The sequence below is a fragment of the Pan paniscus genome, chromosome 5 (assembly GCF_029289425.2).
Source record: "Pan paniscus chromosome 5, NHGRI_mPanPan1-v2.0_pri, whole genome shotgun sequence".
NCBI classification, from domain to species: Eukaryota; Metazoa; Chordata; class Mammalia; order Primates; family Hominidae; genus Pan; species Pan paniscus.
The window spans coordinates 41947232-42091410 of NC_073254.2; the positions used below are offsets into that span (position 1 = coordinate 41947232).

The 144179-nt window shown below is 40.2% G+C and overlaps 4 protein-coding genes, 2 non-coding genes and 1 pseudogene across 10 annotated transcripts; 3 read left to right on the forward strand and 4 right to left on the reverse strand.

Annotated features, from left to right (window-relative positions):
- Positions 1–6539: 6539 nt before the first annotated feature.
- LOC100979681 (POM121-like protein 2) lies at positions 6540–10340 on the reverse strand. The gene has a single exon (XM_003829664.5). The coding sequence runs from the start codon at positions 10329–10331 to the stop codon at positions 7224–7226; it is 3108 nt and encodes a 1035-aa protein (XP_003829712.2). The 5' UTR covers positions 10332–10340; the 3' UTR covers positions 6540–7223.
- A 13026-nt stretch (positions 10341–23366) lies between these two features.
- Positions 23367–25077, forward strand: LOC117980554 (vomeronasal type-1 receptor 51-like; annotated as a pseudogene).
- A 6130-nt stretch (positions 25078–31207) lies between these two features.
- On the reverse strand, positions 31208–31279 carry TRNAM-CAU (transfer RNA methionine (anticodon CAU)). Its single transcript has one exon. It is a non-coding gene; the product is annotated as a tRNA-Met (tRNA).
- A 1929-nt stretch (positions 31280–33208) lies between these two features.
- Positions 33209–33281, reverse strand: TRNAK-UUU (transfer RNA lysine (anticodon UUU)). Its single transcript has one exon. It is a non-coding gene; the product is annotated as a tRNA-Lys (tRNA).
- A 22761-nt stretch (positions 33282–56042) lies between these two features.
- On the reverse strand, positions 56043–73569 carry LOC100985300 (zinc finger protein 892-like). 3 transcript variants are annotated; one of them, XM_008955020.4, is made up of 5 exons: positions 73420–73569; positions 68360–68448; positions 65744–65839; positions 61404–61527; positions 56043–58441 (listed from the first exon to the last, which is right to left on the reverse strand). In XM_008955020.4, the coding sequence occupies exon 5, from the start codon at positions 57792–57794 to the stop codon at positions 56961–56963; it is 834 nt and encodes a 277-aa protein (XP_008953268.1). In that variant the 5' UTR covers positions 57795–58441; positions 61404–61527; positions 65744–65839; positions 68360–68448; positions 73420–73569; the 3' UTR covers positions 56043–56960. The 3 variants fall into 3 exon arrangements, with proteins under 3 accessions (XP_008953268.1, XP_008953270.1, XP_008953269.1); XM_008955022.4 differs by having other exon boundaries at positions 73357–73461; XM_008955021.5 differs by lacking the exon at positions 73420–73569 and adding an exon at positions 72776–72903.
- Positions 72841–102223, forward strand: ZNF391 (zinc finger protein 391). Of its 3 annotated transcripts, none has more exons than XM_055113264.2 (3): positions 72841–73363; positions 97746–97854; positions 98598–102223. In XM_055113264.2, the coding sequence occupies exon 3, from the start codon at positions 98676–98678 to the stop codon at positions 99750–99752; it is 1077 nt and encodes a 358-aa protein (XP_054969239.1). In that variant the 5' UTR covers positions 72841–73363; positions 97746–97854; positions 98598–98675; the 3' UTR covers positions 99753–102223. The 3 variants fall into 3 exon arrangements, with proteins under 3 accessions (XP_054969239.1, XP_003829729.1, XP_014200752.1); XM_003829681.6 differs by lacking the exon at positions 72841–73363 and adding an exon at positions 86983–87356; XM_014345266.5 differs by lacking the exon at positions 72841–73363 and adding an exon at positions 86983–87324.
- Positions 102224–102373: 150 nt separating this feature from the next.
- On the forward strand, positions 102374–108326 carry LOC100985979 (multiple coagulation factor deficiency protein 2 homolog). The gene has a single exon (XM_034961629.3). It carries the CDS (start codon positions 106031–106033, stop codon positions 106313–106315), a length of 285 nt encoding a protein of 94 aa, XP_034817520.1. The 5' UTR covers positions 102374–106030; the 3' UTR covers positions 106316–108326.
- Positions 108327–144179: the final 35853 nt, after the last annotated feature.

The window sequence follows — 144179 nt, forward strand, 5'->3', positions numbered from 1 at the left end:
TTTCACAGTATCCCAATGTGTACACGCACTGTAGGTATAAACTAATCTCCTATGACTGGACATTTAGTCAAAATGCTTTTGGGAGTCAGTGGCTAAAAATAAATTGAAGATTGTAGGCCTAGGGGGTCTCCAGATAAGAACATCTTCAAAGCAGCAAGATTCAAGGAACAAAACATGTTCCCCTCATCATCTTATTTCCGTTTGTCCGATTCATTTTTTTGTGTGTAAATTCTCATTAATTAGGGTGCTCACTGTTAAGAATAATTTATATACTTTTTTTGTTTTTTTGTTTGTTTTTGCCATATGTAACGACTCACTAAAGAGGGCTTTAATTTAAATTTTTTTCTTAGGGCCGGGCGCGGGGGTTTTTTTCCTGCAATCGCCAGCACTTTGAGAGACCGAGGCGGGCGGATCGCTTGAGTCCATGAGTTCGAGACCAACATAGCGAAGCCCTGTCTCTACAGAAAGTACAAAACATAGGCCTGGCGCGGTGGCTCACGCCTGTAATCCCAGCATTTTGGAAGGCCGAGGTGGGCGGATCACCTGAGGTCAGGAGTTGGAGACTAGCCTGACCAACATGGTGAAACTCCGTCTCTGCTAAAAATACAAAATTAGCGAGGCGTGGTGGCGCTTGCCTGTAATCCCATCTACTTGGGAGGCTGAGGCAGGAGAATTGCTTAAATCCGGGAGGCGGAGTTTGCAGTGAGCCGAGATCGCGCCATTGCACTCCAGCCTAGGCAACAAGAGCTAAACTCCGTCTCAAAAAAAAAAAAAAAAAAAAAAGGTGGGCGTGGCAGTGCGCGCCTGTAGTCCCAAATACCCCATTTCCTCAACAACAACAACAAAAATTGCAAATATCTTACCAAGACTCCCCTCTCCGATTTTGCTATTGAATCCTGAAGCATAAACTTAAAAAATTTTTACGACATTCCATTTTCCCTCCTAGCATTTCAAATTTAACTTATTTGTTTCTGTTTTCCCCATAAAGTCCAAATGACTCTAGTTTATGTATATAGGGATAAAAATGGTGTCTTCATGATTAACATATATTGCTTTAGAGAAGAATTCACAAAGCTTTCTCATTAACTTTATCTAAAGTTTACAAATCATGTGCGGAAGCGTATAGAGGAGTGACAGTGAGCAAGAGAGTCTAACCCAAGTAAAAATGCAGAACAGCGGGCCCTTCGTAACCATGGGTTCTGCATGCAATGGATTCAACCTACTGCTGATCTAAAATACTTGAAAAACCCTGCGTCTATACCGAACATATACAGAAATTTTCTTGTCATTATTCCCTAAACAGTGCAATATAACAACTATTTACATAGCATTTGCATCATGTAAGACAGCGGTCCCCAACCTTTTTGGCACTAGGGACGGGTTTAGTAGAAGACAATTTTTCCACGGACGGGACCGGTACTGATCCGCGGCCGGGAGGTTGGGGACCCCTGATATAAGGTGTGATAAATAATCTAGAAATGGTTTAAAGTATGCCGGAAGGTGTACATAGGTTATAAGCAAATACTCGATCATTTTATATCAAGGACTTGAGCACTGGTAGATTTTACTATTCGCAGGAGGTCCTGAAACCAACCTTTCACAGATACCAAAGGACGACTGCATAGTTATTGAGCAGAAGTAAAAAATGCTTTTCTTTCGCGTGTACGAAAATTATAAAACCATAACATACCAAAGAAAGGTGTGTATTCTATTCACTGGAAGACAGAACGCGAATCCGTTGGAAATTAAAGTTAAATTTGTCATCTCTCTTTTGAAATGAGTGATAAGGGAAGGTATTGCAAGAACAGATGAGAAAAGAATACGATTAGCGCCTTTATAAAAGTTGGGCGGTGGAGTAGTAACTAATTTTAAGAGGTTAAGTAAGGAAACGTTGAGAATCTGATTTTCTTAATTATATCATGGTACCGGGAAACGGTGATCATTAAGAAAAACACCCTAGCCCAGGATGGTTTCGACCCACCGACCTCTGGGTTATGGGCCCAGCACACTTCCGCTGCGCCACTGTGCTCACAGAGAAAACACTCTTCTTTTCTTCGGTAAGATGATAATCAATAAGCTCATATTTCCTCATACCAACAAATTCTGGTTTATTTATAAAATGGAATCTTATTTAGCTGTAAGAATGAATTTCTGTGACAATACAAGTACTCTTTTAATACAAATAAATGTTTTTATTTATTATTATTATTATTATTATTGAGACATGGTCTCACTTTCACCCAGGTTGGAGGGCAGCTACGCCATCTAGGCTCACTGCAACCTCTGCCTCTGCTTCCCAGGCTCAAGCTATCCTCCCGCCTCAGCTTCCCGAGTAGCTGGGGCTACAGGCGCGCTCCACCACACCCGGCCAATTTTTTTTTTTTTTAAGTTTTCGTATTTTTTATAGAGAGGAGATTTCTCTATGTTGCCCAGGCTGGTCTTGAACTCCTGAGCTCAAGCAATCCTTCCGTCCCGGCCTCCAAATGCGCTGGGATTACAGGCATGAGCCACCGCACCCGACCCAAATAAACCTTAAAATAACATAAATACATCTCAAAACCATAATGTTGTGCAAAAATGCCACACTATGGGATATACTCTATGATTTCACTTCTGTCGAGTTCAAGAACAGGCAAACTAACATCTGGTGATAGAAGTCAGAATAGTACTTAGCTTACAGGATGCAGTATTGACTTGATAAGGTAACACAACGAAATTTGGAAATTTTCTCAATCTTGATCTGGATGGTGTAATTTCATAATTACATGAAATTATACATATATAAAATTCATTGAGCTCTATCTATACTTTTTTTTTACATTTTATTGTATGTAAAGTATACTTCAATAAAGTACTGAAAAAAGTGAAAGCAGAAATGAAGAAAGGAAAGAAAGAAGGCAAGAAAAAGGAAGTATGTTCTAATATACTTCAGGGAGCTAAGGCAAAAGTGACCAGAGGACAACTTCCTAAACAAAGTTGTAGAGCCATGAAGTGGTCCGTAGGAGCAGGAGGAAATTCCTAGCACTGTTTGGAAAAAGTACCTGAGCTCTGCCTCCCGCAGATAACACTCCCTCAATGCAAAACACTATTTCGCCGAGCCTTGTTCTCCTCCCAGGAAGGCAGGATTGTTTATAACCCCTAATGTATGACAGAATGATAGACCTAATAGGGGTACTGGCTCTGATAGATTTTGAAAGCATTCTCCCAAATAAGAAGAAAGTTTCCTTTTAATGTATTAATTCCAAAAGAAAAAAAAACTGAAATTAAAAGGAGCTCCAGAAAACTAAGAAATATTTCTTGTTTAATTGAGGTGCTAATTCATTCAATATTCAGGAAAACGTGTCTGTTTGGACCATAGGTCTGGACTTCAGAGGCAAAGAAAGATCTCCCCAGTGGGCACAGGTCTCTTCTGTGGCTGGCTGCAACTACTGCATGAAGACCACATGCTTTTCTTTTTTTTTCTTTTTGAGACGGAGTCTCACTCTGTCGCCCAGGCTGGAGGGCAGTGGTGCGATCTCGGCTCACTGCTAGCTCTGCCTCCTGGGTTCACGTCATTCTCCTGCCTCAGCCTCCCGAGTACCTGGGACTACAGGCGCCCGCCACCACGCCCGGCTAATTTTTTTGTATTTTTAGTAGAAACGGGGTTTCACCGTGTTAGCCAGGATGGTTTCGATCTCCTGACCTCGTGATCCGCCCGCCTCGGCCTCCCAAAGTGCTGGGATTACAGGCGTGAGCCACCGCGCCCGGCCAACCACATGCTTTCCTTTTTGGCTTCCTTTTATGCATTGTTGTCAGTGGTTGGGCAAGTGCAGTACTAACTATGAGAGTCCAGGAGTGGAGCAGAGACTATATCTTGAGGTCCCTGGAAAATGAGTAAAGAGAGTCAGACTATTTCTGGGGCAATGGTGGGGAAGTCAGTTAAAACTACTGGTGGGGAAATCAACACATAAAGGCAGATGCTCACGCACAAACCCACAGATAGGTAGACATACAGACACACATAAAAAGGCACCAATTTATAGCTATTCTTTAACCAGTCCTTTAATTTTATTAAATTCCAGCATTCTCTCTTTTAGAGAATCCAGTCATATCTTGCTTGAAACTTTCACTTGAAGTAAACACAACAACATTCAAGGGGAGTTATTCTGTTTCCTTATGCTAGGGTACCAGCCAATAAGAAGACTTGTAATATAATTGCTGAACACAGAATCTTTGAGGATTGAACCTGGGGTGCCCTCCTTAAGGGAGCAAGCTGTAAGTCTTGCCATATTCTTATGCTGTGCTGATGCAGGATAAGAAGCATCTCTAAAACATTTAGACCTGCACTATTCATGTACTTATTATCTACAGTGGCTATTGAGCACACGAAATGTGGCTAGACTTAGCCTGGGCAACATGGTGAAACCCCGTTTCTACAAAAAATTAGTTGTGTATGGTGGAGCATGCCTGCAATCCCAGCTACTTGGGAGGCTGAGGTGGGAGGATCACCCGAGAGTGGGAGGTCGAGGCTGCAGTGAGCCAAGATCACACCACTGCACTCCATCCTGGATGACAGAGTGAGACCCTGTCTCTAACCAAAAAAAAAGAAGGAAAGAAATGTGGCTGGACTTAATTGAGATGTGATGTAAATGTGAAATACATAACAGATTTTGCACACATTATGTGAAAAAAAACTCAATGATAATTTTTTTCAAATTAATTAAATGTTAAAATAATATTTTGAGTATATTAAATAATATGTATCACCCATTTATTTACTCTTTAATGTGGCTTCTAGGCTATTTAAAATTGTATACCTGGCTCACATTTGTGGCTTGTGTTATATTTTGTTGGACTATGGCTGGTGTAGCTAGCCCGCATCTTGTATACCATATATTTTTATCATGACCTCTTTTCAATGTCCATTGATTAATATATCACTAATTTTACCGTTGTAAACACATTTTTTACATTCTCTAGACTAACTAGCTAGTGTCTGCTATTGATCCAGAAAAGAGAGCTGAAGCAATTGGACCATTCCTAGATTATGAACTCTTGACTAGGAAAATGACTGCCTTCCAGGTGTAGATTGAAAATCATCCACATTTATATCACACTTTCTACACTGAGGAAAGTTAAAGACATCACAGGTGTTGGGTGTCCAGAAAGAGGACCGTGGAATGTACTATCAGCTAAGAGGCATTGTCTCCTCCCTGTGTACAAGTACTAGTCTAAGGGCTTAACATGCTTAATTTTCCTATGAGCTATTCTCTATTATTGTCTTCATAATTAGGTAAAAGTCATAGAGTGGTTGAGAAACTTTCCTATGTGAGGTGAGCTACGTGTCAGCCTAGATTTGGACTATAGTATGCTTTTACCACTATCCTGCACTCCAGGAAAGTCCCATAGTGAGGGGTGAGGAGCACAGTCTTTGGAGCCAAACTACCTAGCAACAATTCTTTTTAAAAAATTTAATATTATTTTTCATCGACAAATCATAATTATCTACATTTATGAGGTACAGTGTGATGTTTTGATGTTTTGATATATGTGTACAGTATGGAAGATTAAATCAAGCTAGTTAATTAAATTAAATCACATGCTGGATATATTCCCTTGCCTATCTTTTATTTTTTTCATACCCAGATGAGCTGAATTACCTATCATTTTTTATGGTGGAACATTTGAAATTTACCCTCTTATTTTGAAATAGGCAATTCATTTTTGTTGACTTATAGTCACTTTGCTGTGCAATATATTTCAAAACTTATTCCTCCTATCTGAAACTTTGTACCCTTTGACCAACAGTTCATTCCCTTCGTCTCCCCCAACCCCAGTAACCACATTCTACTTTTTAGTTCTACGAGTTCAACTACATTAGATTCCACAAGTAAGTGAGATCATGTGGTATTTGCTTTCTGTGCTTGTCTTGTTTCACTTAGCATGATGTCCTCCAGGTTCATCTTACACATTTTTGCAAATGACAGAATTCCCTTCTTGTTAAGGCTGAATAATATTTCATTGTGTATCTATACCACATTTTCTTTGTCCATTCAGTCATTGATGGACACTTAGGTTGATGCCATATCTTGGCTGTTGTGAATAATGCTGCAATAAACATGGGAGTGCAGATATCCCTTCAACACATTGACTTCAATTTCCTTGAATATATATCCAGAAGTGAGATTGGGGCATTATATGGCTGTTCTATTTTTAGTTTTTGGAGGAACTTTCATACCATTTTCCATAATGGGTGTACTAATTTACATTTTACCACCAACGTACAATGTTTTCTCTGCATCCTTGCCAACACCCTAGACACAGTTCATGCCTCTGTCACTTTCTCACTGTGTGTCTTTAGGCAAGCTACTTGGCTTCTTCATTGTTCTGTCCCCATCTGCAAAATAATGACAGAAACAGTGCCTACCTCATAGGATTGTCATTAACTCAATAGTTTGACAGTTTCTCATAAGGTTAAATATACACTTATTATATGACCCAGCAATACCACTCCCAGAAATTTTCCTAGAGAAATGAAAACATATGTTCACACAAAAACCTGAACATGAATGTTTATGGTGACTTTATTTATTTTTGAGAAAAAATGGAAATAAATGTTCTTCAACAGGTGAATGGATAAATGAACTGTGGTATACTCATACAATTGAACACAATTAAAAATGGATTTTTAATCAGCAATAAAAGAAATAAATATTGATATAAGTAACAACTTGGATAAATCTCAGTGGCATTATGCTGAGTGAAGGAAGCCAGTCTCCAAAGGTTACATACTGTTTGATTCCATTTAAGTGACACTCTCTAAAAGACAACCTATAGTGAGTAACAGAGAACATGTTAGTGTTTACCAGCAGTAGGGATGGCGGGATGTACGAAAAAATGTTCTAATTGATAGACATTCCACTTATTTGGAAAGTCTGGATATTATAGATCCTGCTGCTGTGCACACTGCACACCTGACACAGAGAAGAGTGGACAGGAAGGGGAAGGCGAGGTTCTGTTCAAGTCCAATGGGTTTGGTTCCACCTGGCCTCAATCTGCAATCAGCACTAGATGGTTTAGTCCTTCACTTTCTTCAAGGATGTAGATTAGGACACACAGTGTGAACATCTAAAGCTCCAGTTTTAGATCTGGAGTATGTTTACTTTAGAAAATTGGAAGACACTGAGGTTTTTCAAAAACAATACTGAGGTCCAAATCAGGGTGCAAGTGACAGGGAACACAGGCTACTTCTTGTAGGCATGATGCCTTCGGGAATGCCCTTTCTCCCGATTCTTTGGGGTTTTTGATTTTGCGCCAATGGAAAATGAAGAGGCTGATGATCTAAAAGGTCCTCTCCCAACAGAGCCCTGGGCAGGTGGAAAAGGCATCCCAAAGCCAACACTGCTGCCTGCCTTAGCTTGTCCAGGGACTGGGGTGTTTTGAGCAATGGGGGCCATAGTCTTTCTTGCAGAAATGCTGCCTCTCCCTAAGGAAAAAGCTGTGCGGTGGCTGGGCAGGCCTTCAGTGTTCTGGCTCCAGCCTTTTCCAAAGGGGATCATGGTGCTAGTGGTCCCACTAGGCAATGCTCCAATGCTGAAAGCTCCAGAGGTGGGGCTCATGTCTGGACCAGTCATTCTGATCCCAGACTCATCACAGTCCATAGGGGTCACGAATCCCCCAAAAGTGAAAGGTTGTGGGGCTCTGCTGCCAAACACTGAGCCAAAAGCCCCACTTTGGTGGGTCTGAATTACAATTCTAAACCCAGTTGTACTAGCTTGACTAATGGGAAAACCTGCTGGAATGCTGCCAATGCCTGACCAGGTGCTGGCAGGGGTTTGAGAGGTGGAGGCTGAGGGTGTCAAACACCCCAAGGCTGACTGTGTGGTACTAATGAAGGCTGGCTGAGCTGGAGTTGGCATGGGGGTTGGCAATGCCACTGCTGAGCTCCCAAAAAGAAAAGAACTACTGACACTTGGCATAAGGGCTGGCTGGGAAGGCCCTTGTTTCTGTCCATTTGTGGCACCAAATGCAGGCTGGGGATTAGCTCCTTGGGATAGTGGGAAAGGTGGCCTTGAGCTTGATCCCAAGGGACTTGTGATTGCTGGAGTCAGGTTGGAGATGCTGGGGGTTGATGCAAGCCAGTTTGTGGATACTAGGGCAGAGGCAGGCAGAGGGCTGCCCATACCCCTGAAATTAGCAGTGCTGCTTCTAGGGGATATCTGTACAACACTGGAAAGGACCTGGGTAAACATGGTGACTGTATGCACAGTAGGAATTGTAGGATGGTGGTGTGGTGGGAAAATGAATCCTGTGGCTGGGGTGAAGTCGGCCCTGAAGGCCTGAGCAGTCCCAAGCAGGAAAGTGTCGCAAGTGGAAGGGACAGAATAAGTGTTGCCTACGGCACTGGTGACATTCACTACACCAAAATCCAAAGGTGGCTTAAAAACAGAGTCTTTAGATGTGCTGGCTAGGGTGGTGGACATGACCACAGAGGTGGCCTTGACCAGGCCATGGAAATGATGGGTAGAAGCATGAGTAAATGGAGGAGGGGTCTGCTTGGAGGAGAAAGGAGCTATCATGGGCATAGTTTTAAGTGGATCTATGCTGCCAAAGATAGGCTTGAAGGTAGGAGTTAAGGTACCCTGAGTTGTGGAAAGGGAAGAGATTGAAGATGCTGCAGCTGTGACTGAAATTCTGGAATATGAGGAGCTTCCAATCTCGCTGTTGTGCAGGGGCCCCAAAATCGGTTTTAACATGAGGTGAGCAGAAGTTGCATCAGGAGGTGCAGATGCAGAAAGATGGGATGTTGGGCTACTCACCATTCCAAGCAAAGTACTTTGGATGGTGGGTGGTGCAGGTGGGTCTGGGGGCATGGGAGACCTGTCAGCCTGAGAGGTTGAAGGCAGCCAGGTGGTGTCAGTAACTGGTAATGTGGGAGAGGTGGGGGTCAGCAGGATGAAAGTAGCTGTGGGCTTTGAGTCTGGAGAGGTGCCTGGAAGGAGCTCTGACTGTGAGCACCCAGGTGGGGTCAGTAGGCTGGGTGTCTTCAAAGGAGAATGGGCCACACTGGTTGCCTCTCCTGTGGACTGTGGAGAGGCCAGTGGACCTAGAGACTTCTGCATTTTTCTTAAGTTTTCCAACTGAGGATTTGCTCCCTGGGTTAGATCTGTTTCTGAAGAAGGCAGAGCAAGAGATAAGGAAGGCTGAATAGCAAGCCAAGTCTCAGGGAAAGGGTCTGTGTTGACCTCAGTTGTATCTTCTCCTGCGTTGTTGCTTACCTGTAGCTCAGCTTTCTTCTCCAAAGTCAAGTTCTCATCAGAGACTGCATAACCAAGCTGGGGAGGTGGGATCTCTGACACCAGGTTCTCAGGGCTAGACGGCAGCTGTGGAATCTTCTGGTTTTGCTGCCCAGAACTTTCAGATGCTCCTAGGGACTCAAAATCTGATACCAGTGGGACTGGAGAGTAAGGCCGATGACAACTTTTTTCCTTTTTTATTGGCCACTCTGGTGTCTCGAATGACACACTGAAAACACTTCTCTTCCAAGGGTCTGAGAAATTTCTGGAAGAGCTGTAAGAGCTGGAAATAGCATTCCTTTTGGAGCTGAGGGTGCCACCTCTGTATATGCTGGCCAAGGAGCTCATGGAGGAGCAATTGGGCCTCTTAGTCAAGCTGTGATCTGAGCCCCAGGAGTGGAGACTTCTCTTCAGCGGCCCAGGCCTGGGCACAAAAGAAGTGAGGGTTCCATTTTTCATCAGGGGCTTAAATGCCGATGGTCTGGTCTCTGGACTCCTTCTCTTACCGTCCAGACTCTCAGGGAATAGTGGTTCTTCCAACCTCCCTTTCCCTTTTCTGCACTCTCTGAGGGCCCTCAACACTGTCTCCTTTGAACATGGATCTGCGAGCTCCTCAGAGGGTGGGAGTCCTGCAAGGGCAATTACATCTTCAGGAGAAGTGGAAGGGGGCACTCTCTGGTCAAGAGGAGTGATCCTGATGGTCACTGGGCTCCAAATTGGCCTGGGATGTCGAAGAGACCAAATAGTCCGCTTTAAGTAACTTTCCCACCAGTCTGAAGGGAGAGGCCCCAGGGGGGAATTCTGGGACTTCTTCATGGGAAAGCGCCTCCAAGCCTCGTTGGCCAGCCACGTGGTTGGATTGGCAGGATCCAGGTTTGGCCGCCTCCTCACAGGTCTATACCGTGGGGCAGGGTGGGCGCGGTGGACGAACTGAACCCGATGAACTTGGTGAAGGTGCTGAGGTGGCCGGCGTTTCGTGGGCCTCTCGGGCAAGTCGGTGCGCACCTGGGCTGGGGACGAGGGCGAAAGTTCCAGTTTGCTCAGGAAACTGCCCATGAGGAGAGATGAGGCGCGGGCAGTGAGTTCAAGCACGGTTTTGGCTTCCGAGGTTTCGGACGTCTGCAGAATCGGACAGAGTCGAAGAGCGCAGTGTTCGGTTGACGGTTGGGATTCACGCGCTAGGAAAGCGCGAGTCTCAGGGCGCTTAGCACTCTCCAGGCCCGGCACCCGCGGGAACGGGGGACACGCGGGACTTCGGCAGTCCCAGTAACTTGCTTTGCTGTTCTGAGACCTCAGCGAGGCGGTCAGACCTCTGCTGCCTCCGCAGCGAGTTGCAGTACTTGGCGCGGGGAGAGGAACTCGAGAGGAAGCTCACTGCCCCTCGCCCCTGGCGTCGGCAGCGGCTGTCTGGGACCCTGTGGTCCCAAGTGGCGCAGAGCTGGAATCGAGTGGGTGCACAGTTTCCAGGCTCCGACTATTACTGGCCTCGAAGGTACAGGCTCAGGGGGCTCAGGGCCCCGGCGCAGATCTGTCGGCCCGCGGGATCCCCGGAGTCTGAGTGGGGAGCACTATCCGCACCCCGCAGAGTGAGTGCGGGCGGCTTTCGCAGGTGCTCAGGACGGGAGATCTGGACCGGTGGCTGTGCCGCCCGGATGGCATTTGTGGCACTAGCAGTCGGGAAGGCAGCTGATTGAGGATTTCCGCGTTTCTCTTTTTTTTGCAGATCGTGACGCCGCCAGTAGGTGTCAGTCATTTGCTGCACAGCCACCTTAGAGATCCACCTGTGTCTCCCAGCGGCCGAATCCAGGTTTCCTTCCTATTCGCACTTGAAGAACTAATGGAGATTGCCGTCAGGAGTGGCCTCAGAGATCCGGAGTGGGCGAATGGGAAATCGCATCTTACGGCCCAGAACCTGAGCCCTCCACAAGCACTTGGCTCAGTCCCTTGCTCAGGCCACCTCCTGTTCTCTTCTGCTCTGTGAAAGACACTGTTAAGAGAATGAAAAGACACGCCACAGACTGGAGAAAATATTTGCATAATACGTATGTATCTGCTGAAGCACTGGTATACAAAATATACATAGAATGTTAAAACTCATAATAAGGTAAAAAATTAATGGGCAAAATATTTAAACAGAAACCCCGCCAAAGAAGATATGCAGATGGAAAACAGTATAAAAAGATGCCAAACATCATTGACATATGCTATATGTCAATATTTAGCTATATATAACTAAACATCAGTAAATACTTCTGATTGCAATTTAAACATCAGTAAGATACCATAATTGCAAATTAAACATCAGTAAGATATTACTACACACCATTCAATTGGCTAAAATTCAAAACACCACATGCTAAGGAGGAGGTGGAGTAACAGGTACTCTCATTCATTACTGATGAGAATGCAAAATGGTACAGCCACTTTGGAGGACAGTATGGCAATTTCTTACAAAGCTAAAACACAGTCCTACAATACAATTCAACCACCACAATCCACGTGTTTATCCAAATGAGCTTAAAGTGAATGTCCACATAAGGACCTGCATGTGAATGTTTATAGAAGTTTTATTCATAGTTGCCAAAAATTGGAAGCAACCAAGAAGTCCTTCAACAGGCAAATGAATAAACTGTGGCATAACCATACAATGGAATATTATTCAACACTAAAAAGAAATGCACTATCAAGTCACGAAAAGATATAGAGGAACCTAAAATCCATATTGCTAAGTGAATGGAACCATCTGAAAAGGCTACATATGACTTCAAATATATGACAATCTGGCAAAGGCAAAACAATAGAGATAGCAAACAGAGTGCAACCGTGGTTGCAGGAGAGGTGGTAAAGAAATGTGGGATACCTTTAAGCACACCAACATACACAAAATGAAAGCACTAGGAAAGGAAAGAGAGAAAGGAGTAGAAAAAATTGTCAAAGAGAGTGGCTGAAAACTTCCCAATCTAATTGAAAAACATTAATCTACATGTCCAGAAAGCGCAACAAATTCTACATAGGATTATACAAAGAGTTCCACAAACAGATATGTCAAGTAAAAGCACTGAAATATAAAGACAAAGAGAAAATCTTGAAAGTAACAAGAGAAAAATGACTCATCACTTACAGAAGAACCCTAAACAAATTAACAACTGACTTCTCATGTGAAACAATGGAGGCCAGAGGCAGTGGGATAAGATATTCATTGTTCAACAAAAAATACTGTCACCCCAAAGTTCTACATCTAACAAAGCTACCTTTCAAAAATGAAAGCAAAATAAAGACATTCCCACATAAACAAAAACAGAGAATTTGTTGTTAGAAGACCTGCCTTAGAAATACTAAAGGAAATTATTCAGACTGAAGGTGACACCATCTGGTAATTCAAATACACATTTAAAACAAGAGCACTGGTAAAGGTAATCACGCAATTATAAAAGACAGTATAAATGTGTTCTTATCTTAACTGATTCAAAAAGTAATTGTACAAAACAATATGCATATTATGTACAAAACCATATGCTATGAGGGCCTATAGCATATAGAAATGTAATATATCTGCTAATAACAGCACAAAGGAGGTGGGTGAGAAGAAAGCTGCACTGTGCTAAGGAAATAACTCCTGATAGTAAGACAAATTTATAGGAATAAATAAAGAAACCAGAAATGATAAATAATAAGATTAATATAGAATAAGCTATATATATACACACACACACAATTTTTTCTCCTTTTGTTTCTCTCACCTTATTTAAAACACATAAAATTATATAAATTAATAATTGTAATAATGTTAGGTTTGTAATATTTATAGTTGTAATATTTATAACAATAATATGATTAAAAGGGAGAAATAGGAGAAAGAGCTATATGGGATTGAGATTTTTATATCTCACTGGAATTAAGTTAGTATAAATCTGAAAGTGTTCTGATAAGGTATATGACAAATAAGTCCTAGGAATTATTGAATTATTTCCTCTGAAGAAATAATTCAAAATTTATAGTGGAAAAATCATCAAAGAAATTAAATGCTACAGTATAAAATATTTGCTTAATGCAAAAATGGAATATAGGAGGAATGGAAGAACCAAAAAGGCATGAGACATACAGAAAATAAAAAGTTAAATACCAGACAAATCCAAATATATCAGTAATAATAATTTTATATGTAAATATATTAAGCAATTGAATCAAAAGGCAGAGACTGTCAGGGTGGATAAAGAAACAGTATTCAGCTATCTTTTGTCTAGAGAAGACACCATTTACATTTAAAGATACAAGTAAATTGAAAGTAAAAGGATGGAAAACATATGTCATGCAAACTTCATCCAAAAAAAGCTGTAATGACTATATGAGTAGACAAAGTAGACTTTAAAACAAATAATGTTACTAGGGACAAATAAGGACAAAAAGGGCTAATCCATCAGGAAGATATCACAATTATAAACATCTATGCAATTAATAAGAGCACCAAAATACATAACGACAAAAGTGACAGAAATGAAGAGAAAAATAGACAATGCAAAAATAATAGTTGGAGTCCTCAGTGCCCCACTTTCAGTAATGAATAGAACAACTAAGAAATAGATCAGGAGGGAAATACAAGACTTGAAGAATGCTATAAACCAACTAGACCTAACAAATATTTATAGAATCTCCATTAAACAGCAGCAGAATGTACATTCTTCTCAAGAGCATATGGAACATTCTCTGAGATACATCCTATGCTAGGTCATAAAACAAATCCAAATAAATTGAAAAGGATAGAAATAATGCAAAGTATGTTTGTCTGATCACAATGGAATGAAATCAGAAATCAAACACAGAGAGAAATTTAAAAATCCACAAATAAGTGGAAATTAAATTTCTAAATAGCCAGTGGGTTAAAGAAGAAATATTAAGATAAATTAGAAAATATTTGAGATAAATGAAAATAAAGAAACGACATACCAAAACTTATGGGATTCAGGTAAATTAGTGTTTAGAGGAAAATTTATAGCTATAAATGCCGATATTAAAAAAGAAGAAAAATATCAAATGAGTAAACTAAGTTTTTACCTTAAGACACTGGAAAAAGACCAAACTAAACAGAAGCAAAATTCAGGATATCAGTGAAATTAATGAAGTTAATAATAGAAAAATGTCAACAAAATCAATGAAATGAAAAACTAGCTCTTCAAAAAGATCAACAAAATTAACAAACCTTTAGATAGAGTGACCAAGAAAAAAAGAGAACTGAAATTATTGGAATCCAAAATGAAAGAGTGAACATTACTACTAACCATATAGAATTAAAAAGACTGTAAAGGACAGCTGCAAAAAACTGTATGCCAAAACATTAGATAACTTAGATGGAATAGACAAATCCCTGTAATGATGCTAACTACTGAAACTGACTCAAGAAGAAATAGACAATCTGAATAGACCTGTAATAAGTAAAGAGATAAATTAGTAATAAAAAAAACTATATACAAATAAATGTCCAGACTTAGATGGCTTCATTGTTGAATTCTACCAAACACTTAAAAGAATTAATACCAACTCTTCACAAACTCTTCCAAAAAACAGAAGAGGAGGAAACACTTCTCAATTCATTCTACAAGGCCAGTACCAGTATCCTTATACCAAAACCAGGCAAAGCCATCACAAGAAAAGAAAACTACAGACCAATATTTCTTATGAATACAGACATAAAAATACTCAACAAAACACCAGCAAGATGAATCCAGCAACATATAAAAGAACTAGATATCATTACCAAGTGGGATTTATCCCAGAAGTGCAAGATTGTTTTAAATTCTGAAAATCAGTTAATATGATACACCATGTCAACAGAATAAAAAACAAAAACCACATGATCATCTCAAAAGATCTCTTTCATGTTAAAAAGTCTCAACAAACTAGAAATAGAAGGGAATTTCTTCAACCCTAAAAATGCACCTACAATTGCATGGAACCCTTGAAAAACTAGAACAAAGTTGAAAGACTCACACTTCCTGATTTCAAAATTTACTATAGAGCAACAGTAATTAAAACAATGTTGTACTGCCATAAGCATAAACATATAGATGAATGGAATCTACAGTTGAGAGGCCAGAAATAAACCCATATGTCTATGGTCAACTGACTTTTTCCAAGAGTCCGAGACTATTCAGTAGGAAAAGAATAGTCTTTCCAACAAATGGTGCCGGGACAAATTGACAGACATGTGCAAATGAATAAAGTTTGACACTTACCTCACACCATATACAAAAATTGACTCAATGGATTAAAGAGCTAAATATAAGAGCTAAAACTATAAAACCCAATATTTGGGAAACCACTGCCTTATAGAAAGCTTATACATTTGTACTACAAGGCAAATACATGAATGTTTATAGCAGTATTATTTAGAATACAAAAAATCTGGAAGATATCTGAATGTGTATTCACAAAAACGAACACCAGAGAATTTAATTGTGATATACCTGTGCAGGGGAATACAATACCACAACGTAAACTGAATGGTCTCCAGGTACATTCAATAACATGGATGAATATCACAAACCAAAAGTTGTGCAAAAGAAGGCAGGCAAAGAATAAAAAGACAGTATATATATAAAGTTCAAAAACTGGAAAATACATTTTGTCTTTTGATTCATACACATGAGGTGTATTAGTATCAAGTAAGGAAAACAGAGATCACACTGATTATTTTAACAGGATTATTAGATGGAATTGGTAAAATGGGTGTTGGAAGACTAAAAAAGCAAAAAGAAACAGTAGTGACAGCATGAAACAGCTACTACCCCAAGAGTTGAGGAAACACACGTGCAAGAGGTGGGGTTATTAGAAGCTAGAAGCTTAGAGAAAGAGACTCAGTGCTGAAGCCAGATCTCTGAGGAGGGGTCACTGGCCAGCTGGTGCTGTGATCTCTGAGAGGATATGATGAGGCTGGTTCTGGGAGTGTGGAAAACAACCCTGAAAACGTGAACTAATTGCTGCTGGAACTTACTGCTACTACAGCGTGAAGTGCTGCTGGGATGATGCTAACAGGAAGAGAACAACAGAATTGAGAGTTTCTTCTCTCTTTTCCAGCCTTCCAGTGTCCTTCTAGAGTCCTCCACTGCCAGAGTCTAAGAGAGGGTACAGGGTGAGGTTTGCAGTCCCAGCCCCAGCTTCACAAAGCAGAATGTAGAAGTGTGAACAACATTAATATAAAGTTCAGAAACATGCAAACTTAACATATTCTCTCATAATGCATAGATATGTGGCAAATCAATTGAGAACAGCAAAAAGAATGATAAATATAAAATAATTATTCTGCAGAGGAAGAAAGGAAGAAGAGATTGGGAAGGGCAGATTTAGGGCTTCAAAGTATTGGCAATATTTTATTTCTTCAGTTTTATTGGGTAAATTTGTGTTTGCAAAAAAGTATTTTTACTTTTATATATTGCATTTTTGTGTGTATGTCATTTGAATGTACATTCAAATTTTCACAGTAAAATATACTTTATAACATTTAACACAAGTTGTTGGAAGCAATTAAAATACAGTAAAAATTTTAAATCTTAGGAAAATCACTTTGTACATACCAACTAATATAGGTACTGAGAATTCAATTAAAAATTGAATTGACTCATTAAACAGAACAGTATTAAGTTTGCTTTTTAAGGAAACTTCAGAAATATAAACCTGCTCCAAATGAAAAAAGTCATAGCAGCATCTTAAGGGAAAAAATATTCTCTGGGAAGATGAATATTCTCTGGGATAGAAAAAATATTCTCTGGGAAGGCCTAAGCAATAGCAAAACTCGTGGTAATTTTATTGACTGAGTGAAATTAAACTGATTAATTTCTCCCATCACAGTCCTAGAGCCTTGGGGAATGCAGCAGAATATTCTATTGCATTGTTCAGGCAGGAAAAAGTGTGTGTTTCCAGGTGGTGGCTTTGCACCTTCAGTTAATAATTCTAATAAATTCACCATGATGATACTTGGCATCTGGAAGAGCTATTTGCAGCTTCTCTGGACACATCAGAGCAATCCACCCTCCACAAAGGCAGATGCACTAAGGATGACAAGTCAAAATGCAGATGAGCCTTCCTTATAAGTGAAGGAGCCAGCCTTGGCCTCTCTGCACAGCACGAGAGCATCTGCCTGCAGTTGTGGGCAGCAGAAATCTCCTGTGGTAAATATTCTTCAAAGGCCCCTGCTCTGAGAATTCCAAGGAGGTTTAAGGATTCTTGAAAGTTTTTCCTTGTCTTATTTCTCCATGTATAGAAGGGCCCCATATGCGATTTAATGTTCTGCTGTCATTGTCTTGAAATTCTTAGTAATTTATTAACAAGAGGCCCCTCGTGTTTTCATTTTGCATTGGTCCCCCCAAATTTAATAGCCAGTACAACTCCTATTCTTTCTCTTCCAAAATTAATGTAATTCAACCTTAGTATTTTCCTTCCTCTATTTCAGTCTTATTTCATTAATTTTGGTTACCAAATACTGACTCTTTACATTTTGTTCTTTTTAAAATTTTTTTCTCTCTTCTTTCATTTCTCTTTTTCTTCTCTGCTACTTATTTTCTCAGTAGTGGTTAACAGGATGGGCTCCATTGCCTGGGTCAAGTACAATTTTGCAACATATGAGCTGTGAGAACCTGGGCAAGTTACTCAATCTCTTCTTGTCCTCATCTGTAAATTTGGAACAATAATTTTACCTACCTCACAGGATTTTGTGAGGTTTAGTTATGTTAAGTATCTGCAAAGTGTTAGAACATTGCTTGACACATAAGTACTCAGCGAGTATTTATTAAATAAGTAACCTTATCTTTATATTCTTTCTCTATATATTTCATTTTCTACTTTGATATTCTTTATTTTAAAAATTCTCTCCATACTTTATATACTATTTTGATATTATTTAATCAAGCTTTAGTTAATTTCATGTGTTACCTCTCCTCGGCATTTTTATTCTTCCATCATTTTTCTCTATACTTTATACCTTAAGTAATTTTTTAAAAATCCAATTATGGATTTCTCTTTACTGCTCCTTTCTGGATAACCTCTTCTTCTTTACTGTTATAACTTCCCTTATTTTTCTCTGTTTTATATTGTATTGGTCTATGTTTTCACATTTGAAATGCTTTCAAATTTATATTTGAAATGCTTTGCATAGTTTCCAGATATTTTATATTTTTTTCTTACAACCACTTCTCTACAAAGCTCTTCTTTCTATGATTAAAGCTCACAACATTCCTCAGGTGGTTTTGCGTTTCTCTAACTTCAGAAGTGGATTTATATGACTTTTATTCTTTTGCTGTCCTTTAACAATTTTTCACACAAAACTCTCCAAATTCTAGCATTCTTTTTTTCTCATTCTGTATCTTCTTTTAGTATTGTTTCTTTCATTACTATAGTGTCTATTTCTTTCTTTTTTTTTTTTTTTTTGAGACAGAGTCTCGCTCGGTCGCCCAGGCTGGAGTGCAGTGGCACAATCTCGGCTCACTGCAAGCTCTGCCTCCCCGGTTCACGCCATTCTCCTGCCTCAGCCTCCCGAGTAGCTGGGACTACAGGCGCCCGCCACCACGCCCGGCTAATTTTTTGTATTTTTAGTAGAAACGGGGTTTCACCGTGTTAGCCAGGATGGTCTTGATCTCCTGACCTCGTGATCCGCCCGCCTCGGCCTCCCAAAGTGCTGGGATTACAGGCGTGAGCCACTGCGCCCGGCCTATAGTGTCTATGTCTTATTGTACACTTTCTTTTCACTGATTTTCATATCTTATTTTTCTTTTTTCTCTCTCTTCATTCTTTTTCTCTTTCTACTGCTCCCCCTCAATTTCTATTCCCTCTCTATTCATATTGTCTTATTTTATTAAATGTTTTATATTCTTTTAAAAATCATCTTTATGTTTAAGTTCAAAACGTTTTATATTCTTTTTATATTTTATTTTATTTTTTGAGATGGAGTCTTGCTCTTGTCACCCAGGCTGGAGTGCAATGACGCGATCTCGGCTCACTGCAACCTGTGCCTCCTGGTTTCAAGCGATTCTGCTGCCTCAGCCTCCGGAGCAGCTGGAATTACAGGCGTGTGCCACCCCACGCCCGGCTAATTTTTGTATTTTCAGTAAAGACGGGGTTTCATCAAGTTGGCCAGGCTGATCTTGAATTAACACTGCTTTTAATTTTTTTTTAATTTTTAGTATCGATAATTTAGAAATATATTTAACAATTCAGGTATCATTTTAAAAAATATATTTTCCCTCCTTGATGTCTTTGCTTAATTTTTCTATTTTTTTAAACTCTTTGATATCTTAGACTGCCTTAAAGTAAAATCATTTTCCTTTTGTAAACATTGCTATTTTCATATTGGTTTATTACTTTACTTTCTTCTTCCCAAACTTTCCTTTGTAGGATTTTACATAACATGCTGTAAATAAAATGTCATACTAATTTGTGTTCTCTTTCCTCTTTCACTGCATATCTGGATATTAATTTATAAGCTTTCTGTCTTCTTCAAGTACTTTCTCTGACTCATTTATTGGTTGCTGTTTATTCTAAAAGTGTGTTCACAACTTTTCTATATTTTAGCCATCACCAATACTTTTCTTATTTTTCAGTAATTTAATTATTTTTCTTTCTAATATTTCCTTTTTGATTTTCTTTTTATTGATACTAATTCTTCATCTTATTCCTTCTTTACCTACTTTTTCTCGCTTCCCTTTTTGTTGTTTATTGCATCTAATATATTTTTAATCGTCTTTCTATTTAATTCAATATACTTTGAATTTTCTATCTTACTAATCCTATTTTTCTTGTTTTGTGTATGTGTGTGCATAAACTTTACTGAGGTATAACTTATGTACAAAAGAGTCATTTTAAGTTATACAGTTTCATCATTTTGACACACACACACAACACACACACAACACACACACACAATGTCACAACCACCTCAACCAGAACATTTTCTTCTCCCCAGATTTCCCACATGTTCTTTTGCAATCAGTGCACCCACGACCTGGGCCTAGTCAACCAACGGCTCTAATTTCTATTACATTAGTTGTGACTCATAAGATTTATTATAAATGGAGTAATAGAGTAACTTTTCTTTTCTGTCTGGCTTCTTTCTTTCTGTTTTGTTTTGTGTTTTTGAGACACTCTTTCACCCAGGCTGGAATGCAGTGGCAAGATCTCAGCTCACAGCAACCTCCACCTCCTGGGTTCAAGCGATTCTCCTGCCTTAGCCTCCTAAGTAGCTGGGATTACAGGTGCGCACCATCATGCCTGGCTAGTTTTTATATTTTTAGTAGAGATAGGGTTTCACTATGTTGGCCAGGCTGGTCTCGAACTCCTGACCTCAAATGATTCCCCCGCCTCGGTCTCCCTAAGTGCTGGGATTACATGCGTGAGCCACCGCACCCAGCTGCTCCTTATTTTATAGGTATTATGTTGTTGTGATGTTGTGAGGTAAATTATATAGCCTAGATACAAGTTCATTGTCAGATATATGTATTACAGATATTTTCTACCAATTTTTGGCTGCCCTTTTTCATCTTATTAATGGTGTTTTTTGAAGAGCAGATTTTAATTTTAATGAAATTGCATTTAACATTTTTTATTGTTAGTGTTTTCTATGTCCTAAGAAAATTTTTCTTACCACAAGATTGTGAAGAGTTTTTTTTTTTATTTTTTGAGACGGAGTCTCACTGTCGCCCAGGCCGGAGTACAGTGGCATGATCTTGGCTCACTGCAACTTCCATCTCCCTAGTTCAAACGATTCTCCTGCCTCAGCCACCTGAGAAGCTGGGACTACAGGTGCGCACCACCACACCTGGCTAATTTTTGTATTTTTAGTAGAGATGGGGTTTCACCATATTGGTCAGGCTGGTCTCGAACTCCTGGGCTCAAGCGATCTGCCTTCCTCTGCCTCCCAAAGTGCTGGGATTGCAGGCATGAGCAGACTGGATATTTTCAATTGTCCTATCTTCAAGCTCAATGGTTCCTTCTTTTGCATCCTCATATCTGCTGTTGAGCACCTCTAGTAAATTTTTAAACTATGATACTTTTCAACTCTATAATTTCTATTTGGTTCCATTTTAACATTCTATCTTTTTATTCTCTTTCTATGTTTCTATTCTCTTTACTTGCTTATACACCATTCTTTTGGTTTCATTTTGTTCTTTGTTCATGGTTTCCTTTAGCTCTTTGAGCATATTTAAGACAGTTGATTTAAAGTCTTTATCTAGCAAACCCAATGTCTGGGCTTCCTCAGGGATAGTTTCTCTCCATTTCTTTTTTTCCCTGTGAATGAGCCACATATTTCTGTTTCTTTATGCCCTGTAGTTTTTTGTTGAAAAGTGGACATTTTGAATATTATAATCTGGAAACTCTGGATATCAGATGTTTTCTCCTCCACAGGGTTTACTATAGTTGATTTTTGATGTTTGAGGATTTCAGTCATCTCTTTCTTTAGTGAGTTTCGCAAACTATTTTTGCAAAGACTATATTGCTTGTCATGTGTTGTCACTGAAGTTCTGTTACCTTAGCAGTCAGCCAGTGACTTGACAAAGATTTTCATAAATACCTAGAGGGAGAAAAAACCCAACACTCTGGTCTTTTCAGATGGGCTCTGAGCTGGCTTACTCCTTATCTCTAAGCCAGGCCACCTGCAACTCTGCCTTAGCTATCATCTTCTGCTTGCACGGACTCCAAAGATCAATCAGGGGTACAAGCCAAAGGTACTCTTAGGACTTTCTGGAGTATGCATCTGGCCCTGGGCATGCAGGTTACATTTCCACTTCCCTGGTGTCTAAGTCTGAGGTCTCCAGAGAAACAGAATCAATAGGATGTGTGTGCATGTGTACAGTAATCTGAATACTGCAGGGCAAGCTGGAGACCAAGTTTATAATATACCTTGCTGTAAGGAAACATAAAAAGTTATGTAATAACTAGATGGTAATTCAGTGTCAGGAGAAGAGCTGTTTATCTGTTAAATGAAAAAGACTTCATCAACCCTGTTGGCTAACTGGAAAGTAAATTGATTTAATACCTTATTACATTTGATCACTTTGTCAACTTCAATTAAACCTTTACTACATTTGTAAAAATATTAAATATGCTTCCTAAGCAAAGAATGTTCTTCAGAACAAGCAAACTTAGCATTTAATGACAGAAATTACTCAGTAGTTAACTATATTCTATAAATACATTTCATTATTCATAAAATAACAGTGTGGTACAATTAGCACTCCGAAAAGTGGATTCATGTTCATATATTGCTATTTATAGGTTATAAATATTACCTGTGTATAAAAAGTAAAAAATATTTCAAGTTATAAGTTTATAATTAAAATACTAGAATTTGAAATAAAATTGTTTTTTATTACATGGGAAATTGTCTTTAAAATCGAACAGACTACTCCTGAAAAACGGGCTAGAATGTCTTTAAAATAGAACAGACTACTCCTGAAAAACGGGCTAGAACAAATGGTAAAAATGTGTATGCAAATCTCAACTGCCACGTAAACTTACTCTGTTCTCTAGATATTTGAACAATACATGGCATCCAGCCTCTGGAAATCCCACAAAAATGTAATGAATTCATGTATAGTTGAGTATTTGTCCCTCTTTCATGATAGATTTGTCCCTCATTCATGATCATTTTCATGTCAAAACTGAAATTTCTTTCTAAGAATTCAGTGATTGCTAAACTTTCATATGTGGATTATATTTATGCTGCTGTTCAGGCTGTGCTGGCTTCAATCAAAAGATCCAAGAAAACCATGAATATTTTGTATTCAAGTGACACAACACTGGGAATCTTACCTGTCTTTCAAAGTGGCATTGGGCTCATGGGGAACTTATTGCTATTCATTACATATATGTACATCTTCTTATTTTGGCCCCATCAGAAGAACCCCTTAGATGTGATTCTCATGCACCTAACTTTGGCTAATGTTATAACAGTTATCATCAGGGGTGTTCCATATATAATGTCATCCTTCAGACTTAGAAGTACTTTTGTTGATACTGGTTGTAAAACAGGGCTATACATTTATAAAATGACACGGGGCATTTGTGTATGTACTTCTTCTCTCCTGAGTACATTTCAGGCTGTTATTATCAGTCCTTGTCATTCCAAGTGGGCATGGCTCAAACCTCAAATCTCCCCATAAATTTTCCCTTATTGATTTATTCCTAAACAACAGGCTAATCAATATGTGGGTCATTATAAGCACTGTAGCCACCAGCAAATCCACTAATGTTGGACTTGTATATTCTCTGATATACTGTAAAACAAGATAGTTTATATACTACCATGCAATGATATTTCAAAGTGCCATGTTTACTCAAGGTTTCCTCTTCTTGTTCCTCATGATTTGGACTAGTTTCTACATGGTGACTATTTTCTTAAGGCATCAAAAGACGGTCTTTCATATTCACAGTATCAGTCTGTCTCCACAACCTTTTCCTGAAACAGAAGCCAGTCATGTTTTCTTCTTGCTGGTGAGCCGCTTTGTTTTCTTTTATGGGACTAATGTGTGTCTTTCCACTTATATTAGCTCCATGTATGAGAACAGCCTAATCCTGGAGAACATTACTAGTTTTGTTTCATCTTCCTACCCAATTATCTGCACTTTGATATTGATTAATTATGATAATAAAGTTTCCAGATTAACCTGTGCCATTTTAAATATGATTATTTCCCCCTGCTTACCACACAGCTTTCTATTGCATCAAAGAAATCCTGATAAAAATTATTTTAACCACAAGAGAATGTGTTTTTAAACTTTCCTGAGTTTAGAAATTTAGTCCTTTGGCCTGGGAGGTCCAGGCTGCAATGAGCCAAGATCACGCCACTGAACTCCAGCCTGGGAGACAGCAAGACCCTGTCTGAAAAAAAAAAAGAAAAAAGAAAAAGAAATTTATTCATTTGGCTGTCATACTTGAAGAGAAACAATATATAATAAAATAAAAAATAAATTTAGTCCTGATTGCACCTAGGCAAAAATTTGAGAAAAAATAATCCACTGTGACTCAATCTATGAAAGTTTCTTCAAGCATAAATGTCCACATTGCAGATGAATACGTAAAGTGTAAAATACATACAGATTCTAAAAACATGAAAAGTTATATCAATGCAAATTCTAATGTAGTAAAAATAAAGAAATGTAAGGACATGGTAAAATTCAAATTCAAAGTAGTGGTTATCTTTAAGGGGTTTGGAAGAACATGTGAAAAGATTTGGGAATATAGATGACTTCACCTTCATTTGTAATCTTTTATTTCCTGAATTGACTTATATGTTTATTAGTACTTCACATCTGTATATGTCCAAAATGCCCTGTAAATAAGTTTAAAATAAACAATATTTGCTCTTATTTCTATACTTTCTTGGTATATTTCTCAAATTTGTAAACCATTTATTTGCACAAATTTTGCATTGGGTTTATAGAGTTGATTAGATTCATGGATTCCCAAAAGATGCTTGGCATGGAACACAATTTATTTCTGTTTCTAAATAGACACATGGACATAAGATTATGCAAATTTCAAAGGATTCAAATATAGGGAGATTACAGGATGGGAAGTTAGATACACCTCGTCATACTTCCTCTATTTTGTAATTTAGACACAACAACTGACCAGCATTAAAGTTAAAATAGAAATCATAAGACTAATGAAATGAACTCTTCGTATTAGCCAGGCGTGGTGGTGGATGCCTGTAATCCCAGCTACTCAGGAAGCTGAAGCAGGAGAATCGCTTGAACCCGGGAGATGGAGGTTGCAGCGAGCTGAGAACGTGCTACCGCGGCCTCAGCTACAGAGCAAGACTCTGTCTCGAAAGAAAGAAAGAGAGAGAGAGAGAGACTGTTTGTGGCAATATGATAGCAAATTATAAACAACACCTAAGGCCATGCCAGACAAGAGTTAAGTCACACACCCATACACTTAAAAAATAAACTGTATTCTAACTGCCACAAGGTTAATTTTTTTCCTTTTTCTCTAACAGCTAAACAAACACTGGCTTCAAGATAAATAATACTTGTAACTAACCTGCACAATGTGCACATGTACCCTAAAACTTAAAGTATAATAAAAAAAATTAAAAAAAAAAGATAAATAATACTTTAAAAAAAGTTACAGCTCACCACCCATCAAACACTGACTAACTGATCCCTCCATTTCACAAGCCATAACTACAGCTTTGATTAGGCAGCAGACTAGTTTCAGTAACTTCTCCTAATAAAAAGACCACCAACCACAGACTGGTTCTGGCCAGTTTACAGAGGCTACTTCATGTCCCTGCTTTACCTCCGTGTCCCTGCTTCACCTTTTGACATATAGGGGCTAATTGTAATTTTTTAAATATCAAGTCTCAACCCCATAGTAACATAGTAAACATAAGTGACATGTAACTTACATGTTTACTTATCATGTATATGCACATTCCCCCTTTGAAAATATTCATAACTCCTCCTATAACCTGTTAAATATGTATGTTTAGCAAACCTGTTCAGCATAAAACTCCTGCCCAACCCCTCCTCCCTCAAAGTGTCTCCTTCTGGCTTTGGCTGGAAGCTACACTTTCCAACCTGTCAGTATAGCCAGCTTACAGGCTGTAACTATTTTTAAAAAGTAAAGTATTCTTTCCAAATTTATACATCTCATGATTTTTCAGTTGACAACAGTATAGTCTTGAATACATTTAAAAAAACAAAATGCTAAAAAAAAAATAAACTTTTAAGGGCTTTTAGAAAGAACAGGAAACCATAATGTTCTAGGTCATAAAAGAAGAAAGCAAGAGAGTTAAAAGCAGAAAAATGAAATGGAAAACAAACATAAAGAAAATAAACAAAGCCAAGGGCTGGTTACTTGAAAATACTAACAAAATTGATAACTACCTAGCAAGTCTGATTAGGTATATTCTTATATATAAGAGTTCACATAAATTACTAATATCAGAAACAAAAAAAGGACATCACTATACATCCCTGCACACAGTAAAAAGTATATGAGAGAATATTATAAATAGGCTGGGCGTGGTGGCTCATGCCTATAAACCCAGCACTTTGGGAGGCTGAGGCAGGCGGATCACCTGAGGTCAGGGGTTTGAAACCATCCTGGCCAACATGGCGAAACCCCATCTCCATTAAAAATACAAAATTAGCCGGGCATGGTGGCTCACGCCTGTAATCCCACCTACTTGGGAGGCTGAGGCAGGAGAATTGCTTGAACCTGGGAGGCAGAGGTTGTGGTGAGCCGAGATCGTGCCATTGCACTCTAGCCTGTGCAACAAGAACGAAACTCTATCTCAAAAAAATAAAATAAAATAAAAATTAAAAAATAAAAAATAAATAAAAAAGGACATCACTATACATCCCTGCACACAGTAAAAAGTGTATGAGAGAATATTATAAATAATAACATGGCAATGCATTTGAAAATGTAGATGAAATGAAAAAATTCCTAGGAAGACACAGGTTATAAAAACGGATACAGGAAGTAATAGAAAATTTAAATAGTGCTATTAAACAAATGAATCAGTAATTTAAAAACCTTCTTACAGAGAAAACTCCAGGCTTATACTGCTTCAAAGGTGAATTCTTCCAAATATTTATGAAACAAATAACATGAATCTTGCACAAACTCTCAAGCAATAGAGAGAAAGGAACACTTCCTAAAATATTTTGTAAGACAAGCATACTCTTGGGTATCAGATATATCTTATGTGCCACCTCTGATTCTCTTGCCATCTTGCAACTTGTTTTACCCCAATAGTCATGGCAATCAATTTCCTCTGAGTGCAGAAAACAACAGGACTTCACTGTTCACCTCTGTTGAACTTCTCGTCTTCTGCTATAAGGCTTCTCTGCTGCTGTTGAAACATGAGCTGCTGAGCGATCTTTGATATCTGCACATGCCCAACTTCTATATGTAGGGCTATTAATGCTCTATGGAGCAAAACTTTGATCAGTTGGATATAGTAGCTGACCAATAATTTTTTTTTTTTTTTTTTGAGATGTGTCTTGCTCTGTCACCCAGGCTGGAATGCAGTGGCATGATCTTGGCTCACTGTAAGCTCTGCCTACCCAGTTCAAGCAATTCTCCTGCCTCAGCCTCCCAAGTAGCTAGGATTACAGGTGTGCACCACCATATCCAGCTAATTTTTGTATTTTTAGTAGAGATGGGTATCACTGTGTTAGCCAGGCTAGTCCTGAACTCCTGAGCTCAACCTCCAGCTTCGGCCTCCTAAAGTGCTGGGATTACAGGTATGAGCCACCATGTCCAGCCGTGACCAATAAATTTTTCCACTTTCTTCCCCTAAATAGCCTTCCCTGAGATTACACTCCTTAATACATTAATAATACATTATAATTTGATTCAGTGGATGCTGTTTACATGAATGTGTTCAGTTTGTGAAACTTCATCAAGGTTTACACTTACAGGTGGAGTTTTATGTGTGTATGTTATGCCTCGATAACATGTTTAAGATGATATTATTTGCAATATCTCCAAAAAACATTTTCAACCTAGAAATAACTCTTATAAAACTGTGCAGGACCTCTATTCAGAAAACAATAAAACGTTGCCAAAAGAATGTAAAGAACACCTAAATTATTCTAACGATATACTGTATTAATTGAATGCAAGAATAAAAGATTACAATTCTCCTTAAAATAAATTATAAAGTCTATGCAACTAAATTAAAAGACACTGTTGTTGTGAAAATTGACAAGCTCATTCTGAACATTCTATAACCAGGCAAAGATCCAAGAATAGCCAAGACAACCTTGAAAAGCATAGAATGAGAGGATGTACATAGATAGATATCAAAGTTTATTATAATGCTATGATAATTAAGATAGTAGGCAATTTTCATAATGATATAAAAATAGAACAGTGTAACTAAATACAGCAGCCAGAAACAGAACCAAATATTTGTACACACAATTTATGAAAAAAAAAAATATATAGTAGTGAGGGAATTGGTGGTCTTTTTAATATGTCGTACTACATTCTTTGGATATCGAATGGGGAAAAATAAGTTTTGACCTATAAATTATATAAACAAAAATTAATATTGATGGATTTTAAATGTAAATGTGAAAGGTGAAAGTATTTCACTCCTGTGTATAAATCTAACAAAATGAATACATATGTGCACTGTGACATATACAAAAATGTTCCTGTTTTTTGATGTTTATTTGTAATAGCCCCCAAATAGAAACAGCATAAGTGTCTATCAGCAATAGAATAAATTGGTTAGTAAAAATACAATGAACATTGTACTGCCATGAAAATGAAATTACTGCTACATTTAGTAACAATGATTAATTTACAGGCATACTTGAGTAAAAGAAAAATACAAAAGAGGGAAAACAATACGACTCCATTTACATAAGTTGTAAGGATAGGAAGAAGTGAACTCTGCTGTTAGAAGTTGGGATGGTTGTTACCTTAGAGGAAGAAGGCAAAAGTGACTGAAAGGCAGCATAAAGGGAGTCTCTGAGGTGCTGGTAATATTTTATTTCTTGATCTAGATGGAGGTTACTCATAGGCTTCCTGTGTGAAAAGTCATTTACCTATACCCATATGATTTGTACTTTTATTAAAATATGTTCTAAATCAATTCTTTAAAGGTTTGTTTTAGACAATGAAGTGATAAAACATTAAAGAAACCTAAGAGACATGTAAAACAAATGTAAAAGGAAATGAGAACACAGATAAGCAGAGCACCACAACAACCAGTTGCTTATGCTTTTAGAGCTCTTGCTCATGGAGGCAAATTTGGGCTTATGCTTTGGCAGCTTCTAAATTGAGGAAAACCGAAGTCACTAGGACCTGCTGAAAATGGAGAACCACTCTACACGTCCTCAGTGTCATACATGCAGATTAATAATAATCTAGAGAGAAAACTCAACTATCATCCCTAGTGAACTGCCCGAAAAGTAGTCTTGTCACTTAGGAATGCACCAAGTAAAGAAAAGAAGTAGAAAATATCTTCATCTTGATAAATCAAAGCCACAAAGGTGACCTACAGTAGATCGGCATCCTGGAAGTGCATTTCCTGAATAGTCCAGGGAGACTTAAGTTATAAACTTAATTTATTTGAGATTTGTATTGCTTATCAATTGCTGTAACAAATAACTCCAAATGTAGTGGTTTAAAACAACACATTTATTATCTTACTGTGTCTCTAACTTGAAAATCAAAGTGTTGTATTTGGGTAGTTCCAGCTTAGGGTTCCTCCTGGGGTTGCAATCAAGATGCCAGGCTAGGGCTCTAGTCATCGTAAGGCTTGACTGTGTCTGGAGGATCTTCTTCCAATCTCCCTAGTGGGTGTTGGCAGGAAGGCTCACTCCCTCCCCAAATAGGCTACTAAACAGGACTGCTGGTGACATAATAACTGGCTTCCCTCTAGAGCTCATCTATCACTTACATTAGACACAAAGACCACCCCTGGTACATAGGGAACTACACCAGGGCAAGAATACCAGGAGGTAGAGATTACTGGGGGTCATCTTAGAGGCTGCCTACCAGATAGGCCCTCTGTCCACCTATGACCCCAGTCTCTCTCACAAAATACACTCGTCACCTTCCAAAAGGGTCCAAGGGTTCCAGAATTTAGCATTTAAATCACATCCAAGTATGTATGAGACACTTCGGGTATGGTTTCTTAAGTATGCCCACTCAAATACATAGAGAGAAACCTTACTGCACAAACCAGAAAACGCCACTACATCTGTTTTGTTTTGTTTTTTGAGATGGAGTTTTGCTTTTGTCGCCCAGGCTGGAGTGCGGTAGCATGATCTCGGCTCACTGCAACCTGTGCCTCCCTGGTTCTAGCGATTCTCATGCCTCAGCCTCCTGAGTGGCAAGGACTACAGGCATGCACCACCATACCTGGCTAATTTTGTATTTTTAGTAGAGACAGGGTTTCATGATGTTGGCCAGACTGGTCTCGAACTCCTGACCTCAAGTGATCCACCTGCCTCTGCCTCCCAAAATGCTGGAATTACCGGTGTAAGCCACTGCACTTGGCCTGCCACTACATTTGGGCAAGAGGTTGACCCCTTTACTCTCAAAGTAAAAGTCTGGTATTGTACCAACCAAGCCACATAGGTCCTAAGAAGATATGCTTATTCATGTTGAGAAATGATTTTAGCACATATCACTGATGTTGACTGGCATTGTAAATGAATTATTGGACTCAGAAAAGACAGCTAAGGAGGTGGTTTGAATTCCATGGAGTCAATTCATTGAACAGAAGTGTATTCATGTACTCTGAACATTACTTGTATTCGCTAGTGAGCTGTTACCTGTTTGTTTTTCTTTCTTTCTTTCTTTCTTTTTTTTTGCACTAAGTCTAAGAAATCACACTGGTTTATATAGGATTAATGTAAATAGGATCAATACAACAGTCCTTACTCATTTACCTAAGATTTGCAAAAGGTAAGACTGAAGAGGTGGAACCAACTGATTGCCTTCAGCAAATAGTTATTGAACTTAACATTCGCACCCAAAAAAAGACTTTTCTGGTGACCAAGAAAAACAACAAAACTAATGACAAAGGCAGAGAGGTGGAGAGCAACTAGTTTAAAACAATAAAGTTATTATATGTTGTCAAATACTTATTAAAGCAAATAATTAATAAAGGAAGAGAATGTCCTGGCAATTAACAGAAGTAAATGTGGGTTTATACAACGTAGTAATAAAAAAGCATCTCAGCTGAGCGTATGCTTTTGTTTGTCCGACACCTGGGAGGAAAGGAATTTTCCAATGTAGGACGGTGTGGATCAGTGAAGTAGGTGACTTTTGGGAGAATGGTGAGATTTCAAAGGTGGGAAAGAAACACATAACAAAGAGCAGAAATCAGGGTTTTCAGAAACTGTTGAATGCATGAAAACTTAGGGACTTGGTTTTTGTTTTTTTGCGTGTCCATTTAGCTGTAAAACTCGTAGCAGAGGATGGTTTCGATCCATCGACCTCTGGGTTATGGGCCCAGCACGCTTCCGCTGCGCCACTCTGCTAAGCGGTTCTTGAAGACCACTGATCTTAATTTCAATCATCAAAATCACCTTTCAGTACCGACAAAATTTTCATTGTCTAATTATTTCATTTTGTATCTGATCGTTTACACTGTCCCTATCTCTGCCAAGCAAGTCGAAGATTCGCTACTCGATAATCAGATGGCCTCAGGTCATAACCTCCAGATCTGTGCTTTTCCAACCTGCCAAAGATCGTCTGAGCCTCTTAGCAAGCACTCGTTTATCATAGCGAGCCTAAGAGGAGGGCGCCAAGCAAAACACTAGGTGTAGTCTTCTCGAGTAGAATCCAGGCAGTCGTGGAGCGAACGCAGCTGCCACCGGAGAGGAATCGTGTTAACAGTCTTATTTGTTTCTGTCAAAAAATTTCATAGACAATCGTAGAAGAGATGTTTTCCCCTTGATGCAGTAAAAATGATTAATTTTATTAAAGTTCAACTCGAGTTGTGTGTGTTCTGTGTGACGAAATGGGAAGTATACATAAAGGACTTCTGTTGCATACCTCAGCACAATGTTATCTCCCGAAAAAGCACTCCTCCAACTTATTCCGTTGCAAGCATAACTAGTGGCTTTTTCAGAAAACACCATTTTTATTTGAAAGAATGATTAAGAAGCTATGGTTATTAAGACTTGGTATTTGACAGACATGATTTTTTTCAAAATTTTTAATTAACCAAGTGAGCCTGCCACTTCAAGGAAAACAACTGACAGTATTTGTGACCAATGATAAGATTGAGGCTTTCTAGCAAAAAATTTGAATGTTGCAAAACTTGTATCCATTATCATGAGCTTGACAACTTCCAACTTCTGACGTTAATGAAATTGTTAGTGATAGCAGTGTAATTTTAAGATGTTTAGTTGACAGTAAGTATTGTACGTATATATGGGGTATAGAGTGATATTTCGATACATGTATAAATATGTAATGATCAAATGAGAGTTTTTTCATTTGCTTGCAAAGGCACAAGATTTTAAGCAAAACAAAAACGGTGCCCCTGAAATAAAGAGGATAAACCTGATGTGTAGCTCAAATTATTACATGACAGCTACAATTTCTATTGGATCCCTTTTGGGGCCGTTTTGACAGAAACACGAAAAAATAATAATAAACTAATAAAGATAAGATCTTCCTCTTCTTGTAGCTTATATCAATCAGAGAACAGAGCTTTTAGGAAGTCCCTGAACACCAGCTCTCGTTTGTAGCTTCCTTTATGATGACGCTAGACAGGGTCATTCTGGAATATTGCAAATGTTTTATCATTAGTAATGTAAGCTTTTGGATGATGATGGAACATGGGCTAAGGCTAGCATGCTCTATTTTTTTTTTCTCATTTACTCTATCTCCCTGTCCACACTAAGACTGAAGGACTGCCCTCTTTGATTTTCCTTGGTAAAGTGCTCGCCACTCGGGCTTGGAGCCCGAGGACTCTCATCGAATTGCTAGTCACATACACAATTAACCAACTTTTCTTTCACGAATTATTTCTGATGTCATGTCTAAGAACTCTTCAGGCAAGGAGCGATGTCTCACGCCTGTAATCCCAGCACTTTGGGAGGCCGAGGCGGGTGGATCGCCTGAGCTCAGGAGCTGGAGACCACCGAGGGCAACATGGTGAAACCCCGTCTCTACTAAAAATACAAAAAAATTAACCGGGTATGGTGGCGCGCGCCTGTAGTCCCAGCTACTTGGGAGGCTGAGGCAGGAGAATCCCTTGAGCCCCAGAGGCGAAGGTTGCAGTGAGCCGAGATGGTGCCACTGCACTCCAGCTTGGGCTACAGAGTGAGACTCTGTCCCAAAAAAATATAACTCTTCACCTAGCCCTCTGTCCTCAAATCTTTGCTACTGGCTAAGGTCAAACTCAACTGATTTCTTGATGTTTCCTCACTCTAAGCAAGTAAAAGTTACATTTTTAGCGCCTGGACAGGGACTTGAACCCTGGACCCTCAGATTAAAAGTCTGATGCTCTACCGACTGAGCTACCCAGGCTCCTTAAGGAGCTCTTTCATACAGTTCTACAAATAGGATCAATGATTATCACGGTTCAGTGATCTTACATGCGAAAAGAGTAATTCAGTGGAAGTTCCACAGAATCAGTTCAACCACCATTCGTTTATGTTTTCTTCAGGTTGATAGAAAAGAAATGTAAGCAACATCAAAAAACCAAATTCTTATTTGTGTGGTTCGTGGAAAGAAAAATAAATAAGAAAACAATTGATTGCCCCTAATAAATATTTATGTAATGTTTAGTTAAATCCGTCAGCAGTGTCATATTTACTGCGCAACAAGAAATAACCAAAAAAGACACAAAGAGGAACAAAGAAACAATTAAAAAACAAAAACAAGAGAAGTGGGAAGTTGGCCGGGAGCGGTGGCTCACGCCTGTAATCCCAGCACTTTGGGAGGCCAAGGCGGGCGGATCACCTGAGGTCGGGAGTTCGAGACCGGCCTGGCCAACATGGTGAAACCGCCTCTACTAAAAATACAAAAGAAAAAAAAAAAAAAGGTAGCCAGACGTGGTGGTGCATGCCTGTAATCCCAGCTACTCAGGAGGCTGAGGCAGGAGAATTGCTTGAAGCCGGGGGGGCGGAGATTGCAGTGAGCCAAGATCGCGCCACTGCACTGCAGCCTGGGTGATAGAGCGAGACTCCGTCTCAAAAAAAAAAAAAAAAAAAAAAAAGTGGGAAGCAACCAGTGGAAAGCAATGGTAAGAGCCTGACAAATCTCATAAAATCTCCCATTATTTTTTTCTTGGTGCAAGAAAAAAATAAGTCATTAAAAAGGAAGAGAATGTCGTGGTGACTGTGATGGGCCTACTTTGTACTTTTCACTGCTCTGGGGTGTTCTTGCCTGTCTAAAAGAATTTTGACAAACGTGATACCTACCACATTTTTTTCAGTGGACATCTAACGTTTTTCATTGTTTAAATTTTTCTGAAGGATATAGTGACTTGTATCATAGGAATCTAAAAACCACAGTAATTTAATACTTACCAGCAACCTTTTAAAAGAGAGAGGTGAACATTGCTACCTCCTTAATTGTGGAAGATTTTACATTGATCCTTTATTTCTCTGCATTCATAGTGCCATTGCCTGTCTCTTATAGAATTTTTATCCTAGTACAATGTCATTTTGTAGTTTTTTTCTTGATCTTTCTATGATACTTCTTTGGACCAAATAGAGGTATAAATATTGAAGTCCATTGTTATTTCCTGTTACCCAAAATGTGTGTTAAAAATAGTTTTTCTGGATTGTGTTATATTTGCCTCTACTGCTAGTACATAATCAAAACATAATAGGTAAATAACAATTTTAAAGCCCCTTTACTGAAAGGTGTAATGGAAGTCAATGTGGAATTTGTCATCCCCTTTCCTCCATGAAATTGTACACAATATGCAAGTCCACCTCGATGGATGGAGGCTCTAACTTAGTATTCCCAATTGTTTCCATGTTGGGAGCTCGAGAGGAGAGAATTTTTAGGCCTGGAGCAATGTGTCATAAGCAAACAACTACCAGAAATTTATCAAGTGATATCTTACCATGGAGTGCCATCACTGATTTGATTATCAGACTTTTAGGGAAAATACAGAAGTAGATTTAAACTCTGAGTTGCCTGTAGGCCAGGATGGTTTTGATCTCTCAGTCTCTGAGGTCATGAGCCCAGCAGGCTTCTACTGTGCCACGCTGCTTACGAATAGGTAGCACTGCTAATATTCCGTTCAATTTTTACAGTTTTTCCAACATGAAGATGGTTTCATTGTTTTCCTGAGTCTTTTTCATTCCTTCCTCCTTACTCACTCCTCCCTTTTTCTGCCTCTTTAAAATTGGCCCCCTCAAGAAGCAGGTGTCTTCAGTCCCTCCATCTCTACGCAGTCCCAATCTGTCAAATATTTAACCTTTGAAGTCCTTTCTGTAGGAGGAACTACAGAGAGAATCCAGGAGGAGCCCAGCAAGCAAAGCCCTCGGGAAACTCTGCTTGAGAAGAACCGGGGGAGCTATGGAATTAACACCTCTGCCTCAGGGAGCAAGTGTCTTAACCACCTCCTATCAAAAATCTCAAAGGGTTTTCTTTGCATGGAAGGGAGCCAGACTTTCAGAATTTCATTTCTGATTGGATAACATTTGGATCCGTTTTGACAGGAACCAGGAGTTCCTGTGTTTGAAAACTGGAGCTTATTTCAGGCAACTGGGCTTTTGTTGAGGCTGCCTCTGAGTTGGTATGTTCTAGGAGTTACCTGACTATATGCCAAATAATTTTCTTCCACACAGAAGTGACTAGAAGCCACATAAATATTGCCCACCAAACCCCAATTTAAAATCTCTACAATTTAACTTTCCAAAAACTCCTGTAGTCTTTCCTCCGACAGAACAAGTGTGACAGAGAAGTTGAAGTGGAAGGGACAGTGAAATTCCTGATTGTTTCATGTCCTCTCTTGCTTGTGGACTTTGCAGTTGCATTTTCACTGGAGGGTCCTCCCCTTTTCTTATTTGCCAGTTCCTACTTGTCCTTCAGATCTCAGTTTAGACATAACCCATTACCTCTTTCTGAAAGTTTTTGCTGACTCCCCAAGAGCGGTTTTAGAAGCTCCTGGAATATACACAGGATTCCTGAGATTATTTTAGTTATATTAATAGTACTTACTATTATATGCATAAATTAAATGATCGCTTACCTGATCCTTCCCTAAATATTAGCATACTCAGGGCTCAGTCCTTAAATACCATATATATATAAATGCTTCTTTCCATCTTGGACCGCTGCTTCAAACACCAGACTCGCTACCTTTTTTTTTTTTTTTTTTTTTGGGACGGAGTCTTGCTCTGTGGCCCAGGCTGGAGTGCAGTGGCACGATCTCAGCTCACTGCAACCTCCCCTGCCTCCCAGGTTCCAGCGTTTCTACTGCCTCAGCATCCTGAATAGCTGAGATTACAGGCACATGACACCACACTCAACTAATTTTTGTACTTTTAGTAGAGATGGAGTTTCAATATATTGGCCAGGCTGGTCTCAAACTCCTGACCTCAGGTGATCCACCCACCTCGGCCTCCCAAAGTGCTAGGATTACAGGTGTGAGCCTTGGTGCCTGGTCTGCAGCTGCTTTTTTGACAAGCATTTTTTACCTTTCAAAAAAATAAACTCCTGATTATTCTTCCAGGCTTGCTTCTCAAGAATCTTCCCCATCTCAATAAACAGCCAGTCCATCCGTGCTATCATCTGTGATTGCTCTTTCCTTCAGATCCTATATCCCATCAGCTCTACCTTCAAAATATATCCATAACCTAACCATTTTTTTTTTTACCACTTCCATTGCTACCATGCTAGAAAATCTATCATCACTTCTCACCCAGATTTTCACAATATGCTCTTCACTGGTCTCCCTGCTTCTATTTATCACTGCCCTCTTACTATGTATTCTAAATGCAGCAGCAGTGCCTCTGTTCAAGACTCTCCCAGGGTTCCCTTCTCATTCAGTTTAATAGCCAAAGTGCTTCTAGTGGCCTGTGAGGGCTCTTCTCCCTGTTCTTCCCCTCTAGCCACAAGACCCCCTTGCTCTTCCTCAAATGTCAGGCATACTCCTGCCTCAGGCCTTTGCACTTGCTGTTTGCCTGGAAACTCCTTTTCCCAAATATGTGCCCCGTTCCTGTCCTTATCCCCTTTAGGTCTTTTCTTAACTATCACTTTCTCAGTGGGGACTTCTCCTGTTCGACATCTTTAAAAATACAAAACATTAAAAAAAAAAAAAAAAAAAACACCAGCCATTGCTATTATCTTTCCTGCTTTATTTTTCTAAGTAATGCTTATCACTATCTAGTATATTACATATTTTACTTATTCATTTCTTTTCTTTGCATTTCACATTAGAATACAAAATCCATGAGGAGAGGAAGTTTTGCCCATTTTATTCACAGCCATAGTCCCAGTGCCCAGCAGAGTACTTGTGATGTAGCAGGTACTCATTAATAATTTGTTAAATAAATGGTTCACCAGAGTACAAGGAAACACTCAATACATAAGTTTTTCCTGAAAGGGGACAGGAATGGTCTGTTCATTGCTAAATGTTCTGAACTCTGTTTGTATAGCTCCCTGTTGTGATTATGTGTGTAAACCTGACCAAATTGCTAACCACAGGGCTGTTTAATCACATTGATCCACCATGCTGGTCAGTGCTTGTATGAGAAGTTACAGCTTGACCCTGCAGTAGGACTAAGCATCTGAGACTTATAGTCCCATCTGGGGAGCTGCAGGTATTGATCCGCGTAATCCCTAATTCTTTCCAAACCTTTTCTCTGTCCAGAAACAAACACTGACTCCTGAGCTCCCGGCTCCTAAGAATGAAGATAACACATGAAGCCTTGAGGGAGTGGGAATCTGTTCTAAGAAGACATACTTTTCTCTGAGGTCTCTTATAGGGCTTTAAGAGATTTTGTTTGTTAATTTGGCTTATATTTTGAAAAGGTAATACACTCACAGAGTTTAAAAGACAAATAAATAGTTACAGTGAAAAGTTTCCTCCCATCCGTCACCTACCTACTTGGTTTCTACCCTTTCCTTCATCCTCCAGAGGTTTCTGCTATTATTAATTTCTTGTCTATTCTTCTTTATCTACTTGCATATAAATACAAATATAGATTCATATGTTCTGGACCTTGCTTTTGATACTTCATAATATATTTTGGAACTCTTTCCACATTAATATATGAAAAGCTTCCGTGTTTATGTTTTTCTATTGTGAAATATACAGAGAAGTAAATAAGACCTACGTGTAGAGCTTTGAAAAGTAGTTTTACAGCGTACACATGTTTAACCATAACTCAGGATAAATAGAGCAACGCTGTCATGCCTCTTCCATTCACAACCTCTGCCTTGCACACTCTCTTCACTCCCACAGAAAATCACAATCCTGACTTATGGTAATCATTTATTTACATTCTTTTTTGTTTGTTTGTTTTTTTGAGACAGAGCCTCTCTCTGTCGCCCAGCCTGGAGTGCATTGGGGTGATCTCAGCTCACTGCAACCTCCGCCTCTCAGGTTCAAGTGATTCTCATGCCTCAGCCTCCCGAGTAGCTGGGATTATAAGCACACACCACCACATCCGGCTAATTTTTGTATTTTTAGTAGAGACAGGGGTTCACCTCGTTGGCCCGGCTGGTCTCAAACTCCTGACCTCAGGTGATCTGCCAATCTCGGCCTCCCAAAATTCTGGGATTACAGTCATGAGCCACTGTGCCCAGTCCATTTATTTACATTTTTATACATTTTACCACCTACACATATATCCCTGAACAATATAGCATAATTTTGTTTGGTTTGAAATTTATATAAGTATAATCATACTTTCTTTTTGTGTCGCCTTTTCACAAAATTATTTTTATAAGATTCATTCATATTGTACATATCTCTGACCTGTCCATTGTCATTGTTGACTTGCATTCAACACTATCCAATTTCTGTAAATGCACACGCAGGTTGTTTCCAGTTCTTGGTTATACAAACAATACTACTATGAACATTCTCGTACATATTTGCACATGTGCAAACATTTCTCTTGGATATATATCTAGGATAATTGAATATGTATATCCTTAACTTACTGAATAATATCCAGCTGTTTTCTAAAGTGGTTTTATCAATTTAGATTCTCAGTAGTAGTGATGAAAGTTCTTACTACTTGGGCCGGGAGCAGTGGCTCACGCCTGTAATCCCAGCACTTTGGGAGGCCAAGACGGGCGGATCACCAGGTCAGGAGATCAAGACCATCCTGGCTAACACGGAGAAACTAAAAATACCAAAAATTAGCCGAGCGTGATGGCTGGCGCCTGTAGTCCCAGCTACTCGGGAGGCTGAGGCAGGAGAATGGCGTGAACCCAGGAGGCGGAGCTTGCAGTGAGCCGAGATGGCGCCACTGCACTCCAGCCTGGGTAACAGAGCGAGACTCCGTTTCAAAAAAAAAAGAAAGTTCTTACTACTTCATATCCTTACCAATAATGATTACTTTTTGTCTTTTTAATTTTAGCAATTCTGGTAGAAGATCAGTAGTATCTAATTACAGGATTAATTTGCAATTTCCTAATTTCTAATACGGGTGATTGCTGTAGTTGTTTTAAAATATGTCCACCAATTATTTGGCATTCTGCCCATCAAAAGGTAGAGTCTAATTCCCCTCTCTTTGACTATGGAGTGGAATTAATGACTTGCTTTTAACAAAAAGAGTGAAGCAGAAGTGACACCATTCCTGAAATCTCAGACTAAATGATAAAAGGCAAAATACCTTCTGCCTGATGCATTCACATATTCATTCATCCCCAATCTCTCTCTCTCAGCTTGTCCTTGAGATCTGGCCACCATGTTGCAAGGAAGCCAAGCAGCAGTGTGGAGAGCCTACATGTAGCTGATCCTATCAGAGTCCAAATTCAGGTTATAGCCAACAGCCAGAATCAACCTTCAGACATTTAATTGCTGGAATCTTCAGATAATTTGAGCCCAACTTCAAGCAGCCATAGCTCATGCCCAGTGAATCAAAGACAAGCTGACCCCATGGCACTCAGATCTAATTGCAAGTTTGTGAACAAAATAAATGTTATACTAAGCCACTGACTTTTAGAGTGGTTTGTTTCATAACCAATATATAAACAGAACTTTTTTTTCTTTTTTTTTTTTTTGAGACAGAGTCCCGCTTTTTCGCCTAGGCTGGAGTGCAGTGGTGCGATCTCGGCTCACTGCAAGCTCCGCCTCCCGGGTTCTCACCATTCTCCTGCCTGAGCCTCCCAAGAAGCTGGGAGTACAGGTCCCGCCACCACGCCCGGCTAATTTTTTTGTATTTTTAGTAGAGACGGAGTTTTACAGTGTTAGCCAGGATGGTCTCGATCTCCTGACCTCGTGATCCGCCCGCCTCGGCCCCCTAAAGTGCTGGGATTACAAGCGTGAGCCACCGCGCCCAGCCAACAGAACTATTAACTTTCAGTGTGACCATTTTGGATCTCCTCTTGTGGGAAGTCTCTGTTTTTCCCCATTTTCCCCATTTTTCTATTGAATTGTCTATATTTTTCTCATGGACTGATACAAGTTCTTTATATATTCTGTGTTTTCATGTCAATTCTGGGTAAATTATTTATATTGCAAATAACTTCTCTGACCTGTGACTTTCAGTTTCTTTTGATGAACATAGTTCTTTATTTTATTTTATTTATTTATTTATTTATTTATTTATTTATTTACTTACTTACTTTGAGACGGAGTCTCACTCTGTTGCCAGGCTGGAGTGCAGTGGCATGATCTCGGCTCACTGCAACCTCTGCCTCCCAGGTTCAAGTGATTCTCCTGCCTCAGCCTCCTGAGTAGCTGGGACTACATGCGCCTGCCATCACACTAGGCTAATTTTTATATTTTTAGTAGAGATGAGGTTTCACCTTGTTGGCCAGGATGGTCTTGATCTCTTGACCTCGTGATCCGCCTGCCTCAGCCTCCCAAAGTGCTGGGATTACAGGAACGAGCCACCGCGCCCGGCCTATTTCATTTATTCTTAACTTACAAATTTAATGTCACTGAATTTATCTTTTCCCCTAATATTTAGTATCATTATGTGTTGTTCCTTGTTTAAGAAATCCTCTCCTATCCAAAAGTCCTGTGGATATTTTCTATATTCTCTTCTAAATGCTGCACCTGAAATTTTAATGTGTGTGATATATTTTCCATAAGGATATCTAATTATGTCAGCATGATTTACTGAATAGTTCTTTCTTTTCTTACACTTCTACAGTATCCCATTTATTATACACCAAATGTGCTTTTTTTTTTGTTGTTGGTCCATTGGTCCATTTGTCCATCCTTGTACCGATACCACACTGTCAGTTTACAAAGCTTTAAATGAAGTTTTCACATAGGGTTGAACAAGTTTTCTCTTAGTTCCTTCTTCATCAAGAATGTTTTAGCTATTCTTGGCTCTTCACATTTTCATTAAAATATTTAGAAAAGCTTATTAAACTCAATAAAATTTTGAGATTTTAGTTGGAGTTACATTAATCTATTAATTTTAGATGAACAGATATTTAACAACATTGTAGGATTTTACAACTCATGAATATGTACTTTTGTTTCTCTAAGTCTTTTTTTTTTTTTTTTGAGATGGAGTTTCACTCTTGTTGCCCAGGCTGGATTACAATGGTGCGATCTTGGCTCCCTGCTACCTCTGCCTCCCTGGTTCAAGCGATTCTCCTGATTCAGTCTCATGAGTAGCTGGGATTACAGGTGCATGCCACTACGCCTAACTTTTGGTAATTTTTTAGTAGAGACAGGGTTTCACCATGTTGGCCGGGCTGGTCTTGAATGCTTGACCTTAGGTGATCCACCCACTTCGGCCTCCCAAAGTGCTGGGATTCCAGGCATGAGCCATCGCACCCAGGCCTCATTATTATATTGTATAATTACAATAATAATAAAATACCCACAAAGTATCTGGCACTTTATATCATCTCATTTAACCCCTAATGAAACTCTGTGTAGGTAATCATGCATATCTTACAGATGAAGGAACTACCTCTGAGAGGTTATATTAACTGACCAAAAGTTACTCAGTTGTCAAGTGGAGAAACTGGTGCCCTTAACCATTTTTTTTTTTTTTTTTTGAGATGGAGTCTCACTCTGTTGCCCAGGCTGGAGTGCAATGGCCGGGTCTTGGCTCACTGCAACCTCTGCCTCCTGAGTTCAAGCAATTCTCCTGCCTCGGCCTCCCGAGTAGCTGGGACTACAGGTCCGTGCCACCACACCCGGCTAATTTTTGTATTTTTGGTAGAGACGGGGTTTCACCATGTTGGCCAGGCTGGTCTTGAATTCCTGACCTTGTGATCTGCCCGCCTCAGCCTCCCAAAGTGCTGGGATTACAGGCGTGAGCCATCGCGCCTGGCCTGCCCTTAAACATTTTCTATACTGCTTCTCGCAAATGTGCATTCCATTTAAGATAATGGATATACTCTTCAACATTATCCTGTTGGGGGGGTCCACCAGATTGAGTCTGGTTAACAAGTTTCATGTCTGTACTAGACTGAAGGGAACTGACTTTGATTTCCAGGTAAGTTAGAGTAAAACAAATGCTCCAACGTCCCTGACAGATTTGGGTGGAGAGTACGTGGGTACTTAAGAAAGCAACAAATCTTCGCCTTTCTTGAAGCATGATTTAGATTTCCTTTGTAATATGTTTGCTTTGGAGGTGCTCGTATTCAGCTTGCTGCCCAGATTTGGGCACATCACTTGGGAAGAAAGGTCTATTAAAAGTTGATAATTTAAGATTAAGCTCAAAACCACGTTTTGGGAAAAGGCCAATCTCCCACATCTTGAACATGGCTGTACCTTCTGAGCATGTACCTGCCCCATAGAGGCACTTTCTCTCAGCCTTTTCACTTCTCCAAAGATTGTGCTAACCTACTGGGACATCTAACCTACCAACCTACCCTCCTGCCTGAATTCATAATCGATGAATTTATGATGAAACCAGATCATTTTCTTTTCACACATCACCACACCCAGCTAATTTATATATTTTTTTTGTAGAGACAGGGTTTTGCCATGTTGCTCAAGCTGGTTTCAAACTCTTGAGCTCAAGTTATCCACCCTCCTCAGCCTCCCAAAGTGCTAGGATTATATGCATGAACCAATGCACCCAGCTGAAACCAGGTCATTTTCTATTGAAATGTAACTGATAAGAGATACAATCAATTTAAGACCTCTGCTGACTGCTTATTATCATGCTTCCCTTTAAAGCCATTTGAAACTTTCCTTATTCTCATCACAGGCACATGAGGTAATATGACTCATTTATGGTCAATGGAATATATATTAAAATATTGCACAAAACCTGTAGGTCATGCCTCTAATGGGAAAATGTCATCTTTCAATTCCTGCCAGCTTGAAAACAGGCAAGATGCCTTAACCTCAAAATGGAAGCATAGGTTGAAGATGATGGAACAATGAGATTGCAAGATCCTATGTTCCTGCTATTATGGACTTCTTATGTCTGTGAATTCTGGGTGGCTTATGTCCTTAGACTTTGTGTAACCACTGATATTCTGAGTCTAAGATATATTCCTATATACTAACAACCTCTGAGTACAGAGCCAAACCTGAATGGAAATCAAGTAGGTATAACAAATAACCTCAGTATATTAAAACATGCATGTAAAGAGAAATGGAAGAAGTTATTTTACATTAATAAAGACTAATAGGCTCCTCTCATAAACAGGAAAAAGCAAATTGATACTTCATGAAGACCAAACCAACTAAGTGATTCACTATTTCAATGGGAGAGTTATTTCCAAAGTTATTTTTGAATAAGCTATAGAAGAACATGCCAGAATAAATTATGCATGAAGGTCCAGTATCCATAGCTGGAGTCTGGTGGTCAGTTGCTAGAGATAATTGAGCATATCAAGTTAAAAAATTCCAAGACAGTTGTGTTAAGTATAGGAGTTAGAAATTATTATGGAGACCGACATCTATTGTCTTAGTTTATTCAGGATGCTATAACAAAATACCTTAGACTAGGTAATTTATAAACAACAGAAATGTATTGTTCACAGTTTTGAGGGCTGGAAATTTCATTCAAGATCAAGGTGCCAGCAGATTTGGTGTCTGATGAGGGCTTGCTCTCTGCTTGATAGATGATGCCTTCTATGTGTCCTTGCATGGCCCAAATGGCAAACAAGCTCCCCCAGGCTTCTTTTATAAAAGGAATAATTTTATTCATGAGGGTATAGCCTTCATTAACTGATTATCTCTCAAAGGATACAGCTCTTAATACCACCACATTGGGGATTAGGTTTCAACATATGAATTTTGTATGGATGCAAACATTCAGACCATACCATTTCTGTACCTTAGTTGTCTATTTAAAGAAATAAAAGATTGCTGGATAGCATCAACTTTGATTTGAGTAATCACTGTAAATTTTGATTTAATTCATTTTAAATATATATATAAGTATATATATTTAAATATATAAATATATAGTGAAAGGTAGATGTGGTTATATATTTGTGGGTTGAACCAAACAGTTGTAAGACTCATCTTGCAAACCAAATAAAGTGCATGCCTTCCTTATGCTCTTGTTATTACAGAACTCACTTTCAGTCAATGTTACTAAAGCATCCTCCTTTATGCAGTCAATATTACAACACTCTTCCTGGGTCAATGAAAATTCACTGAGCATCTACTAAATCTCTACTTTTACCTAGCTTCTGTGAAGTTCTAAAACTCTAACATATGGATCCTACCCTCAAAGAACTTGTTACTGAACATCACAGTACCAATACGTACTAAACACCATGAGAATATACACTACAGAAATTCAAAAAAAGAAGAGATGAGTGTTGAATGGAGCTGATGAAGGCAAATAATAATAAACTAAAACTATGTATGTGCTAGGCCGGCCATGAGAAGCTTGAAAGAGGTAGGAGTAAGAAAAACAAAGGAGGATATTCCAGTTGCAGTTAGCACATGGTAAAAGTGTTGGGAAGTAGGAGTGAAAGTGACTGAAATGTGTTTCAGTGAGTAGGATGGTATTTGCTGTATGGGGAATTAAGTAAATGAATTTTCTCAGGTTGAAACAGCAACAACAAAAAAGCCATATGATTATAGGTGCATGACAATCTTACATTTAACTAATATTAATACTTTAAAAATCCATTGCATAATAATTCACTACAGTATTCTTATATTCCAAGACCATCAAATTTGCTTAGTTATCAAGTTCCTTTTTTTAAAAAAAAAGTTTCTTTGCATATAAAACAATACATGTGCAATAAGATTGGAAAATAAAATGATAACCAATAAAATCCCACATTTTGTCGCATATAATTTGAGTGATTATATAAATTATTTATATATATACACACACACTGTACTTAGTTTTAACCTTTTTTTGCTTTATATTAATTTTTACTACTCTATTTTATTATTTTTAAAGATTCTATAATATTCTAGCTTATTTAACCAATTTCCCACTGTGAAACACAAATTGGTTGTTTCTAGCTTTTCATCCATGTAGCAAAGTTAAATTAATAATCCTTGTTGTGGCCAGGGGCAATGGCTCATGTCTATAATCCTAGCACTTTAGTAGGCTGAGGAGGGCGGATTGCTTGAGTCCAGGAGTTTGAGACCAGTCTGGGCAAAATGGAAAAAGCCTATCTCTACCAAAAATAAAAAAATTAACTGAGCATGGTGGCACATGCCTATAGTCCCAGCTATAGGCCCAGCCTCCCTGGGAGACTGAGGTGGGAGGGTCACCTGAGCCCAGGGAGGTCAAGACTGCAGTGAACTGTGATTGCACCATTGCACTCCAGCCTATGAGACAGACTGAGACTCCATCTCAAAAAAAAAAAAAAAAAAAATCCTCATTGAGAGGGGGCTTCAAGATCCCTGACTAGAGGCACCCAGCACTTGCCTCTTTACACAGAAGGATTAAAACAGTGAGTAGATAACAACATATAAAATAACAGCTTCTAAGAGGGAACACTGGAATTCAGCAGGGAAGTGACAGGGAACCTCTGAGGCATGAAAGAAGAGGGAAGGAAAGCAGCTGGCCAAGCTGGATCAGCTCAGAGCCAGGAGGAAGTCCCCATTGCAGGAGGAGTAGGGGAAAGTAAGGGAGAGAATGCCAACAGTTGGTATTCCCACCATGGACTCCTGGAATCCTAACCAGCCACAAGAGAGCCCCTTGGCCCTCACAGGCCCTGAGACTTGTATAGGGAGCTGCCTGGAGTCCACACAATGGCATTGTTCCACAGGAGTTTGTGCTGGGTCCCACCAAGCTTCTGAGACCCAAGCAGTTGCAGCATGGTACTATATTGAGAGCCCAGCCCCTGCTGGACTACATCCTGCCCTGGGACTCCACAGCCCCTGCATCTCCACATCCCTAAAGCCCTGCTTACATACTCTCATGCCCACCCAGAGGGCTTCAGTGTCACTATGCTGGATGGATCCAGCAGTGCAGCCAGGTCCCCAGCACTGTTGTTCACAGTGTCTTACACCCTGGGAAGTGGGCAGTGCAACAAACTAGAGAGAGTGACCCCAGAATAAAAGGAACTGAACCATGTACTCCCTAGATCATGAAAGCCACCTACTTAGGGCTGCTGCCACTGACAGCAACCCTACCTCCTTCAGGGCTGGGGCACTACACACCTGCATGTACCTTCAAGGGCCCTGAGGAATGGTCAACCAACATACTGTTTTGGGGCCTGAGGACAGGCCAACTCCAACTGTTGCCAACAGTGCCTGAGTGCACCATCTATAGGCCTGTGTATCGAACTGCTGTGCCTACTGCAACTGGTGGTGATGTGTGCCATCCAGGGGCCTGAGGACAGGTCTACCCAGCTGACCACCACCACCACTGGTGCCCAAGCATGTTATCTAAGGGTCTGGAGATTGACCCAACCTGCCTGTCAGTGCTGTCCATGCAAGCTGTCTGGAGGCCTGGAGATAGGCCTACCTTGCCCACCACTACTGGCATACATGTGTGCCATCCAGAGGTGTAAGACATGCACATTTCATCTTCTGCCAGTGTCCACATATGCCTCCCAGGGGCCCAGGGACTAGCCCACCCAGCCTGCCACTACCACAGCCACTGGCAGTCACCCACATGTGCCACCCAGGGCCCTGGAGACTAGATTACCTGGTCTGCTGGTGCCACTGCTGGTGCCACATGCATTGCTTGGGGTCCAAAGATTGGTCTACCATCATTGCCACTAGTGACCCCACGCACACCATGTGAGGGCCCAAGGACCTGCCCACCTAGTCCACTGCTGCCACTGCTAGCACCCAAGCAAGCCAGCTGGAGGCCCAAACACTGGTCCACTCAAGGGCCCATGAACTGGCACACCCAGCCCACTGCCATCAACACTGGTGCTCAAGGACCAGCCCACCTGGCGTTCCCATCCCTTGCAAAGCCTCACCACAGCCTTCATTAACAACTGCAACATAAGCCACTGAGAAAATCATAGACATTACTGACACTGATTATAGCCATAGAAACTATACTACTGTGCCCATCTAGAATCAACACCAATGCACGATACCCAACCAACAATACAGATAACCTTTAAAGGAAAAAGTTTTTTTCCCTACAAAAGGCAATCCACAAAATTGGAAGAAGTGACTGTTACTCCAGATGCACAGATATCAACGTGGGCATGAGAAACATAAAAAAAGCAAGAAATCTCCAAAAGAAAACAGTAATTATTCAGTAATAGTTATCAATGAAAAATCTTTGAAATGCCTAAAAATAATTAAAATAATGATATTAAAGAAACTCAGTGAGGTTGGACGTGGTGGCTCATGCCTGTAATCCCAACACTTTGGGAGGCTGAGGCGGGTAGATCATGAGGTCAGGAGATCAAGACTATTCTGGCTAACATGGTGAAACCCCGTCTCTACTAAAAATACAAAAATTAGCTGGGCATAGTGGCACATGCCTATAATCCCAGCTATTCAGGAGGCTGAGGCAGGAGAATTGCTTGAACCCGGGAGGCAGAGGTTGCGGTGAGCTGAGATTGTGCTATGCACTCTGGCCTGGGTGACAGAGCGAGACTCCATCTCAAAAAAAAAAAAAAAAAAAAAAGATGAACAATACAGAGGAATCAGAATAACAGTTAATTACCTGAAAGAGAAATTCAATAAAGAGATATCATAAAAAGGAACCAAACAGAAATCCTGGAATTCAATGACTAAAATTGAAAATACAATCAAGGGCTTCAACAACAGATCAAGTCAAGCAGACAAAATAATTTCTGAACTTGAAGACGGGTCCTTTGAAATAACCCAGCACACCAAAAAAATAAATAAATAAAATTAAAAAGAATGATAAGTCTACATAACATATGGGACACCATAAAGTGACCAAATATTTGAATTCTGGGAATTCTAAGAGGAGAAAACATGGAAGGAGGCATAGAAAACCTATTTAATAAAATAATATCTGAAAAATTCCCAAGTCTTGAAAGAGGTATAGATAACTAGGTACAAAAAGAACAAAGATCCCCAAATAGACTGAACCCAAGGCAGGTTATAGTCAAATTGTCAAAAGTCAAAGACAAAGAATTCTAAGAACAGCAAAAGAAAAGCATCAAGTAACATAAAAGGGAATCACCATCAGACTAACAGGGAATTTTTCTGTGGAGAAATTCAGGAGAGAATGGGATGAGAAATTCAAAGTGCTGAAAGGGAAAAGAAAATCCAAAACTGTCAGCCAAGTCTACCATACCCAGCAAAGCTATCCTTAAAAATGTAGAATAAAGAAAGTCTTTCCCAGACAAGCAAAAACTGAGGGAACTCATCAGTCCTAAAGAAATGCTTAAGGGAATCCTACATCTGAAAACAAAAGGACACTGTCTACCATCAGGAAAACACAGAGAAGTATAAAACTCATTTGTAGAATGGATAGACAAATGAGAAGGGAGTCAAAGTTACCACTACAAAAAAAAATTGTAAAGGTAAAGAATAAAAGAGAAAGGAACAAAGAATATACAAAACAATCAGTACACAACAAACAAAATGGCAGGAGTAAGTCCTCGCCTATCAATAATAACCTTGAATGTACCTAGTTTATATAATTATATAATGATGAAGGGATAAATTCAGCAAAAGGACCTAACAATTGTAAATATATATGCACCCAACACTGGAGCACCCAGATGTATAAAGCAATTATTATTAGAGCTAAAGAGAGAGATCTTAATAAAATAATAGTTTGGGACTTCAACGTCTCACTTTCATCACTGGACAGATCATCCAGACAGAAAATCAACAAACATTGGACTTAATCTGCACTACAGACCAAATGGACCTAACACAACATTTACAGAACATCTCATCCAACAGTTGCAGAACACATGTTCTTCTCATCAGCATCTGGAACGTATGGTCTCCAGGATAGACCACATGTTAGGCCACAAAACAAATCTCAACACATTTTTAAAAGTCAAAATATCAAGTATCTTTTCAGACCACAATGCAATAAAACTAGAAATCAATAACAAGGGGAATTTTGGAAACTAAAAATACATGGAAATTAAACATGCTCCTGGATTACCATTGGGCCAGTGAAGAAATTAAGAAGAAAAAAGATTTCTTGAAATAAATGAAAATAGAAACACAACTGACCAAAACCTATGGGACACAGCAAAAACAGTATTAAGAGGCAAGTTTGTAGCACTAAATGCCCAAATAACTGGAAAGATTTTAAATAAACAAACTAGTGATGCACCTCAAGGATAGCAAATGCAAGAACAAACCAAATCTCAAATTAGTAGAAATAATAAAGATCAGAGCAGAACTAAATGAAATGAAGACTGAAAAAATCACAGGGATCAATGAAACAAAAAGTTTTTTAAGATTAACAAAATTGATAAACCACTAGCTAGGCTAACCAAGAACAAGAGAAGATCCAGATAAATACAATCAGAAACTAAGAAGAAAACATTACAACTGATACTAAAGAAATACAAAGGATCATTAGAGACTACTATGAACAATTATATGCTAATGAAGTAGAAAGCCTAAAGGAAATAGATAAATTTCTGGACACATACAACCTACGAAGATTGAAACAGAGAACCTAGACAGACCAACAACGAGTAACAAGATTGAATCAATAAGAAAAAGTCTCCCAACAAAGAATAGCCTATGAGCAAATGACTTTACTGCTGAATTCTACCAAATTCATAAATAAGAACTAATACTAATTCTTCTAAAGCTATTCCAAAAAACTGAAGGAGAGAATTCTTCTTAAGTCATTTTACAAGGCTAGCATTACCCTGATACCAAAATCAGACAAGGACACAGCAACAAACCTATAGGCCAATATCCCACATAATCATAGATACAAAAATTCTCAACAAAACACTAGGAAACCAAATCCAACAACACATCAAAAATACATCATAGTTAAATAGGATTTATCCCAGGGATGCAGAGATGGCGGCTCAGCATACACAAATCAATAAATGTGATATATCACATCAAGAGAATGAAGGACAAAAACCATATGATCATCTCAACAGATGCAGAAAACGCATTTGATAAAATTCTACATCACTTCATGATAAAAACTCTCAACCAATTAGGTGTAGAAAGAACATAATTTAACATAATAAAGGCCATATATGACAAATCCACAGCTAACCTTATACTGAATGGGGAAAACCTGAAAGCCTTTCTTTTAAGAACTGACACAAAAAAAGTGTTGGTGGAAGGGCTGAGGCAAGGCTCACTTGTCTGACATAATGTAAAAGAGTCTTGGAACATGTCCTGGGTCCAGGGTCTAAAACCCCTTGTGGCCTTTGGAACACCAAACTCTGCCAAAGGGTGGAAGGCTGCCCTGCTCCACTACAATCTAAGCCCAGGGCATAGAACCCCTTGTGGCTTGGAGAGAACCCAGGGCTCAGGGCCCCTCCTAGCCTCTGGAATGTGTCCAGACTCGCTGGCCCCTTGCTCCTTGCTCTCCCAAGATCATAAATTGATTGTATCTTGAATTAGAAGAACTGTTCTCCCTTATCTCAAGCAGCAGAGCATATGCTAAACTGTCACAGCTACACTTGATGCACCGCTACCTTTCTACCCCCACGTCCTCACGTCCTCACCTGTCTACCCCCACGTCTGCATGTCCTCACCACCTGCTTCCTTGATTACCAATAAACAGTGTGGGTTCCCAGAGCTGGGGGCCTTCACAGCCTCCATACTTGTGTTGGCCCCCTGGACCCACCCTATGTACTCTTAACCTGTCTTGTCTCATTCCTTTGACTCTGCTGGACTTTGTAGTCCCCATGACCTGGTGTTGGGTCTGATCACCCCAACAAAAAGATGAGTGTTCACTACTCCTACTCAACCTAGTATTGTAAGTACTAGGTAGAGTAGCTAGACAAAAGAAAGAAAAGTCATGCAAATTGTAAAAGAGGAAGTCAAATTGCACCTCTCTGCAGACATCATGATCTTATATCTAGAAAGGCCTAAGACTCCACCAAAAAACTTGTAGAACTGATAAACAAATTTAGCAAAGTTGCAGGATACGAAAATTAACATACGAATGTTAGTTGCATTTCCACACATCAACAATGAACTAGCTGAAAAATAAATCAAGAAAAAATTCCATTTACAATAGCTACAACATAAAATATAAACATAAAATACCTAGGAATAAATTTAGCCAAGGACTTGAAAGACCTCTACAAGGAAAACTATGAAACACTGATGAAAAACAACTGAAGAGGGCAAACAAATATAGACATCACTTGCTCATAAATTGGAAAAATTAATGTCGTTAGAATGACCATATTACCCAAAGCAAACTACAAATTCAATGCAAACCCTAAACCAATTATATTCTTCAAAGAAATAGAAAAAAAATCCTAAAATTCATATAGAACCACAAAAAAAAAAAAAAACTCAAATAGCCAAGACAATACTAAGCAAAAATAACAAAGCTGGAGAGCATCACACTACTTGACTTGAAAATATACTATAAAGCTGTAGTAACCAAAGCAGCATGGTACTGGTATAAAAACAGACACATAGGCCAATGCAACAGAACAGAGAATCCCCAAATGAACCCATATATTTACAGCCAACTGATTTTCAACAAAGATGACAAGAACATACATTGGGAAAGAACAACCTCTTCAAGAAATGATGCTGGGAAAACTGGATATTCTTATGCAGAGGAATGAAACTAGACTCCTATCTCTTGCCATATACAAAAATCTACTCAAAATAGATTAAAGTCTTAAACATAAGACCCAAAACTATAGAACTACTAAAATAAATCACAGTGGAAATGCTTCAGGGCTTTAGTCTAGGCAAATATTTTATGGCTAAGACTTCAAAAACACAGGCAACAAAACCAAAAACAGGCAAACGGAACCACATTAAACTCAAAGCTTCTGCACAGCAAAAAATTCAACCAACAGAGCAAAGGGACAACCTGTAGAATGGAAGAAAATATTTGCAAACTATTTATCCAACAAAGGATTAGCATCCAGAATATACAAGGAACTCATATAAGAGCAAAAGAAAAACCACAAAACAATAATCTTATTAAAAAGTAGACAAAGTATCTGAGTAGACATGTCTCAAAAGAAGACGTGCAAATGTGCAGTAGGTATATGAAACAGTGCTCAACATCATTCATTATCAGGGAAATGCAAATCAAAACCATGATGTAGTATCATCTCACCTCAGAATTGCTATTATAAAAAAAAATAACAAATGCTGGTGAGGATGCAGACCAAAGGGTACTCTTATACACTGTTGGTGGGAATATTAATTAGTACAGTCATTATGGACAATAGAATGGAAGTTTCTTAGAAAACTAAAATCAGAACTACCATATGATCCAGCAATCCCACTACTGGGCATTTATCCAAAGGAAAATCAATTAGTATATCAAAGGGATATCTGCACCCTATGTTTATTGCAGTACTATTCACAATAGTGAAGATATGGAATCAACAAGTGTCCATGAATGGATGAATAAAGAAAATGTGATATATATACATAAATGGAATACTATTCAGCCATAAAAAGAGTGACATTCTGACATTTGCAGCAATGTGAATAGAACTGGAGGTGTTTATGTTAAGTGAAGTAACCCAGGTAAGAAAGACAAATATTGCAAATTCTCATTCATATATGGGGGCTCAAAAGGCCAACCTCATAGAGGTAGAGTAGAGTAATAGTCACCAGAGGTTGGGAAGTGGTGAGGCAACGAAGAGAGGTTGGTCAGTGGCTACACACAGATAGAAGGCGTAAGTTCTAGTGTTTGATAGCACAATAGGGTGACTATAGTTAGCAATAACTTATTGTATATAGTCATGCACCACATAATAACTTTTCTATGAGTGATGGACCACATACATCATGGTGATCCCATAAGATTATTCTGGACCTGAAAAATACCTATTATCGAGTGACGTCTTGATGATCCCAAGTTTGTGTAGGCCTAGGCTAATGTATATGTTTGTGACTTAGTTTTTAACAAAAAAGTTTTAAAGGTTTTTTTTTATAAAGCTAAAAATAGGAAATAGTTTACAGAATAAGGATATATTTGTACAGTTATACCATGTGTTTGTGTTTTAAGCTAAGTGTTATTACGAGAGTCAAAAAATTAAAATGAGTTAAAAGTTAAAAAATTAAAAACTTTTAAGTTTATAAACTAAGTTTAGTTTACAGTAAGATAAGATCAATTTATTATTGAAGAAATTATAAAGTAAATTTAGTGTAGCCTAAGTATACAGTGTTTATAAAGTTTACAGTAGTGTACAGTAATGTCCTAGACCTTCACATTCACTCACCACTCATTCACTGACCCACACACAGCAACTTCAGGTCTGCCAGTTCCATTCATGGTTAGTGTCCTATATAGGCGTACCATTTTTTATCTTTTATACTGTACTTTAGGTGTACCTTTTTAATATTTAGATACACAAATATCACTGTGTTACAATTGCCTACAGCATTCAGTACAGTAACATGCTGTACAGGTTTGTAGTCTAGGAACAATAATATCATATAGCTTAGCTTAGGTGTACAATAGGCTATTTCGTCTAGGTTTGTGTAAGTACATCCCATCATGTTTGCACATCCAAATCTATTTATCAATGATACATTTCTCAGAAAACATCCATGTCATTAAGTAACACCTAACTATATTTCAAAATAGCTAGAAAATTCAAAATGTTCCTAAGACAAAGTAATAAGTGTTTGAAGTGAATATCCTCAATATCCTGATTTGATTACATATTATATGCATCAAAATATCACATGTACCTCATAAATACATATAATTATTAGCAGTAAATTTAATCTAAATAAATCATCATTGATAAGTCTGTATGGATATCCAAGACTGCTTCCTTAAAATACATTTCCAGAAATGAACATGCTAGGTTAACCAACGTAAATATTTCTAAGTCCCACGTTGCATATAGCCAAACTGCCTCCAGAAATATTGTACCAATAAATATGGGATTCATAACAGTATTAATATACTCAAACCCCACAACTGAATAGCATTTATTTTTAATACTCTGAATTTGTTAAAACAAAAAGTGTATCTAATAGTTGTTCTAAACCACGATTTTCTGAAAACAAATTAGGCCAAATATTTTTTCACATTTTATTGGTCACTTTGCATTTCTTCAGTGTGAGATCTTTAACTCTTTCCTTTTGGGGTTTATTTCATTACATCTCTTTTCTATCATATATATGACAGAAAAGTTCTTTTTTCAAACTGTCATTTGATTTTTCAGTTTTTAAGGTATTTAGAAACATAAATTTTAGTGTTTTTTGGTAGAGATAGCTATCAATTATTTTTTGTGAATATTTCAGAAAGCTCCCACAATCCCAAGAGTGTTTAAGTATTTGTGTGTATATATTTACTTCTCTTATAATTTCAATTTTATATTTAATCTTTAACCATCTGGGAAATGTATTTGCTATAACAATTAGCTACTTCTCTGAAAATTTACTGAATTATCCAACCACTCCTCATTTAGAATTTCATATGCTAAATTATTTCATGTACTGAAAAAATTAGTGTTTTCTCTTGTGCTTTACTGATGTATCAATTGTTTTGCAGCTCCCCTGCCATGCTAACTCAGAATTATCATACTTTTGGAAATATTTTGCGCACTCATCTCCCTTTTTTCTTTCATACTAAAATTAGAATCATCTTAAATTTAGCTTACAAATATGGTTTTAACTGACAATTGTATTCACTCATCCCATAAAGGTGCATAATTCCTCATGTATGAAATCAGCCTTTTCTCATTATAAAAATTTCTAAATAATTTTTGTTGTCTTGCATATTTGTTATTAAACTCATTCCCATATTTCATATTTCTACAGCTATTGTGAATATTTTTTCTATTATGCTTTCAAATTATCAGTACTTATGTGTATACAGTACTACCAATTTTACACATATTCATTTTGTAGCTGTTCACAAAATCATATGAATGTGCCATGCATTATTCCAGTGAGAAAGTCTATGGAAGTAACAGGTTCTCAGAGGGACATATAAATTCACAAAAGCTTAAACACTACTGCTTTAACTGTAAGTTTTCTCAACAACTATCTAGCAGGTTCATCATTATTTATCCTTATGTGTAAACAGTTGTCCTGGACACCAAAACCAAATCCAAACTCAGTAAGTCTGCACTAAGCCACACACTGGATAAGTTCCATAACAAGTGGATTTTTCCTGTCCCTAGATGATCAATTGTAAATTACAGGCTTCTGAGCTAAATCTTCATATTTTCAGGCCATCGTCTCTGTAACCATAAGAAAAAGACAACAGACTTTTCTAGACATATTAGATCTCAAAATGTACTCTCATTTACATGGCCTTTACATATTTAGGTGTGGAAATAACAAATGCACTTTCCAATTTCACCCTTTCTAGATACTTGATTAAGTCATGTTTTCCAGCCCCTTCTCAGCTGGAATATGATGACTGCCATATTCAACTTAGTAGAGGTTTATATTGCAAGATTGGGCTTGAATGAAATCCAGGTAACTTAGCCTTTATCTATCAACAATTTGATTCTTTTTTTCTCAGTTTTTATCTAATACCATATTCTTAATCAAGAAAAGATCTCAAACCCCTAATGTAATAATTCATAGAACTTATACCACTTTATCTCTTAGTTTTCTTCAATATTTGTGACATGTATTTTAGAAAAGTAATGCAAGGGTAATAAACAGCTACATGACACGTGCTCTATATCTTTATTGACTCCTTAATAACTACTACAAGCTCACTTGTGAATCACACCTGATGTACAATAAATAAGTCACAATTCTGAACCACATCTATAGAAACTTGAATTCCTAGTAAATATAATAATTGAGGATCTTAAAGCTCAACAAGTCAGGCCTTCCAGTTTTTCAGATGAGGAAATTAAGGCCTAAAGATATGAAGTGACTTACCCCAAAGTAAAAGATCTAGTTAGTAATAGGAGCTGAGATTGAGATCCATGACTTTTAAAACCCAGAATCATGCTCTCTCCACTAAACCATGTGATCATTCTAAGTAGTCAACAGTTTTCACCATCCTCCTTCTGTTTCCCTGGGAAGGGTCTCCATATTAACCAAATTCTTAAGGCATTCAGAGAATCTCTCCAGTGTGAGGTTTTTACTGTTGTAAAAAAGAAGAGTTTTGTCTAATGGTTTCCCCACACTCAGTATGTATATTTGATTTCTCTTCACTATGAATTTTTTGGTGTTTTGTAGGATATGTGCTCTGGCTAAAGGCTTTCCCACATTCATTACATTCATAGGGTTTCTCTTCGGTATGCATTTTCTGATGTTTTTTAAGGTCTGTTCTCTGCCTAAAGGCTTTGCCACATTTACTGTATTCATAAGGTTTTTCTACAGTATGAATGACCTGACATTGAATAAGACCAGAGCAGTAACTAAAGGCCTTTCTACATTCATTACATTTATAGGATTTTTCACTAGTATGAGTTTTCTGGTGATTTTTGAGGTCTGTACTCCAACTGAAGGCTTTTCCACATTCAGTACATTCATACGGTTTTTCTCCAGTGTTGAGTTATCTGATGTTGAACAAGTGCTAACCAATCACTGAAGGCTTTTCCACAGTCAGTGCATTTACTGGTATGAAGGTACAGTCAGGGCTTCTTTCTGGTATGAATTCTCTTATGTTGAATTAGGGCTGAACAGAAACTGAAAGGTTTCCCACAGTCATTACATTCACAGGGCTTCTCTCCAGTGTGAGTTCTCTGAAAATGTCCTGAGCAGTCACTAAAAGCTTTTCCATATTCATTATATTTGTAGGGTTTTTCTCCAGTCTGAACCCTCATATGCTGTGTAAGGAATGAACTCAGGCTGAAAGTTTTCTCACATTCATTGCATTTATACTGTTTCTCTCCTGCGTGACTTCTCTGATGTTGAGTAAGGTATGTGCTTCTGCTAAAGGCTTTTCCACATTGCTTACATTCATAAGGCTCTTCTCCAGTGTGAGTTCTTTGATGCTGAATAAGGGCTGAACAATCACTAAAGGCATTCCCACATTCATTGCATTTGTATGGTTTCTCTCCAGTGTGCATTCTCTGATGTTGAATGAGGTCTGAACAGTAACTGAAAGTTTTCCCAGTCATGATATTCATAGGGTTTCTCTGCAGTATGGACAATATGATGTTGAATAAGAGCTGAGTGATCATGGAAGGCTTTCTCACATTCATTACATTCATAGGGTTTTTCTCCTGTATACATTCTTTGATGTTGAGTAAGATGTGCACTCTGACTAAAGGACCTACCACATTCATTGCATTCATAAGGTTTCTCTCCAGTATGGATTCTCTGATGTAGAGTAAGATGTGTGTTCTGACTAAAAGCCTTTCCACATTCAAGACATGTATAGGGCTTCTCACCAGTGTGAATTCTTTGATGCTGAGTAAGGTATGTACTACGACTGAATGTCTTGCCACATTCAGTACCCTCATAAGGTTTCTCTCCACTGTGAATTCTCTGATGTTGATTAAGAACTAAGCAATAACTGAAGGCCTTCCCACACTCACTGCATTTGTAGGGCTTTTCTCCTGAAAGAGTTTTCTGATTATTTCTTAAGTGGGGACTCTGATTAAATCCCTTTCTACACTCAGTACATTTACAGGGTCTCTCTCCACAATGAGTTCTTTGATGCTGAACAAGAGTGATGTGGCCTCTGAAGGTTCTCCCACATTCACTATATTTACAAGGTTTTTTTTTTCCATCATACTTTCTTTGTATAATTAAATCTGAGTTTTGTTTGAGCATCTTTCAACATGTACCATATTTATGACAATTCTCTTTCATAGGATCTCTCTGTTCTGCAACAAGTATTGATCTTACAGTAAAATTTTTCACAAATTCATTAGATTCTATATCTCTTTTTCTGGCAGGAATTTTTGTGCAGGTAGCTATCTCTTGCCCTAGATTATTCTCCTTGTTTAGCTGCTGATTCTTAAACTGGCCTCTAGATTTCCAGATTTCTTCCGGTACAGACTTTCTCTTTGCAAGTTCTTCCATCTCTAATCTTTGAGATTAATCTTCTTTTGAATGTCCTGCTGCTCTACTCTTGATGTCTTGGCCCCACATTCAAGCTTCCCATCTAAAAGACATAAAAATATGACTCTACTATGTGCCAAATGTTGGGAGAAAAGAAGCTGGTATATTAGGAATGGAATAATGAAATTGCAGATACCGAGAACATAAAATATTGGGACTATAAGATAGTAATCTAGGGAGGAGTGAGATGGAAATACTAGTGGTGTGAAAGTGTCTGATACAGAGCATAACGCAATCAATGGGAATGAAGCAAACATTCTGTCAGGTGAGAAGAATGATTAGGGAAAAAACTAAATGGCGAATATTAGAAAAGAGAAACAATGAGCAGGGATTAAGAAATGAAAACTGTTATCAGAAAGAAATGGTCTTTTAGAAATTATCCTATGAGAAAACTACTTACTCAGCATTGAAACTATTATCTTAAAAAATACTAAGAGCTTTTTATTTTCAATAAGCTTTTATATTAGATTTTTTAGTACTTGTACAAAGTAATAATTTTAGCTAATTATTCTTTGTCAGGTAACTGCTAATGTTATTGCTTTACACTTGATATAAAAAGAGCATAAACTCTAGGTTTAAGGACAAAGGAAAGGATGAAAAGGGAGAAATTTACTCTTTTGAAATGAAAAAATAATTATTAGGTCTTTCTAATGACAAATCTACATTATTTTTCACTTTCAGTCATGGATAAAGAGGCAAGTAACATAAAGCATAGGGAAAAAAGGATAGCTCTTCTTCATCAGCATGTTAAAAAGTAGTCCTTCACTCTGGATTTATTCTTCAGAGAGAGTTATTGTACTAATATGATGACTGAAAATTGTTTGTAAAGTCATGATTTATAATGGGTTTCATTGCAGGATGACTGGGAAGGGACCTGGCTGATTTATTAGAGGATGCCCAAATATTGGCACCTACAGTTCTTTTATCTTAGGCTGATTAGTTTCCCCAGAATGAATCACTTTAACCTTCTACCTGAAAGGGAGTAGGATGTAGAAGTCCAGTAGAAGGAAAAATTGAGGTGAGGGTCTCTCCATTCAATATGTAGATTTTTACTAAACCATCTGTTTTCAATATGTCCCCTAGATTCTGGCATATATTACACATAAAAATTAATGATTTTATTAGCTGTACTCCTAACATTCAACACTCATTTCTCATTTTAACTCTAATTTATTTATCACACTGGTCTATAAAAAAAAGAAAAGCAAAAACAAAAACAATAACAACAAACAATACTTTATTATTGCTACTCCTGCACAAAAAGCCCTTTCTTCTTTCTTTTGCCCATCTAATTCTTGACACTACTTTGGACCGCCACTCAAATGACACTAGTCCCACAACATTCCTAACTCTCCAGTTTCCCTGATTTCCTACTACTTACTATTTTAACTTCTAATTTTAGCACTTAATAGCAGTGCTGTACATTGTTTATCTATTTTCTCCTGTCTGCACATGTTGTCTTCAAAGTTATCATTTCATGTCTTAGAAAAAAGGGAAAGAACTTTGATGAAGTTTTTGGTTTATAGCTAATATTAATTGAGTTTATGCTGGGCTGACTTACAAGATCAACATATCAAATCTTCCTAACAAGCCTATAAGTGAGATAATAGAATGTCAATTTCAAGGGAGGTTCAGAATGCTGAAGTTACTTGTCTAAGGTACACATAAGTCAAACTCCAGAGTCCAAACTCTTAGTCTCTACTGCTGCCCCAAGAAGCAGTCCAATATAGTAAAAAGATAATGGCTAGAGACTCAGAATATCCTGAGCTTAAATCCCAAGTCCTACTATGTGTGTGACATAAGGGGTAGGCTTCTTGTTTGGTGCCTTTTCAGTCCTACATACTGCTGACAATGTGATCTTTTTTGTTTTTTTGAGATGGAGTTTCACTCTTGTTACCCAGGCTGGAGTCCAATGACATGATCTCAGCTCACTGCAACCTCCGCCTCCCGCGTTCAAGTGATTTTCCTGCCTCAGCCTCCCCAGTAGCTGAGATTACAGGCATGCACCACCACACCCGGCTAATTTTTTGTACTTTTAGTAGAGATGGGGTTTCTCTATGTTGGTCAAGCCAATATCCTATATTTGGAAAACTAAGTGTTTGATAGTGAATATCTACTTTTTAAATAATTATAGACATAAATACTAAGAGGAATATTCAACCTGTAAACTGAAATAACCACTATAGAGATGACATTTTATAGACCTCTAATATTAAGAGGCAGGAACAAAAACTATGAAAGGAACCCATGGAGTTCTTAGGAGATTAGATGAATCAGAGCTTTACACTGTCATGCACATCATGAAAAGATGATTTCATAAAAGACAGTGAACTGGATCAATTTTACCCACAAAGATAAAAGAGGGCTAAGAAGAGGTCCTCAGATTCTCAAAGAAAAGGAGTCATGTCCTTCATAAGTATATTTACAATACAGTGGTGAGAGACAAACACAAATTACAGGGTCAGAATTCAGGAAAGTAAAGTAAATCCTAGCAATCACTTTCCAAATCTGCATGGGTCACACCTTTTGTCATAAACAGGGAGGAGAAACAGTTGTTTCTGAACTCAGAAATGAACCTGATCCTTCAAATCCAAGCCAAATGCAGTAAAGTATGCAAATAATAATAAACACAATAGTGGCAATAATAACAGGAAAAGCAGCAACAGGTAACATTTACCAAGTCCTTATACTATATCAGGGCTTTTATGCCAACCACTTATTTTATTCTGTCTTTTACAAGAAATCCTGAAGAAACAGTTTTTTTTTTAGGATTTTACAATATTTTATTTTTAGCCCTATTTATATGGCGAATGGCCTCAAAAGGTTTTTAAAACCCTAAGGGTTTTTAACGTAGCAAAGCCAGGACTTGGACTCAGGTCTCCTCTCCAAAACCCACATTCTGAGCCACCACATTACGCTTGCCATGACTATTAACAACTAAAGATGACAAAACACTGCATGAAAATATTCTAACGTGCAGAAAGAAAGTAACCTTTAACCTTTACCTAGCAAAACCAGGTTTCTATATTTTTCCAACATGTTTCTGTATATGGACTTCTGAACAGGGTCCATTTGCTTCCACTTCTCCCAGGTGATGTCCATAGCCACCTCTTCCAACGTCTTTGGTAACTAAAAACCAAATATATTTGCATTAACACCAGAAGCAATTATACTGATTTGCATCCAAAGTAATAGATGAAGGTAACCAAATTGGGGGAAATGAAAGAAAGAGTATCAAGTTACATCACATATTTGTTGAGCACTCACTGTGTGTTACACATTATAATCTAATTTTCTTGGAACTATAAAATAAATTTGAGACATTATCCTTGCTTTTTATCTTAAAATTTTGGGCAAAAAAGATTTGTACGCCAGGCATGGTGGCTCACACCTGTAATCCCAGCACTTTGGGAGGCCAAGGTGGGCAGATCACTTGAGTCCAGCCTGGGCAAGGTGGTGAAACCCTGTCTCTACAAAAAATACAAAAAATTAGCCAGGCATGATGGCACACATGGGTGGTCTCAGCTACTCGGGAGGCTGAGGTAGGAGGATCACCTGGGCCCAGGATTTTGAGGCTGCAGTGAGTCTGGGGTGACAGAACGAGACCCTATCTCCAAAAAAAAAAAAAAAAAAAAAAGAAAGAAAAAAGAAAAAAGATTTGTATGCATAAAGTAGGTAAATAATATAATAATATAAACCAATGACAAATAGTATAGTTAAAACAATAAGTGCTAACATTAAAGTAAAACAGCCTGAATAAGGAAAGGTTTCCTAGAGGAAATAGAACACAAGAAGGACTTCCAAAGAGATCATAAGCAGTCTTTTTTTTTGACTCGGAGTCACTCTGTCACCCAGCCTGGAGTGCAATGCTGCAATCTTTGGCTCACTGCAACCTCCACCTCCCAGGTTCGAGCAATTCTCCTGCCTCAGCTTCCTGAGTAGCTAGGATTACAGGTGCCCACCACCATGCCCAGCTAATTTTTGTATTTTTAGTAGAGATGGGGTTTCACCATATTGGCCAGGCTGGCCTATTGGCTAGGCTGGTCTCAAACTCCTGACCTCAGGTGATCCACCCGCCTTGGCCTCCCAAAGTGCTGGGATTATAGGCCTGAGTCATTGCACCCGGCCCATAAGTAGTCTTTTTTAAACTTCTAGGGAGACCCATGAAGAGATCAAGAAATCTGTTTAGTGGGAAGTAAACCTTATTTAAGAGTGTAAACTCTAGAGCTAGACCTAGATTCAAATCCCAGGTTTACCACCTACCAACTATACAATCTTGGCCAGTTAAACTCTGTCTCATCTACAAAATGGGGACAATAACAAGTCCTACATCTCAGGCTTATTACAAGGATTAAACGAGTTAACGTAAAGCACTTAGAACAGAGCCAAGAATATAGAACGCACTATCTAAAAGTTAACATTACTTTTAGTGAAAGAGCAGAATGAATAACAAGAATGTTATTCATATTGAATGATATTATTTGCTATTCATATTGAATTACATTATTTGTCATTCGATAATAATGTTTTGACATGCTTGAGTGCCTGGTACATAGTATGGGTACAATAAGTCATAGATGAATACGTGACTCTTCATTAGTCTCTATTGGGGCAGAAACGTAGGATCTAAAATATGCTGCAAAGCCTTTTCTTTTAAACACAAACATTATTCGTGTAATGCAAAAGAATTTACAAAGTATCAGGTATTACATGTATTATATACTCAAATGCATCAATTATTATAAAGCAAATATAAGGTTTGTTAAAGGAAGATAGATTGACAAAGTATGTGAATTATCAAATTTTGAAAAACAGAGAAAAGTCTTTTCCTGGGAAGCATTCTTGAGTTTACAGAGTACAAAGTTGAATAGAGTCAAGTATTTATATTTAAAGTTGATCACTTTTATTATAAAAAAGCAAATTTTACAGTTATTGCAATGCCTACTGATTAGTTTTCTCCCTCAAAGCGTTTTTAGGATACTTTTGTTTTGAATAAGTGACTGAACTAATAAACATTTATTCATTCAACATGTATTTATCGAGCACTGTGCTAGGCACTGAAAATACAATGCTAAACAAAAATCAGAAATAGCACATGATTTCATAGAGCTGAGTGTCTAGTAAGTGATAACCAAACAATCACACACAAATATAAAATTGTAACTGTTACAAATGTCTTTTAAAAAAGAGTCACATGGCTGGGCACAGTGGCTCACGCCTGTAATCCTAGCAATTTGGGAAGCTGAGGTGGGCAGATCACCTGAGGTCAGGAGTTCAAGATCAGCCTGGTCAACATGGTGAAACCCCATCTCTACTAAAAATACAAAAATTAGTCAGGCATAGTGGCGCGTGCCTGTAATCCCAGCTATCTGGGAGGCTGAGGCAGGAGAATTGCTCGAACCCGAGAGGCAGAGGCTGCAGTGAGCCGAGATCGCACCACTGCACTCCAGCCTGGGTGACAAAGTGATACTCTGTCTCAAAAAAAAGAGTCACATGATGTCATGAGAACCTTTAATAAGGGCATCTGACCTGGTCACTGTGTTAGTGGAGGTTCATATCAGAAGGCACTACTTGAACTCATTTCGGAAGGATGAATAGGCATTGCCTTGGTGACAAAAGTAAAGAAAACCACACCAAGCAGAGGAAATAGCAAGTGTGAAGGCACCATCATGACAGGGGGAATGGGGAGGAAGAGAGATTGAAAGAAGGCCAATGTGAATAGAGCAAAGAAGGTATACATGAAGAAAGGGGGAAGAACTGAGACTGAAAATTAGAGGTCAGCCACATGAGGCTCACAGGCCATGCAAAAAGTATGGCATATTTATCCTGACAGCATTAGGGAGCCATTTAAGAGTCGTAAGCAAAAAGGTGACAAAATCAAATTTAAGAGCTGCAAAAGACCCTTCTGGCAGTAGGTGGAGTAAGTAGAAGTAGAAGGGCCAGAATAGACATGGAAAAATATTTGTGTGGATGCTCCAGGAATCTAGGCAAGAAATGATAAGGACATGAATTAAAGATAAAGTGAGTAAAGATAGAAAGAAGTGATAGATTTGAAATATATTTTGGAAATAAATATGACAAGGTTTGATGGCAACCTGGATACACAGATGAAGGGAAAGGGACTATAAAGATGGATTTCTGGACTCTGGCTAGAGTGGCTAAATGGATGGAGTGCCACTGTGGATTTTGTTTGATTAATGCAGAAATAATTAAGAAAGTTCTGGATGAAGGGAAATCACACCAGATAGAAATTCTGATTCCCAAAAAGAAATAAAGAAATAAAGAGCATTTAGAAATCATTGGGCAAATTAAAATTTGTTTTTAAAAGTTTGCTTTTATCTTTATTTTTTTTTCTCTTTTTCTTTTTTGAGACAGGTTTTTCTCTGTCATCTTGGCTGGAGTGCAGTGGCACAATCTCGGCTCACTGCAACCTCTGACCCTGGGTTCAAGTGATCCTCCCACCTCAGCCACCCAAGTAGCTGGGACCACGGGCATGCACCAACAGGCCTAGGTATTTTTTTTTAAGTTTTAGTAGAGACAGGGTTTAACCATGTTGGCTAGGCTGGTCTTGAACTCCTGAGCTCAAGCGATGCACCTGTCTTGGTCTCCCAAAGTCCTGGGATTACAGACATGAGCCACCACGCCTGGCTGCTTTTGTCTTTATTTCTTTATAATATATATAACTATTTAAAATATATACATAACATTTTCTTGAACAACTTATATGTAGATGTAACACACAGAACAACAAGCAGAACAAAAAGAACGAGGTGTCATAATTGAACACATATAGTTGCAAGGCTTCCACTTTTTGTGAAGTGACACATTAAATCTAAGAAGATTGTGAAGAAGTAACGATATATATTGTAATCCCTAGAGCAGCTACTAAAAATGTAGTTTAAAAGTCTGTAAGAAAATTTAAGATTTTTAAGAGAAAACCTTAAAATTCAGCCAGATGAAGATTAAAATTAATATAGCAAATTAAGTTTTCCACATAAGTGTTAGGGACTGCCAAGATTATCGAGGAGGCATTTTGAGGTTGGAGATCATAAACTTTTAATTGTTTTAAATCATTCAACATTTATTCAACACAAGTTTAATGAGTACTATATGCTAAATACTCTAGGCACGGTGATATAACAGTGAAAGAGACTAAAAAACAAAACAAAACAAAAAGAAAAGAAAAACTCTGCCTACATAGAGCATACTCCATAGTAAGAAAGACAAACAATACACTCGCTACATAAATACATTGTATATTATTTATTAGTCTGTTCTTGCATTGCTACAAAGAACTACCTAAGACCAGGTTAATTTATAAAGAAAATAAATTTAATTGACTCACCATTCCACAGGCTGTACAGGAAGCACACCTGGGGAGGCCTCAGGAAACTTACAATCATGGTGGAAGGTGAAGGGGAAGCAGGCATGCCTTACATGGCTGTAGAAGGAGGAAGAGAGAGAGAGAGGGCAGGTGCCACCCACTTTTAAACAACCAGATCTTGTGAGAACTCACTCACTATCAAAAGAACAGCAAGGTGGATATCTGCCCCCATGATCTATCACCTCCTACCAGGCCCCTCCTCCAACACTGGGGATTATAATTCAACATGAAAGTTGGTGGGGCGGGAACCCCACTCTTCCAGGAACAGCTGCAGCTGCCCAGCTGTGGCTGTGAACCTGGGCATCCCTGTGCTCTTGCGGGCCCTGGAAGCCCTGTCCTCCACAGGCTCCAAAGTGCCTGCTCCCACTGCTTGGCATCTCCCTGGTCCTGGCATCCACTCTGATTTTACAGCAAAGTTGAGGCTGAGCCTGGGTGCAGTCACGACCTGACCAGGTGTGCTCAGGGCAGCGCTGACATGCCAGCCCCTGCCACCTTTCCCCCCTCCAGACTTAGGGCACTGAAGAGCATGGGAAGGAGGCTGGAGCCGGGTTGAGGGTGGCTCAGTGTGGGCTTTCAGGCCCAGCACAAACAGCCTGGGCACCATGGAGGACATAATTGATGGTGACAGGAGGCATACAGGCTCCTGGGTGGAAAGGGGTGGGTCCCCTTTGAAGCCCCACCTTCCAGCCAGGGATGGCCTAAAACATGGGGGCTGGGCTGTCAGTTCTGGCTGCAATCCACAGCCTGGCCTTAAGTGAGAACTTCTGGTGCTTCTTCCAGCCACCCGTGGCCACCGTGGACCAATCAGCACGCACTTCCTCCCTTCTGAGCTCATAAAAACCTCAGACTCAGTCAGATTCAAACAGACATCGGGAGGACCTAACTGCGGAAACGAGCTACCCACTGCAGGTCTCCTCTCTGCTGACAGCTGGACACTCATGGATACAACCTGTCTGTGGAAAGAAGCCATCCACTTTGGGTCTCCTGAGAGCTGTTCTGTCACTCAATGAAGCTCCTCTCCACCTTGCTCACCCTCCAGTTGTCCACATACCTCATTCTTCCTGGACATGGACCAAGCATGGGCCAAAAACTTGGGACCTGCCAAATGGAAGGACTGAAAAAGCTGTAACACAAACAGGGTTGAAACACACCTCCCCATCTGCCACATTGCAGGCAATGAAAAGAGCTGTAGCCCTTAAGTGAGCCTAGATCTAGAGACTCCCTGAGCCAGCACTATGACACCCTCTTTGGGGCTCTGTGGCTCCTGGCATCTCCAAGCTTCCAGAAGTCATTGCTTTCCCCTTGTCCAGACATGGGTGCCCACAGTGGAAGTACTTCCATTGCATGCGGTATATCTGTTCCAGCTGCAGCCTTGCGCAGAGCTGCTTGCACCACCACAGCAGCCAGCATGCTTGGTTGTGCTCACTGGCCAGACCCCATGCTCACTTGCCCACACACCCCTTGCTGTGTGGCTCACCCTTGGCAGATGTGGGATCTGAGACAGTAGTGTGAGTTGAGCACAGCCTGCCAGGCTGAGTGGGTGGAATGAGCCCAGTGGTAAAACCAATACTCAATTACTCAGGCAGAAGGAGCTGCCGGCCATAGAGGCTTCTGGCTGGCGAAGCAATAACCCAAGGATCCTATGACATTTTCAACTTGTCTTATTACCTTAACATAATCTATTTACAATGCTAACTCACCCCAATTAGTATCCCACCTATGTCCCCTCCACAGCACACTGGTGTCTCTTCCAAAGCACCTTATTCCTCTTAGATATTCTAGGTTCTCTTAACTGGAGTTACTTTTAATTCCTTTCTCTTTCATCCCCTAAATCTAAACCAAACCATTACTGTTCCTTACCAAAACAAGCTGTGTCATGGCATTTTTTTCCCCAAAGTTTCTAATAATTCACAATCAGCTCTACGACAAAGTCAAACCCTTAGTCCTACTTAGCACAGCAAATTTCACCCTTAAAATTTTCAATATATGGCTACTACCCATTGCCCATAGAAGACACGGTCTCTTCTACCTCTAAGTTTTGTCTTATATTTTCTTCCCTTAAAATCCCTCAGTTCTCCTTTGACCAAATTGCAACCATATCTCAGTGCACACCAAAATTCCACCCCTTCATAAAATCCTCCAAATCACACTCTCCTTCTCTGAACTCCTATGGGATGTTTTCTCTTTACTACTTAAAATGGATGTGTGTGTTTCCTTGAATTCTTCCTTAACTCCTTGGTTAGACAAGGCTGCTGAAGAACTGAATACCACAGACAATGCCTAATTGAGAGCCTACCTGCTATGCCAGTTACCAAATGCTGGTTACTAAATGCTATGCTAGTTACCAGAAACAAACAAACAAACAAACAACAAAAACAAAAACATTATGGGAAGGCAGGTGGCAATAGACAACCAATCTTATAAAATTCATGATCAAAGAGAATAGGCCTTGGTTCCTAGAAAATAAAATATCTGGAATTCAAGTGACTGAATTGAAGTTTTTTTGGGCCCCAAACCACCAGAATGAAAGTAGAAAATATAAGATATTTCAGGAAATGAAAAGAAAATCCAGCTCACCCTGAATCTAGCCATCAAGGGCCTAGCAGTCATTCTCTCTTCTTCTGGGCTCTTCTCTTGAAGAAGGGCAGAGTCTTGAGACAGTGGCTCTGAGGGAAGAGAGAGGAGCTATGAAGAAGTCAGCTTGTGTCTATAGCAACCACTTGATATTCTAGAACTACACTCTCCAATATGGTAGCCATTCCCCACATGTAGCTATTTAAATTAAAATTAAATAAAAGACTTAATTCTTCAATTGCAATAGTCACATTTCAGTGCTCAATAGCTAATGTGGTTAGTGGCTACTGTACCGAGCAATGTATACATCAAAAATATCCACAGAAGTTATATTGCATAGCACCGGTCTAGAAATCCACATATGTGGTATGTTTTTGAAGTCATACCAACTGAATCTTCAGCTCCAGGAAGTAAAGGCAACCAAACATTCCTTGCCACCTCATGACCACAGAAATGCCACAGGCATTGCATTCTCAATAGTTTGAATGTTTGCCTTCCCAAACCTCTTGTTGAAATTCAATTCCCAATGTTGGAGGTGGGCCTAATGGCAAGCTTTGGATCATGGCAGCGAATCCCTCATGAATGGCTTGGTATTGTCCCCCATAGTAAGGTTCTCACTCTATTAGTTCCCGCAAGAGTTGATTTATTTATTTATTTATTTACTTTGGTTGAGGTGGAGTCTCGCTCTGTCGCCAGGTTGGAGTGCATTAGCACAATCTTGGCTCACTGCACCCTCCGCCTCCCGGGATAAAGCGATTCTCCTGCCTCAGCCTCCTGAGTAGCTGGGACTACAGGCACCCGCCACCACTCTCGGCTACTTTTTGTATTTTTAGTAGAGATGGGTTCCACCATGTTGGCCAGGATGGTCTCAATCTCTTGACCTTGTGATCCATCTGCCTCGGCCTCCCAAAGTGCTGGGATTACAGGTGTGAGCTACCGCGCCAGGCTAAAGCCGGTTGTTAAAAAGAGCCTGGTCCGTCTCTCCATTCTCGCTTTCTTCTTCTCTTGCCATGTAATCTCTGCACGTGCCAGCTCTCTTTCACCTTCCACCATGAATGGAAGCAACTTGAAGCCGTCACCAGAAGTAGATGCTGGAGCCATTCTTTTTATATAATCTACAGAACTATGAGCCAAATAAGCCTCTTTTCTTTCTAAATTAACCAACTTAGGTATTCCTTTACAGCAATAGAAGCAGTCTAAGACACCATCCATGGTTTAAGTAGGTTCCAGATAACAAGAGCAGTTATCTAGACTCTATCATAGCATTTACTACCTGTTTTGAAATTATCTTTTGGAGTATCTTTTGCCATCCCCACCCCTACACACGAATCAAGATTTTCCCATCTTTATATTCCTAACAACAAAACTGTGCCTGGCATATATATGTAAGTCTTGATATGTTTGATGAAATGAATAGACGAGGCTAAAATTCGTGTCAAACTCATAATTTAGATTTTAACATATTGAATTCTCACATTCATTGAGCTCTGTGATAAGGACTTTTATAGGCACTGGGGATGCAACAAGTACAAGACAGAATAAAGCCCCTATGAGAGAGCCAGCAAAAAAAAAAAAAAAGCAAAACTAAACCAAACCATACAAGCATATATAAACTCAAGTAGTTACAAACATATCCCCAAAAAAGTAGAATAAAAGGATAAACAAGACCTTTATTTTAGATGGCATGGCCAGGGAAAACTTTTCTGAGAAGGAAACATTTTTATCAGATTTGTGTAAAAAGAGAGAGTAAGCCATAAAGATATCTCTGGGCAGACTGAGAAAACAGCAAGTGCAAAGTCTGCAAACAAAATCTTGAGGTTGGAATATCCTTGTCATGCTCTAAGAACAAGGAGGCCAACATAAGCTAATAGAGTGTAAAAATGAGGAATTTATCATTAAGTGCTATAAAATAATGCTGTCGCCCTTGGTTTTTTCGAGGATATAGGAGAAATTACTTGGCAAATCCTTTCAACATAGGACATACTGCCCTTATTATCAGAGGCAGTGTTGGTTAATGGAATAAACACTCCACTGGGATTGAAGAACCCTGAATTCTAATATCTGAGTTAGTAAAATGCTGTACAGCATTAAGCAAGTCACTAACTTCCTTGAATCTTTGTTTGTTCGGTAACAAAACAATAGGGATAAGAGTATCTGTTCCTTTTGTTTTACAGAACTTTGTAGGGAATAAGAAAGATGTAAGATTTTAAAAAGATCCTCTGAATTTAAACATTTGAAGGAAGAGGTTTAGGACACTGCTTCTCAAACTATGGTCCGTAGATCAGCAGCACCAGCATCACCCGGGAACTTGCCAGAAATGCAAATTGTTAGGCCCAACCTCAGACCTACTGAATCAAAAACTCTGGTGGTGAGTTTAGCAATGTGTTTAACAAATCCTCCAGGTGACTCTGATGCGTACTCAAGTTTAAGAAGCACGAGTTTATAAGAAAATGAAATTGTTAAAGCCAGCTCCTGAAAGACCTAAGCAATGGAGGATGTCCTCTTGGAGGTTTAGAATGTTACTGCTTGCAGCTGCCATGAGCTAGTTATTTTATTTTTATTTTTTATTTTTATTTAGTTATTTATTTTTTGAGACAGAGTCTCGCTCTGTCGCCCAGGATGGAGTGCAGTGACACAATCTCGGCTCACTGAAAGCTCCGTCTCCCGGGTTCACACCATTCTCCTGCCTCAGCCTCCCGAGTAGCTGGGACTACAGGCGCCCGCCACCATGTCCGGCTAATTTTTTTTTTTTTTTTTTTGGTATTTTTAGTAGAGACAGGGTTTCACCATGTTAGCCAGAATGGTCTCGATCTCCTGAACTCGTGATCTGCCTGCCTCGGCCTCCCAAAGTGCTGGGATTACAGGGGTGAGCCACCGCGCCCGGCCATGAGCTAGTTATTATATTGAATGTTTCACATAAACCAGAGGAACTCAGCAGACAGGACCTGGTCCTTGTATTGAGTGGAAGAAATAACTACTGGCATTTAATTTGTAGGAGTCAGGGATCCCAGATGTCCTTCAGCACAGGACAATCCCAAACAATTTTTTAATGTTTTGCAGGACATTCAGATGGGTAAAAATTCTATTGATAATTATCAGAGACTAGAACCTAACTCTTTTTTTACACACAACCACAGAGTCTTTTTCTTTTCTTTCTTTCTTTTTTTTTTTTTTCAGTGCTAATATATGATGATTTTCTATAAGGAAAACTATGGTCTAAATCAAGGTACTTTGTTCTGAATTTTACTGAGATTCGATCATTTTATCAGCCTGAGTTGCAGTGTATTCTCTTTTATTTCTCCTTTATTGTAGAATTAGGGCATCATATGGCTTTAAAATAGGTAGGTTAAGCTTATTGCCAATTTAATGAATTTTATTTATGGATAGAAATGGGGGCATTACAAAATATTTGTTATACAAAGAGCCCGCTTGGTCTGAAAGAGTTGAAAACTATTGAGATATATTGGGTCGTTTAACCTCACAACAACCCACTATGAAAGTTAAATCCCCCAAAAAGGTTAAATAACTTGCCCAAGGTTACCACAGAGCCAATAAGTTTCAAAGCCAGGATTCAAATTCAGACCTGTTTGGATTCAAAATCCTGGCTCAAGAAAAATGTATGTTCACACAAAAACCTGTAGGTGAACATTTACAGCAGCATCATTCATAATTACTAAAATCTGGAAATGATACAAATGTCCTTCAAAAGGTGAGATTTTTTTAAAAACCTGATACATCTATATACAATATTATTTAGCAATAACAATATTATTCAGCAAAAAAGAAGAAAGTGACACAATAATGTGGCCACCTTAAAGGCTTCATACTGAGGGAGAGCAGCCAGTGTGAAAATGTACATACTGTATTATTCCACTTATATGACACTCTGGAAAACACAAAACTATAGAGATGGAGAACAATCAGTGGCTGCCAGGGTTAAGAGTGGGAAAAGAGTGTAAATATAAAGGGGTAGCACAAGGAAGTTTTCCGGAGTGAATGAAACAGCTCTGCATCCTGTGGTAGTAGTTACCGGAATCTAAACATGTTCTAGAACAGTATGCCCCCCCATGCCAATTTTATGTATGATAATTTTAAAATTAACTAAACCAGGCTGTTTCCATTGTACTATGATAGATAAAAGGCTGGAGTGGAGAAAGGGGTACGTACATTTGAAGTGACCCAGAGAGGGGTTTTGGTCGTCTTCATACAGCCCCTACTACACAAGCGTGAAATTTCGCTTTCTTCCCACTTTCTCACACGAAAACTCGTGTGTGTGTGTGTGTGTGTGTGTGTTTTCCTCAGCCTTCAGGTGAGGAAAGGGAAAGCTCTCCTTTCTCAAATCAGGTCCCAGAACACACTCGCTCTTGAGCTGGTCTATTTCTTATCTCTCTTCAGGCAAAGTCGTATCCTCCACCTTACCTGCTCCAGCCGCTGTGACATCACGCAGGTTCCGTTCCCTGCACTACCGCTGGTTATGTTTCCTTAGTGACCCTAGGCCTCTTCCAGGAGAGTCCCTGGTCCCAGCCAGCGGGAGCGGCTTCTCCAGTTTGTGGCTCTCGGAGAGTTCGCCTCATCCCTCCCTCTCAGATAACCACCTATTTCTGACCTCTGGAGGCCGGGCTGAGCTCGGAATTTTATGACCAGCGCCCGCTGGCCGTCGTCACCCTCTAATTTCTCGCAAAACTCCCGGGGACCCTTCTTAATGTCAGTAGTCACAGTCGCCGCCGCTCCTGCGCCTAGAAGCCTTCCACGACCCTCAACCCCACAGAGCCCCGAGCTGGCTCGGGTTCCCGCAGGATACACTGCCCGCCCAGTGGCCTGGAGGGCGCGTCCCGGGCTCCCCTACGCCTTTTGGAATCAGCGACAGACGCCGGTATAAAAGAGGGCCTCCACTCCCACCTCTCCAGGGCTCCCCACCCGCTCCTTCTGGCCGCTTTCTCCTGAAAGAGCAAGGCACCCCTAGAAGCTTCAGGCTCCTCCACAGGCGAGTGCCTACCCACCTATCAGGTAAGACGTGCAACTGACACTCAGCGCGCGGAGGAGCCCGCTGACAAAGGGTTTACCTGTCCGAAGAGAACTGCGCTTGCATGGCTCTGGCTGTGGGCCGGCTGGCTCTTGCCCGCAGACTACATTTCCCAGGGTTGTCTGCGGCTGGAGAGATTTAGGGTTTGGGGCGTGGCTAGCACAGGCCTGAGGTCCTAATTGGGAGGTGTAGGCATGGCGGCTGGAGAGTCTGATCTATGTGACACTTCCACTGTGACTAGGGTATAACGTGAATAATTTGTATGCAGTAAAGTTCCTCTGCATTACATCATTGACAGATCTCTAGTAAGCAAAGGACAGAAACAGGTTCTTATTATCTCTTTTATAACGCACAAACATTAAACCACTAATTAAAAATCACAGGGTCCCAGAAAAATCAGACACCTTTATTCTACAATAAAAATAGCCAATTAAGCACACACTGTATGTCAGGCTCTCTTCTAAGTACTTTACATGTTTTATCGCATTTGAGAAGGCAAAAATCAGCCCTACTATTAACCAGACTCAATGACACTGACAGGCTGCTGCAAAGTTAACATCAAGCAATATTTCTACCAAAATCATACTGTAGCAGCTATAAAGTGTCATAATTGTTAAAGGTGGAGGGAGTCCAGGTTCTCGGCGTCTTGAACAAAGAATTGAACAAATCACACAAAGCAAGGAAGGGACAAAGGGATTTATTGAAAGCGAAAGTACACTCCACAGTGTGGGAGGGGGCCGAGCATAGGAACTCAAAGACACCGTTACAGAATTTTTGGGAGTTTAAATACCCCCTAGAGGATTCAATTGGTTACTTCGGGTTCGCCCTATGTAAATGGAGAGGATGAAGTAAAGTTACAAAGTCATTTATGGTGTAAGCCCTATGGAGAAGATATTTCCTGCTATACCTGAAGTGTGAAACAGTTGTATGTTTCCTGCCTCCAGGCCCTATTTTCCTGCCTCAATAATCACTCTCTTTAAATGTTTATTGTTTCCTTATCAATGACATGCCCACCTTTGTCTTGCTACTCTCACTAAAAAAAGATAATCTTGTTTGCTGAAATCATAAGATTGTCAAGAATTTTGCTATTTGAAATGAATGAATTATTCATGAATTATTATTAACACATTACAGATGAGTAAATAGTCACAGAGAGGTTAAGTAACTCACCCAAGGTCATTCACTTGATTTGGCTACAGGAGCACATATTCTTAATTGCTGTAGAAACAGGCCCAAGATGTTATTAAAGTTTCACAAGTAGCAAATGGCAAAACTAGGATTAGAATCCCTTTCTATTCCCAGTTCAGTCTTTTTCCTTATACTACCTCACTGTGGTATTTTTTGGATTGGGACGTATGTGTGTATGTGCTCTCTAACTCCTCTGCCTGATCTTGTATACATCTCTGTATTGCAAATGACAACATCTCTGGGATCCAGTCTCTTCATACTTAAAATAGAAACGAAATCAGTTTCCACCCATTGATAAGGTATAACCTTATCAAGACCAGCCTGGCCAACATGGTGAAACCCCATCTCTACTAAAAATACAAAAAAATTAGCTAGGTGTAATGGCGAGCCGCTTGAAGCTACTCCGGCGGCTGAGGCAGGAGAATTGCTTGAACCCAGGAGGTGGAGGTTGCAGTGAGCCGAGATTGCGCCACTGCACTCCAGCCTGGGCGACAAAGCAAGACTCCCTCTCAAAATAAATAAATAAATAATAAAATACGTACACATTCTTGTGAAGTTTGTAAAACTAGGTATTTGGGTGCCTCCTGCCTTGAGATTATTCCTAAGTGGCTCCTTCCACCCATTGTTATGAAGATTAAATGAGTTAATAATGTAATGGTTGTGAGAACACAACCTGGCAAGTGACACAAGGAGCATCTAAAGGGAATTGTGAACAACTGAATCAGATGGAACTGAGAATTAAGTACCTAGAACCTCAGTGCTCCAAAACGAAAAATTGCCATGAGGATTCAAATAAAGCAGGATTGGAAAAATATAAACAATTCAATCTGGAAAATTAAAAATTAGAAAATCATTGTCAAATAAACTAGGCAAGATTAATGAAAGACTAGTAGAAAGCAGAAACCTCCTGTAGCTTCTCATTGGAAACAACAGAGGAGACAATTAACCAGAACTCCGACCACAAGGCCAATTTGATGCAACTTGGTGTTGTCAGTCTCATTAGCCATTTAGTGCTGTGAAAGGAAAATATCTTGTGCCCCCAGTATCACTAAGGAAAACTCAAGCTGGAAACTGCTTAGGGCAAACCTGCTTCCCATTCTATTCAAAGTCACCCCTCTGCTCACTGAGATAGATGCATATCTAATTTGCCTCCTTTGGAAAGGCTAATCAGAAACTCAAAAAATGTAACTGTTTATGTAACACTTACCTGTAACCTGGAAGCTCCCTCCCAGCTTCAAGTCTTCCTGACTTTGCTTCAAGTTGTCCTACCTTTCCAGACCGAACCAATGTACTTCTCAAATATATTCATTGATGTCTCATGTCTCCCTAAAATGTATAAAACCTAGCTGTGCCCTGACCACCTTGGGTACATGTCATCAGGACTTCCTGAGACTGTGCCACTGGCACATCCTCAACCTTGGAAAAAAATTTTCTAAATTAACTGAGACCTGTCTCAGATTTTCTGGGTTCGCAGTGTTTAATAGCTATCTTAGTCCAAGAAGAAATTCAGTGGTTCCTGCTTTAAGTTCACAACCTTCAATGATGCAGCAAGAGATGGAAAAATATATACACACATATATGTGTGTGTAACGTGTATATGTATATTTGTGTGTGTGTTTACATATATAGAGAAAAATAAATGCTACTGAATTTGGATCTGGATCCTATAGATTTACAAACTTCACAAGACTGTGTACATGTTTTAAAGAAAAATACTGCGTAATCTGAAGAAGAAATAATATTGAATGGTCTATTTATATAACTTGTTTCCAAATATTTTAATTGATGTATAACTTTGAAGTATACAGGTGGGTTTTAACGAATATATGTTCCTGAGTAAAAACCACCCCCAGTCATCATATAGAACATTTGTTTCTTCCCATAAAGTTCCCTGGCACCCCTTTTTAGTCAATTTCACTCACGTCAGTGTGAAGAGACCACTAAACAGGGTTTGTGTGAGCAATAAAGCTTTTTAAATCACCTGGGTGCAGGTGGGCTGAGTCCAAAAAGAGAGTCAGCGAAGGGAGATAGGGGTGGGGCCGTTTTATAAGATTTGGGTAGGTAAAGGAAAATTACAGTCAAAGGGGGATTGTTCTCTGGCGAGCAGGGCTGGGGGTCACAAGGTGCTCAGTGGGGGAGATTTTTGAGCCAGGATGAGCCAGGAGAAGGAATTTCACAAGGTAATGTCATCAGTTAAGGCAAGGACCGGCTATTTTCACTTCTTTTGTGGTGGAATGCCGTCAGTTAAGGCAGGAACAGGCCATTTAAATATCACTTCTTTTGTGATTCTTCAGTTACTTCAGGCCATCTGCATGTATACGTGCAGGTCACAGGGGATGCGATGGCTTAGCTTGGGCTCAGAGGCCTGACAGTCAATATTCCTGTATATAACATTTTAGTGATTTCCCATTAAGTATATCAAATAAGAACATTTCTATTAAAAATGTATTTGAAGCTGTGCATAGTGGCATGTGCCTATGGTCCCAGCTATTTGGAAGGATCTCTTTAGCCTATGGGTTTGAAGCTGCAGTGAGCTATAACTGTGCCACTGCACTCTAGCCTGGGTGACAAGAGCACAACTCTGTCTTTAAAAAAAAAAAGTGTATATTCCTCTCTCTATATTCATATGAATCATAGATTCTACAATGAAAATTTATGTTGTAGTTTATTTGAACACTTGCTCTTGGTATTTGTAACAACTGATTTTGCAAATGAAAACCAGCATTACTGACCTTTACATACTCAAACTGCTTCACATGCCAGTTGTTACAGCTGTGCTAAAACTACAAGGTCATTAACCCAACAATAGATGAAATGAAATTTTATTTGTATTTTCCATTTATTGTCACTGTAAATTTTATTTGTATTTTCCATTTATTGTCACCTAAAGTAGAGAGAAATAATTTCAGTATATTGCTGCTATGTCTGTTTGGTGGTGTTACACTTGTTGCAGTGCCATATAATTTGGAGTACACTTTGTTAGACTTGAACTTACACTGATTAACAGTCACCTAAAACTAAACAAAAATAAATATAAAGGGAAGAGCACAGTATTTTTTGTGATGGGAAAGCAGAATAAATCAAGTTTTCCAGTTCTACCATATTTAGGTCATTTCTCTTCCTCCTATGTTGTAGGTATCTCAAGGAAACTGATTTATCCTTATCTTACCTTTTAATCTAAAGCCCAGTCAGTCTCTTAAAATGACATGATCTCACTTAATGTGAATAACTACGATTAAAAACTCCAGGAGAACCCAGTCACCAGGGGACCCCCCCATACTTTTGTGAGTTTTACCTCCAGGAATTCAGCAAAATGAGTATCAGAGAAAATTCCTCTCATGCTTCTAGCAGAGGGAATGAGAAAAGAAACCATTTTGAAATATGCCACAGCATTCTGTACTTCTCAACAAGGTCAGCCCTCAAAAACAATCTATTTAACCAGAGCCTAACCGGCTGGGCTTTTATCAGGGCCTAACAGACCTTAGGAAATGGAAATACCCAACTTCAGTCATCTCTAGCCTCCCACATGGAAGAAAGGAAATACCCAACTCTAACCCACTCTAGTCATCCTGTCCCACCAAAGGGGGTAGGGGAAACTGAGAAAGGTGTGAAGTTCCCAATCCAGAGATATAGTCTTGACCAAAAGACTGAGACCTACTCAGAGAACTATAGAATGCTTCCCCTTCCCCTATACCTTGATACCACATTTCTAAAGGCATAGGGATGGTTGCTTGAGCCCAGGAGTTAAAGACCAGTCTGGACAACATAGTAAGATCTCGTCCATGGAGAAAAATTAGTCAGGTAGAGTGATATGTGCCTATAGTCCTAGTGTGTCTGGAATTGGTGGGTTCTTGGTCTCACTGACTTCAAGAACGAAGCCGCGGACACTCGCGGTGAGTATTACAGGCCGCGTGTCTGGAGTTTGTTCCTTCTGATGTTCCAATGAATTGGGAGTTTCCTCCTTCTAGTGGGTGCATAGCCTGGCGGCTCAGGAGTGAAGCTGCAGACCTTCGCGGTGAGTATTACAGCTCTTAAGGCAGCACGTCTAGAGTTGTTCGTTTCTCCCGGTGGGTTCGTGGTCTCGCTGGCTTCAAGAGTGAAGCTGCAGACCTTCGCAGTGAGTTTTGTAGCTCACAAAGACAGTATGGACCCAAAGAGTGAGCAACAACAAGATTTCATGCAAACAGTGAAACAACAAACTTCTACGGTGTGGAAGGGGTTGCCACTGCTGGCTCGGGCAGCCTGCTTTTATTCTGTTATCTGGCCCCACCCACATCCTGCTGATTGGTAGAGCCAAGTGGTCTGTTTTGACAGGGCGCTTTTTGGTGCGTTTGCAATCCCTGAGCTAGACACAAAAGTTCTCCACGTCCCCACCAGATTAGCTAGATATAGAGGGTTGACACAAAGGTTCTCCACGTCCCCACCAGATTAGCTAGATACAGAGGGTTGACACAAAGGTTCTCCAAGGCCCCACCAGAGTAGCTAGATACAGAGTGTTGATTGGTGCATTCACAAACCCTGAGCTAGACACAGGGTGCTGATTGGTATGTTTACAAACCTTGAGTTAGATACAGAGTGCCCATTGGTGTATTTACAATCCCTGAGCTAGACATAAAGGTTCTCCACGTCCCCACCAGACTCAGGGGCCCAGCTGGCTTCATCCAGTGGATCCTGCACCAAGGCTGCAGGTGGAGCTGCCTGCCAGTCCCACGCCGTGCGCCCACACTCTTCAGCCCTTGGGTGGTCGATGGGACTGGGCGCCGTGGAGCAGGGGGCGGCGCTCATCCGGGAGGCTTGGGCCGCACAGGAGCCCACGGAGGAGGTGGGAGGCTCAGGCATGGTGGGCTGCAGGTCCCGAGGCCTGCGCCGCGGGAAGGCAGCTAAGGCCCGGCGAGAAATCGAGCGCAGCGCTGGTGGGCTAGCACTGCTGGGGGACCCAGTACACCTTCCGCAGCCGCTGGCCCGGGTGCTAAGCCCCTCATTGCCCGGGGCCGGCAGGTGCTCCGAGTGCGGGGCCCACCAAGCCCACGCCCAACCGGAACTCCAGCTGGCCCCCAAGCACCGCGTGCAACCCCGGTTCCCGCTCGCGCTTCTCCCTCCACACCTACCCACAAGCTGAGGGAGCCAGCTCCGGCCTTGGCCAGCCCAGAAAGGGGCTCCCACAGTGCAGCGGCGGGCTGAAGGGCTCCTCAAGTGCCACCAAAGTGGGAGCCCAGGCAGAGGAGGTGCCGAGAGCGAGCGAGGGCTGTGAGGACTGCCAGCATGCTGTCACCTCTCACTAGCTACTTAGGAGGCTGAGGTGGGAGGATTGCTTGACCCAGGAGGAGGAGGCTGCAGTGAGCCATGACCGTGCCACTGCCCTGCAGCCTGAGTGACAGAGCAAAACTCTGTCTCAAAAAAAGTTTTAGGCAGGGCGTGGTGGCTCACACCTGTAGTCCCATCACTTTAGGAGGCCAAGACAGGCAGATCACCTGAGGTCAGAAGTTTGAGACCAGCCTGGCCAACATGGTGAAACCTTGTCTCTACTAAAAATACAAAAATTAGCCGGGCTGTAGTGGCATGTGCCTGTAATCCCAGCTACTCGGGAGGCTGAGGCAGGAGAATTGCTTGAACCTGGAAGGCGGAGGTTGCAGCGAGCCGAGATCGGGGCCGCTGCACTCCAGCCCGGGCGACAGAGCAAGACTCCATCTCAAAAAAAAAAAAAAAAAAAAAAAAAAGGCCGGCTGCGTTGGCTCACGCCTGTAATCCCAGACTTTGGGAGGCCAAGGCAAGCAGATCACCTGAAATCAGGAGTTCGAGAGGAACCTGGCCAACATGGTGAAACCCCATCTCTGCTAAAAATACCAAAAATTAGCCGGGTGTAGTGATGGGCGCCAGTAATCCCAGCTGCCTAGGAGGCTGATTTGTCACTATAGGAGGCTGAGACGGGAGAATCGCTTGAACCCGGGAGGCGGAGGTTGCAGTGAGCTGAGACAGCGCCATTGCACTCCAGCCTGGGCAACAAGAGGGAAACTCCGTCTCAAAAAATAAATAAATAAATACAGAAGTTTTTAAAAAGTGGTCTATTTACAGCCGTTCTTTTACTCAGCACAGCATTTCCAGATATCAAGAAAATACAAGAAAATACGAAAAAGGCAAAAAATAAAACAAAACAAATACAAATACACACAGACAGTTTGAAGAGGAAGAACAAGCATCGGAACCAGACTCACATATGGTAGGGATGTTAGAATTCTCATACCAGAAATTTGAAACAACGATGATTAAGATGATTAAGATGCTAAAGTCTCTGATGGGTAAAGTAGACACCATACAAGAATAGATAGGTAATGTAAGCACAGAGATATAAATTATAAGAACCAGAAAGAAATGCTAGAGATCAAAAGCACTGTAACAGAAATGAAAATGATTTTGATGGCCTTATTGGTAGACTAGACATGGCAGAAGAAAAGAATCTCTGATCTTGCTGTTTATCCCAATAGAAGGCATCAAAATTGAAAAGCAGGCTGAGCACAGTGGCTCATACTTGTAATCCCAGCACTTTGGGAGGCCAAGGTGGGCAGATCACTTGGGGTCAGGAGGTCAAGACCAGCCTGGCCAACATGGTAAAACCCCATCTCTACCAAAAATACAAAAATTAGCTGGGCATGGTGGTGCATGCCTGTAGTCCCAGCTACTCAGGAGGCTGAGGCAGGAGAAGCGCTTGAACACAGGAAGCAGAGGTTGCACCGAGCCGAGATTGTGCCACTGTATTCCAGCCTGGGCAACAGAGCCAGACCCTGTCTCAAAAAAAAACCAAAACACAAAATTGAAAAGCAAAGAGAACAAATTCTGAAAAAAGAGAATATTTAAGGACTGGGACAACTACAAAAAGTATAACATATGTATAATAGGAATACCAAAAAAAGAAGAAAGACACCAAAAGAGACAAAGACAGGGGGTGGGGAAGGAAGGAATAAAGAAAGAGTAAAAATACTTGAAACAGTAATGACTGAGAATTCTCCCAAATTAATGTCAGATATCAAACCACAGATCAAAGTGGCTTAGAGAACACTGAGCAAAATAAATGCCCAAAAAACTACACCTAGTGGCTTGGTCAATTTGAGTCACTATAACAAATTCTCATAGACAAGGTGCCTTATTAACAAAAGAAATTTATTTCTTACACCTCTGGGTTCTGAAAGTCTGAGATCAGGGTGACAACATATTTGGATTTGGGTGAGGGCCCTCTTCTGGGTTGCAGACTGCCAAACTCTTGTATCTTCACATAGTGGAGAGCAGAGAAAGGAAATAAGCTCTCTCATGACTCTTATAAGGGCACTAATCCTATTAATGAGGGCCCCACCCACATGGCCTCATCTAATCCTAGTTACTTCCTAAAGGCCTCATCTCCTAATAATATCACATTGAGGGGTAGGGTTTCAACTTATAAATTTTGGGGAGACACAAACATTTAGTCCAGAACACCTAGGGATAACATTTTTAAGCTACAGAAAATCGAAATTAAAGAAAAATCCTGGAAGAAGTCATAGAGGGGGAAAAAACAGCTTATATATAGAGGAGTAAAGATAAGATTTACATCTGACTTCTCAGAAACCATGCAAAGAAGAAGAGAGTGGAGTGAAATATTTAAATGTTTAGAGATTAAAAACCACCTATTAGAATTCTATACTCTGGAAAAATCATCCTTCAAAAGTTGAGGAAAAATAAAGACTTTCTCAGAGAAACAAAAGTTTAAGGAATTTGTTGCCAGTAGACTTGTCTTGCATGAAATGTTAATATAACTTCTTTAGGGAGAAGGACAATAACAGAAGTTAAAACTTGGAAATATATATACATAAAGAACATGGGCTGGGTGTGGTGGCTCAAGCCTGTAATCCCAGCACTTTGGGAGGCTGAGGTGGGTAGATCACTTGAGGCCAGGAGTTCGAGACCAGCCTGGCCAACATGGTGAAACCCTGTCTCTACTAAAAATACAAAAATTAGCCTGGTTTGGTGGTGCATGCCTGTAATCCCAGCTACTCAGGAGGCAGAGGCACAAGAATTGCTTGAACCTGGGAAGTGAAGGTTGCAGTGAGCCAAGATCACACCACTGCACTCCAGCCTGGGTGATAGAGCGAGACTCTATCTCAAAAAAAAAAAAAAAAAAAAAAAAAAAAAGAGAGAGAGAGAGAATGAATAAGTAAAGGTAAAATAAAAGCATTTTTCTGATTGTTAGTTGATGTACTACAGCCAATTTTTAATTGACCTAAAAGTTTGCTCAAAATAATAACAATAATGTATTTACTCAATGATATATATATTCAATTACATATACACACACTGTTATGTATTCTTCTGTATGTGCAAAATGAGTGACAGCAATGAACCAAGGAACAGAAAGAAAAAATTAGAATTATTTTGTTATTGGCCAGGTGCTGTGGTTCATGCCTGTAATCCCAGCACTTTGGGAGGCCGAGGCAGGCAGACCACCTGAGGTCAGGAGTTCGAGACCAGCCTGGCCAACATGGCGAAACCCCCTCTCTACTAAAAGTACAAAAATTAGCCGGGCATGTTGGCGGGTGCCTGTAATCCCAGCTACTTAGGAGGCTGAGGTAGGAGAAGCCTGAACACGGGAGGTGGAGGTTGCAGTGAGCCAAGATCGCGCCACTGCACTCCAACCTGGGCAACAAGAGCGAGACTCCATCTCAAAAAAAAAAAAAAAAGATTTTTTTTATTATAAGGTACTTGCCATACTACCCATGAAGCTTTATAGTGTTATGTGAGAGTGGACTCAGATTAGTTGTAAATATATATTGCAAACTCTAGATTAACCACTTAGAAAAAAGAAGTATATCTAATATGCTAATAAAAAAGAAAAATAAAATCATATAAAGGGTTCAATTAAAACAAAAAAAGTCAGAAAAAAGTGGTAGGCAAAAATAAGAACAAGAACAAAGGCAACAAATAGAAAACAGTTAAGCGTAGTAGATATTAATCCAACTATATCAATAATACTTTCAACATCAGTGGTCTAAATGCACCATTTTAAGGCAGAGATTGTGAAGAAATAATATATGTTGTCTACAAAAAACTCACTTTAAAGATAAAGACACATATAGATTAAAAGTAAATCAATAAAGTTATACCATACTAACACTAATCAAAAGAAAGCAGAAGTAGCTATATTAATTTCAGACAGAGCAGTCTTCAAAGCAAGGAGAGCTATCAGGGATAAAAAAGGGAATTATGTAATGAGAAAAGGGTTCTCTAAGAAGACATAATCCTTAATATGTATGCACCTAAAAACAGACTTTCAAAATACATGAGGCAAAAACTGATAGAACTTCAAGAAGGAAGAGATGCATCTACTATCACAGAAATCTCAAAAATTCTTTATCAGAAATGGGCAGATCCAGGAAGCAGAAAATCAGTAAGGATATAGTTGAAATCAACAACATTGTCAATCAACTAGATATAATGGCCATCTATAGACTTCATGCAAGAACAGCAGAATACTCTTTCTTCTCAAACTCACATGGAACATTAATCAATATAGACCATGTTCTGGGCTGTAAAACATAACTTAACAAATTTAAAAGAATAGAAATCATACAATGACTTATCTCAGATGACATTAGAGTTAACTAGAAATCAATAACAGAAAGATCATTGGAAAATCTCCCACATACTTGGAGATTAAGCAATACACTTCTAAATAATACATGGGTCAAAGAAGAAATGCCAAGAGCAATTAAAAGATACTTCGAACTACATGAAAATGAAAACACAACTTATCAAAATTTATAGAATGCTGTGAAAGCAGTGCTTAGGGGGAATTTATGGCAATGAATATATACATATTAGAAATAGCATAAAAATACCTAGGAATAAATTTAACCAAGGAAGTGAAAGACCTGTATGCTGAATACTGCAAGACATTGCTTAAAGAAATTAAAGAAGACCTAAATAATTGGAAAGACATCCGATGTTCATGGGTTGGAAGACTAACTACCGATAAGATGATAATACAATTTGATATACAGATTCAATGTATTCCTTATAAAAATTTCAACCTTTATTTGCAGAAATAGAAAATCCCATCCTAAAATTCATATGGAAAATCAAATTACCCTGAATAACCAATGAAAACCTTGGAGAAAAGAATAAAGTTTAAAGACACATACTTCATAATTTCAAAACTTTACACAAGCCTACAGTAACCTAAAGAGTGTGGTGCTGGAATAAGAATAGGTATATAGACCAATAAAATAGAAAAGAGAGCCCAGAAATAAACCTCACATATACGGTTGATTGATTGATTTTCAACAAGTGCCAAGACCATTCAATGGGAAATGGACAGTATTTTCAACAAATGGTGCTGGGAAAACTGGATATCCAAATGCAAAATAATAAAGTTGTAGTATTTACACCATCTACAAAAATTAACCCAAAATGGATCAAGGACCTAAATTTAAGAAGTAAAACTATAAAACTCTTAGCAGAAAACATAAAAATCTTTATTAGACAATGTAATTTTCAAGTATTGCACAGGTGATAAAAATAAATAAATGGAGCTTCATCAAAATTAAAAAGTTTTATGCATCAAAGGACGCTATCAAAAGAGAGAAAAACTTCACAGACTGGGAGAAAATATTTGCAAATCATATCTGAAGAAGAATATCTGGAATATACAAAAACTCATGCAACACAACAAAACCTAATTCAAAAATAGGCAAAGGATTTGAACAGACATTTCTCCAAAGAAGACACACAAATAAGCACATGACAAGATGCTCAACATCACTAGCCATTAGGGAAATGCAAATTAAAGCCACAATGAGATAAAGCTTATACCCATTAGGATGGCTATAATACAACAACTACAACAAAACAGAAGTTAACAAGTGTTAGCAAAGATGTGGAGAACTAGAACCCTCCTGCACTGCTGATGGGAATGTAAAACGATGCAGCCATTATGGAAAACAGTTTGATGGTTCCTCAAGAAAGCTGATTGCAGAGTTACCATATGATATAGCAATTCAATGCCTAGGTGTATACCCAAAGAATTGAAAACAGTAACTCAGATACTTGTACACCAATGTTCACAGCAGCATTACTCACAATGGCCAAAAGGCAGGAACCACCCAAATGTTCAACAAGAGATTAATGGATAAACAAAATATTATGTATGTATATTTATACACTGTTTATGTATAAACACACACATATACACAAAGGAATATTATTTAGCCATTAAAAGACATGAAGGATACATGCTGCAGTATGAATGAACCTTGAAAACTTTATGCTAATTAAAAATAATCCAGACATAAATAGACAAATATTGTATTATTTTACTTATATGGCATATCTAGAACAGGCAAATTCATAGAAACATAGTGTAAAATAAAGGTTACCAGGGACTGTGGGGAGCAGGGAATAGAGACTGCTCAATGGGCATCATTAGGGATGACGAAAATGTTCTAGAATTAGATAGTGACAGTGCTGTTGTGAATACGCTAAAAACTTTACTGTATGACTTTAAAATGGTAACTTTAATGTTGTGCATAGTTTACCACAGTTTGAAAGTGTTTTTAATTTTTAAAAATAGGAAATGATAAAATTAGACTTTATCTAATTCTTTCCAGCTTTATAATTTGGATCCTGCTTCTTCCAGCTTTATAATTTGGATCCTGCTCCTTTGTACTTCATGGCTCATACTTTATACTTACTTGATGTTTCTATGGTACTTGTGCACAGCTGTCATGTATCAGACCTGCAGTTTTGCACATGCTTTCCACTCTTCTAGTTCCTCAGCTATTTGTAAGGTTGCCCTCCTTTATGTTTTCCATTAAAAAAAAATCTTCCATTAGTCAAACCACTCCAGTGTCCCTCGTTCCATAAGTTTCCCCTGCTCTGAACTCCCAGGGCACATTGTGCAACTTCATTACCTTATATTAAAATTATCTGGAATTTTAAAAAATCTACTAGATTAGGGTAGTGTCCTGATTTTATTCATCTTTTTCTTTTGGTGAAATTTGAGACATGTCTTGCATTTAACAGTATTTAAGCAACTAGATTGTGCAACGGAGCCAGTTTCTCCAGACAGGCTGGAGAGACCACTTGCATCAGAATCATCTGGGGTGCCCCTTGAAAATGCAATGTTCCAGGCCAACGAGTCAATCTCGGAGTATAAATCTTGTGAAGCTGTATTTTAACAAGCTCACTTGGTGATTTATTTGTGTACGCTATTTAAAACTCTGTGAACCACCGGTCTAGGCTATACTTTGCAGTGTATTAAGGTGGTCTTCGGCACCTCTCGCAGACCCCCTTCCTCTTGCCTCTAGCGCCAATCTCTCAGCCTCTCACATACCAGGGGAGGGGCTTTGCAAAACCTTCCACGAAAGTGAATCCCAGCACAGCCCTGCTGTAGCTGGCTCTCAGGCGCAAGCGCAGAGCTGCGACCGCTGCTGATACGTTGCTCAGTCTCAGCGTGGTCTCTGTTTTGCAACTGGTCGTCCGCGTCAGGAGACTTAGGTCCAGGCGACTGCCCAGACAATGACTGGTCCCGCATACCGAGCAGAGCATGATCAGCAGCAGTCTGAGTGGAAGAGTGCCTGTGATCTTAGGAAACCTGATGGGCGTTGGAGCAGCGGTTCGACGCATGGGTTTCTCTTTAATCCTTCCGACTTCCCCAAGCCCAGCGCACTCAGGTTCCGCTCCAAGTGCGGGACCCGCCCGAGGTGTGTCGGGGGTACTCGGCCGGAGGCGGCCGGTGAGTGAGGCTTACAGGGCCCCGGGACCAAGGTGGGTGCTCTTGGAGGTTCTGGAAAGCGGAAACACGGTTTTTTCGAAGGAAACGGGCGAAAGGGTCGCGGGTGGTTTGGCTGCAGGTCGGGTCAGGAGGCACCTCCACGGTTGGGACGCCGCGTGGCGTGGGGTCATAAAGCCCCCAGCGCTCGTCTCACTGGCGGGCCAGCCTAGTCCCTCTGCGGCAGTGACAGCCAGTGGTTTTCCCCGGGTGTATCCCTGGGAGATGAAAAAGAGCAGGGTTGCTCCCTGCTTCCCCTCTAGCTGGGCGAGGGAGGTCTTCGGTACTGGGGTGTTTCCCAGGTGCTTACTGAGTGCAGGCACTGCTCCAAGAGTTTTTACCTGTATTAACTCATTTAATCCTTGCATCAACCCTATGAAGTAATGTACTATTATTATGCCCATGTTACAGATAAGGAAATTGAGGCACACAGAGATGAAGTACTTGCTCGGCCGGGCGCAGTGGCTCACGCCTGTAATCCCAGCACTTTGGGAGGCCAAGGCGGGCGGATCACCTGAGGTCGAGACCAGCCTGGCCGATACGGTGAAACCCGTTCTCTACTAAAAATACAAAAATTAGGTGGGAGTGGTGGCGCGCGCCTGTAATCCCTGCTACTCGGGAGGCTGAGGCAGGAGAATCACTTGTACCCGGGAGGCAGAGGTTGGAGCGAGCAGAGACCACGCCACTGCACTCCAGCGTAGGCAACGAGAGTGAAACTCCGCGCCCCTCCCCCCAAAAAAAGAGAAGTACTTGCTTAATTAAGTTACAGAGGCTAGTGAGTGCCAGTCCTTAGTTTATGTTTCTGATGATGAAGGTTGGTACTTGAATAAAGTAGTTGTTAATTATTTGTTGTAGGTGTATTGACAGTTACTGTGGATCGTTGTGTTTGAGTTTGTGCTTTATGTGTGAGTTTGTGCTTTGAGCCAATATCTGGGAACATTGTTACCTGAAGATCACCTTTGGTAGGACAAGATTTTCTCTATTCTGTGATTAAACTGAGGCTGCCCAGGCAGTTCTGCTGATTGCTTTGTGGATTGGCAAAGGCTCCAGGAAGCAATCAACCTAGTGCCACAAAACAAAGCACCCAGAGAAGCCCTATTCCTGACCCTTCAAAACCTTCTTCCTTCTGAAGGGGGTAGAAAATAAAGGAGAATTATCCCTGGATCAGGAATTGATTATAGGAGAGACAATGTCAAAAGAATTTTAGATAATTAGGGTAACTGTGGTGGCCAGAGCTGTTAGTGCTAGAAAGTTTGAGTCACATAAAGGAATAGCAAACCACCAGGTTGGCTAGGGCTGCAGCATGTTGTGACCACTTAAGAGAATAATGATTTTGTAGGGATACAGTATCCAGAGAGCAGTAAGGTGACTCAAATAATGAAAGTATGAGGAAGAAAGGAGAAAAGGAGAGGCAACTTTCCACATCATGGTGGAGGAATCCCTTGGATGGACTCTGGATAAAGGTATAGCCCTAACCTCCTAGCCTCTCTGAAATATGTTTGGGGGCTATCCCTGAAACTTTTGTCACATCCGCTAGACTTCCTTTTCCCATCTTATATACATCCTCCAAAGCCAGGAAAAAGAATGCATCTCTCCATGCTCTAGAGCAGCAGCTGCTGAAGGGAGCCTCATAAATCCTCTGACAGCATCTTTCCTTAAACATAAACCATCACAGTTTTCAAATTCATTGATGTGAGATGAGCACAGCAATAGCATCATCTCCCTTATACTATATATGATATTCTTTATTGTAAATGTTTTGCCATAGTTTAACTTGCAGTATTGATGAAAGTTTTGTAAGAAAAGACAAGCACATGCTAGTAATGGTGTTTTATAATGTGGGACGAGATTTTTCAGAAAAGTGACTTGACCAAGGAAGTGCAGCTGTAAGCAGTGTCATCTGTCTTCTATTTTGACCCTCAGGAAGAAGTAAGGGGACTAGTGCCATAGTGTCTTTGAACTCATACCCCATATGAAGAGAACGTCAAAGAGGCTGGATCACCTAAAGGGTTTAGAGAAAGTTTGGAATTGGCTCAGATCTGTCTTTTATCATAAAAGATGAACTTGAAACCCAGACATAAGTGTCCATTGTCATTTTCTTTATATCTGAGAGGAGATGGGATTACTTTGGGGCATTCATTGTACTTTTTTTTTTTTTTTTTTTGAGACAGAGTTTCGCTCTTGTCGCTCAGGCTGGAGTGCAATGGTACTATCTTGGCTCACTGCAACCTCCGCCTGCTGGGTTCAAGCGATTCTCCTGCCTCAGCCTCCTGAAGTAGCTGGGATTACAGGTGCCCACCACCATGCCCAGCAAATTTTTTTGTATTTTTAGTTGAGACAGGGTTTCCCCATGTTGGCCAGGCTGGTCTTGAAATCCTGACCTCAGGTGATCCACCTGTCTTGGCCTCCCAATCATTAGTTCTTAATCCTTAGGGTTGCATTCAACAGGCTAGATGTGGACATTACTAGACAGAGGTTCTGGATGCCTTGGACTATGACCTTTGCCCATTTCTGCCTTTCATTAAAAATAAAACCAAGAGGAGGCAGAAGATGGAAAGGCAACTGTCTACCTCTCCATAAGATCCATATTCCACATGAGTTAAGTATTCTTCCCTCTTTTCTGAACGTGTGTTTCATCATACCAACCAGAGACACATTTATTTCTCTTTTAAAGGAACTTCCGTTCTTAGATGAGTCTGCCAAATTTTGCCAAGGGAACTATTCTTCATTTGCCTGTTGACTGTCCTTAATATCTTCAACACTCCCTCACTCTAATTCATCATTAGATGATTAATGAACACAGGATTTTTTTGGGCCTATTTCTTGAATGGTTTCATCTGAAACACGGACCTTGAGATCTTACATGTCTCCAAGGATTTGAAAAAGAGTAGATTCATTCTAGTTCTCTCCCCTTAGTCTAAGCAGATGGCTATGTGCCTCAAAGTTTGGGATCTAAAGTTAAACTACTAGGTATCCGATAGCTTTGGACCAATCAAGTCCAGCATCTTCATTTTGCAGGTGAGGAGACACAAAACCAGATTGTTTATTTTTCCCTGGTTTCTATATAGCTACCAATGGAGCTATAACCAAAATCCAGATTACCTAGTCAGTGCCTATAGCTCTGGGCCTCTATCTGATGTTTCCCTGAATTGTGCTGAGGATGCCACTTGCACTTCAGTGGAGGCCAGAGACTTTATTGATTTTATTTTTTTTGAGATGATGGAGTCTTGCTCTGTCGCCCAGGCCAGAGTGCAGTGGTACAGTCTTGGCTCACTGCAACCTCTATCTCCCGGGTTCAAGCAATTCTTCTGCCTCAGCCTCCTGAGTATCTGGCACTACAGGTGCGTGCCACCACGACTGGCTAATTTTTATATTTGTATTAGAGACGGGGTTTCACCATGTTGGGCTGGTCTCGAACTCCTGACCTCAGGTGATCTGCCTACCTCGGCCTCCCAAAGTGCTGGGATTATAGGTATGAGCCAAAGCCAGAGACTTTACTCCATAGGTTACATAGATAGGGCTGTTAGTGTGGCTGAGATTTACTGCAGCCTTTCAGGGACTGGGTCTGGGAGGCAGTCACTCTCTATACCCCTACAGCACTCTTAAGTCAAGATCATGCTGATAACCTTCTGACATCAGTGGAGTTTAGTTTCTTGGCCATTTACAGGCCGCTAAACAGAAAGTGTGATTCAGGCATTCTTTCCCTGTCTGTTGAGAAGCAACACATACTGTATAGTATAATGAGTTTGAATGTAGGATTTATTACTTGGCCTTGTGCCAAATTACTTAACTTCTCTGTACTTCACACTATTTTTTTGTATTGCAGGAATAATAATAATTCCCCTCAGAGTTATTGTGAACAATAAATGAGTCAATATTCATACAATTCTTAGAATAGGCAGGCCCAAAGAAAGACCATTTCTGGAGACTGTACTTCCAAGTTAGATTCCTTTCACAAGTTCTTTTTTCATTTTTTCTAGGTAGAAAGTTTCCCTAGTGGAGTTTGTATGTGTCTATCATATGTGTCACATGCATAAACACATCTAATGCATAATACAGTTGTATATATAATGAGCTTATTTGAAATGAAAAAACAACTACACTTTGAGACTCTTGCACTGTACAGTATGATATGGCTTGAATATGTGTCTCCACCAAATCTCAAGTTGTATTGTAACCCTGACAATGAGGTGATTGGATCTTACAGGTTGATACCTCAGAGCTTGGTGCTGTTCTTGTGATAATGCATAAGTTCTCATGAGATCTGGTTGTGTAAAAGTGTGTGGTACCTCTCCACCTCTTCTCCTGCTTTTGCCATGTGATGTGCCTAATCCCCCTTTGCCTTCCACCATGAGTAAAAGCTCCCTGAGGCCTCCCCAGAAGCTGAGCAGATGCCATCACCATGGTTGTACAGCCTGAAGAACTGTGAGCCAGTTAAACCTATTTTCTTTATAAATTACCCAGCCTCAAGTATTTCTTTATAGCAATGCAAGAATGGCCTAATACAGCAAATTGGTACTGAGGAGCTGGCTTGGCTATAAAGATACTTAAAAATGTGAAAGGAACTTTGGAACTGGGTAACAGGCAGAGGGTGGAAGAGTTTGGAGGGCTCAGAAGATGGGAAGATGAGGGAAAGTTTAGAATTTCTTAGAGACTGGTTAAATGTTTGTGACAAAAATGCTGATAGTGATATGGACAGTGAAGTCCAGGCTGACAAAGTCCCAGATGGCAATGAGGAACTTATTGGGAACTAAAGCAAAGGTCATGTGTGTTATGCCTTAGCAAAGAACTTGGTTGCCTTGTGCCCCTGCCCTAGGGATCTGTGGAAGTTTGCACTTCAGAGTGTTGATTTAGGGTATCTGGCAGAAGAAATTTTTAAGCAGCAAAGGAAGATGTAGCCTGGCTCTTTCTAACAGTCTATCTGTCCTCAGATGTAGAAGCAAAGAAATGATTTAAAGTTGGAAGTTATATTTAAAGGGGAAGCAGAGCATAAAAGTTTGGGAAATTTGCAGAGGAAAGAAAAAAAAAGCTTTTTCAGCAGAGAAATTCAAGCAGGCCATGGAGCAACCACTTGCTACAGAGAGTTGCATAACTAAAAATGAGCCAAGTGCTAATACTCAAGAAAATAGGAAAAAGGCCTCAAAGACATTTCAGAAATCTAAGAGGCGATGCCTCCCATCATAGGCTCAGAGGCCCAGGAGGACTTAAGGATTTCAGAGCCAGATCCTGGGTCCCACTGCCCTGCACCACTCCAGGAGGCTGCTCCTAAATCCTGGTTGCTCAGGCTCCAGCCATGGTTCCAATGGGCCCAGGTACAGCTCAGGCTGCTGCTGTGGAGGGTAGAAGCTGTAAGCCTTGGTGGCTTCCATGTGGTGTTAAGCCTGTGGATATGCATAGTGCAAGAGTGAAGGAGGCTTGGAAGCCTCTGCCTAGAGTTAAGAGGATGTATGAGAAGGCCTGGGTGTCCAGGCAGAAGCCTGCTGTAAGGGGCAGAAGCCCCTTTAGAGAACCTCTACTAGGGCAGTCCAGAGGGGAAATGTGGAGTTGGAGGCCCCACACAGGGTCCCCACTGGGGCACTGCCTAGTGGAGCTGTGGGAAGGGGGCCACCATCCAGACCCCAAAATGGCAGATCCACCAGCAGCTTAGACTCTGTGCTTGGAAAAGCCACAGGCATTCAACAACCTGGGAGAGCAGCGTGGGGCTGAACTCTGCAAAGCCACAGAAGTGGAACTGCCCAAGGCCTTGGGAACCCACCCCTTGCACCATTGTGCCCTAGATGTGGGACATATAGGAGATTATTTTGGAGCTTTAAGATTTAATGACTGCCTTGCTGCATTTCAAGCTTGAATGGAGCCTATAGCCCCTTTCTTTTGGCTGATTTCTCCCTTTTACAATGGGAGTGTTTACCCAATGCCTGCACCTCCATTGTATCTTGGAAGTAAATAAATTGTGATTTACAGGTTCATAGGTGGAAGAAATTCATCTCCAGATGAGACTTTGGACTTGGACTTGGGACTTTTGAGTTAATGCCAGAATGATGTAAGACTTTAGGGGACTATTGAGCAGTCCCCTAAAAATACTGACTGTATTTTGCAATGTGAGGACTTGAGACTTGGGGGCCAGGAGCAGAATGATATGGTTTGAGTATATGTCCCCATCAAATCTCATGTTGAATTGTAATCACCAATGTTGGAGGTGAAGCCTGATGGGAGGTGATTGGATCGTGGAGGTAGATCCCTCATGGCTTGGTGCTGTCCTTGCAATAATGAGTGAGTTCTCATGAGATCTGTTGTGTAAAAGTGTGTCATCTCCCTCCCTGCCTTGCTCCTGCTTTCACTATGTGATATGCCTGCTCCCCTTTCACCTTCCGTTGTGAGTAAAACCTCCCTGAAGGCTCACCAGAAGCTGAAAAGATGCCAACACCATGCTTTTACAGCCTGCAGAACCGTGAGCGAATTAAACTTCTTTATAAATTACCCATCCTCAGGTATTTCTTTATAGTAATGCAAGAACAGCCTAATACATAGTATATACACATTAGTTGATTATAGATAATCTCATATCAAATTGGCACAGTTTAACAATCATTAAAATATTAATAAGCATGAGAGTGAACTTCAAATTGGCCATATCCAAGAACTCTGTCATAGTTCTTTCTCTTGTCAGGATATTCTGCCTACTTTTAGATATCCTATATTTCAGGGTTCTTCTAGTGAGACAATTTGCAAAAATCTTCAAATTTTGGATCTCCCTGGTTTCATAATGCCTCCAAAAACTAAATATTTCCTAACAATCTCTCTTCTCCAGAATGAGATATAGTATTTAATAATGTAATAATATTCCACTAAGTACAACATTCCCATTAGTTCTCATATTACCTTATGGCAGTATGGGCATTCTCAAATCTTCAGAGACTTCTGTTGGGGACAAGAACTTTTGCTTTAGTAGCTTTAGAGGCTTTGTAACTTACCTACTGGGAGATGCAGTATTCATCTGTCATGTAATTGTCAATATTTTAGTTCCACTGCACTAGAGAAGTATTTCTCTACCCTTCAGACCTACCATTCCCTTTACTATTCTGAAATAAAATTCATAGATAATACTACCTACCTACCTATGAAATAATTTCAAAAGTATCAATATGTTACCTTAACTATAATATGAAGGAGAAGGAAAAGGAAAGTGATTTATAATCGAATAATATGCATTTCAGCATGTAAATGACTGGATGAAATAGATGCTTACACCTATTAGAATCACTGAATACAACTACAAATGCAGCCTGATTTATGAATTATATTTGTGAATCTAATACCATAAGTGGTTTTATTTCCCTGAAATGGTGAAAAATTCCTAATAACATTGAAACAAAAAATGTATATTTTGGCTGGATGTGGTGGCTCATGCCTGTAATCCCAGTGCTTTAGGAGGCTGAGGTGGGCAGGTCACTTGAGCCCAAGAGTTTGATGCCAGCCTGGGCAACCTGGTGAAACCCCATCTCTACAAAAAAAATTAAAAGTTAGCCATACATGGTGGTGTGTGCCTGTAGTCCCAGCTACTTAGGAGGCTGAAGTCAGAGGATCACCTGAGCCTGGAGAAGTCAAGGCTGCAGTGAACTGTAATTGTACCGCTGCACTCCAGCCTGGGTGATAGAGTGAGACCCTGTCTCAAAAAAAGAAAGAAAAAAAATGTATATTTCCTTGATTTTCCAATACATATAAAAGCTATGCAAAATACTCTATGTATGCATAAAGTGTTACTAGGTTTTAGTTTCAGGTAATTATTAACAACTTTTTTGAAAGTCAGGTAGGATAAATGACAGTTCTTTGTTCTGCAGGAATGTCTATCATCCCTGGCCCCCATTAAATTCTAATAGTACTATCCAATCATTGTGACAACCCAAAATAACCTCACAAATTCTCCAGAGTCTCCCTAGGATGCCATCTTGAGGAGCACTGTAATAAAAGAGAGAGGTTATAGTGAACTGACAATAAAATAATGTGTTAGACCATTCTTGCATTGCTATGGAAATGAAATACCTGAGACTGGGTAATTTATAGAGAAAATAGATTTAATTGGCTCACAGTTCTGCAGGCTGTGCAAGCATTTCTCCAGCATCTGCTTCTGGTGAAGGCCTCAGGAACTTTCCAATTATGGTGGAAGGTAAAGGGGGAGCAAGCATGTCACATGGTAAGAGCAGGGGCAAGAGACAGCAAGGGAGGGGAGGTCCCAAACTTTTAAGCAACTAAATCTCACATGAACTAACTGAGGAAGAACTCACTTATCACCAAGAGGATGCTGCTAAACCAATCAGGAGGAATCTGCCCCCATGATCCAACCATCTCCCACCAGGCCCCACTTCCAACATTGGGAATCACATTTTTTTCTTTTTTTCAGGGGAGGCTGGGGAGGAATCACATTTCAGCATGAGATTTGGAGGGAACAAATATCTAAACCATATCAAATAACAATGGAGGAGCTTAAGGATCTGAGCTACAAGAATGGAAGCCAGCCAAGGTAGCAGTAAGGCCAATTCCTATTAAGGAATGTTGGCATCATAAAGTATGCAATTGGATCTTTTTTTGTGTGAGACGGAATCTCACTCTGTTGCCCAGGCTGGAGTGCAGCGGTGCGATCTCGGCTCACTGCAACCTCTGCATCCCAGGTTCAAGCAATTCTCCAGCCTCAGCCCCCCGAGTAGCTGGGATTACAGGCATGCACCACCATGCCCAACTAATTTTTGTATTTTTAGTAGAGATGGGGTTTCACCATGTTGGCCAGGCTGGTCTCAAACTCCTGACCTCAACTGATCCACCCGCCTCAGCCTCCCAGAGTGTTGGGATTACAGGCATGAGCCACTGCGCCCTCCAGCAATTGGATCTTAGTGTGAGATTCTACAATAAGAAATTCTGACTCCTGCATCAACCCAGTAGCAGGGCTTTTTATCTTCCCTGTTTTCAGTTGAAAGGCATGTTCTTGGCAAAGCTGAACACAGACAGCATCATCATGTTACTTGAGGTTCTCCATGCATGGCTTCTTGGCACATATCCTCCAAGGCTAACCTCCACATCTGAGAGGTCCCAGTCTATGAGAAAGGAAAGATTTTTGTGAAGCCAGATTAACTCCCTAATCTCATGGATATCAAATTATGCTGTGAGCAGAAATATTTGGGGAACTGTTATACAGTTCATTGCCTCCTTTAATACACAAGGACTCCAAGTGAATTAACAAGAGGAGGGGTTAAACAAGCTTTAGTTAGGAAATTTAGAGTCCAGGGATGGGCAAGAAGAAAAGGCACAGGTTCCCAGATCTTCCTATTTTCCTGACAAAGGCTGCTGGAGCCAGGGTACTCTGCTGGACACTCTGATAGGTTGGTGTTCCAGGAGAGGTCCTTGCTGCCCTGTTGCTCTCCCTTCTTATAATACAAGTGGAAAACAACATTGTCAGTGTGGACATAAACACACTACTTGGTGCCAGGCAATATGAATGTGAGGTGTTTGCTTTTTAAACAAGAGTTGGCCAGGCGCAGTGGCTCACGCCTGTAATCCCAGCACTTTGGGAAGCTGGGGCGGGTGGATCACGAGGTCAGGAGATCGAGACCATCGTGGCTAACACAGTGAAACCCCGTCTCTACTAAAAATACAAAAAATTAGCCGGGGTGTGGTGGCGAGCGCCTGTAGTCCCAGCTACTTGGGAGGCTGAGGCAGGAGAATGGTGTGAACCCGGGAGGCGGAGCTTGCAGTGAGCCGAGATTGCGCCATTGCACTCGAGCCTGGGCAACAGAGCGAGACTCCATCTCAAAAAAAAAAAAAAACAAAACAAGAGTCATCTGGGAAAGCTAGCTGTCTAGTACCTGGGAAGCTTGAGATCTTTGGTAAGTTTCAGCCCCTCTGTAGAGAGAAGGGGCCTCCTGTCCTATGGAAAGCTGAGTTTCTGTTTTATACTCGCCTGCTGTGAGAAGAATGTTAGGGGTCAGAAGATAGTCCAAGTTAGCACTTTGTTCAAGCAACCTAGACTGTATTTCTAAGGCTCTTTCTGGACATTCAACCTGTCAAGTCACATGAACGTATTAAAATACAAATGCCTGGGTCCCATCAGACTTGTTGGGTCCAAAGCAAGGTTCAGATATCTGGAGTAACAAGTGTCATAAGTAATTCTGATGTGTATGTGTGTATGTATGTAACCTGTGTGTGTGTATGTAACCCGTCTTTTGGCATCTAATTTTAGTCCCTTTCAGAGACTTATTTTCTCCAGCCCCTCCTGCCATAGACCCTGTGAAAGCTCACGCTACCTTTTCTATAGATAAAAACACTGAGATTGAGCTCTGAATAGCTCTGTGTCTTCAGCACCAGCAACCTTGTGTTAAATCATTTCTAATCTGCAGGAACCCCAGCATGTTAATTGAACTTGATCACCCAGTTGAAGGAAGAATAATAGTAGATGTTGGATCTTCAGGAAGCTGAAGAGGGCAGTGCCCAGAAATACCTGTCTTGGTGAGTAGTGTCATAAGAAGACCAACAATTTGATGTTGAGAAGATGAGATCTAGTCCAAGCCCTTGCAATTTGTTGGGTCATGTAGGCAAGTGACTCAATCTGTTTTCTATCTGTCAGATGAGTGGGTTGGCCTAGATGATGTCTAAGTTCTGCTAAATCTCTGATAGTCTAGGACTGTAGACTTCTTTAGAAGAATACCTGAAGTATAATAATTGGAAGAAGGGTTGAGAGGCAAATGGGGATAGCAGTGTGGTCGTTACTATTTCTGAAATTTTTATTCTCTTTCAATCCCAGGAAAATGGTTGCATTCAAACTTGATCAAGTCATCTTTCTTTTTTCCATTTCTTTTTTCTACACTTTGAGAGTCTTGATTCTTCTCATCCTTCTCCTTGCTCTCATTTTCCATGATTAATCAACTACCATAATAGGTCATTTTACCTTTTAATCCCCAACTCTCTGTCATCAGCTGGTACACCTGCTCATTTCCATTTGTTTGGGTTAGCATATTACCCAATAACCCTTTCCCTATTTCTTGATGTCTCTGTGTTCACCATGCCGACTGCAAAAATTCTGCCTCTTATCTCTTCTGGCTTTGTTCTCCTCCACTATCCTTTTTTGTTTACTCCTCATATAAAGTTGCTAGTATGCATGAATTCAAATTAGTTGTCTTTTCTCTGCTGGTTTATTTTCTTTGCTCTCCATAGTAGATACAGATGACATTTACACTTTAAATGTCTTTCAGATAGGGGGATTTGAGCTGAACCAAAGCATCAACACCAGTCAGACTGTTTCCGAAGAACTAGAGTTTTCTGGGTCAGCAATGGAAAGCCTCAGAGGGAATACTGCTCAGGGTCCTACAAATGAAGAAGACTATAAAAATGAAGGCCAATTATCAAGGCAAACAAAATGTCCTGCACAGAAGAAATCCTCTTTTGAGAACACAGTGGTCAGAAAAGTGTCAGTGACACTCAAAGAAATTTTCACAGGGGAGGAAGGCCCTGAATCCAGTGAATTTAGTCTAAGCCCAAACCTTGACGCACAACAGAAAATTCCAAAGGGAGATGGATCCCCAATATCTAGGAAAAACTCCAAAGATAATTCAGACTTAATTAAACACCAGAGACTTTTCTCACAAAGAAAACCTTGTAAATGCAATGAATGTGAAAAAGCCTTTAGTTACCAATCAGACCTTCTTGTACACAGTAGAATTCATGGTGGAGAAAAGCCTTTTGAATGCAACAAATGTGGGAAATCTTTCAGCCGAAGTACACACCTTATTGAACATCAAAGAACTCACACTGGAGAGAAACCTTATGAATGCAATGAATGTGGAAAAGCTTTTAGCCGGAGCACACATCTTAGTCTACATCAGAGAATCCATACTGGAGAAAAACCATATGAATGTAGTGAATGTGGAAAAGCCTTTAGCCGAAGCACTAACCTTAGTCAGCATCAGCGAACTCATACTCAAGAAAGGCCTTACAAATGTAATGAATGTGGGAAAGCCTTCGGTGACCGTTCAACCATAATTCAGCATCAACGAATACACACTGGAGAGAATCCCTATGAATGCAGTAAATGTGGAAAAGCTTTCAGTTGGATCTCATCGCTTATTGAACATCAGAGAACACACACTGGGGAGAACCCCTATGAGTGCAGTGAATGTGGGAAAGTGTTCAGTCGAAGCTCGTCTCTTACAGAACATCAGAGAATCCACAGTGGAGAAAAGCCTCACGAGTGTAGAGTGTGTGGAAAGGGCTTCAGTCGAGGCTCATCCCTTACTATTCATCAGAGAACTCATACCGGGGAGAAGCCATACAAATGTAATGACTGTGGAAAAGCCTTCTGTCAGAGTTCAACTCTGATCAGACATCAGCACCTTCATACTAAAGAGTAATATCTGAGCTTTTATTAATGTTAGCATAAGAACACATATACCTAACCTCCCACCACTGAAATATATATATTTCAAGTATATATATACTTGTTCTAATTTTCTTTTATTAGATACCTATACCTGTTTTAAGCTTTCATTCGTTCTTTCCATCCATCTATCCTTCTTTCCTCTCCCCTCCCTTCTTCCCTCCTTCCCTCCTTCCCTCCTTCCTACTTTTTCTCCCTCTCCCTGTTCTTTCTTTCTCTTTTCTCAAATAAGTTCACAATAAAACAAAGGGATGACTCAAAAAACATAACATATGAAATCTAATATTCTGAAGGGCTCCAACTTTAGAGTATAAAGCCATCTGACACCTTGTAGTTTCTCTGCTAATCTATTCCTTCAAGCGTGGGTCCCCGAACCACCAGGTTCTCCTCTGTTTTCTAATCACATCAGCCCCTGCACATGAAGAGAAAATCCTGTGTGTGTGTCTTCATACTTGCTGGCTCTAGTACCAGAAGAGAGGGATCTGGCTTCAGAGCAGGACTGAAAACTTCTCACCAGTCTGGGGATAATAGTGTTGAGGCAAATTCATTCTCTTGACTTGCAAAAACAGATTTTTCTCATCTTCCTACTTCTCTCACCTTTTTTGCAGTAGCATTTTTCCTCAAAGTATAACTCATTTTTTTACTAATGCCTAACTAATCCTAGTGTTATTTTATCATATTTTTACCAAGAATGTTCTAAAAATCTTGGAGACGTTCCTCCATGATCTTGGGAAAAAAAGTTGCCAAATGCTTTGCTGTTTTTTTTGTTTGTTTTTAATTTTCTTTCATTTACAGATTTCATGAAACTTATATTCTGTGGCTTTGACCCTCACCAATCTTGGAAGATTGATCTCTCAAGGACAAACCCAGTGCCTATTTCTCAGTCCTTTTTCTACTTGACATTTGCAGAATTGGCACTTTTTGCCACTGTTATGCCTTAAATCTTGAGCTTCTTTCTTTCAGGATCCATGATTCTGTGCTGATCTACACTTTTCCTACCTCTCAGCATTTCTTTGATTGTCAATGATCAGCTCTGTGATTTGGGGCAAGGGTTAGGCCAGAATAATCTCATTTTATCAAGTTATAAAACTTGAGGTAGTGCAACTAGATTATACACTTCTTGAAGACAGAAATCTTGGTTTGTTTGTTGTTTTATTTTTGAGAGAAGGTCTTGCTGTGTTGCCCAGGCTGGAGTGCAATGGCACAATCATAGCTCACTGTAGCCTTGAACTCCTGGGCTCCTGCCACAGCCTCCTGAGTAGCTAGGGCTGCAAGTGTGTACCACCACACCCACAATTTTAAAGTTTTTTTGTGGAGACAGGATCTCACTATATTGGCAAGGCTGGCCTCCATCTCCTGAACTCAAACAATTCTCCCACCTCGGCTTCCGAAAACACTGACATTACAGGTATGAGCCACCACACCTGCCAGAAATCTTGTTTTTGATTGATATAAAACATCACAAAGTACTGAGTAGACACTAAATGCTCTGTAATTATTGCTCACTGATTCCTCTTTATCTGTAATCAATCAACTTGACTTTATTTGATATGGATTAATAATTGATTTCTTTCTCTCTTTCTACTGCTGCTTCCAAGTTCTTGGTACCTTGTGCCTAGATTACTAAATTGATCACTGTTGACTCACTACCATTATCTAGCTCCTTACTAAACTACTACTTTGTTAAAAAAAAATAGTCATTTCCCAGTGACCTCTGCCCCAAATGTAAACTTCTTTAACCTAAAGGTCTTTCATAGTTTGATCTACTTATTTACTTCCTTTCTCTTCTCAAAGATAATACATGCAGGCAGGCCTGTTTTGTCCCTACTATACCCTCTTCTCACACTTTTCTTTTCAAACTGTTCCTTGGCACTTCTACATGTCCTACTTTCTTCATTGTATTCCAGAAACCCTATCCACCCTTTTTTAAAGGCCACGCTCATATCCTGACTCTGTGACACTTTCAGTCCCCTGCCTTCTTAGAAATCCTTTGTAGTGATGGTTTGCATTATTCTCCTGTATTAGACACCTTCTTTACTGTTTTCTGGTTCTTTCACAAGTACTTTTTTACATAAGCTGTTTTGAAGTTGTAAATCATCCTAAATCTTTTATAAGCCTCATGTAATACATAGTACAATGCCAGCCTGGACTCTAGTTTTAATCTAAATACATAGGGTTTAATTTAGCAGCATAATCTTTTTAGTCTTTTGAATGATGAGGTAACCTCATAGGTATTTTGGCCCATTTTGTTTTTCCTTGAATTACATATATAACTGACTATTTAGACTGACTCCTTTAGATCTCCTGGGATGCTGACCTCTTGGCTTTCCAATTCATGAGACTATTGTAAAGAATAAGTGAGTTCATTCATGTAAAGTAGTAAAACAGTGCCTGACATAAAGTAAATGCTCAATAAATTCTAATTGTTATGATTCTAGTGATTCACATCTGCCTATAGCTTTTTATTTTATTCCCTGCAGAGCCTTTAACTTCATTACTAGAAATGGAAAACTAGGATCACAATCAAATAAGCTAGAAGGTATTTCTTTTATCATAATAGGCAATAGCTATTTTATTATAACTCCATTGTGTGTAAAAAAATGACTCAAGATGGCGAACAAGATACAGTAAAATAGAAAACAAAAAACACATACAAATGAGCACTAGGAGATCAGGACAAGTTATGATAACTTACACAGGCAGTCAGTTAGGGATACAAACTGAGCATTCTGGCAACCAAAATGAGAAGGTCATTTGCTTACATTGTTTTAGAAGGAAAAAAATATGTCCATTCTTCAAGGAAAACAAAGCTTTTCTAATACTTAGAATTAAGATGAATTACTCCATTGGTCTTCATGTAATTATACAATGTCTTTGATATAAAAAAAATTATATTTCGTAACACCTAGTACACAGCAGTTTCTCTGGTGAATAAATATTTAGTTCATAGCAGAAAGTCCAGAAAGGCAGATGCGAAGATTGTTCTTAGGATGGAGTGAGGTTCGCAGGAGCAGGGGGTAGAGTATATTAAGTAATGAAATATTTACTGGGCACCAGAAGAAACGCTCTTTGTAGATATTTGAGTACAGTTATGAACCACACAAGGACATTTTGGTCAATAATGGACTGCAGAAATGACAGTGATCACATAAGATTATAATGGAGCTGGAAAATGCCTATTAACTAGTGACATCATAGCACAATTATATGTTTGTGGTGATACTGGTGTAAACAAACTTACTGCACTGCCAGTCATATAAAAGTATAGCACTAAAGGCCTAGTGTGGTGGCTCACGCTTGTAATCCCAGCACTTTGGGAGGCCAAGGCGGGTGGATCACCTGAAGTCAGGAGTTCAAGACCAGCCTGGCCAACATGATGAAACCCTGTCTCTACTAAAAATACAAAAATTAGCCAGGCGTGGTGGCTCACACCTATACTCCCAGCTACTTGAGAGGCTGAGGCACAAGAATCGGTTGAATCCGAGAGGCAGAGGTTGTCGTGAGCCAAGATCATGCCACTGCCTGCATCCTGGGCAAAAGAGTGAGACTCGGTCTCAAAAAAAAATAGCACTATATAATACTTGATAGGAAAGTACTATATCACTGGTTTGTGTATTTACCTTACTTTTTATTGTTATTAGGTTGGTGCAAAAGTAACTGCAATGGCAAAAACGGCAATTACTTTTGCACCAATTTAATATTTTAGAGTGTACTTCTACTTATTAAAAAAAAGTTAACTGTAAAACAGCCTCAGGCAGATCCTACAGAAGGTATTCCAGAAGAAGGCATTGTTATCATAGGAGATGACAGCTCCATGCATATTACTGCTCCTGGAAGACTTTCCAGTCAGCTAAGATGTGAAGCTGTAAAACAGTGATATTGATAATCCTAACTGCCCCGCTGTCTACACCTGGTTTCAAACCATATGGTGTCAGTACTAGGCTGGACTGCACCAGCAGTCCAGGCAGCAGTGGCACCCCAACTAGACATAGCTGTGTACCATGTCCTATTAGGAATGGAAGAACACCCTTTCTAACAGTGAAGGCTCAGGGTCTAGGGGTGCCCCAGGCCCCATGGCCTTATCTTGCATTAGGACTACAGGTTCCAAGACCTCTTGCAACTCTGCTGCTAAGGGACTTATACTTAGCATACTCCACTGCTCTAAGTAGGTGCCCCACTTCGCTAAAGTGGATGTCTGTGCTGTCCCAGTCTAGGGGGGTCATTGCTCATGAACGCACCCATCCCACTATGGGGTAAGCCATCCACACGACTGTAACCCATCCAGCCACGCTCTTATGAACCTGAAGGGCAGCATATATGGTTACTAACTGCTTCTTTATTAATGAACACTGGGGCTCAGCTCCCTTCCATAGCTGGGACTAAAAGCTGACTGGCGCTTCCAAGCACTCCATATACTGCCATAGGCCCTAGCCAACTCTATTTGTGGTTACATGCACATCTAGTTTAAATGGGCACCCTGGTTAACTACCCAGAGGGCTTATGTCATCAGAAGGGCTGTTTCAGCCTCATCATCCCAATCCCAGGCAAGAGGGGTGTTGTGGCTTCCAAACCAGCAAAAGAACTAGAGGTTAACATAACATAATTAATAAGAAAGTGATATATAATGGGGCTATACATATAGCCCTGCAGCAACACTATGAAAGTCCATTGTCGCCCTCCCATGAAGGCAAACTGTTCCTGGCTCTCTGGAGCAATGCTGATTGAGAAGAATGCATTGGTCAAGTCCACCACACAGTGGCACCATCCCAGTTCTGTTGTCAAACGGTCCATCAAGTCCATGACAGGTGGCACAGCTGCCAAGTCTTGCAAAACATCCACCCCCAAGAATGTCCTCAGGCATGCAAGAGACATACACAGTGCATAAGTGGAGAGCCAAGCAGCTGATGCCCAGGTGCAAAGACATAGGTTTCACTTTCACTGACCAGCTTTCATAGCTGTCTATGCAGCCTTCCCTGGAAACTTATCCGGGTCCAGGGACCAGTGGATTGCCAAGTCCATGTATGGCCTTTGGTTGTCTGGTATCCCCTACCAAGCCGGGCACCTTGGCCAGTTCTCTTATCAAACAGAAAAGGCTTTATACTTCCACCAACTGCAGCAGGTACTCTTTGAACTGGAACACTCTGGCAGGACCAGGTTGCGCAGCAACATCCTTCTCCCAAATGACTTGCACCAAGTCTGTACAAGAGTGCCAACATTACTTGCTTAACTCCTACAACTTAGCAGGGGCACAGACAACATAGGAAGTGTGCTCCACCACAGTAGGGGGTCTCTGGCCCACCCTTGGGGCCCAACAGCTGCTCATGCTCTATTTTCTGGCAAACCATTGGGTGAACCTGTAACGGAGGTTCTTCCTCCCTGCGTGCATCCCGCAGGGACTGGGCAGGCACTTCCTGCAGCAAAGTCACAAACATCCATCTGACTCTGGCGGTAAAAGCATGCTGCATCTCAGTGCTGTGCATTTCCAGGTGCTTCAGCGCCTTCTCCACACTTGCGGGGGACCCATCCACTGCCTCCCATGTTTCCACTGAAGCCCATCCTCGCAGCACAGCTGCCACTGGGTACCACAGCCCATGCTGCAGCCACATAGCCAACCCAGGAACCCTCAGGGGCTGAAGACCTACTCACCTCATCCCATTCTCATTGCCAGTTGTTAGGTTTAGGGTTCGGGTCCAGCCCATGCTGAGGTACAAGGGAGTGGGTCCCTGGGCAAATAGCTAACAGAACACTTGTGGGGGACGTAGGCAGGTGAAAGATGATTTTATTCAGCAGCAGCTCTCATCATCAGCTTACTCACATAGCTCACTTACACCAGGTCTCTCACACTGTCCACCCTGTCTCGGCTGCTTGAGCCAGCTGCTCCCACACACAGCTGCAGGGCTGGCTCTTCCTTGCCTTCAGAGTTAGCAGCTTAACTCTTTCTCTCTGTGGGCACGAGCTGGTTCCCGGCTCCCCCTGCCCATCTGCCAGTTGGTCATTCTTCCTTACAGGGGCCAGTAGCTTCACTCTCTCTCTGGGCAGCAGTGCCTGCACAAGAGCCATGTCAAGCTAAGCCCTATGCACAGTGTCAGCAGGACAATTATACCTTTTACAGACAATAGTGGCTCAGAGCCAAGTATGAACTTACACAAACAGGTTATATAACAAGTGGAGGTGTGTGCCTGCACGCCAAACTCGCTGAGTCATGCAGGCCTGGATGTCCACCTTGGCCTATTCCTTGACCCAAACACATCCATGTACCTTACAGAAGATGTCATCAACAAACCAGAGGCGGAGATGTCACTACAAGATTTGCAGCTCCATTACTTCAAAATGCACGATTATGATGGCAATTATTTGCTTGATGGTTTAGAACTCTCCACAGCCATCACTCATATCTATAAGGAGAAAAGGAGTGAACAGGCACCACTAATGAGTGAAGATGAACTGATTAACATAAGAGATGGTGTTTTGAGAGATGATGACAAGAACAATGATGGATACATTGACTATGCTGAATTTGCAAAATCACTGCAGTAGATGTTATTTGTTCATCTCTTGGTTATATGCAAATGTGACCTGGGATAATGTGATTGAATACTTTGATAATGCAAAATAACTCATTTCTAACTACTGCTGCAGCATTTTGGTAAAAGCCTGTAGCAGTTTGTTACACTGGGGTGAGAAGGGATCAAGAGAAATGAAAGAGAGGAGAAATGGGACATCTAATAGTCCCTAAGCACTATTAAATACCTTATTGGACAAGGGCTTGCTTTTTAAAGCATCCTTTCAAGAATATTGAATAATTGGAGCTGAGAACTCAGGAGCTTCATTGTAGTAGAATACTGCTAGTTTCTTAATTTTAATTCATGTTACCTTAAAAGTAAAACAACAGGCTTTGCCAAGTGGACGTTTTTCAGTAACAGTGAAGGAGTGGAGTGAATGCCAAATATTTGCCCTGGTGGTTCCTATCTATTCAGTTCAACATGGTCAGTATTCTCTAAAGTTCCCCTGTCCTAAAAGACTACTTGCTCTGGGCAAATGGATATTTATTAGACTATTTCAAAGCCACAGCATAAGAAGAATATTAAATATTGAGTTCAGCCTAGCCACAGAGTCTAAGATTCTGTATCCTCCAGCCCTCTAGCATTTTGGAAATGATACACCGCTAGGTTAAGTGATTAATCTTTTTCAGATTTTCAGTATTTTATACAACTTACTGCCACATCCTTATACTTTATTACTTTTCTGTCGTCTTCAACCTGGGAGAGACCTTGAATTTAAATGTTTTCTAATCAATAGTATTTTAGCTTTCTTTATATTTCTATTTCACTCTTGTTTCTAGGGTTTCCTTGTTTGCAGTTTAGGAACTTTTAGGAATGTCAGGACTTTATCAGCAGGGGTAAAACTACCAACTAGCCTAGCCTAAGTAGGAAGTGAAAAGATAATTCACCAAACAATGACTAACCTGATAGAAGTTCTATTCAGGAGGAATATTGTTTAAATTACCTCTTTTAGCCTGAATACATGGATTCTTTTCAAATCAGGAAAGATTAGAAAAGGAACCCTAAAAATCTTTTAACAGTGTGAATCTTAATAGTATGTGAAAATGAGAAGAAGTAACAGATGGTAATTTGGTTTATTGGATGTGATGGACATGCTGAAAGGATGATCGAATGGGAAAAAGAGACTGCATAAAATTTGCTATAAGATAGATAGAGACTTATTTTCTTTCTTAAAGTATTCTTATAAGAAAACATGGCTGAGCGCAGGTGGCTCATGCCTGTAATCCCAGCGCTTTGGGAGGCCGAGGCGGGCGGACCACAAGGTGAGGAGATCGAGACCATCCTGGCTAACATGGTGAAACCCCGTCTCTACTAAAAATACAAAAAATTAGCCGGGCGTGGTGGCGGGCGCCTGTAGACCCAGCTACTCAGGAGGCTGAGGCAGGAGAATGGCATGAACCTGGGAGGTGGAGCTTGCAGTGAGCCGAGATCGCACCACTGCACCCCAGCCTGGGCGACAGAGCGAGACTCCGTCTCAAAAAAACAAAACAAAACAAAACACAAAACAAACGAACAAACAAAAAATATATATATTTGTAAAAATGACCAAGTGTCAAGTATTTGTGCAGTCAGAGCTAACTTGTAAACTATTCTTGTAATATCTCATTATTCTGAAAGATTTATGTAATGAATTCTGGATATATGACCAATAAAAATGATGAAACAAACAAAAAAAGTTATAGTAAGTTAAGGTTAATTATTGAAGAAAAATATGTTAAAAATAAATTTAGTGCAGCCTAATGTACAGTGTTTATAAAGTCTACAGTAGTGTAGTCTTCATGAGACGAACTATAATGTCCTAGGCCTTCATATTCACTCACTACTCATTCACTGATACCTAGAGCAACTTCCAGTCCTATAAGCTCTATTCACAGGAAGTGCCCCATAGATGTGTGCTATTTTAAAATGTTTTATACTGAATTTTTACTATACCTTTTCTATGTTTAGATATATTATGATACACAAATATTTACCATTGTATTACAATTGCCTCTAGTATTCAGTACAGTAACGTGATGTACAGGTTTGTAGCCTAGAAGAAATAGACTATGCCATATAGTCTAGGTGTGTAGTTGGCTATACCATGTAGGTTTGTGAAAGTATACTCTATGATGTTACAAGGACAAAATTACCTAATGATGCACTTTTCAGAACATACTGCTTTCATTAAGTGACATGACTGTAATTTAATTCACCACATTATGGGAAGAGGAAATTAAAATATACAGATGTTGAATGACTTACACAGGGACCAGGATTTTACTCCAGTTCTGCCGACTCCAGTACTGGATCTCTTAAGCTGGATCCTAGCAGATCTGAGAAAGAAAGGGAACTGTGTAAGGAAAGTCAGAGAGATGGGAAAATGTTCTCAGTTTAAGTAGGTGAACTGACTTGCTTATGGCAGAGGGTTCGTTGAAAAGAAATTGGTGATTTGGAATTTCATAGCTACATGATGGCAGCCTTTAGTATTAGGTTGCATTTGGATTTCATCTTTTAAGCAATAAAGGAATTATGGGAGGTTCTGTTTTTTAGACAGAGCCTTTCTCTGTCACCCAGGCTGGAGTGCAGTGGTGCGATCTCAGCTCACTGCAACCTCCCCTTCCCGGGTTCAAGTGATTCTCCCTCCTCAGCTTCCTGAGTAGCTGAGACCACAGGTGCGCACCACCACGCCTGGCTAATTTTTGTATTTTTAGTAGAGACAGGGTTTCAGCATGTTGCCCAGGCTGGTCTCAAACTCCTGACCTCAGGTGATCCACCTGCCTCAGCCTCCCAAATTGTCGGGATTACAGGCATGAGCCACTGCCCCCAGCTATGGGAGGTTTTTGATCATGGTAGTTAAGTCTGGCTTGAGGGTGAAGATTAATCTGGTAGAAGAGACTGTATGGTTCAGAAATGAGAGATGGTAGGCAGAAACTAGGTGGGAAGCTGGGGTTCTTAAAACAGCAGTATTGGGAAACAGAAGTGGACAGATGAGGAAACTGGTGTCTTTGTGCTACTACAACAAAAACTTGTGTGGAGTAATTTATAAAGAAATTTTTTTTCTCACAGTTCTCGGGGCTAGAAGTCCAATGTCAAGGCACCAGACCGGTTGGTATTTGGAGAGGGCTTCTGTATGCTTTCAAGATGGTGCCTTGTTGTACAACCTCCAGAGGGGACAAATGCTATATGGCCTCACACAGGGGAAGTGACGGAAGGGCAAAAGAGGCTTAAAACTCCAGGCCTTTTATGAGGCACTAACCATTCATGAGGAATGAGTTCTCATGATTTAATCACTTCCCAAAGACCCCACCTCCTACACCACCACAATGGGGATTAAGTTTCAATATACGAATTTTGGGGACGTTCCGAAAGCAAACAGAAAAAGAAAGATCCAGTGAAACTGGTGACTAGATACGGGCAAGGGACCAGTGGCTACATTCCTTAAAGTGGTATTGTTACTTAACTTACATGTAAGCTATTAGGGTGTGCAGAGGGGGATTTCTGACATATACTCAGCAGTGATGAACACAAAGCATAATGTAGGTTGAATGTCTGATGAAAATAGCCTACATCTTTAATACAAAGTCAATAAGTAGAACCAGAAACTTTGGGGTTTGCAGTGAGGAAGTCCAGATAGAAGGCCCGAGGGTAAGAGTGATCCAGAGAAGTCAGACCTATTTTGAGAAGAAATTAAGGGTCTTTTAATGTGGCCCGAATTACTGTGACTTGGCTCTCACATTTAAGTAGAACATCTTCAAAATAATCCTATTTTACAAGGAGCCTATATCTAGGTGCTTGGCATGGGCCCTTACTTTTCTGCCAGCCAGCAGGTGGAGGAAGAGAAAGGCCCCTGTGGAGGCCAGCCGCCCTCCCTCCTCTCTTGCCCAGGGCCCCTAGCCCATCCCTTGGTGGGAATCCCAGTAGGTGAGGAGGGGCATGACAGCTAATACTGCGGGGTGGATGAGGAGCCTCTGGGCACTACTCTCTGGACGTGCTCCTGGCCCGTCACGCCCCCAGTAGGCTGGCTGGGACCACCGCAACATGGTGGCTGTGGGCACTCCTAGAAGATGAGGGCCGGCAACTGCCACAAACTCCATTTGACAGCTTTTGGGTGGAGCCGTGGGTGTTGGGTGGGGCGGTATTTAAAATAAGATCAGCCAAGAGCAAGAAGAGCTTGGTGTCCTGGAACCGGCCAGCATCTCCTAGGAAATATAGTCTGCAGGGTTGCACGCTCAGGGCCACACGGTTCCACAGTTGGTAGGAGTTGCCCCAGGCCACCATCAGCGAGGTGAAGCAAATGCTCAGAGCAGAGAGCTGGGCCGGTTGGGTCAGCACGCCTTCCCTACTGTCAGGAGCAGTGTAGGGTTAGAGACAACCAGGACCACGCATGTGTGTCTTTCCACAATGTCAGGCTTTTACTAATGCTATTCCAGTCACAAAAGTCATGAGCTACATGCAGTTCCCAAGGTGGCAATTCTCCTTAGTACTTCCCCTTCACTCTGTAGTCAGAGCTATGGGCACACAGGCATAAGCCACTCCATAAGTCAGTCAATATTGTAAATATTGATGAAAAGAGTCAAACTCTAAAATATTTGAAGAGATTTATCCTAAACCAAATATGAGTGACCATGGCCTGTGACACAGCCCTAGGACATCCTAAGAACATGTGCCCATAGCTTGGCTTTATACGTTTTAGAAAGACATAAGACATCAATCAATACATGAAAGATGTACATTGGTTTGGTTGGGAAAGGCAGGGGCTTCCAGGTCATACACGGTGAGAGAATCACTTGAGCCCAGAAGTTTGAGGCTTCAGTGAGCTATGATTATGCCACTGTACTCCAGTCTGAGTGACAGAGCAAGACCCTGTCTCTGAAAATAAATAAATAAAAATTATATGGCAAAGGATATGAAGGAGATAGAAAGTATAATCATAGGATAATAATATTTAAGAGGCTAGGTGTGGCGGCTCATGCCTGTAATCCCAGCACTTTGGGAGGCCGAGGCGGGCAGATCACCTGAAGTTGGGAGTTCGAGACCATCCTGACCAACATGGAGAAACCCTGTCTCTACTAAAAATACAAAATTAGCCAGGCGTGGTGGCACATGCCTGTAATCCCAGCTACTCAGGAGGCTGAGGCAGGAGAATCACTTGAACCTGGGAGGTGGAGGTTGTGGTGAGCCAGAGATCGTGCCATTGCACTCCAGCCTGGGCAACAAGAGTGAAACTCCATCTCAAAGAAAGAAAGAAAAAAAAAGAGATTTAAGAAAATGAGTTTGAGGGAACTCAAGACAGTTAAATCCATACCTTTTATGGTTTGGGGAAAAGCTTTAATTTTTATCTCAGATTATAAAACCAGTCAAATTCATTTTAATATTCTCTCAGAAATATTTAAATTGATAAAACATAATGTTCACTCATTTTTAATTATGACAAATTTAAAACATACACAAAATTAGAGAGACTGGTAAAATGGACTCCTCTATGCTCATCGTTCAGGTTTAACAGCTATCAAAATTTTGCCACATTTGTTTTATTTGTCCCTTTTTTCTTCATTTTATTCTTTTGATATTTTAAATAAAACTGAGACATCATGTAGTTTCATTCCTACATATTTCATTATGCATTTCTAAAAACCATGGACAATTTCTTACCTAACCAAAATGCTACTATCATACTTAACAAAATTAACAGTAATTCCTGGTATACCCTTCATTTTGTAAATAAAACATAACTTGACTTACATCTTCTGTTTGGGAAATTTGGAAGAAACAAAGGTAGCCCTGGGTCTGGATGTGGATCCATGCTAAGTTTAGGGTTTGAAACTGGACCTTTCTTCCATTTGACTCTCACCTTTTCTATTCAGATCCTGGAGTAGAACTACATTAGCTGAACTCAATGGATCCTTCAGAGCATTGGCTTCCTGCTGGGGAGCTGGAGATTTGAGATCTCAAGAACTACTTTCTAATATTCTTGTTCACTATGCATCTTCTCTGATAAGCCTGGTGCCATCATTGATAATTTCCTCACAACTTCATAGTCTAAAATTACTCATTGAACAATGAACATGTGTAAACCAAAATTAAAAATATCTAAACCATCAGCAAATCCTGTTGGCTTTACTTCAAAATTGTTCTAGAATCAAACCATTTGCCACCATTTTCACCCTGAACTAAGCTGCCACTATATCTCTGCTAGACTATTGCCTAACTTATCTCTTTGTTTTCATCCTTGTCCCTTTTAACCACCCCCATCGCTCATACAGCCTATTTTCAACACAGTAGCCAGAAGAATCCTTTTTAATTGTTCGTTAAATCATGCTGCTCCTACTCAGAATCTTCCAGTAGCTTTTCCTCTCACTCATAGTAAAAGCCAAAGTCCTTACAGTGACGTACAAGGCCCCACATAGTGTGGTCCTTCATGACCTCTTGAGTCTAATCTCCTATTGCTCTATTCTCTTTCACTTTACTCTAGCCACACTGGCCTCTTTGTTATTCTTAAACATACCAGGCCACTCTTGCCACAGAACTTTCACATACGCTATTCCTTCTGCTTGCAGGGCTTTTGCTCAGATATCCGGATGGCTCTTTCTTTCTCTCACCTTCTATGACACCTTTTTAATAAGCTGTTTCTTGTTACCCTATTTAAAATTATGATACATATCCCATTGGTGTTTTGTATCCTATCTTGCTTTATTTTTCTTCATAGTATATACTCTATACTTTTTAAAGATTTTATTATCTCCCCCTTCAGTGAGACACAAGTGAGAGTTCCCCATAAGCAGGAAGAGAGGTTAGCAAACAATAGTGTTATCTAAATGCAACTTTAAATGATCTCTCCTGGCCTTTACCCTTTGGAAGTGAGTAAGGTACAGGAAAATTACCTAAAACACCCATGGGCTCATGCCTCATGATAGTATGTGACCCTGGGCAAATCATTTAATCTCTTTGAGGCTGTTTCCTAAAATGTAAAATGTTGTTAAAAGTATCTTCCCTTCCTACCTCACAGGGATATTTTGAGAGGAATATGAAATGACAGGAAAAGTCTGTAATGAGCAGTAACCATCTGTAATGAGTATACAATGGGCTGGTTGTAATCTCAGGCTATTGATGAGCTGGCTATAACTCAGTGGGGGCTGTTGGTGGGCTGAGCTACTCTACAGTTGGTTCGGGAAGCCCAAAGAGAAAAGGACTCTTACATAAGTCCTGAGTCAGACATCAACTTTATGCTTCTAATGAGTAATCGTTGCTTAGAAAGGTTATATGATACTCTATTTTCTCTATCTTGGTTTTCAGCTAGCCACATTTTAGTAAAAAAAAAATTATCAAAGAAAAATTTTAATGTAGAAAACCTTCTGTAATTATATTTCTGTTACTGGAAAAGACTGACACTGTTGGAACTTTCAAGAAAAAAATGCTTTTCTCTAACTTTAGGAACTTCAGTGTTCTAAGGACATGAGTTTGAGAATTATTGGTATAAGAGTTTAGTATATGAGGAGAGGAGGTTTTTCTTGGATGCAATAAGGAATTAAAGAGACTGACAGTAACATGGAGTTAGTCTCAGGTTGCCAAGGTCTACCATGTACTTTATGTTTTGGAACATTTCTTACCTCAGAAATCCCATTACTTCCTTTGAAATACAGGGACTAAAAAGCTGTTCCAGGCTTCTCTTATCATGTAAAATGAGTCAAGACATTATAGTGGTTGAAAAAGTGGGCTCTGAAGTTGGAATCCTGGTTCTGTCATATATTGGCAGTGTGACCTCAGGCAAGTTATTTAATCTTTCTGTGTCTGTACTAGTTTGCTAGGGCTGCCATAACAAAGTACCACAAACTGGGTGGCTTAAACAACAGAAATGTATTGTCTCACAGTTCTGGAAACTAGAAGTCCCTAATGAAGGTGCCATTAGGGATGCTTCCTGCTGATGGCTCTGAGGGAGAATCTGTTCCAGACCTCTCTCCTAGTTTCTGGTAGTGTCAGTCATTATTTTGCTTGTAGATGGCATTCTCCCCGTATCTTCACATTATCTTGCCTCTTTACTTGTCTCTCTCTCTGTGTCCAAATTTTCCCTTTTAAAGGATGAGTCATACTGGATTAGGGCCCATCCTAATGACCTCATCTTAACCTGATTATCTGCAAAGTCTATTTTCACCATCTTTTGGGGAGGACACAATAAAACATATAACAGTGTCTTAGTTTCCTTGTCTATAAAATGAGAATGGTGATGGCTGCCTGATAGGACTATCGTGAGAGAATTTTGAGTTAAGAGATGGCATATGTTTAGAATAATTTCTAGTCTATAACAATTACCCAAAAGGATAGAGGGTAAGGTTTACTTATGTAGACTTGGGAAAATGAATAAACCTAAATTGAAAGGCAGATCATCTAGCATGGATATCTGTTACCAGGGCGGATTTGGCTCATCATGCTTCCTAGTCCTTTCTCCCTATCTTCTGTGGAACAAGCCTACTGCCCGCTTCTCTGGTATCACGACAATATCCTAACAACCATGAGAAGGACTTGCCTTTAGTTTCGGGTATGAGGATAAGTATACGTCTCTGTTTGAATCTCTCCTCCCCTTATTTTTCCCAATCATGAGACAATATTCAAAAGGCATCAGGTCCTTCAAATATCACTGGGTATTTTAGGAGAGCTGAGTGTCAGACTTTGCCAGTCATTCCCAGGGTGACCCTAGACAACTCTTTCTCTTATTTGGATCTCACTGACCCCTGCTATAAGAGTTTCATTATTCACATTTACATAGCACTTTGGAATTTTTAAAGTAATTTTGTTATGAATTTGTCTTATTTAAGCCTCACAGCATCCTATTGCAGTAGGGTTATTATCATTCCATTTTATAATAATATTGAGGTTTAGAGAGATGATTTAGTTGAACAAGATGACACAGATAGAAAAATTCCAAATTATCAAAATCTAGTCCCTTGACTCTTGAGTACAGTGCTTTCTGCATTATCCTGCTGTGTCTGAGGGTTACTTTGTCTTCTCATTTGCCTAAGACTGAACTAGTGGAACATCCCCTTGTTAGAATGGGAAGACCAATCCCCCAGGCATTTAGTCCATGCCTATCCCAATTCTGGGGGTCATGAAAGAGTTAAGGCAGTATAGCAAAAAGAAAAAAACACTTCCAAAATGCTTTGAAAAATAAGTATTTTCTAGTTTCAAAGTGACTCTAAGAGGAAATTACTGCACATTGCAAAGCAAAAATGTCAAAAAATATATTTTTTCACACCTCTTTCTGATTTTGATCCCCATTTTTCCTATCTCCTTCCTAAACTCTTTATCAAAACCCTATTTCAGCCTAATTTTTCATTTGCTTGCTCGTTCCCTTTCTCTCTAGACAATTCTGGTTTTTTTTTTTCCTCAATCCTTTCAGGGTTCCAGGGATGTTGGACTTTTATCCCCCATTTTCTGAATTCCCATGTCTCATGAGACTGCCTCCCAAACTGGTGTTGGACAGAGGAGGGAGACTGGCTTTCCACTTCTTTTTCTGACCTTGGCTCAGAACTTTGAGAAATCCTGGAGAAGAGTCCAGGACAGCCTCTGCTTGCCAAACTCTACATAATCATGCACACATCCTTTCTTTTCTGGTCCTCAATTTGCCCATGTGTAAATAAAGAGATTGGATGGACTTCACTGCTTGAGGCCGATTCTGATTCTGAGAGTCTTAGCAGGACAACTTCCTCCAGACAAGCAGGGCTTTAATGGTGAAGTGAGAAAATGCTCATAAGAATATTGTTAAATAGAAAACCTGAACACTAAACTACGTATGTAGTATAATTTCAGCTATGTAAAACAAAATAATTTACTAATTCAACTTATATGTACTGAGCACTCCACAATCTACAACCTTTTCATTTTGCTTCATGTTGACACTATAGGAGATGCCTCACTAGTGTCATATGGACAGGGGCTGACCAACTAAACCAAGTTTCGTGGGCTGTGAACCTCAGCCCCATAGGTCCAGAAACTGGGTATTTTTCAGGGCACTGATGTTACAGAGTCTCTTGGGGACAACTCACAATAGCAAACCTCACAAAAGACAGTTCCTAAATATATTTTGCTGAATGCTAATGGAGGCTCTATCTTTCCAGTGAAATAATTCATGGGTTCCATGTTTTAAGGTGTCAGAGAGAAGACTGCTTGTTGATCCTTGAGTCAGAGGCCAGGGAAAAGGTAGTCATGAGGGAGAGCCTATTCAGGCCACAGGGGCATGTTTATATGTCCCCATGCCATAACACAGTACACGTTGCTAGTGACTAATATGCTCCTGGGTGGACTCCACATCTCTCCAGCCCTGGATAGGACCTGGCAGATCCCAGTCCTTGAGTTCCAGGGTTTTTGGCTCCATGATGACCATCTCCATTTGTTTAATATATTTTGTCCTGAGATTGGCACATTCAGCTTTTCATTTTTATTTCAATTCATTGATTAGGTAAATTTGTATTCGACTTACAGTATGTATTTGTGCCTGTTTTCCTCCATACTTGTTCACATTTGATATTGACAATAATGTTAATTTTTTCTGCCTAATAGGGAAAATGGTATTTCATTGTAATTTTAACTTGCATTTTTCTGACCCTAGGGAGTTGCACATCATGGTATAAATTTACTGCAGATTTTTTTCTTTTCTGAATTTTAATTTATATTTTGTATTCTTTTTGCTATTTGGTTATATGCCTTTTTAAAATTGATTTATAAACATTACTTATATAGTCTGGTATTATGCCTTTATTTGTTCCACATTCTCTTCACAGTCTGTAATATATGCTTTAATTTGGCTTCTGTCATTTTAAATACAAAGGTGCTAAATTTTAATGTAGTCATAAGTGTTTTCAACTTTTAATTCATGAGTATTTTTATTTTTTTTTGGTCTCATGGTGTCTTCCCTACCCCAAAAATGTAAATCTAGTGTCCTATATTTTAAAATATATTTTAAGTTTGTTTCTTCACACTTAGAACCTTTAATCCATCTGATATTTATCTTGTTAATTGAGTAAGGCGATGAGCTTTTTTTTCTATATTCATAGCTAATTTTTCCAACCACTTTTTAAATTTAAATTTTAGTATTTATTTATTTATTTTGAGACAGTCTCACTCTGCTCTGTTGCCCAGGCTGTAGTGCAGTGGCACAATCTCGGCTCACTGCAACCTCTGCCTCCCAGAGGTTCAAGCTATTCTCCTGTCTCAGCCTCCCAATTAGCTGGGATTACAGGCCTGCACTACCACCTTGGCGAATTTCTTTCTATTTTTCAGTAGAGACAGGGTTTCGCCATATTGGCCAGGCTGGTTTCAAACTCCTGACCTCAAGTGATCCACCCACCTTGGACTCCCAAAGTGCTGGGATTACAGGCGTGAGCCACCACACCCAGTTGCCTACCACTTTTTTAGAGATATTCATTATCTTCCTAAGATTTGAAGATCCTAATTCAGACCTTGTTTTGTGATTCTGTATACTTTCCCTGCAGGGTACATATCTATTTTCAATATTCAAATAGATAGATAGATAGATAGATAGATAGATAGATAGATAGATAGATAGATAGATAGATTCATAGATAGATAGATAGATGATGTCTAAAGCTTTCTTAAGCCCAGGCTAGTATCTCCATACCTTCAACGGTGAAACCCAAAATCCTTGATTTATCAGTGACTCATCTCTTCTCATGCTCCACAACAATCTTACAGCAAATCCACTAAAATATATGTAAAATCTGACCACTTCTCACCACTTCCACTGTGACTACCTCTGTCTGGGCCACTGTTATCTCTCACCTGGATTCCTGCACTGCATTTCTCCCAGCTTTCTCACTTCCTCTCGTGCCCCTCCACAGTCTCATCTCAGCTAGCAGCCAGAAAAATCCTGCTAAAACTGAGTCCAATTGTGTCACTTCTTTGTCCCAAAGCCTGCACTGGCTCCACATCTCACTTGGCTATGCTCACTCCTTGGGTCCCGAAGCCACTATTCTCTTTGCCTGGAATCCTTTTCCCTTTCACATGTGCATGGCCAAATGCTTTATTGCCTGTCAATCTTTGCTCAAATAGCATTTTCTCGAGAAGCCTACACTGCAATTGCAACCCTGGTTACTCTCCACAACCAATCTTGATACTCTACATATTTTCCATAGCATTTATTGCCCTCTAAATTACTAAGTATCCGATAAATATTTCTATGGATTATAATATTCCCAGGTACCCAACAAACATTTGTTTAATGAATGAAGGAACCACCTACTAAATACTTCCTTTTGTCTCTCAGGCATTTCACATTCAGCCTGTTCAAAATTCATTAGTTTTTCCCCAAAACTGTCTATTCCTCTATGCTAGGTGGCTAAGAGTCAGTTTCTTTCAACTCCCCCTTACTCTCACCATGACAGTCTTCTCTGGCCACAACTGTGCAGTCTGTGAGCACCAAGCCCTGCTCCTTAATCCCTCCTCTCCCTACTGTCTCTCCATGCCCAATGTTAGCTACCCTGGTTGAAAAGCACATCATTAATAGTTGCTGGTGTCTGTGAAGAATGTCCCGCCACACCATATGTCCTCAGGGGAATATAAATTAAAATAATAATGAGATACCATCATACATCTATGAGAATGGCCCAAATCCTGAACACTGACATCACCAAATGCTGATGAAGGATGTGGACAAATAGGAGCTGTCATTCATTGCCGGTAGAGATGCAACATGGTACAGCCACTGTGGAAGACAGTTCGGTGGTTTCTTATAAAACTAAACATACTATACAATTCAGCAATCGCACTCATTGGCATCAATACAAAGGAGCAGCTTTATTCACAATTACAAAAACATGGAAGGAACCAGTATTTCCTTCAGTAGGTGAATGTATAAACAGCAGTACATCCAGACAATGGAAGATTATTCAGTGCTAAAAAGAAATGAGCTATCAAACAATGAAAAAACATGGAGACAACTTAAATGCATATAAATATGTGAAAGAAGCTAATCTGAAAAGACTGCATACTGTATGGTTCTAACTATATGACATTCTAGAAAAGGCAAAAGCAGACAGTAAAAAGATCAGTGGTTACTAGGAGTTAATGAGGAGGGAGGGATTAACTGGTGAAGCACAGAGGATTTTTAAGTCAGTGAAACTACTCTGTCCATACTCCAATGGTGGATATATGCCACTATACATTTGTTCAAATCTGCAGAATGTACATCAAAAATAAATCCTAATCTCAACTATGGACTGTGAGTAGTAATATGTGTCAATATAAGTTCATGAATTGTAACAAATGTGCCATTGAAGGAAGTTGATAATGGGAGAGGCTATGCCTTTCTGGGAGCAGCTGGTATATGGAACATATCTATACCTTCCACAGTTTTGTCATGAACCTAAAACTGCTATAAAAAATAAAGTCTATATTTATCCAATCTTAGGACCAAAAATAAAAAAGAGATGAATTAATTAATCAAGGCAATGATCATCAAGGGCTGACAGCATAACCATTACATACCTCCCAATATTAGTATATGACACCACCTATGAAGTATCTGTCCACGTACATATATATGATGCTAATCAAGCCCCTTGAATTTATTAATTTATAGGAAACATGAACAAAGATATATGTTAAATGACATTGGAGGAATATAACTAACAAAATACAGTACAACTATGGGAAACTATATGACAACCCAGCTAATTCAACAAAAAACTGAAAGATGGAGTTTGGTGATTGCGTGGTCCCCTTGAACCATCTGAGGCAACTATGCATTTTCTCTAGAAATTCAGAGAGCAGGCCTGGTGTGGTAGCTCACGCCTATAAATCCTGGCACTTTGGAAGGCTGAGCGGGAAGTGATCGCTTGAGCCCAGGAATTTGAGACCAGCATGGGCAACACAGGGAGACCCTGTCTCTACAAAATATTTACAAACTTAGCCAGGCTTGGTGGCACATGCCTGTGGTCCCAGCTACTCAGGAAGCTGAAGTGGGAGGATCGATTGAGCCCAGGAACTTGGTGGCACATGCCTGTGGTCCCAGCTACTGGGAAAGTTGAGGTGGGAGGATCGCTTGAGCCTAGGAGGTCGAGGCTGCAGTGAGCCATGGCTGTGGCACTACACCCCAGCCTGGGCAACAGGACGAGGCCGTACCTCAAAAAAAAAAAAAAAAAAGGAAGAAAGAAAGAAAAGAAAAGAAATTCAGAGACCACTCTGGCACATACAACAGAGTCTAACGACAAATGGTCTGGACGACCTGATGTTGGGGGTGACTGTATAGATTCCACACATTCCACTAATACCCCAGCCTGAAGCAACAGAGATGTTCCTTTTCGATGCTCTTTTTAAGGATTCTGAGATGTCTCTTTTTCGCTTTTTTGCCCTTTGAAGATTGATTTCTTCTTCCCTTTAACCTTATCTTTCTGTAATCCATATCCTTCTGTGAGGCTTGGAAACAAAACGACAAAAAAAAAATCTACCACTCACCACCTCTTTGATAATTATGGAGGATTTTGCCGTTTTACCTTAATCCTAATCTTCCCTGGTAAAGCAATCAGAAATGGCTTCAATACCAGCAGTTTTTGGATATGTCCCTCATGTGATTCTCCTGTTTCCCAAAATCTCAAGCTGGAAAAGCTCTAGGTCAGGTCTGTTTTTCCTGGAAAAGATTCCTGTTTCCCAGAGGCAAATCAGCACTATGAACGCCATACAGTTACTATCTGTTCCCCGCAGTATCGCCCAAACCCGATACACTGAGCTGCACTTTTCCCCATTGTCAAACAAGGGCTCCAAACCTAGTCTCAGAGTCTGACACACAGGAACTTTCGTATACCAGGAATTTCTTTTCGTATACAGCACCCGGTTATACACAGCTTTCTCCCTCGTCCGCCGGATTCAGTGTCTGCCGTTATTGGGTTCATAATCGAGATCCTAGGTCCCGCATCCCCTTTAATAGCAGGCAAGGGCGCGCAGAGACTTAGGTCCCTTCTCCCAAAGTAGAAATGGCCTTGAAAAGAGGCTGAACTTCGGAAGTGGCCTCGGAGGGAGGCCTAGCAACCGCGTCCTCCTCTTTGCGCTGCCTCTTGGATGCTAGTCGGGTACGCGGCCTCAGTCTGCGAACTACAATTCCTAGAAATCTCCGAGCTGCTTATCGTCACAGTACCTTAGACTCCATTCCCCAGAAGTCTTAGGATTTCCACGCGCCTCAGAAACCCCGTGTGAGGTCATCGGCTTTCACCCTAAGAATCTAAAGGCTAGCTGGGTGGGTAAAGTGCTGTCTCTGTAGTGGGTCTCGTTTTGCGGGGATTGTCCAACAGGAATCACTTCTTTTCATTTCTTTTTCTAACAAAGTGATAATTCAGAATGCTACCTTTGTCCTTTTTTTGTTAGATTTTATTCACATGTATTTTCCAAGCCTATTACATTCGTCTACATCTCTGATTTGTGGGCTGTGAGATTGAAGAAAGATGAGCCACTAGATAAAGGTTTTCACTATCATTATAATAATTCAGCCCATCAAAGGCGGCTTGATCCTTCCCCCAACATTTTCCTTGCTAACCCCTCCCCTTCTCTGTTCTCAGCAATACGCACAAATACACACCCTGAAAAGCATAAAGGGATGAAAAGCCAAAAAAAAAAAAAAAAACACCGCTCAGATCATCCCTGGGCATGTTAGTATATACTTTCAGCCCTTTTATAATTTATTTATATATCTATATACAATATATACAGAGAAAGGTTATGTGTATTAGGTTTATGGTTTATGCTTAACAAAAATGTTATAATTTATACTTAACAAAATGTTCACATATTCATTTTAAACTTTTTCCGATGTTAATATTCTTTTACAATGTAATTTTGAACTCTTATACCACGTATCAGCATTTCTTTGCAGGCTTTCTGTTTATTTGGAATCTCTAACAAATGCTTGAGGCTGCTCTTGTTGAAACATTGCAAAATTATTTTATTGGTTGTTGTGTCCGGAAATGGTGGTTTCTTGGTCTCATTGGCTTCAAGAATGAAGCCACGAACCCTCACGGTGAGCGTTACAACTCTTAAGGCGGCACGCCTGGAGTTTGTTCCTTCTGATGTTTAGATGTGTTCAGTTTTTTCCTTCTGGTGGGTTCGTGATCTCCCTGGCTCAGAAGTGAAGCTGCAGACCTTTGCGGTTAAGTGTTACAGCTCTTAAGACACTGCGTCCGGAGTTGTTCGTTCTTCTCGGTGAGGTCTCTTGTTTCAGGAATGACGCTGCAGACTTTTGTGAGGAGTTTTACAGCTCATAAAAGTAGTGTCAACACAAAGAGTAAGCAGCAGCAAGATTTATTGCCGAGAGTGAAAGAACAAAGCTTCCACAGAGTGCAAGGAAACCCAAGCGAGTTGCCACTGCTGGCCCCGCAGCCTGCTTTTATTCTCTTATCTGGCCCCACCCACATCCTGCTGATTGGTAGAGCCGAGTGGTCTGTTTTGACAGGGCGCTGATTGGTGCGTTTATAATCCCTGAGCTAGACACAAAGGTTCTCCACCTCCCCACCAGATTAGTTAGATACAGAGTATGGACACAAAGGTTCTCCAAGGCCCCACCTGAGTAGCTAGATACAGAGTGTCGATTGGTGCATTCACAAACCCCGAGCTAGACACAGGGTGCTGATTGGTGTGTTTACAAACCTTGAGCCAGATACAGAGTGCCGATTGGTGTATTTACAATCCCTGAGCTAGACATAAATGTTCTCCACGTCCCCACCAGATTCAGGAGCCCCGCTGGCTTCACCCAGTGGACCCCGCACTGGGGCTGCAGGTGGAGCTGCCTGCCAGTCCCGTGCAGTGCGCCTACACTCCTCAGCCCTTGGGTGGTCGATGGGACTGGGCGCCGTGGAACAGGGGGTGGCGCTCGTCGGGGAGGCTCGGGCGGCACAGGAGCCCATGGAGGGGGTGGGAGGCTCAGGCATGGCAGGCTGCAGGTCCCGAGCCCTGCCCCGCGGGAAGGCAGCTAAGGCCTGGTCAGAAATCGAGCGCAGCGCCGGTGGGCTAGCATTGCTGGGGGACCCAGTACACCCTCCGCAGCCGCTGGCCCGGGTGCCAAGCCCCTCATTGCCCGGGGCCGCCAGGGCCGGCCGGCTGCTCCGAGCGCGGGGCCCGCCAAGCCCACGCCCTCCCGGAACTCCAGCTGGCCCGCAAGCGCAGCGCGCAGCCCCGGTTCCCGCTCGCGCCTCTCCCTCCACACCTCCCTGCAAGCTGAGGGAGCCGGCTCTGGCCTTTGCCAGCCCAGAAAGGGGCTCCCACAGTGCAGCGGTGGGCTGAAGGGCTCCCCAAGTGCCGCCAAAGTGGGAGCCCAGGCAGAGGAGGCGCCAAGAGCGAGCGAGGGCTGTGAGGACTGCCAGCACGCTGTCACCTCTCATTGTGACAATGACCTCATGGTTATGTTTAAAGGAAGAAAAAATCCTTACATGCTAACAAGTCAAATAGTAAAATGTCTGGAACTTTAAAATACTTCAGGAATAAATGAAAGTGGGAAGTAGGGGCAGGGATTGCTGAACAAGATTGGCAAAGTATTGATCATTGTTGATGTTAGTGAAGGATACACAGGAGTTCACCATACTGTTCTATTTTGTGTCTATTTGAAATTTTCTGCAATAAACTTAAAAAAAAATGTATACCAGCATTCCTCTTAGAACAAGTGAAACCAGCTAATTCTTTCCTGCCTCACGTTCAGGTCGTTCTTGGTCACTGCTCAAATGAATTTTCACCTCCGCTGTCATCTTCTTACTTCTCAGTGATTCTTTTCCCTGGGACCCATCCTCTTCCTAGTGTTTCCACAGTACCTCTGAAACTAAATAAATCTTAACTCTTCCCAGAACACCGTTTCTATCTTCGGGCTGTCTCCCAGATCTCACTCTCTTCAGATACTGCTTCCTTATCAAGATCAGAGTTCTTATTCTCCTGAGTCCAAAGATTGTGGTGGTATCCCATAGATTGCCTCTACCAATTTCAAGCACACTGGTGTATTTCTACTACAGGTTTCTAAAACCACATCTCCTTTGAGGTACAAGGCACAATAAGGAACAAACCATCTGGCTTTTGTACCCCTTATCTCCCCTTGTCACCATCACCTATACAACTCCTAATCCCTCATACATACATCTAGCATACCTCTGTCATCTGGCTTATAGCCTTCCACTCTATCTCATGTCTCAGTTAATCCTGAGTGACATCAATGTGCCTGACAGAGCAGATGCCCAGTAAATATTGAATCAATCAATATCCACGTGTATGAATCATCCAGCAAACATTCGCTTTTTATTTGCATCCCTGGGATCTGGCAGGCAGGAATCCCCACGCCTGTGAGTGATGCAGCATCTGCGGCCTGTGCTTTTCTCCTCCCACTGGTGAATCTAATCCTTCTCTTTTTAATTCTTGTTCCAAAAGTCCTCCTCCTCCTCTGCCTTTAGAAGGTGCCTGCCATCTGCTCCCCACCCACAACCTTCTGTCCTTCACTGTGTTCACACCCACCACTTAGCTCCTATCCATCCCAACTGCCAGAGATACCATTTCTTTCTGCCTCCTGTGTGACTTTGCCCTCAAACTCTACAATTTTCAATCTCTCCTTTTCTGGTGACTTATTTCATTATCATTTTAAGCAGGTCTAGATAAGTCTCTACTATTTAAAAACATCTTCATTAAACCCACATGCTATTAGTCAGCAAGCTAATTCCTTTTAATATAGTCAGATTTCAGTTCCTTTGGACTATTACTATTTCCTTCATTGTCTTCCTTGCCTTCCACTTATTCCATAGCCTCTTAAATTCGACCTATCTCTCTGAAACTCAATTATGTCCTATGTTAGGGAAAGGAAAATTAAAACTACACTGATAACATTTCACCAATCAGATAGGCAAAGATTCCTGAATATGACAACATAGTCTTTGTCAAGACTGTGGAGAAAGAATCAATTTCATGTGTTGATGGTAGGGGTAATAACCCCATGAATATCTGGCAAACTTACAAATTTCTCTACAGAAACCTAAATGGCAAACAGCTAATGAAAAAGAATGAAGCAACTCTCTATATGAAAAGATTTCTAGAACGTATTATTGAGTGAAAAAGAGCCAGGTATATAACACTCTATGTAAAAAAAAAAAGAAACAAACAAAAAAAAAACAATAAAACAAGAAAGTGTATTTATATTTGCTTATGTCTTTACCAAAGCTCTGGAAGGATGAACAAAATAATTAAAGTGGTTACTTGGGGTTCTTAGACAGATGGAGAACGGGGTAGGAGTGACAAGTTTTTCGTTTTTGTACTTTATGATTTTTGAACCACATGACTGTTCATATTTATTCAAAAACTTAACTTTTCTGAGAACTCCACTAATGCCTAGTTGGTAAAGCTATTCTTCCTGGTACAAATTCTAACTCAGTAGCATGCTATACCACCAATCCTTCCTTGGAATTTCCTCATCTAGCTTTTGAGGGCTTTACCCTCCTACTTCTCTGACTGACCTTACTTCTCATTCTTTGACTCTTCTGTTTCTTGAGTGCAGACATTTTCCAAAGTTCTGTCTTTAGCATCTTTCATCTGTCTCTCTCTAGTCTCTTTCTGCTGCAACTTAAACCATTACCTCTGTGTACTAGGTCTACATCTCTGCACAGGGCCTTCCTCCTGAGCTCAAGACCCACATTTCCAGCGACTTCCTAGTTGTCTCCAGATCCATATCAGCATTCTGTTGGCACCACAAACTAATGTGTCCAAAAAGGAGCTAATCATCTTCAATCCAGCTTTTTCTATTGGCTACCACGTTTGGTGGTGTCACCTAGCCAAAAGAGGGCATTCTGGTGGTCACAATAGCTGGGAGTGCCACTCAAATTTAGTGGGCAGAAGTCAATGATGATAAACATCCTAAAAGGTTTGGTAAATGCCAATAGGGTAATTACCTCACCATCTATACCAACCTCTTGGTTCAAAATCTGATGTCATTTACAACTCTTCTCTTTTTCTTACCCACATATTTAGTTGGTCATCAAGTCCGATAGATTCTATCTCTGAAATATCTCCTCCCCTTTGCTCCTGTCACTGACTTAATTCAAATATGAGCTCTCAGCTACAACTTTGTCAAAGCTTTCTAAACTGGCCTCTGTCTTGAATCTTCCTTTTCCTACTTTCACATTGCTGTCAGAGTTCTCCTCCCCCAAAACATCTGATCATGACCCTCTTCAATAAACAATATAACCCAAGCTCTAGCATGAAAGCCCAGTTTTTCATCTTTCTCTCCACTTCTAATCTGTGTGGGCAAAGCAGTTATTTCCACTGCCTCTTTACTCTCTTCTGGAAAGGGATGAAGTCATGAGAAATAACTGGTCCTACTCAGGATTTACTAGGATTCCCATGTAAAAAATCACCATGCACACGTTTATTGGAATCTCCCTTTCTTCCCTGCAAAGATCAAGGTTCACCTCCTTCTGGGACTTAAAGATGGACCAAGGACATAGCATCCAGTGTCAATGAATAAAGGTCAAGTCTGGGACACAAGACGTGTCTGCTGAATCTCTGTATCTATTCCCATCCGACCTAAACTCCACTGGTAAATGGAAGACACTCTTTCCTAAAACCTCCCTGACTCAAGAGACATTTGAGGAAACCAAATGCTAAGTAACTTACTAATTAGGTATGTGAAAGTAAAATATTAGTTTCACCAACTGGCATGGTCTGGGAAAAGGCCGCAGGCTCAGGAAACCCATGTTTCTAGTTTCTGTGGTACTACTAACCAGTTATAACTAGTGATATGATATTACATAATGAGACCTGACCAGTTATAACTAGTGATATGATATTACATAATGAGACCTGAGCCTCAGTTTTTCTCATCGGCAGAATTGGAGATAATACTCCAAGTCTTCCTGTGGGAATATGAGAAAATGAATAAAGTTATGATATACTGATAAGGCAAACACTCCCCCAATTTTCATTTAAGTCATAAAATCTGGCTAAGTGTTGGTGAGTGAGCAGGCTGTGTACTCCTTCCCGCCTCAGCAGCAGACACAAAGGGTCTCTTCTTCTCAAATTTCAGGAACTTCCTCACATAAGGGAGAACTTGCCGGGAAAGGCTGGACTGGATACTGGAAGAATAATATTAGCTAAATTAGCTTATACAGGTAGTGTTTACTATGAACCTGGCACTGTTCTAAGTTTTGTCTTATCTAATCCTCACAACAGGTAGGTACAGTAGTGGTTTGGAAGATGTTTACAAATTCTCTGATACTTTCTTCAAATGGTGGAGCTTAACTTCCCTTCCCTGGAGTGTGAGCTGGACTTAGTGATCCCTTTCTAATGCATAGAGAAAAGTGGATGTGGCAGGGTGTGACCTCAGAAGCTAAGTCATAAAAGGTGTTGTGGTTTCCTCCTTGCTTTCTTTCTTGGGTCACTTACACAGAATACCTCCATCCATTGATTATTGTGGTTATGAATGCACACACTTATGTACATGAACCTACAGAAGTAATAGGGTTAGGACCTCTGTCTCCACAATTACACATTAGAGGTCACATTCTTTGCCTCTCTTCCTTTTGCGACAAACTTGCTTCTACTTTGTTGTATTCATCATATTGGCAAGAGCCTGGCAGTCATTAGAGAAGCAGCCTGGTCTAAAGCATTCTTTCTCAGCTTCACTGCAAGTTCTTCCCCTCTTTTCTGCACTCAGCAACGTTAACCTATGTCCCTCTCTGGATGCTTATTATCCTCTATCTTTTGGTGCCCTGTGTTTGTGCTTATCGTTTTCAGATTATGTTGTTAGCTTCTTGTGGGCTGAGCTCTCATCAGTCAGTGGTGCTCTGGTGCCTGGTGCCCCCAACCTGAAGGTTTAATAAATATTGTTAAGTAAATGAGTGAATGGTTGATGGATGATTGCGTCCTGACACTCCCACTGTGCCTCATTTCCTTACATACCCAGTTACAGCTTTGCACTATTCTCTTCTGTTTGCCCCTCCATGTGCATTCTTTACTCTCCTCTGAGCCCCAGCAAAAGGCTGATCTCTATGGACTCTGTGGGCAGGGGGGCAAACTTTTACCTCTATCCTCTTAGTGTACTTGTTTGTTTGTTTGGCTCGGCCTAAGAATTAAATTGACATAAGTCAGATCAATGGAGAAAAACATACCAGCTTATTTAATACAAGTTTTTTGTGGCACAGAGCCTTCATAAGGAAATAAAGACCCAAAGAAACAGTTAAAGTTGAAAACTTATATACTGAATTGGGCAAAGAGTAGTAACTTGTGAAAATGTGACAAGGCAAAGGGGGTTGGGCTAGAGAAGTTAATTGGGTGGAGAAGTGACTAGGAAGATAAGAGTTAATTTAACAGGGTTTGTTTGTACAGATTTCCCTCAGCCTCAACTTCTCATTCTTGATGACAAGAATTAAATTTTCCTTCCTGTATAGGGAGGACATCTTTCACATGGGGATTTTATCTTCTGCATTTAAGGTCAGAGTGATCTTATGCCCCTGCTGTATTTCAAGTGCCTTTAACTCAAAATAGTCAATATCCCAGAGTAGCATATTTTAGGATGGTATGTTCTGAACTGTTTTAACTGCATAGGTGGGACAAGAGACAAGTCACGGTATTATTCCCCACCCACCCCCCCGGGTCTGCTTACACTAACCCCTGGAACCCGTGAATATTATTTGTCAAAAAAAGGACTTTACAGGCATGATTAAGTCAAGGATCTTGAGATAAGGAGGTTATCCTGGTTAGCAGCGTGGACTCTAAAAGCAAGCACATGTATTCTTGTAAGAGGGAAGGCAGAGAGAGATTTGCTGACAGACACAGAAGAGGAGGGTACAATGGAGGCAGAGATTGGAGTGATGCAGCCACAAGCCATGGAATCCTGGCAACTACTACAAGCTGGAAGAGGCAAGGAGTAGTCTTCCCTGGAACTTTCCAACACCTTAATTCTGGCCCAGTGAAACTTAATTCAGACTTCTGGATTCCAGAACTAATGAGAATAAATCTCTGTTGTTTTAACCAAGCATATTTGTGGCAATTTATTGCAGTGTTCATAGGAAACAAATATACTCTTCTTTTGCCCTTGCTCTTTCAGGGTCAGGAGTGTTCATGTTTTACTACAATTGCTAAAAGTTCGCGTCCCACTGACCTTTGTTTATACTTTCTTCAATTAATGTAGTACCACTTTCTTGCTGGGACTCTGCCAAGAGATGCAGTGAAGAAAATAAAGGCACAAACAACAAGAGGTCCCTGAAAACACCTTATTTCACCAATAGACCCATCCGTTAATTTTCATTCTTGGGCAGTGCTGGGGCCATCAGCTCCTCAGAACTGTTGTTCCAGATTTCCCTTGGCCCTGTATATTCTCCTCAGAACTACATTTCTCAGAGGCCACAATCAAGATGAATCCCCTCACCTCTATTCAGGGATGGGTTCATCCATGGCCTGGAGGGGCCTATCTGAGGCAAAGGATGTGTTCAAGACAGGATCTAGATACAAGTCCCATCCCACTGTGAGGTCATTCATGTTGGTCCCCCATTCCCTCCCCTCACCACATTATCTTCACAGCAACAAATCCAGAGATAGATACATGTCTCTGACCTTTCTCTTGTATCAAACTATTTTTCCTGGGAACAACTCTCTACCATCAGTTGGACAGAAATAAAAATTTAATAATTATAGTTGACAGGAGGAAATGTTAATGGATTGATTTTTTCCTCAGCATTAACTTATTCTGTGATATTTATTAAACCTTTAGCAACTGCCAACACTCTCTAGTACTGATAGACCACAGAATAAAAGAACAGGAAGCATAAGTAACAGTATGTCTTGTTCCAATCCAGCAAGTAGGCATGGTTTTAATTTTACACTGTGCTTTCATAGTAGAGCCAGAATTTCTATAGGGAAACAACTTGATTCCTAACATCTGTGTGTGAAGATTTCCAGTTGAAATCATGAGCTGTGCTTAATCAAGGACTCACATTGGGGTGGTGGGATGGCACCCCACAAAGGCAGGATGGATGCCCCACAACCACCCCAAATTTGGTTTAGATGTCAAGACTGATGACTCCACACACACTAAAGGAGTAAGAAGGTTTATTATTCACACAATGAGACTCACAGGTAAAGTATGGCAGGCTCCCAAACTAGTCCGAAAATGTATTGAGAGAAAGCAGGGAGAGGTTTCTAGCTTGGAGTTTTATGGTGGTTAGGGGATGGGACTGGGATAAGGGTTTCCCATGCAAGGTAGGGCTTACATAGTTTGAACAACTCCCACCCCCACCTTGCTAGGACACCAAGGGAGAGAGCATCCAAACTTTCTTATCAGCTGTCCAGATGTGGTACAGAAAGGAAGAAGGGTTGGCTTGAAAGCTGTCAGCAGTCAACTATCATAAAAGGAAACAGACAATTACAGGTAGTTTCTGCATGATGGGCCAATAACTTGTAGAAAAGACTGACAGTGGATTTGTAGCAAGTGTGAAGGACAGAGGGCCAGTAGCTGAAGTAAAGCATGATTTTGAATATCCAGATCCTGTTTGATATTTATACAATCCTCTTTCTCAGCTGCCTGAACTGCAGAAAGAAGGAACAGTAATAAAGACTAAGGAAAATTTCTTAATTAAAGAGCTGCTTCTTAAAAAAAATCTCTATTAGCCCTTTAAGGCAAAGGGAACATACCTGCTTTGTAGCACAAGTAACAAAAGATCTCAAGAGATGATGACAGGCCTTTTCTGAGATAGGAGAGGCTGCAGGGAGAGGGGTCTTTTTTGTGCCTTCTTCTTGGAACGCTCTTTCTCCCAGATCTTTCTGTGGTTGCCTCTTCTCATCCTTCAGGACTGTGGGAGATTCTACTTTCCAAAAATGGCCACAGCAATATTTGCAGTCCCAAATGTTCTTCCAGAACCTTGCTAGTCTCTGGTAAGAAGTGAAGGCTATTCTCCCATTCTACCTCCCAACCTGGGTGGGATATTTTTACTGCATCCATGAATAGTATTTGACAGAAGTGCCAGTGAGTGACTTCCCTGGCTAGGTTATAACAAGTGAGATGTCATCTGATACCTGACTCTCTCTCAGGATGCTCACCTTTGGAACCCAGCCACCATAACGTGAGAAAGCCCAGGCCATCTGGAGAGACAACCTGTGGATGTTTTGGCCTACGGCAAAACTAGGGACTCAGCAGATAGCCAGTGTCAACTGCCAGATATGTAATTGAGTGAGCCTATAGATGACTTCAACCCCAGCCTTCAAGTCTTCCAACTGAGCACCAGACAGACATCATGGGACAGAGACAAACTATGCCCTCTGTGCCCTGTCCAAATTCCTGACCCACAAATCCATGACCATAATAACTGATTGTTTTAAGCCACTATGTTTTGGGATAATTTGTTATACAGCTGTAGTAAGTGAAACTCAGTTAAGATGTCACCTCAGAGGCTTTCTTGACATTGCTCACCAAAATCACATGCACCAGTCATTCTCCATCACATTACCCTATTTCCTTTATATCTTTTACTGTGGTAAAATATACATAACATAAACTTTCCTATTTTAACCATTCTCAAGTGTACAATTCAGTGGCATTAAGTACATTCACAATGCTGAGCAATCACCACTGTTCATCATTCCAAACAGAAATTTTCTGTCTATTAAATAATAACTCCCCATTCCCCTCTCCTCCTAACTGCTGGAAACTGTAATCTACTTTATGTCTCTGTAAGTTTGCTTATTCTAGATACCTCACCTAAGTGGAATCATACCATAATTGCCCTTTTGTGTCTGGCTTATTTCACTTAGCATAATGTTTTCAAGGTTCATTCATGTTGTAACATGTATCAGAATTTCCTTCCTTTTTCAGCTTGAATAATATTCTATTGTATGTGTATACCACATTTTGTTACCCATTCAATTCTTAATGGACAATTGGGTTGCTTCTACCTTTTAGCTATCATAAATAATGCTGTTATGAATATGGATGCACAAATATCTCTTCAAGATCTTGCTTTCAATTTTTTTCCTTCCTTCCTTCCTTCTTTCCTCTTTCTTCCTTCCTTCCCCTTCCTTCCTTCCTTTCTCTTTTTCTTTCTTTCTTCTTTCTTTCTTTCTTTTTCTTTTTCTTTCTTTCTTTCTCTCTCTCTCTCTCTTTCTTTCTTTCTTTCTTTTTTCTCCTTCCTTCCTTCTTTCCTTCCTTCTTCTCCCTCCCTTCCTTCCTTCCTCTCCCTCCCTTTCTTCCTTCCTTCCTTCCTCTCTTTTCTTTCTTCCTCTCTTTTCTTTCTTTCCTCTTTGTTTGAGACAGGGTCTTGCTTTGTCACCCAGGCTGCAGTGCAGTGGTGCAACCATAGCTCACTGCAGCCTCAGTCTCCTGGGCTCAAGTGATCCTCCCGCCTCAGCCTCCTGAGTAGCTAGGACTACATTTGCTTTCAATTCTTTTGGGTATATACCAAGACATAGAGTTGCTGGATCATGTGGTAATCCTGTTTAACTTTTTTGAGGAACTACTGAATGGTTTTCCACATAATCTGCACCATTTTACATTCCCACCAACAAAGCATGGGTTGCAATTTGTCTGCATACTAGCTAACACTTGCTATTTTCCTTTGCTTTAATAGTAACCATCCTAATGGGTGTAAAGTGGTACCTCGCTGTGGTTTTTATTTGCATTTTCCTAATGGCTACTTATATTGAGCATTTTATTATGTGTTTATACAGTATATCTTCTTTGGAAAATTTTCTATTCAAATATTTTGCCCATTTTCGAATTGGGTTTTTGTTGTTGAGTTGTAGGTGTTCTTTATATATTCTGAATATTAATCCCTTATCAGATATATGATTTGCAAATATGTTCTCCCTTTCTGTGGGTTGCCTTTTCACCTTCTTAATAGTGTCCTTTGATGCACAAAAGTTAGAAACTTTGATGAAGTCCAATTTATCTATTTTTTGTTTCCTGTGCTTTCAGTATCATATTCAAGAAATCACTGCCAAATCCAATGTCATGAAGATTTTCTTGTAGGGGTTATGTTTTCTTCTAATGGTTGTATATTTTTACATTTAGGTCTTTGATCCATTTTGAGTGAATTTTTTAGTGTGGTGTAGGTAAGGGTTCATCTTCATTCTTTTGCATATGAACATGCAGTTTTCCCAGAGCCATTTGTTGAATAGACTGTCCTCTGCCCAGTGAATGGTCTTGGTGCTTGCTCTTGTTGAATATCAATTGGCCATACCTGTGAGGGTTTATTTCTTTGCTGTCTAGTCTCTTCCATTGGTCTATATATCTGTTTTTATGTCAGTATCACATTCTTCTGATTCCTGTAAATTTGTAGTAAGTTTTAAAATCAGAAAGTATTACAACTTTGTCTATTTATTTATTTGCTATTTGGGGTCCTTTGAGATACCATGTGAATTTTAGGATGAGTTTTTCTTATTATCTAGAAAAAAAACACTATTAGGATTCTTACAGGGATTACATTGAATCTGTTGGTTGCTTCGGATGACGTTATTCTGTTAGCAATATTAAGTCTTCCAATCCAATGCAATGTCTTACCATTCATTTATATCTTAATTTCTTTTGGTAGTGTTTTGTAGTTTTTAGTGTACAAATCTTCACCTCCTTGGTTAAATTTATTTTTAAGTATTTTATTTTTATGCAATTGTTAAGTACAATTGTTTTCTTAATTTCCCTTTTGGATTGTTCATTGTTAGTGTATAGCAATGCAACTAATTTTTGTGTATTGATTTTGTATTCTGCAACTTTGCTGAATTCCTTTATTAGCTCTAGGTTTTTTTGTGGGATCTTTAGAGTTTTCTGCACATAAAATCAAGCCATCTTCAAACAGAGATAATTTTACTTCTTCCTTTTCAATTTGTGTAACTTATCTTTCTTTTTCTTAACTAATTACTCTGGCTAGAACTTCCAATAATGTGTTGTAAATTCTGATGATTTTATGTTGCATGACCTCGGAACTCTTACCTGCTTGTTTAAAACCCATCAGTTAAAACTCCCTGAGAGAAATCTGTTTCGATAATGCTGTAGACCCAGTAAAGGTATTGGCCCAAGGGTCCCTCTTTCTCTCCCGCTACCTGCATTCCCTGACCTTCATATGCCTTCAGTCATATGGTATGGCCTTCAGTCATGCCATGTACCTGTCAGGACCTGCAAGAGATAAAATCTTTATTTCCATCTTGTGTCTCTCTTAATCATTGAAGGGGGTGCTCTCCAGCTTAATGATCCTAAATTAAAGAATATGTTAAATAGATAGTGGGCCCAAGTAAGCATCCTTATCTTATTCCTGTTCTTAAGGGAAAGGGTTTTGGTCTTTCACCATTGAGTATGACGTTAGCTGTGTGTTTTTTATATATGGTTTTTATCATGTTAAGGGAGTTTTCATCGATTCCTAGTCTATGAGTGTGTGTGTGTTTTTTTTGTTGTTGTTTTTTTTCTGAGACTGAGTCTCACTCTGTCACCCAGGTGGCACGATCTCAGCTCACTGCAACCTCCCCCTCCCAGGTTCAAGCAATTCTTGTGCGTCAGCCTCCCGAGTAGCTGGGACTACAGGCACATGCCACCACCCCCACCTAATTTTTGTATTTTTAGTAGAGAAGGGGTTTCATCATATTGGCCAGGCTAGTCTCGAACTCCTGACCTCAGGTGATCTGCCTGCCTTGGCCTCCCAAACTGCTGGGATTACAGGCATGAGCCACTGTGCCCGGCCTTATGAGTCTATTTTATTGTGAAAGTACATTGAATTTTTCAACTGCTTTTTCCTGTATTAAGGAAGGTGATCATGTAATTTTTTTCCTGCATTCTATTAATGTGGTGTATCGCATTAACTTTCAGTTGTTAAACCATTCATACATTCCAGGAATAAATTTCACTCATTCATGGTGTATAATTCTTTTAATATGTTGCTGAATTTGGTTTGCTAATTTAGTATTTTGTTGATCTTCATAATTTTTCTCAGTATTTGCATTATCTTACTTATATATGTATGTGTCACTTGAGAATGTAAGCTCCTTGGAGAAAAGGAACACTGCTTTGTTTATTACAACTAGGATCGTGACCAGCTCAGTACATTTTTCTTGACTGCCAAGAAATGGCAATTTGGCAATGAAACATCTGAAAAAGGAGGACATGAAAAAGGCATTTGTGCGTACCTTTGGAGGCACAAATAAAATTCTCCCTAAGGAATCTCAGAGGTAGGAGGAATTTGAGAAGATCATAGTTTTCACAAAGTAGGTAGAGACAGGACTATATAAACATTCTGTGTTAACCTTCAGGTTTTTGTGGCCTAATAAAATATATTATACAAGTGTATGTCAATACTCATAGTCAACTATTGTGGTAGGAAGAATTGTCAGATGATTCCCATGGACCCTTCCGTTTCTAGTATTACTTACATAATTATGCTAGGTTACATGGCAAAATAAATTTTGTAGATGTAATTAAGATTACTCATCAGTTGACTTTAAAATAGATTATCCTGCTGGGCCTAACCTGGTCAAATGAGACTTTTAAAAGCAGAGAGCTTTCTCCAGCTGGTAGCATGAGAAGGATCTGACTGTGGTTCATAGTTTTGAAGATGAGGAGGACTCCGTGGAAAGGACCTGATAGGGGCCTTTAGAGCTGAGACCAACCTCTAGTCAATAGCCAGCAAGAAAATGGGGATCTCAGTCCTTCAATTACAAGGAAGTGTATCCTGTCAATGATCTGAATAAGCTTGGAAGCAGATTCTTCTACAGATCCTTTAGATGAGAATGCAGCTTGATCAACACCTTGATTTAAGCCTTGTAAGACCCTACAAAGAGAAACCAATTGAACCTACCCAGACTTCTGACCTACAGAACTGTGAACTGTAAATTTGTGTTGTTTTAAGCCACAAAGTTTGTAGGAATTTGTTATGCAGCAATAGAAAGCTATTACAGCTGTCATCTGAACTGTCTTGACTTACATTATTTCTAGCTTTGGTGTCTTTGCAACTAAATCAGCTTTTTTAACCTCTTAAAAAATATGAAGCAATCTTCAAGGCTGAGAGAAATGAGAATCAGAGGCTATGTCTTGCAGTGGCCTTGGGCTTCTACTTATCCTGGACATTTTGAACAAGGAGATCAAAAGAGTAATTTTTATTCTCTGTAGGAATAATTATCTGCTGGTATCAATGTCCATTTTATTCCTAGGTAGTTAGGTCAAATCCACTTACACAACATCATCTTCTATCACTCTATGCCATGTATCCCACACAACAGCAATTATAAGACTACAAACTCTTTGCGAATTCACCATAAACCTTCAAACCTTTTATCATGTTGATTTATATTCCCAGAATGCACTTCCTTCCTTTCTTTGCTTGAATAGTTTCATCAGGGCCCACATTAAAATGTTACCTTTACTGGGAAGTTTACCATGGAGTAAAATGGCTTGCCATTTCTTAGCCAAGTACATCACTTTGTTTACATCTTTAGTACAGGTGACATTTCATTATATAATTTTAATTGTTCCATCTATATGCATGAATAGATTGTGAAGTCTTGAGAACTAATTATATTATATTTGTATCTGTAATTCATAAGAAATATGAGTGCTCAATAAACATTTGTTAAATAAATAAGAAAAACTACAGGAAAAGGAAATACTGGATTTGTTCTCTGAGGAGGAAGTGATAAATTCCACTGTAGGAGTACTTAATTGGACATGCCAGTGGAGCATTGGACATGCTTTTTTTTAATTGGACATGCCATCTGAGTAGAAATGTCCAGTAGGCAGCTAGGAGTACAGGATGGCAGCTCACAAATGAGGCAGTACAGATCATACTGTCCTTTAAAGTAATCTCTTCTAGGCATCATGACTTTGTTTATACTGCTTTCAGTAATTTTATTCTTCCATGTCAGATCTTTCTGCAAACCAAGTAACTTGAAATATCCCAATATTAGCAAATTAAAATGAAAATTATAGAGCTTTATAATTAAGAATTTGGGGGCCATTTCTTTTCTGTTTTAGATGCTTCTAAATATCACCTTTTAAATATAATGTTAGTCATTTTTAGTACTTATTCAATTCCTCAAATTTTGTATTTCTAGCAGCCAAAATTATAAATTTTAGCATTCTATGTGTGATGGGATTTCTTTGGCCACTTTTGAGTTTTTTTACAAAGTTATTTTTCATTTTGCCAATCTCTAAAAGCTTCACTATTATTTTATCAATGTCTTAAATGGCACATTCACTTTAATTTTTTATTTCTCAAAATTCATAGCCAAAACTTCGTTATTTCATATTGAAGAAGTCACTGTAGTAACTAGTATTTTAGAGTGTAGTATGCAGATCAGCAGCATCACCAAGAGCCTATTAGAAATGCTGAATCCTAGACCTCTTTCCAGACCTCCTAAACAAGACCCTGAATGATTCATAAGTACTTTAAATTTTGAGAAGCAACACCCTAGAACGTTTCTTGGCAAATTTATGGTCCATGTCTACCAGATTTGTACAGTAGCCCCTGCACTATCTGTAGTTTCCCTTTCCAAGGTTTCAGTTACCTGATGTCAAATACTGTTCGAAAATATTAAAAGGAAAATTCCAGAAATAAACAATTTGTAAATTTAAAATTGTGCTTCATTATGAGTAGCATGACAAAATCTCATGCCATCTGGTTTCATCCCCCCAGGACATGAATGTCTTTGTCCAGCACATCCACGACATTGTCTGCTCCTGACATCCAACCATGGACATTGCCATGGCTTCATGATCCAGGATCACCTGAAGCAGATGAAACTCCTTCTGAGGTATTGTCAAAAGGTCAAGAGTAGCCTAGCACTGTGTCACAATACCTACATCATTCACCTCAGTTCATCTCATCACATAGGTATCTTATCATCTTGCATCATCACAAGAAGTATGAGCACAATACAGTAAGATATTTTGAGAGACCACACAAAACTTTTACTACAGTATACTATTATAGTTGTTTTATTATTGTTGTTAATCTCTTTCTGTGCCTAGTTTATAACAATTAGACTTTATCATAGGTATGTATGTGTAGGGAAAAGCAGTACAGTATGTATAGGGTTCAGTATAATCCACAGTTTTAGACATCCACTGAGGGTCTTGGAATGTATCCTCTGTGAATAAGAAGGGACAACTGTAATACTAATCTTGTATGAAAATTTTTTTGTTACTGAGTACAATTTTACTTTTTGCATTATTTATTAGGAGATGAAACTGACTTCTTATCCTTAACTTTCTCCAAGTTGAACATTTCTTTATATGCTAAAAAAAAATTGGGCAGCTGAAATTTTAAAGAAATGTTTAAAACTATCAAAACTCATGTATCCAATATTTTCACTCTTATCATTGCCTATTTTCTCCTTTTGCCCATACTTTCCAGTTAAAGAAACATGTTTTTGGTAAATCGATAAAGTGGATGAACTGATTTTTAGCTAATTGTTCATTCGTTGATTTTTGTCTAATTGATTTATGGATTTTACTGATTCCACAAAAGCGAAGCTGTATTGAGAGGTAGTGTAAAGTTGCTCAAGCACCCAAGAGAGTCAGTTTTGGAGAGTCTAACAATATTCATTTTATAATTCTGTACCTCTCTGATGTACAGAGAAGTTAAAAACCTAAAGTTTCACTTATGGTAAGCGGTAGTCCTGAGATTTGATCCTGGATGTAAACAGCAATGGTACTCTGTTCATTTCATCATGATCACTACATTACAGACACTCATTAAATAAGCAGTGATCATTTGCTTTTTTAAATTAATTGAGGGTACACTGGCAATCCTCTGGTATACTGACACAATGAAGAAATTTTACCTTGATCATGATAATGTGATCTGTTTAGATTTGTAAAAGTGTTGACAAGGAACTTCACCAAAGTTATGATTTTCTTAAGAAAACGACACATTGGGTTTGGGGGGAGCTTTGTAACAAGGGAAGTTCAGTGAGGATAGAACACTGGGTGTATAAAAGAGAAGGTGCAGGCCGGGCGCAGTGGCTCACGCCTGTAATCCCAGCACTTTGCGAGGCCGAGGCGGGCGGATCACGAGGTCAGGAGATCCAGACCATCCTGGCTAACACGGTGAAACCCCGTCTCTAATAAAAAATACAGAAAAATTAGCCGGGCGTGGTGGCGGGCACCTGTAGTCCCAGCTACTCGGGAGGCTGAGGCAGAAGAACGGCATGAACCCGGGAGGCGGAGCTTGCAGTGAGCCGAGATCGCGCCACTGCCCTCCAGCCTGGGCGACAGAGCAAGACTCTGTCTCAAAAAAATAAATAAATAAAATAAATAAAATGAAAAAGAGAAGGTGCAAACTATCATGGAGTTTAAAAGAGGCACTTGGCTATGTATCCTTGTTACTAAAAGAAACCCAGTTGGCTGACCACTCAGGATATAGCATTACCTTTGGTGATTTACTGATAGGCATTGTGATGAGGTGGAAAAGCATGAACTCTGAAGCAAGTCAGAACAGAATGTGGTTTTTCTGTTTGTTTGTTTTTCTTTTCAGACAGGATCTTGCTCTGGAGCTGGAGTGAATGACACAATCTCAGCTGACTGCAACCTCCACCTCCCAGGTTCAAGCAATCTGCCCGCCTCAGCCTCCCGAGTATCTGGGACTACAGCCCTATCACCACGCCTGGCTAATTATCTGTAATTTTTCTAGAAACAGGGTTTCATTATGTTGCCCAGGCTGGTCTCAAACTCCTGGGCCCAAGCAATCCATCTGCCTTGGCCTCCCAAAGTGCTGGGATTACAGACAAGAGCCACTGTACCTGGCCAGAACAGAATCTGAATGCTGACTCTACCACTTTCTATATGATTGACCTTAGGAAAGTTACTTACCATTTTAATTTCAACTTTGTCACTTATAAGAATAGGTATGGTGACACAAATCTCCTAGGATTCTTATTTTAAAAATGAGATAAAGCATGTTAAGCTTACTGACATGTTGTTATTTAATAAATGGTAATTGTTATTGCTATAGTCATAATCCAGGGCCTTGAAACTAGATGTTGTCAGAAAATAATTGATAGGCTGATTCACATTAACCAAACTCACTTGAAACTGATGTATAAAACAATGCTAATTTATTAACAATGAGAACTGCAACTATTATGAAGACTGAAATACTTAGTGAACACAAACATTGCATTCTATTTTCGTAGTCATACCTATAGGGTAAACCAACTTGTTATCAGAAAAGAAGGGTGTATAGGAGAAAATCAGCCTAAAAAATGTGAAATTAGTGCAAGGGACGTTAGATGTGTGATTCAAATTATTTTGATCATGCTAAAATAACCTGATAGAGATCACACCAACATTGTCATATGTGCCTCTAATTCTTTTTTTTTTTTTTTGAGACGGAGTCTCGCTCTGTCGCCCAGGCTGGAGTGCAGTGGCGCCATCTCAGCTCACTGCAAGCTCAGCCTCCCGGGTTCACGCCATTCTCCTGCCTCAGCCTCCCGAGTAGCTGGCACTACAGGCGCCTGCCACCACGCCCGGCTAATTTTTTGTATTTTTTGTAGAGGCAGGGTTTCACTGTGTTAGCCAGGATGGTCTCGATCTCCTGACCTCATGATCTGCCCGCCTCTGCCTCCCAAAGTGCTGGGATTACAGGCGTGAGCCACCGCGCCCGGCCTGTGCCTCTAATTCTTTAAGCCTCCTAATTAATCTAGGCACTATTCCTTCATGGGCCCTGTGCCCTTCTATTTTCTCAGGCTCTTCTTGGTTTCATTTCCTATTCTCTACAGCCTGGATTCTGTATATTACCTAGGGACTTGGGCCGTGATTACTTTCTCCTAAAACAATAGGATCATTATGATGAAAACTGAAGTCGTTTCCCCCAATAATGTATTTGCCGTACTTACCTTTCAACCAGTTATGCAATTTTAAATAATAATGGGGGTCAGCCAAACATGGTGACTCATGCCTGTAATCCCAGTATTTTGGGAGGCCAAGGCGGGAGGATTACCTGAAGCCAGGAGTTCCAGACCAGCCTGGGAAACAAAGTGAGACCCTGTCTCTACAAAAAATAAAAAAAATTAGCCAGGCATGGTGGCACACACCTGTAGTCTCTGCTAGTCAGGAGGCTGAGGTGGAAGGATTGCTTGAGCCCAGGAGTTCGAGGCTGCACTCCAGCCTGGGCAACAGAGCCAGACCCTGTTGAAAGCAAGAAAGCAAGTAAGCTAGCAAGAAAGCAAGTACACTAGGAAGCAAGCAAGAAAGAAAGCAAGCAAGAAAGAGAGAGAAAGAAAGAGAGAGAGAAACAGAGAGAGAGAAAGAAGGACAGAAGGAAAGAAGGAGGGAGGGAGGGAGGGAAGGAAGGAAGGAAGAAGGAAGGAAGGAAAGAAAGGAAGAGGAAGAAAGGAAGAGGAAGAAAGAAAGAAAGAGAAAGAAAGAAAGAAAGAAAAAAAGAAAGAAAGAAAGAAAAAAGAAAGAAAGAAAGAAAAAAAAAAAAAAGAAAAGAGCCCATCATTATGAGGTAGTGGGTCCAGGGGCTTGGCCCTCTTCCACTGCCTTTCTTCTGCCTTTTTACTGTAACATTTCAGAGCCCAGACTCTGTGCTCACTATTTTTGATTCAAAATGTTCCCAAATTATCAAAGCCACTTTCTCATTTGCATTTGTCACAATGATGGAATTCACAAGAAAATATATTACAGACTCTGAAAACAATTCTCCAAATAATTTTGGCACCTCTTCTGGAACATTTCCTTCACCTTCGGGTTCTTCTTCTCTTGCATCTCTCTTATGTAAGCAGTGGCTGCTTTGTATTCCACACCTGACTTAACTGGGCCTGGAGGGTGAGGTAGGTGCCCTTTTTGCTCCTCATTGCCATATTCAGGCCATTGTTTCTCTCCCTAGAGCCCCCTAGCTCCTCTAAGACACCTGCTATCAAACTAAACCACTTACTACCCCTTGCTGAAGTAATCTACTAATTCCCGGTCACTTCTTCATTTGTGGGAGATGATAGCACCTTCCTCACACTTCCCATGACTGCTCAGACCATTATACTTGGTGATTTCGATATGTATGTAATCAATCCATTCAATATCTCAGGCTCTCAGGCCTTTGCCTTCCTCTCTTCCAATGATCTTGTTTTCCCTTCCACCTCAGACATCCACACCAATAGTCAACAACCTAGACCTCGTGGCATTACCAATAAGCACACTCCTCAAAACCTCAGTTTCAAGCATTCCACTTCCAAACTACCAGGCCCTATCTTTTCAACTTACTCTCCTCCCTTTAATACTTCAACTATAATTTTTTCAGCCCCAACAAAACCTAAAATAATAAAATTATGGATTTATTTTTGCTTTTCTAACTCCCTTCCCACCTCCCTCCACCCCCACTTTAGCTCTTACTTTCACTTCTTCTCACTTTGAATTCCACAGGACATCACTATAATTTATTTCTCATAAGCACCCTTGCTCTCTTACCCTTCTCTCTTGGGTCACACTCTTCTGGAAAAATTCTAGCTAAATCCAATTTTCAGCTTACTCTACTCCTGCTCTCATGTACCTGAACATAGCTAAAGAAAACTCAGTGATGATGATTTGTCTCATTTTGAACTCACGACCCAATTATCTGAAAGGAGATACCCTTTGAGATAATTTGGTACTACCCTCCAATCCTACATTTCTTTAGTCAATTCACTTTCTCATTCTACAGGAGGTGACCTGATCTCCTCTTCTTAAACTTCTAACATCCCTTTATACCTACTTCTCATTCTCAGGTTATGATCTAATTTCTATGAAAAAAATAGAAGCAATCAGGACAGAACTTCCACATCCATCCTCCACCAACCCATTGCAACCATAGCCAAATACTCTTTGTTCCCTCCTATTTTAACCACCATATTATTTATGCTCCTATTTTCAGGCCAACCCTTCTGCTTGTGGCCTGAAGCTCATCTTATCTTGCTTCCTCAGAAACTCCAACCTATTTATCCCTTCTCTTTTCTGAATTATCAGTTTTTTTCTCTCTATTCATTCAATCCCAATAGGATTCAAACATACTATAACATTGAATATTTAAAAAATCCTCAACTCCATGTCCTCTTCTAGCAACTACCCCAATTTTCTTTTCCCATTATGGAAAACTCAAGTATTCAAATTTGTGTTCTCCAGTGTCTTATTTCCTATTCTCATATTAAGCCCTCCCATCAGGTTTTAGTTCCACCACTCTACCAAAACTGCTCCTAAGATCACCACTGACCTTCTCACTGCCAAATCCAATGTCAATTCTCTCTTCATCTTATTAAACCTCTCAGAAGTGTTTTACCTGAATCACTTTTTTCATTCAGCTTCTGGGGTACCACACTCTGCTGATTATCTTACTAGCTCACATGCTGCCTACCTCACACATGGATCTCATCTTTCTGATTTCTTTTGTTTTAGACCTCTTCCACATACCCCAGACTTGCATATCCAACAGTCTTGATATCTCAGCTTGAAGGTCTAATAGGCATCTAAAACACTTCGCTTAGATAGCTAAATCACAATGAAAACGTTGGCAAAGATCTGGAGCAATGGAAACTCTCAAACATGGGTGGTGGGAGTGTAAATTGGTGCAATTCTTTGACAAAACATTTGTCAATGTCAACTAAAGCTGAACATATGTACACCCCTGTGACAAAATAATTTTACTCCTAGGTTTATACCCAACAGAAATGAGTGCACATTACATCAAAAGACATGTATAAGAATGTTCTCAATGGCATTATTCATAATTGCCTCCAACTGGAAACAATCCAAATGCCTGTCTGCAGCAAAGTGGGTAAATAGTGAAACATTCATATAATGGAATATTACAACACCCACAAAAATAAATGAACCACAGCTATTTGCAATAACATGAATAAATCTCACAAACAGTAGGTAAAAAATGCTAGACACAAATGTATAGGGT

Excerpts from the sequence above, each read along its gene's own strand:
- LOC100979681 (XM_003829664.5), bottom strand. The coding sequence starts at position 10,331 with ATGGGCAGTTTCCTGAGCAAACTGGAACTTTCGCCCTCGTCCCCAGCC.
- LOC100985300 (XM_008955020.4), bottom strand. The coding sequence starts at position 57,794 with ATGAGGGTACTGAATGTGGCAAGACATTCAGTCGTAGTACATACCTTA.
- ZNF391 (XM_055113264.2), top strand. The coding sequence starts at position 98,676 with ATGGAAAGCCTCAGAGGGAATACTGCTCAGGGTCCTACAAATGAAGAA.
- LOC100985979 (XM_034961629.3), top strand. The coding sequence starts at position 106,031 with ATGTACCTTACAGAAGATGTCATCAACAAACCAGAGGCGGAGATGTCA.